Here is a 123,892-nt window from a genome sequence, read left to right on the forward strand (position 1 = left end):
TTTTGACACTTTGACCTTTAATGGCTTCATGTCCGTTAGCCCCTACCAAAGAATACTGTGCTTTTATGTGTGTCTTTGCTCTTTTTCAGTGCTAAGGGGAAGCTGATCAAATGAACAGATACTATTTGACCTGCTCTGTTATTTACTCTGCCATATTAGTGAGGCCTTGTGCTATTTCACACTGCTTTATTTTAGCCTCACTCACCTGTCCATTCTCCTCAACTGTCAGTCATGTTTGTGCGACGTTCTGGTCAAATCAAAGGCACCTTTATTTTTTTACAGGGTGATTTGTGTGAGCAGACATGTCACACATTTTTCTCAGTTCACTTACTCGTGTCCTAGAGCGAGACAGAACAAGACAAGCCCAGCACCCTTCATCCAGCGCTCGATATAAACTGACAGAAAGGTGTTTCATTGCTCTATAAAAGATGATCGAGTGTGTGATGTGTTTTCTGCTGATGTGTTGAAAAAGTCTTGGTGGAGGTACATGGCTGTTAAACTCAAGATCCCTCATGAACTTGTTGGTCTTTTTTCTTCCTGTGTGTATCTGTCGTTGTTAGTTATGGTCTTGACCCATTTGTGTTGCTTTTTAAAGAACTAGTAGACAGATTTTTTGCCAAAAGCAGTTTACAGATACCTGGCACATGGGTGCTCAATAAAAAGCACAAACTATTTTCTTTGGCCTGTTTTCAGCAGTTTTACAGACAGGAGATTAAAAGCTGCTATGCCAAGAGATTTTCTCTGATTGTCATGATGACGACCTGACTCCCAGTGGTCCAAATTGCAGCTGTCATCACACCTGTTCTGGTTACCAGTAAAATGCAGAATTGATTTTAAAAACTCACTAAATGTTTGTAAAGCCTTAAATGGATGAAGTTTTCAATGCTTTACTGACCTGCTAATTCCATCCTCTGCCAGGTCACTTCGGTCGTCCTCACAGCTACTCCTCTCACTTCCTCACTCGTTTCTTCAAACCGAATGTGACTGAGCTTTTCCTGCTGCTGCTCACAGCCTCTGGAATAATCTCCCGTCCTGCATTAAGTCCTGTTCCACCTTTAAAGACCCATCTTTTTCACTTGCTTTTAGTTTCACCTGAGGCAGCCCCAAGGTTTTACCTCTTAATTTACTTCTAGCATCCTCTTAGTGTTTTTCATCTGTTGTTGGTCTTCTTCTATTTTATTACTTTGATTGTGATTTTATCATGCTATTTGTCGAAGTGATTCTGTTTATGCTCATTTCCTATTTTATCACTTTGTTTTTGATTTTATCATCTTTCACCATTTTTTAGTGCCTTCTCTGTATTATTGTATTTTTGTCTTCTGTGTACTTTTTATGTTTTAACCGTGTCTTCCTGTATTGAGACACTCTAAACAACCTGCCTTGGCTGTAAAGTACTTTTTGGTTACATCCTGCTGTTTTCAAGTGTGCTGTATAAATAAACTGACAGGACTTGACTAGATCAGACAAGCACATCCAGCAAGGAGAAGACAAAAGGCGAGGTCAAGGTAAAACTAGACACGAGGAAAAATGCTTGACACTGAGAGAGGGGAGCACACAGGGAGGGAAGATTATGACGGACAGGTGAAGCTGATCAGGGCGGGGTGGACAGTCACACAGGTGGGAAATGCACAAGGGCAGGGAGTATTAGAAAGAGCTGAGTATTTCAAAGTAAAACAGGAACTGACGAATAAAGGAATGAAGGAAAGAAAAACATAACCTAGAGAGCAGGGTGGGGCTCACCGTGTATTTTTAAAGTCATACAGCTTGGCCTGAGGCAGACTCTACCTGTTCGGTTAATTATCGTGCAAAATAGCCTGGGATGATACTGCATTTTCACAGCGTGCTGGGAAATTATGCCTTTCTCTGCTCCATTGCAGCATCTTTCAAATCTCTGCTTTTCATCACTGCTTATTTGTTTCACGCATGTTTTTAAATGCGTTATGTCAAATAGTGCACAGGTAATTACTGTGTGATGTTCAGTCAGTCAAGTGTTACTCAAATGCAGCTCTCAACTTATTTTCATGGTGATGTGTCTATAGTCCTGTTTTTACTGTTCCATGTGTTATCAATATCTGCTTCAATGCCACTGTGAGTAAATCAGGCAAACACTGAATAAATACTGTGTAATATGTAACTTTTATTTGTCCTGATTGTCAGCTGGCAGAAATTGCGTTGTTAGTTAGGATGTCTTTTCTGGCCAAGAAGTCAGCTTTAAGAACCCAAAATTTGAGCACAGTGGAACCAAACCTTTAGCCCTGCAGAGACTGTTATGCTTCACTTTGAAGCCACACTGGACTGCACATACACTAATGCTGCTTTCTCCTCTCTTTCTTTTGTAGCGGTGCCATGCTGCCGGGAGGCAGTGGATGAGAAAGTATGTCGTCAGACTTCTACTGCAGAGATGACCTGGTGGAGAGGGGGTCCATCCCCCTGGACATCGACAACGTCCACATGCTGCTGCAGGGTGAGTGTCCCTCTGCGGCTAGCGAAGATTACAGTGTTTCTCACTGAACGCACAGTAATGTTGGTTTTTATTGTGGTTGGGTGGTTTTACTGTCCTGCTTGTAAGATTTGTTCTTTAGTTAAAGGGTTCATTTTGCAGGTAAAGAGCAGGGCAGGTATTTTCATGCTGTTTTTGGTCTCCATTATAGGTTACGACAGCAACTGTACTATTTTTATAGGTTGGTGATTTACTTCAACAAGCATTCAGGCTAAACTGAGTGAAGGCTCATTGTTTCTGGTCTTTGCTCACCCGAGACAAGTCTGAGGTCATGTAACTGTAAAAAGAAAAGCCCCATGTCTTGATTTCAGTGTTTTATCTTGGTTTCTCTGGCAACATAATCAGTTTTAAGCCTCAGTTATGTGTCTCACTGTGTGATGACTCCGTCTCAGTCCGCTGCTGGCTCTGTCCTGTTTCACTTTTGTCCCTTTTTTTGGTTTAATCTGCTGAAACTGAACCCCTGCTCTCAGAGACATGACTCATATTGCAAAGAGCCATCTGGAGGGAGAGAGCAGGAGGGTGGAGGAGATAATAAAGGCTGCTCGCTCATTAGTTGCTGACTCCCAGGGCATATCTGAACATTTGAAGCAAAGCTGTGATGCGCTGGGGGTGTCGTTTGATTGTGTTCTCACTGCTTGTAGGACATAGAGTCTAGAATCAGTTCTATGTATTACCTTATCTGTAAGATTTTATGTTTGACCTCTAGTTTTCAGTTCAGTTCAGCTTTATTGACGTTAAGTAGCTTACATGTTGGTCTCTCAGCTGTGGTACAACATACATACAAATTCAGGGTCCACGCTATGTGTCACATTCACAGGAAGGTTTTGATTTCTGTTTGATCTTCAGTGTGTCGAGTTGTTAGTCAGACCTGGTTCATTGTTAAAGTTGATTCTCTGGTGACACAGGCAATGTTGCAGTTAGACTCTGAGGCCGGCGGGGAGGACAGGTTATCTGCCCAGGAGGCAGTAAATCTGACTCTGTTCCATCTCCCCTTTGTGCTTGTGTTACAGCACCACGAACAGACAGCAGCACAGGCTCCGTGCCTCTCCACCTGTTCCCTGATCCACTCTTGAATCTTATATTCGTTATGTGGATTGTTTCAGGATGTTAAGTCTCTGCCTGTGTTTCCCACGTTTCTTGATACCTTGATGTCTCTCCCAGCTGCCTGTCTCTCTCTGTCCCCCCACCTCAAGTCTCTTTCTCCTCCTTAGTTTTTGGGTCCGCTCTTGCAAAGTTCTCTACTGAACTATTTTAGAACATGACCTCCCACATTTCCTCTCCACATTTAGAACACAGTGTTTTTATTAAGGCCTTGTAAACATTTTTCCATCTATGCCATTTCCAGCTGGTACAATGAGGTAAGCCTGACGCCCCCATGACAAGCCAGCTTGTTAAATAAGTGGGAAAGTCTTGTTTTTTCTGTTCATATTTGAAGTGGTAATGATGAAAGAATGTCGGTAAAATAGCCCATACTGTGTGTGCATGTTGGGTGTTTTCAGTGTTTCAGCAGGGCTGAGAAGAATACTTCCTTGTAGAGAGTACTTATAATCTGGTTTTATTATGTGATGCTCTTAAAGTGATTAACTGTATCAAAACAGTCAGGCGGGTTCAGGGTTGCTTAAGAAGGATGTGTCTCATGTGAGGATAAAACGTGAGGATTCATGTAGCTTTTGTCACCATTTCCTCACGAGGAAAGCCAGTATGAAACTATGTTCAGTGGCAAAATGCCAAGACTCTGTGACATTAGTCTCATAAGTCCTATCTCTAATTAGTCGTCAGGGAATGTCAACATCCTCGATAGTCATATATGAATCAAACAGTGACTCATATTGCTTCATACCTGTATATCTTCTGATTTTATTCAGTATTGGCTATGATGCTGTCTGATTTCTATCATGGATGGTTGTGTGTCTGCAGAAGAGCCGAATGGAACAGAACCAAGTCATGATTCACAGGGGAATATAACAAACTTTAAATTAGACCGTAACTTGATGAATGCTATTAAAGGTGAAGTCTGTTTTCTAAAGAGCAAAGTAATAAAATGAGAATAATTATCTAAAACAAAGCCAGAGGTTAAACAGTGAGTGAAATTAGAAACTGATAACAATGCTAATGATTGGAACAGAAGGTCATGACCATCTTAACACTCCTCAACCTCAACATCACATCTTGGCAATTCAGCATCCCTCATTTCCCCTGTCCTCGTTTGGTTCAGTCATGTGCAGACCTTAGGTTAGGTAAGAAATCCAATGCTGTTTCTTCACAGCATTTGACATTTGACACACACTTTGCAGCGTATGTAGCATAAAGAAGTACCCAGGAGGCTGCAGGAGGATAAGCTTGTTGCAGGTCTTGTTTGGGCAGGCCTCTGTGAGTCACATTAAAGAGGTGGAGCCCCACTGATCTCACCTGCTTCCCTGCAGGCTGGAAATGTGTGACTGTTAGCTGGTTAGACAAGAACTGCTGTCAAACTAATTTCAGATCTCACATCTCTTCACCTGTGATCATGGATCTGCAGCATTCAGAGTCAGTGCGTTAAAATGTGTGTTTTCTACATAGAATAGTTTGATCTGAACAGATATGCACCAGGGTTTCCGACCTGGGAACTTTCCCTGTTGAATCAGCATGAGTAATCCCACCATGGGTGAGTTTTTTGACTTGTCTCTATGGTAGTGACTTTTATTCATACAGAACAAAACTACGTGTCTAGGATTTACTGTGAAGGCACAATGCCACAATGCATGGGTGTTACTGTTAGCATGTGAAAATGCTCATCCTAGGTGGACTGCTGCAGCATGGCAGTAGATCCACAGCTGTACACACAGGAAAGACTTCTGTGGGAGTGGAGAATACAGACATTTTTGTCCTTTTTAAGCTTGAAGCTCTGCTTAGAACAGTGCTGTGTCATTATTTATTTTTATTAGCAGATAAATAAAAAAAACAAACGCAGTCTTCTTTCTCTTTTGAGGGAAAGTTCATTCTGAGAGTCAGGTTTGGTGTTGGACCTGGTCTGTATAGGAATGCATGTGTTTCTGTTTCTGTCCGTGCAAGGCATTTGTGGGCATATGTAAAATAATGTATTGCCTCATCTTAGAAAAACAGTGTTATCGGTTTACTTGCAAACAGCCGCAGTAGCATGCAGTCACAGTAAAAGTTAATAGAAACACAGGGTTTGGCTCCTATCCAGAGGCTCTACCTTTATCAGTAACCTTATCAGTAATCCTGGGTGCCGGCCGAGCTACGATAATAACCTGCTTTTCAAAGCCGAGGTTATTATAGATCTAAACACCGGGCTAATCTCAATAGAGTAGGTGTACAGAACGATGACTGCCTGCTGTTTAAATGAAATGATTCCTCTGTGACTTTACTGAACAGATTTAAACTATTTTGAGGCCTTTAGCTGACTCAAGCGAATAGGTACAGATTACACAAAGTGTGCTTTGATTTGTGCCTCCATTCATTCCTCCACAAGTATCCTGGAAGCTCAGTCTGCCTTATGTTGCCATCCAGAGGAAACCAGTGAGCACACGATGAGGTTGTAGAACTGTGAAAAGCTGTTCTGTGTGACATTTTCAAACACACTGTGTTTCTGGTTAAAGATGACAACGTCTTGTACCTCAAATGAAAAATTAAGAAGTTTGACAGAATATTTGAAAAAGACAGATATGAGTCTTGATTGGTTAAATTTATGCATTAAACTTCTTTGTGAAGGTAAAGGACATTTCTTTAAGAGGAAACTGACAGTGACTGTATGAGGCAGGATGTGAACCTGGTCTCTAATGTCCAAGCCTTCTTCAGTCTCATGCTGCCTGCAGTTAACTGCTGTCTTAGCCAGTGAGATGTACAGCACATGCTGTGGCTAATAATATTTGCATCTAAGACATAGAGACCGCTCTACTGTTACACTCAGTTTAAATGGTTCTGTATAGCATCATGACCTTAGCTGCACTGCTTTTGATGTGGTGATGTAAATTAATCTTGACATCGTGTGTTTCTTCTTTTTAACAGTGGAACAAGAGCAGATTCAGAAGAAGACCTTCACCAACTGGGTCAACGCTCAGCTGGCAAAGGTGAGCAGATCTCTGAACTCTGACCTCTTGAAGTTGAAGGTGATTTATTGTTATTAGCTGTGGTGGATAAAACCACGAAGACAACATCTACATAACGTCTGTAACATGTTGAAGGATCAGTCTACATCAGTGTACCGAGGATACAAACGTGTCTCAAAGCGTTGTAGAATATCAGCAACTGAACAGTCAGTCTAATCATAATTAACATACATATTTAGCTTGGCCACACTATAAATGCAGGATTGTGTAAGCTATGAATACAACAATCCCCAACATAGTGACCTTTTAGTTATCTTACGACATACAGCTAGTTTCATCTTTATGCTCTTCATTACCGCTGAAATAACACCGCTGTCCTGCAGAGATGAATGGAGCTCATTTCATCCAGTCGTAGTTTAAATTTCACATGGTGATTTCCATTCCCCGAGCGAGCGGAGCTGATGCAGCTTAATAACAAAATGTAGGTGAGCGGGAACATGTGGGGGCATGAGCTGATGGATCACCACGTATACTCATGTGCACACACATTCCCACTCTATAAAAACTGGTTCATTGAAAAGGTGCACTTCAATCAGCTGCTCCAGTAAAGATGTTTTTACAACCAGTAAACTCCAGTCACTCATGTGTCTTATGTACAGTGTGTACATACAGAATATGTCAGAAAAATAGCTTGAAAGGACTTTTTGCAATCAATAATATTACCGTTGTTTGCTCAAAGATAAGATAAGACTTTATTGATCCCACGCTGGGGAAATTCACTTGTGGTGAGTCACTAATCTGTGATAGAAGAAGCAATGTAATGATTCCTGTTGGGAAATCAGGGAATAAAAGTGTCACATAGTAAACACAAAATGATGCTCGTCCTTTTCTAATCTTTCAACTTTTGATTCGAAATAATTGATTTAGTTAATTTATCTTAACACTGGATTATAAGTATTTAAGTGTTTTGCACCCTTGTGTACACATTGGGGAAAAATCACAACAGCACATTTGATTTCATATTAGCCACCTGTGATGCATAGCATCCATTGTAAGGACATCAGCTATGATATTGTGGCGGTTTGTTATGAGTCTGTGAGGCATTCAGTGATCAGCTGACGGCATCAAAGTCTTCTGAAAGACCTGAAAGGGAACCAAAATGATTCCATGAGCCTTTTCCCAGTGAACAGCTTCCATTTCCAGGAAATCTGACACAGTGTGGATTTTGTAAAATACCTTTTTGAGACAGCATTGTTGCAAAAGGTCGCTGTCTTGTTCTCAGACGGCGTCCTCACATGAGTCAGCAGCAGACCGTTAGAGGCCAGCTGTGAATGACAGTGGAGGACAGCGGGGTGGAGGTGGGGATCTGGGGACATAAATATAGCATTAAGGAGCAAGGTTCACAGCACACAGACAGACAGCAACAGACGGCCACCACCCTCCCCTCCCTCCACCACCCTCCACGCCCCTCCATCCACCCACCGGACGTCTCCCCAGCTCAGGGCTCAGCGTTGGACCGAGTGGTGGAAATCACTGTTAATCCTTTGTGGTGCTTATTCACATTAGAGCTCACATTGCGTCACATGTGAGTACTTTTCTTTCCGTAATGTCCACTTTGGAAAGTAACATTCAACAGGCAGGGTCAGTACAAGCAGCGTTCAAACATTTCATTTATGTTCAATAACAACCTGGAGGAGAAAGGTGATTATTCTCTTCTGCTGACTGAATGAGACTGTTCACGTCATCATTGGCTGTGGGACTTGTGGGAGTTAACTTTGTTTGTTTTCATATTAGTTTCTCCTCAGTTGTCAGGTTAGTAAAGGTCACAGAGCACCAGGTTCCATTAAAGATGGTTTGCAGCTAAAAGGAAATATTAATTATTAGAGGAACTAAGGTGTGTGTTGCTCTTGTGGAATATTTTTTTGCACATAATTTAAAGAAAGGATTGAGGTTGGTTATTACAGGATGTGATGAAGATTTGTTCCACTCAGGACATCTTAACTTTGAAATATAAACTTATCACTGTTGTCTGATGGACAATTAGACCTCTGCTCAGCTAATTTCAGACCAGTGTGTCTGTCAGTAAGTTGATAAATGGCCTGTAGTTCAAAGTTAACTTCATAAGTACATTTACCAAACGCCAAACAGAATAGGTCTGGATCATTCTAAAACTTGAACAATCATATGACCCGAGAAAAGGAGTGCCAGTGGTGTCACAGGAATTTCATTTTAGGAATGAGTTTTGTCCAACTGCATGTCAGACAAAACATAGATTTTAGGTCAGATAATCAATAATCATCGTTATCGGGAGAAGATGTCCCATCTCCGCACCGTTAGCTTCTCACAAACTAACAAACAGCCTTGTTTTTAGCACAAGTTGGTTTTGATTGGATGTCACAGGGAACAAGTCATCGATTAGCTGAGGCACGCAACTCACTGGTTTCTGTCAGGAACACATTTTTAAAACACACACACACACACACACACACACACACACACACACACACACACACAAGTGTTTTATTGGTGCCAATGTGAAAATAAAGAACAGAAAATGTGTGTTGTGACAGCGGAGGCCACCGTGCATGGTCGTGGATCTGTTCAATGATTTCCGTGATGGCTCCAAGCTGCTGGACCTGCTGGAGGTGATGAGCGGCCAGCGCCTCGTGAGTGTCCTTCAGCTCAGCGTTAAACATGTTTCCATTCAGCCGCCGACGGTTTAATGAACCAACTGCCTGACTCTCTGGTTGTTTTGCAGAGTCGGGAGAGAGGCAGGGGAATGTTCCAGCACAGGAGCAACATTGAGAAAGCTCTTTCCTTTCTGAAGAAGAAATCGGTAAATAATCCACTGAAAAGGCCTCTGATGATGCATTTTGTCCTTTAATGTCATACTAATACTTATATTAAAGTGTAAAATGCGATAACTGCTGCACAGTCCAGATGAAATTATGAGATGATTTAATTTAAACAAGGATTTCTTGCATCAGTTGAGACTTTACGTAACTGAAAAATGTCCTGCTCTCCTCAGATCAAACTCGTCAACATACACATTCCTGACATCATTGATGGCAAACCGTCCATCATTCTGGGCCTCGTATGGACCATCATTCTGCAGTACCATGTGAGTTTTTTGCTTTTTACAGATTTGCTTCTTGTTTTCCTTTGTTTCATATTTCCTTGTCGTTTTTCTCCACTTCGATCTTTTTTCTTTTTCTCAACTGGACCAAATTATTGAAGCAGGAAACCAGCTGCAATGCTGAAATTAATCACAATTATTTAAGCTGAACTACAGGAGTATGTTGATGATGTAGTTTTTCTGATGTTAACTTTCTAATTCTCTGCATTAGAAATGGTTGCCGCTCCCTCGTCTTGCTGCTTGTTTTGTCCAGTCTTTTTTTTCTTCTCCGTAGTATTTTACACCTCTTTTAGCTTTTACTCGGTTTCCAAATATAAATGCTGAAAATGTTACCCAGAAACTGTGTGCTGGTGGTTTCCTCAGATTGAGGAGTTGGCCAGCGGCCTGTCGTTCAGCTCCCGTCAGTCCTCCATGGAGTCTTTGACCAGTCTGGACTCGCGCTCCACCCTGTCGAGCCGCTCGGCCAGCAGCAGTCCCGTTCCTCCCAGAGGCTCACCACTACACAACCGTTTCAGGGTGTCTGCCAAGAAGGCCCTGCTGCTCTGGGTCCGGGAGCAGTGCCACAAGTAAGCAGCCGGTCAACTGAATGGTCTTAATGACCATGTGCGTTTTGTGGGCTTCAAATGGGGTTTCGTTGATATATCGGCTTGTCAGAGCTTTGAAAACCTGTAATTGATGCAACTCCTCTGTTGTGAGCCAAGTATGTGATGTCAGGAGGGATATATCCTCACACAGGGACCTCTCGGTCATTTCCAGGTCTGGGCTAAAGACCAAAACCTGATCAGGGCCTTAGTGTCTGAGCTGTAGGCGTTCAGATGCTTTGCCTGCCAGAGTCTGTTGAAATATATTCCTGTGTAACTAGAATTTAATGGTATTTTTTGTTCCATTTCATTCTAGTACATATTTATAGATGTTTGAAATATTATCAGATGCCTCCGCTTACTTGCTTTTTTATTGTTTTTCTCTAAAGAAGCCAGTAATGTAGTTGTGCAGCTCCATAAGAATTATAATGAGACATTGAAGGATACATACCTTAAATGCATTTACCAGTATTTATTTGTTATACTAAAAATATATCAAAGAAATATTAATATGCACATTTTAGAAATAAATGATTTGTTTTCCTCAGAGCTGGCTGTACATTAAATGTGAAAGACTTCAAAGCTAGCTGGAGGACTGGAGTGGTCTTCCTGGCCATCCTGTATGCTCTGCGGCCTGACCTGGTGGATCTGTCCAAAGCCAGAACCAGAAGCAACAAGCAGAACCTGGAGGAGGCGTTCCGCATCGCAGAGAAGGAGCTGAGGATCCCCAGACTGCTGGAGCCTGACGGTGAGTAATTCAGCCTCACTTCGCTCGACCAGTTCAGAAACCAGTGACTGCAAAGCAGCAGCAGCAGCAGCAGCAGCGTGTAGAGTTGTTAAAAAGCAATCTTTTTTTCATGTATATCTATTTGTTAATGAAGCCTTTGTATAGATATAGATTTAATTGTTCAAGTTTGTGTTGACGAGTAGTGAAGGCATGTTGAGCTGTGATGAGGTGTTCACTGATAGAGCCACAGTTCTTTCTGTTGGCCTGTATTACTGTGAACCCAGAGGCCACTGTCTTAAATGCTTTTAGTAAATGTGACGATGAGCTCCTGAAAACTAAATGTTTCCGAAGATGTAAAGATGTCTTTGGATGCAGAATACATTTTTTTATATGTGGACATTTTATCAAATTTGTCAAAATGTGTAAAACGGAGTTCCATTTTGTCATCATTGGTGGGTTTTTTTTGGACATCGCAGTTCCAGTTGTTTCCATAGTTTCAAGTGCTGCACGTGCAGGAAAAGTCAAGTTGATGGTGGTGCAGAAACATTTTGACGACCTTCTGAGTTTCACAGCACAGATTCAATGTGTTCGTCTTTTTAATCATGGGATATTAGTCAGTCTTCCACAATCAGTTCCCCCCAGTTGCACTTCTGCTAGTTTCCATGAAGGCTCTGTTTCAGTTGTTTGCTCATTTTGTGTCTGTTTTGATCTTTTACTGTCTCACTAACTTGCTTGTGTAGCATTAAATCGACCCGGTGCCATGAGTCTGTGTGCAGAGTGCAGCTTCATGCTGTGACTGAGCTGTACCCAGTGAGCCTGGGGGCCAGTGGGATGACGATGGTCTGCTGACTCACTTGCTGCTTGTTTACTTCAGTCTTAGATAAAACCCTCACTTGTTTCACTCTCCTCTGCCTGTTGGTTTAACAGCAGATTTTATGAACAAGATGTTGCACCTCCATTCCTCAGATTCCAGTATTGAACTCCGTCTGCTTCAGGAGCTTACTCATGTGTTAGTCTAAACCTTTGACAGTGGTGTTGTAGTTTCACACTCATCATGGAGGATTGTGCTGTCGATGCAGATGTGGACGTTCGAGACCCTGATGAGAAGTCCATCATGACCTACGTGGCTCAGTTCCTGCAGTACTCCAGAGACCTGCCAGTGCCAGAGGAGGAAATGCAGGTCTGTATCACTCAGCTGTTTTTTAGACGAACGTCAAGCAACGTGGGCCACCGTTTTACGCTGCAGCAGCATTTGTGGAGCAGTTTTAATGTCAGTGGAGCTCTTCTGGGTTCTGCTCAGCAGTTTATCCACCGCAGCCCAGTGTCAACAGTTAGGATGCAGCTGAGCTCTGTCTTATCTGAACTGCTCAGGAAGCATTGATTTGGTGATTAGTCAGACAGTAAGGATAAAAATCTAATCAGAGGCAGGCTGCTTCCCAGTACAACAATAAAATGCATTGTCGGAAATGGACTCTAGTCTTCTTGATGGACACAGCCGTCTGTCTCCTCTTCTCTCTCTTTCCTTCCAGACTCAATACCTGGCTCCTCCCAAGAGTCCTTCTCCTATCGATCTGCCTGTTCACTACACTCCTGCTATTTCTGCCTCACCTCTGCGACAGGTAGACCTGGCAGTCATGACTCACCTGTGTTTCCTTTCTCACCTTTCATCCACCTACTCACCTTCCACTTACAGTACCTCGCAATCGAGTCAGAGACACTTTGGACTTAATCTTTAATGTCGGCGTAAATCTCCCCACAACATCATGTTTTTGGAAACCAGCTTTTTTTTTAAAGGTGTGGTTTGCATCGAAAATGAACGAATGAATAAACAAATGCAGCCAGATTTGGATGCTGCAGTGGTACATAAACACAGCCAAAAATGTCTGTTTTACAACCAGTGAGAGCAATGTTTCAAAAAGTATAATAACTTGTAAAACAAACCCACATCATGCCGTTTTTTTGACGTTAGTCTGAATGTGCTGTAGCTGCATGCCACACCCCCTCTTCGCTGCTGTATGGTTTTTAAACTGATGTTTTTCTCCGTTCATGCGCTGCGTTTGGAAACCCTCCTGCTTGCTGATTTACAGTTGTCAGCCTCATTACTGCCATGTCACACAGCATAAATCAGCTGCACCAAACCTCTGCAGCCCGCGCAGATAACTTTAGATTATATTGCTGACGATTATGCATCGTAGAGACGTGCCAGGAAAGCTGTTTATTGGGACAGTACGGCAGCTACTCAAATGAAAAGTCAGTTGCTATAAGCCAAGATTACCTTTAAATCATATGGTGGTTAAGAGCAGGACTGATCATGCAGAATCAAACTAGTTTGCCCTGTTCTCTGGGAAGGAATCCAAACCCACTGCGAGGGTGTGTTCCCCTGCCTCCCATGAGATGAAGAAAGCACTCACGAGACGACTGTGCAGTGCAGCTATTCCACCCACTGAGAGCCTGCTGGTGTCGCCTACCGCAGAACTCGTGACAGATCAGTCACGGTGACAAAACACCTGTCAGCTCAGGTTTCTGACAACATGTGCGCATGTTGGATAAGGCTGCTGTCAACATTGGAGTTTTCATTTTAGAGTTTGGTAATAATCCTGCAATGAAAGACACCCTGCAGGGCGGAGGACCCAGGAGTCTGGAAAACGTTCTGGATTTGAAAATATCCAGAAAATAGTGGCTCTTGCTCTGCTTATAATGCACAAAATTAAAACAAATAAAGCTAAATGCACACTGAATTCTTTTATAGTATATACAAACCACAGACATAGCATTGAAGAATATCTAACAGTATAACCTCAGACATCCTCATTTACAGGACAGTAGGAGGTAGAGAAGGTGACTGTTGTACATGCTGCCATGTTCTTAGGATTGAAAAATGAAACCTCTGTATAGACTTGGATCTCTGTTGTGTACAGGCTCGCTTCAAGCACAACAGATTTTTGGCACACCAGCTGCTGTCTCATGACTGGTGTTGGCGCCCTGTGGGACAGCTGAACTCTTTTGGTTTATTTCCTTTGCTAACACCATTTTAAGAGGAATGATCACGACTTACTGGTATAAACCTGTATTTAACATTGAGTAAAGAAATGAACAGCTGGATTCGTTCAGTCGTCTTCAGTCAATAACTGCTTCTTGTGCTTCATGTTGCCAGGCGTCACCTGATCAAAAGGCAAAGGAAGTGACCTGCTGGCTGGTTCAGGCCTACGACGAGCTGCTGGAGGGATGGGACTCCACGGAGGGAGAGAGCTACTCTGAGAGATACCACGTACGTGTCCAGGGAGTTCCTGTCGAGACACGACACTGAACCATTTTAAAGTGTTACTGCGTAATTGTCTTTATAACTGCGATACATTCAGCTGATATTTTTCATTTTACACCCCTCAGGTATTTCATACCTTTCTGGTGTCCTTTAATGAGCAGCGGCGTCCCATCATGCCTCTGTTGACAGCGATGAGACGAAGCCCGAAAGTGAGCGAGGAGCAGCGAGCTCTCAGAGAGGCGTGGGACACCCTCACTGAAAAGGTCAGTTCCCTCAAATCTCTGGTTCCATCTGAAAAACTGGAAAGCTTGCACAGTTTTTGATGTTGATGCATTTCAACCCTTTTATTCTCATTTAGTTAGTTTTGGTAGTTTTTAGTTCAGTTAGATCTTTAGCTTTTCCAAAATAATAAATATTTACAATGTCTTATTTAAATATATGCAACACAACACATTTTAATTCTTGTAACAATGAATGTAAAAACATAATATGAGCCAGCAACCTTAAAAGTACTCATGGTTTAAAGCTGTTGCAGTATGCAGTCTATGCATGCAGCCATATAGACGCACACAGTATTTATGTGCCTCTCTGTTGTATTCTTCTATAAACACATTATATGTGTCTCTGTATGCATTTCAATTCAAAAGTCACCGAGTTTACTTGTAATGGAATACACCTTCTCTCCCTCTGGTTCTCACATTTAGCTACGAGAATACAAAATCGAGTTGGACATGAGTCTCCCGGCTCCTCTGGACACGGTGGGTCGCTGGCTGCTGAAGGCAGAGGGAGCTCTGGCTGAAGAGGAGGGCGACCCACAGGACCACGGCCGAGCCGCTGACGAAGCAAGGGAGAAACAGGAGCTGCTCAAAGTGAATATCTACTGCATCCAACCCTCAAACTATATGACTTTAAGAATTGATATAAATAATGTGCACTTCACAAACCCAGGTTCCTCCAGCAGGGTTTTCCACATTTATGATATATATAACCTCTGGAGAGTAGCCCCCTTATTCTGAGTATTCATTCACTGTTCAGGACAGTTGGCAAACAGAATATTAAGATTCATACAATTCATGTTTTTTAGTACCCTTCCCTCCTTTGTAAGGCATTAAAGTGTAGATCTTTATGAGAAGAAAGGAGGAGGATATCTGAATATTTAAGCGTGGGAATGTGCTCACTGCTGAACGTTGCTGTAGGTCTGCCTGGAGGAGATGCCGCAGCACGTGAAGACCTTCCAGTCCTTCCAGAACTTGGATGAATATGGAAACATGATGGTTCCTACTGACAAGATGGATGAACTGAAGAGGAGGTGAGCCAACTGTGTGTTCATGCACGTGTGAAATTGCTTGTACTATTTTATTTGAATTTGATTGTTTTTCTTAAGCTTAAATGTCCAGGTAGTACATCGTGTGATGACCAGGATATAATCAAGGCCGTTGTTTAAGCACAGACCAAAAAAAAAAAAAGCATCTGAAACGGTAACACACCACAAATGGTTCTTTGGCACGCTAAGAAAGACCAGTGTTGTTGTTTCAGTTAGACAGTTTTGATTTTAACAAAATGATACGAGAAGCAAAATGAACTTTAAGCTTGTGGATTCTGCTGCTGTATTGTAGGAATGTTGGCTCGGGATCATGGAAATGTGAGATTTCCAGAGCCTTTGACATTTACAAGATTATGCACACTTCATTAGGTTTCAAGTTGTCCTACAGGAAATTTGTTGTTAGGAATTTTGTTGCCCTTTGTGGCCTCTCCTAACCTGCACTGTTTCACTGTTTCACATTCCCTCTCCCTGGATGTGTCCTGTAATTCATCGGTTTGCAGTTATTGAGGATGGTTTATCACTTTAACTGTTTTTTTTTTTTTTGTTTTTTTTTTTGCGGACGTCCTCATCAGATTCACCAGTGTCAGAGTGTCTGCTAAGTACCACGGGATCAAGCTGGAGTACCGGGAGCACCGCCACACAGTTTTGGATCTGTTGGGGCAGATCAGGACCAAGCTCCGGGTCTGGAAGAGACCTTATATCTCCCCGGAGGCTGTCAGGGTGTTGCTACAAGAATGGCATGTGAGTAATTCTTGTTCAGATTTGGCATCTAATGTCATTGTGTAATTTATTGTGAGTGATTGCATAATTTGTAAACTGGCTGCTGTACAGAGGAACAACCCTTTTGATACTGGTAACAGCATGGCCTTTCCTCTGGTGCCACTTTCTGGACAATCTTAGAACCAACTACATTTTTTGCTCAAGCAAACCAGAGGTGTAAGAATAACTAAGAATTGTTTTTAAACACAGGAGCTTGTAAACACACAGGAGCTACCGTCTTTGTTGGAAGCAACTCGTCATAAACTGAAACAGGTTTCTGAGAGATACTCGAGCAAATCTGCCCTCGGTAAGTGTTCTGTGACTGTGTGACAGGTTATTAAATTAATCTATCCTAACTGATGGAAGGTTACTCTATGGGACTCTTACTTGGAATAAACAGATCAGAAGTTTCACACCTGTTCTCCATCTTGTAGTTGGATTGAAGCCTTTCTCTGGTGATCAGGCCACTCCATGGATTCATTTGGAGTGTCGTTCATAGTGTGAGTGTTTGATTGCTTTCTCTCTGCTCCACAGCTGCAGATTACCACCACGTCAGTCAGCAGGTGAAACAGCTGGAGGAAGACACTGCTGTGGTTTTGGAAGAGGTGACCACAGCCAAGAGCACCATGGGCCGGGTCCTGTCAGCCTGGGACTCCTACAGCGACTGCCTCAGCTCCCTGCAGGCTTGGCTCGAGCAGGACTCTGTAACGCACAGCCATGGCCACAGACCCGAGGTATTATTTACACATAATTCGATGAAACTATATATTGTTTAGTTTGGGGCAGGAAAGTCACACTTCATGAATCAGCTAGTTCCTCCTGTCCTTTTCAGTGGGCTTCTTTTTTCATCACTTAGACAAACTTAATTATGGTTCCTTTGTGCTACCCAATAAGACTCAGTGCAACCAATGAAATTAGTCATTCTTCCAGTGCACATACTTATGCAAAGATCTACTAAAAGGTCATCTGAAATATATGAAATGGAATAAAATGGCCTACACTTACAGACTCACAACTTTATATGCACACCTCAATATTCCTCCTCTCTGTTGATTAAGATTGCCATGATGTTTTTGTTAAGGTGACACCTGAGTCTATTGCTGAGTGGGGTTCCCGACAGGCCCACCTGAACGAGGTGGGTAACTTCCTGATTGAGTCAACAGACCCTCAGACCAGCAGGAACCTGGCGGAGGAGCTGCGCAGACTCAACATGCGCTGGGCCGAGTTTGTCAAGAGAAACACATTTGTAAGTTACAGAACAAGAGAAACCTGGCAGCTGAGAAGCAGTTGCTTTTCAGATTAGTTGCCAATTAATTCCCCGTCAGTGTATTTCACCAAAATGAAAGTACTGCAGGTAATATATTTGATAAAACTTGTACAATATATCCTCTACATATTTAATATTCTCCAGTGTAATGTCTTCCTCACGGTGAGTGGCTTTGTGTCCCAGTGTAATGCCCTAATTTCATCTGAGATTATTTACAGCAAAGTTATTAGTGACAGCAGGGATTTTTATGTCTCAGGCCTTTGGAATTTCAGCTCTAATTGTCCCATTGGCATAATTATTCCCACGCTGTGATATAAAAGGAGTGCTTTCAAGTCTGAAAGTTGTACTCCACCTTTGCTTATTGTGTGTGGGCAATTATTAAAGCAAGGCTTTTATAGTCTTTGATTACACTGTACTGTCATACAGCTTCATTATTTTTCAAGTTGCATAATGGACAGGTGTTATAAATACCTAATGAATTGTTTGTGAAATTATTCTATATCATTAAAATGTATTATTCATCGCTGTGGCAGCACAGGAACCAAGCATCCTATAAAATTCTGGTATATGTTGCCATAAATAAATAGGCATGCTATTGTTCTGTCTTGGCACTTAACAGTCCATTTATTGGTTTGTCTGTTAAAGGCAAGTAATCAGCTTTTTACAAGCTTCTGTTGTTTGTCTCATTATTGTATTTTCATTGTTAACTACCTGATATTTAACATTTTTCTTGTGCCTTTTCCAGGACAGCGTGGCTGCGCCCAGTGTTGACACCCAGGCTACACCCCAGGATGTCCAAGCTCTGATCAGAGAAGCCTCTCTCATTCTCAAGGAGCCTCTGGAGGCCATGGCAGCTCCATTACGCACCTACAGAAAAAGAATACAGGTAAGACTAATGGATGGATAGATAAATAAACCTTGACAGAGTGGAGTAGAGTCATAGCTGATCTCAACTATTAACTGTAATAATGTTCTCACTGAGCTCTAGATAAATGTCACATGGACAAGTTAAGATTATTTGCAAAAAGCAGTATGCAAAAGTCTGCAAAAACTTTTTCAATAATTGTGATGATTACAAATTTTGGCTTAAGTTTTAAGCTAATTTGATTAGAAATCCACTAAATCAGTGAGACCTTTTGATAACAGATGGTAATGATTACATGTGATTCTGATCAGAATGAGAAATAACAAATCTCAGGATGCAGTCAGTAGCCTGTTAGAACCATGTGCTCATTTTACTCACTTATGACCATTTTACTTAAGATGACCAGATACGTCTCTCTACAATTGACCGATTGCTTTCCTCCCTTCAGTTCATAATGAGAAGAATAAAAGAAGTGGATCTGGAGGCTCTGACTCCCTCCCCGGAATGCCCAGCAGATCAGTTACAGAAACTGAAGCTCGCTATACCTGAAGTATGAATGATTTCTGTCCTTTATTATAGATCCTTCATACAGATGTGTTCATTCAAGCATTCAAGACTTCATTGTTTGTTCCTCTCATCACATTTTGTATGTACTGTTAGTTTATCTCTTCATTACCTTAATGTCACCAGGTGATGCAAACCATGCTTGAGGCAGAACAGGTATGTGCAGAACTGCAGCACAGTGTGTCAGGTCTGGACAGTCGCCTGGCCGAACTCCTCCACTGGGAGACTGAAGCTAGGGAGCTCTACCAGCTGTTGAGGGCCGCAGAGCGACAACAGCGAGGCCAAGACCCACGAGCCAAGGTAAGATGATCCACGTGATCCACGAAATAGACACAGAAAGAAACCCTATACGTAATTGAGTAAATGCTGATGATTGTTTACTCCCCCCAGGTCCTGATATCCCGTGGTCTACAGCTTGAAGGTCAGGTGGTCACAGAGGAGCAGGACCTGCAGGTCATGGTGATGACGAGTCAGAAGAACTCTCCCATCCAGTACCTCCACGCCTCCGCCATGCAGGACCGAGTGCGAGCCGCTGTTGCTCAGTCACAGGCCAGTTATCTTTTTGTAAATTGAAAGGCAAGCCACTGAGCTTAGTATGATCTGCATTTGAGGCAGTAGGAAACTAGAATGACACAGCAGGAGGCAGAGCAGAAAGTATTAATGTATAATAAATACAATGTCAGTTTTTCCTAATGTGTGTGATTTCAATTCCAGGAGGCTGTAGGTATGCTGAGCAGCCTGGGAGCCAGACGAGACAGAAGCAGAAGCCCCCCAGAAGGGCCTCCTCCATCAAAAGTCTTTATCCAGGCTACAGGAAAGCCTCACCATCTGATAGAGTCAGATATCAGACACCCAACTCAGCAGACAAAGTTAGTTTCTCATCAGTGTCATGAAACCTTTGTGCCAAAGATAGTGGTGCAGGAATACAGAGAAGAAAAGATGACTTCTCCTCCAATGCCATATACCTACGCACAAGCTGTGATGCAGTCCAGGACAAAGTCGCCACCAGAAGGTCAAGCTCATGCCTGGGCAGCAACCACTGCACAAAAGGAACAGCAGACTCAGGAACAAGGATTGATAGCACAAGACCAACTTGAAAGACATACAGAAAAAGAGCCACAACAGAAAGAATTCAAACAACAGCAACTGCAAGATGTGCAACAGCAGGAGCTGTGGCCAACACAACCACAACAGCAGCAGAAGCAGGAACAACAGCAAGTGGTGCAACAGCAGCAGCTAGAAATGCATCAATATCAAGTTCAGCAGCATGTAGTCACTCATACACAGGATGAGCCACAAGTCAGACAGACACAAGAGCACCACGAGCAGACTTTACCTCAACAACCCCCTGTTAGGAAATCGCCTCTGAGTTCCAAGGAGCTTCAAAGCAGAAAGGCACAGGCCATGAAGAACCGGCCCTGGCTTCAGAAGGCAGCTGCAGCAGAGCATAAATCTCCAGTTCCAGATCCAGTACAGGATTCCATTCAGGAGCCTATTCAGACTAGACAGACACAGCCACACTCAGACAAAGAAACAGTGGCATTGGTTCATGTTGTTTCACAAGATACAGCTGCCAGTCCACAGCCTGAGGCACATGCAAAGTTTATTGAACAGCCACAACAACATCAAAAAGAGCAACAAAAACGAACACAGCAACCGGAAAATCTAGAGCAGCAGCAGCGAGGACAACTGCAACATCAGCAACAGAAAGAGAAGCATCAGCAACAACAGCACCTGGAAAAACAGCAAAAACAGAGACAGTTGCTGCAGAAGGAGCAACAAAAACAACCACTGCCTGTTGTGAGACATGAGGAACCCGATTCAGAAACCAAGGCTAAATCCAAGACTGTAGATATGGCTCAGCCTCTCCCACAAACAAAGGCCCCAAAGCAGTCACATTGTAATTCTCAGACAGCAGTCCAAGTGCAAGTTCAGTCCACAAGTGTGTCCCACACTACCACAGACAGTCAGCAACCACTGAAGACCATGTCCCAAACCAGAGTGAGCCAGGGTCAGTCACAGACACTAGTTCTTCCACAGCCCCATGGCCCCATGAAGACACAGTCATTGACCCAGCCACAGACAAAACAACAGCTCAAGTCCCAGGTTCAGACTCAGCCCCAAACATGTGTCCCAGCTGGACCTCAGCCCTCTAGACAGCCACAGGGTGTAGCCCATGGCCCAACTGTAGCTCAAGTGCAGACATGGGCTCAGGTCAGACCCACTTCCCCCATGCAGGTTCCACTGCAGAGCCAAATTCAGCCTCCTGTGCCATCTCACATTCAGCTTCGTAGTCATCCACAGTCATGGGCCCCTGTTAGGCCTCCCTCCCCAAAGTCACCAACACATACCCAAATTCAAATCCATGCTCAGTCAGTGGTAAGTCAGTCTCAAATCCATCCTCAGTCAATGCCCCAGTCTCAAAACCTTCCTCAGTCAAAGTCCCAGTCTCAAATACATTCTCAGTCCATAACCCAGTCTCAAATCCATCCTCAGTCAATGGTCCAGCCTCAAACCCATGCTCAGCCAGGTCACGGCCAACCTTTGACTCAACAAACTCAAGCTCAACTTGTAGTCCAGCCTCAGGGTCATTCTCAGCCTATGACTCAGTATCCCATACATGCTCAGGCAGTGGTCCAACACCCAGGCCATATTTCCCAGGGCCAAATCACCACTTGGACTCAAGTTAGAGCCTCATCCCCAATGTCAGTCCAGCATCCACAGCCTACAGCACAACCTCCATGTTACCCCCAAGGTTACTCCCAGGGTCAGTCTCCGCCCCAGCAGTGGACACTCCAACAGGATCCACAAAACCAAGCCATTGCCCAACAGAGGCATCCAATTCCCCAACCATACCCTCAGCAAATAGGTCAAGCTCCACAGTCTCAGGGGTATCCAACAGTTCAGGCGCTACCACAGTGGCCCCAAGCTGGGCCCCAGCTAGGACCTCAGATGGGGCCCCCTGAATATTCTCACATGGGGCCATCATATACTCAGCCTCAGATGCAGCCACAAAGACAAACCCAACCCTGGGCTCAAACACTACCCCAAGTAAGACCCCAGAGTTCCATGCAACAACAACCTCAGACGAGAGCTTACGATATGTTTCATATCCAGACACAACAAGGCCAAGTTCAACAACAGACTTGGGGTCAGACACTGCCTCAAAGTCAGTCCCAGCCTTATGTACAGCCTCAGTCTCAGCAGTATCCACAAGTTCAGCATCAGCATCAAAATCAGCGTCACCCTCACCCACAGATTCAATCTCAAATACCCCCACAGTCAAAACCACCACACCAAGCCCATCCTCAGCTTCCTTCACAGCCCCAGATCCAACCTCAGCTGCAGACCCAGTCCCAAACACACATCCAGATGCAGCCATCGGTACAAGTAAAGCCCCAGGCTCAAACTCAGCAATATCAGTTTAATCTTCAGTTCCAGCAGCCACCTCAACATCCACAACATCAGGCCCATCTACAACCAAAGATTCAGTCGCAACCAATAGGAGAATCAACTTCACAGCCCAAGCCTCCAGCCCAGTTAGCACCACAACCAGAAGTTCAATCTCCAACTCAACCTATGGCTCAGTCGCCAGCCCAACCCAAGGCTGAATCAGTGCCACAACCTGTATCTGAGTACCAGTTGCCACCACAACCCATGGTTCAGTCGCCAATCAAGGCCGAATCACCACTACAACCAAAATTGAAGGCTCAAACCGCACTCCTACCTGAAGCTCAGTCACCACCCCAACCCAAGGTTCAATCACCATCCCAACCCAAGACCCAGTCACTGCCACAACCCAAACCTCAGACACAGTTGCCATCACAGTCCCAACTGCACGCTCAGTCACCACCACTACCCAAGGCCCAAATGGCACCACCAACATCTGAAGCTCAGTCACCACCCCAACCCAAGGTTCAATCACCATCCCAACCCAAGTCCCAGTCACTGCTACAACCCAAACCTCAGGAACAGTTGCAATCACAGCCCCAACTGCAGGCTCAGTCACCACCACTACCCAAAGTCCAAATGGCACCACCAACACCTGAAGCTCAGTCACCGACTCAACCCAAGGTTCACTCTCCAACCAAACCCCAGGCCCAACCACTGCCACAACCCAAACCTCAAGCACAGTTGCCATCACAGCCACATCTGCAGGCTCAGTCACCACCATTACCCAAGGCCCAAACTGCACCACAGTCTGAGGCTCAATCACCCCCACAGGCCAGACCTCAGACCCAACTGTCTGCACACTCAAACCCTCAAACACAGTCTCCTCAACAACCCCAAACTATTCTCCACTCCCAGGTCAATGTGCTGCCTCAGTCCCTGGCTGAATCACCAGACCTGTGCATTACACCTCCAGCCCTGGCCCAGGCACCCCCTCAGGCCTATTCAGAGGCATATGCCAAGGCCCAGGCTTTGGCCAGAAATGGCTTTGAGGAGGCCAAGCACTGCCTGCAGGAGCACATCCGGGAAACCATGAACATTTTTGAGGACAAACGTGTACTCGCCAAGGAAGAATCAGTGAAAGAGGTAAATGTAATCACTTATAATCATGTCTGTATTATAATAGTATGCCCAAATGAGTAACCTTGATAAGTAAGGTTTAGTCTGCTAGATTTTCATGCTGTTAGAGGTCAATTTTGGTATTCTGCAATTGATGTAACAGTTAAAACAGGACGCTCAGATCATGAAAACTACATTTGAAGTTTAAAACACTGTAACACACACTACTGCTCTTTTTTCTCACCGAATTAAACAGATTTTCGAGACACCAGTCTGCAATAATCATTTTTGCCCTTCCCCTCAGGAAACTCTGAGGACCTTGGACCCAGAGTTGCTGGAGGAGTTCTTGAGAGCAGCCAAGGGCATGGAGGCCTTTTGTACCCCCTCACAGCTCAGAGACATGGAGTTCTACACCGAGTCTGTCAGGACACAGTGGGAGGTAGGACACAAGCTTACTGTGGGTGTTTGGTGTTGATGTGAGTGGTTTTAATTGCAGTTAATAGGGAGTTGGTCACATTAGATAGTTTTAATGTGGCCTTATCATGTTTGAGGTTTTAATGTCAGATAATTGCTTGTGCACGTCAACCATAAATGCATTGAAACTGTTACAATATTTTCTGCCTTTGTCAGTTTTTTTTTAACATATGAATGTCAATAAATTGTTCATACGCATGCATAAAAAGCACTCGTACTGTATGTTCTTACATGTCATGTGGTTTTCTTGAATTGACTTTGTTTGATTTCACAGGCCCTAAGAGCTGAGATCTCAGGCTTTTTGCAGCAAATACGTTTTGAAGTAACAAGGAAAGACTTTAACACAGCTGCCCTGCAGTGTGAGATGCACTTAAGGTCCCGATTAGAAAATCAAGCGCAGGTAGCTAAAGCTAAAATGAAATTCTTGGCAGCGGTGCTTTGGTGGATGGGCATGCAGCCAGTTGATCTGCTCCGCATATTGAACTTTTTTCTTCCTTCCTCTTTGTATGCCTCAAAGGAGATTCTGTCAGTGGGACTTGGTAATTGCAACACTTCATTCTGCTGCTTTTTAAGAGAGTGCTGTTTTTGTTGAGGTGTGTTTACAGAACCATATAACACTATTTAGTTTCTTGATTTTTTTCTAACTTGCTGGGCTACAAAAGAAAAACACTGTAAACATACACCGCAAAGTAAGATTATGAAAAATTCCATAATTTGGATGAAATTCTCAGCAGTTACTCTGCATATAGTAACAGTATAGAAGAAATCACATTTTCAGATGAAAGATGAAAACAGCATTCTAGTATTTTTTGGTGCAGGACATTGGTGAGCTGCTGTCATGTGTAGGTTGGCTTGTGTGTTATCTGTAAAGCTGTCAAAACCAGACGTAAGTGTGATTCTGTAATATTGCTACGGTATTAAGCAGGACAAGCAAGGTGAAAATGGTCTCACCTGGCTCCAGATTTAGTTGTTAGCATGCCAGTTGACTTAGTGTTTCTGCTCTGTCAACATTGACCAGGCTTGTATCTCAGCGGATGGCAGCTTCGCCCAGGCAGGGCAGCACCTGGAGGCCTTAAAAGAGCTGTGTGACACCCTGAGCCCTGAGGATGCTCACCGCCTGGCCCAGACTCAACTGAGAGAGTGTGAGAAGAGGCTGGCTGCCATCCAGCGCCAGTTCAGCGGAGACCAAGACGCCCCACTCCCTGATTCTCGGTGAGATATCTTTTTTTTTTTTTTTTTTTCTACATTGAAGTCTATGCAAATTAAGGATTTTAGTAGTGAAATTTGATATTGTAGATGATCTGTGCTCCATGAAGCTCCTTCATGAGCCAAACATTCCAGAGTCTTTTGCGTTTTTCCCTGGACCTTCAAGATACAATTTTAAAGGAAAACTGGTCAAAATTATTATCGTCATTTCGGTTTCACAGGATCCCTGTTGCCTTCAGCGAGGATGTGACCATGCAAAAGGAACCTACAAGACCAAGTGACAAGCCTCAGTTGTCAGCTGAGGTATGACTCACTCCCACTGAAACCTTGTGCTCTTAAAGTTTAACCAACGTGTTCCTTCACACCTTTTTCAGACCTTTGCAGACCATGCTGTCACCTCCCCAGTCATAGCTGTTTCACATCTTTGTTTTCTGCATTTATACCTCTAATGACATTCTGTCTTTTACAGACAGCCATTGAGCAACTGCAGAGGTTTGAAATAACCGATAATGTGCTTTTACTTTTTTTAAGGTGTTTCAAGTGACGAGGACCGTCAGTGTGGAGAGGAGGGAGGTTGAAAAACAAGCATCTGTAGAGGAAGAAGTCACCAAAAAGGATGCTTTAGAAAGGTAGACTGAATTTAGCTCAGTCTAGGCTTTGATAAGCTAACATAACACACTGTGTTGTTCAAAACTATTTGGAGGTCATTGTATTTAGTGTTTGTCTTTGTTTTAATTTATGAAAAGATATGAGAATTGTAAGAGGACTCTGCAAACCCAACTGGCTAAAAATGAACAGAGCATCAAAGATGTTCCGTCTGACTCCGTCTCTCTGAAAGGCCTGCACACACGGCTCCAAGAAATACAGGTACAGTATGAGTCTGTGTGTATCAGAAACAGATTTAAATATGCAGTAATTATTGGAATGTTGCTTCGGTGTCTGGAGTCAACATTTGCGTCTGTACTATTTTTACTAAGTGAATCAATCCACATGACTTCCCAGCATAGTTGAACTGAGCTCCATCTTTTCCAGTTCTTGAGACAGGAGACAGAGTCTCTGTGGTCTGAGTATGCAAACCAGTGTTCCCAGGTGAGCGGGAACACTGGTCTGGAGCAGGAGAAGGCGGAGCTACAGGAGCAGTGGCGCAGCCAACAGTCCAACCTTCAGAGGAGAGGAAGCTCTCTGGGTGCCGCCCTCAGACAGATCGACTCCACTGAGAACCACATGGTGGACTTCACCGACCGTCTGGACCGCTACCTGAGGCAGCCCAAAGACATCAGTGGCTTCACACTGGCCAACACCAACATCCTGAAAGATATTAAGGTTTTCTGTCAGCCATGAATTCAGTGCCAAGCATTGGCAGGAAAATGTGTACGCTGACCTCACAAACTAATCTCACACTCTGCAGCCTTCTCATCTCACCTTACTCTTTGTCTCTGTTTGCCATAGGAACTGGATGAGAACATACAGAGTGAGCAGGACCAGGTGTCCCGTCTGGACCCTGAATCCAGCGATTTGGACCCCAGAGACTGCTTCCCGCTGTCCCGTGAGGTTGAGGCTCACAGAACCAGTCTGGATCAGCTTCGACAGCAGGTCCGAAAGAGTGAAGCGGCCGCCCGCGCCCTCGACCGCTTCCTCATGTCATTGCGTACTGTGGATGAAGACATCTCTGGAGTCCAAGCCGCCCCCTGCAGTGACGCTCAGGTACTGCAGGACTGTCGCTCCAAGCTGGCACTGATCAGCCAGAGCATCGACAGTCTGAAAGAAAAGGCGCCTCAGCTGGATCTGCTCCTGCAAGGGGCCAGGCTGACAGTCACCAGGGATGGTGTCCCGGCCTCCTGCCTGGATATGGTGACTGCTCTGCTGAGAAGGTTGGAGGAGGCTGACAGTGGGCTGGCCAGCCAGCAGAAGGACATCCAGAAGGAGACACAGAGCAAATCCCTGGGTCTGAGGAAGAGGACGCTGCTGGGGGAGCTGAGGAAGCTGCAGGAGACGATTGAAACTCGAGGCCTGAATGAACCCACCATGCCTGCTGTGCAACACAGGTGCGTGTTGTATGTCGTCACTCTGATACAACAAGACTTAAGCTGTCTTTTTGGTGGTTGTAACTAATTTTGTAATGTGCACTTACTTGTTTTTCAGGACTAGGCCAAGTGTTTTCTTTTTTTATATTCTTGTAATGAGTGTGCTCTTTTTACTTTGCTGTGAAGCAGAATTAAAAGCCTGATTTCCTAAAGTAATGTCTTGATAATCTTGTTTCTTTCCAGGCTTCGTGCCCTGTCAGACTTGGAGGGTCAGCTGCAGGCTCAGCATGCAGAGCTCGAGAACCTCCGTGAACTTCAGGAGAAACAGGGAGGAGGAGAAGACATCTTTCAGGAATTGGAGACTCAGCGGAACGAGACTCAGAGAGTTTTTTCTGACAGGTATGTTAGGCGGAGAGAAGCATGTTCAGCTCAAGTAACGAAATAAATAAACGAATCAGCTAAAATGAAACCGTTAGGAAGAAGTGACTGCTCTGCACTCAGCTTCTATTGGATATGCATGTCTTTGATAAAATGGTGATATTAGCCTGTAGGATATTCAGGTTATTCTCACAGTTCTGTTTCCTGCTCACAGCTACTGTTGGCCTGCAGCAGTGTATGTATGGAAAACAGACAGCGAGAATCACTTAAAACTCCCTCTCTTTTGTGCTTCCTCTGGCAGTAAGAAGCAGTGCAGCGACTTGCTGGAGCTTCTGAAGAAGTTCCAGAGCTGCCGCAGTCACCTGAGCAACACCATGCGGAAGGCAGAGCAGACGATAAGCGATCGGGCTTCCTACATGGGCAAGGACAACCTGCAGAGAAGTATAACTAAGGTTTGTCCACAAAATCACATTTACATCCCATTTCGAATTATTAGGTGTGCATCCAGAAGTGACTTCCATAATGCTATGACCAACTCACTTTATATGCAGAATGTGAGTGTGTGTTTGCACGTTTGCATCCGTCCAGGTCGGTGATATTAAGGAGGAACTGGGTGGTCTTGGGGAGCATATGGAAGAGATGAGGGGAGTTTGCAGACAGCTACAGTCCCAACTGAAGAAATTCCCAGACTGTAGTGAGTCTCCCTTTGAAGCAGAGGCTGACACACTCATGGACAGCTGGCTGGATGTAAGCATCAACATCTCCCCTTCATCCCCTGCATGTGGATAAAGCACTGTAGAATTAAAACTCAAAGCAGCACAAGTTAAAAATAAAAAAAACTAAATTCTAGATTACTGATAGCTGTGACTGGAACACTTCTGTTTTCAGCTTAACTTGATTGAACATTGCTCATTTGTGTCGGCCTTGCAGGTGACAGAGAAGACCGATGCCTACATGGATAACCTTCGAGTGGGGCTGGAGGTGTGGGAGAAGCAGCTGATGCTTGGGGGAGAGGTGGACGCCTGGGCGGGGGCCAAACTGGCCCTGTTTGCAGAGAGCCATCCCTTCAGCAGTGAGCAACAAGTACTTGACATGAGGGTAAGATCCCAATAGAAGTTAAATTCTTATTGCTCTACAGGTAGCCTGAGCAGCCTCCCTAAAGGGTCATTTTGAGTTGTGTTTTTCATTGCTTCATAGGATGAGATCCATGCCAATGAGGAGAACATTGAGCATTTCCACAAGAAGTCTGCGGAGATCCAGGAGATGCTGCAGACTCAGGAGGCACCGCTGGAGCTGCAGGTGAGTTCAACCGTTGACCGATGTGATACCTTCTAGCGTTACTTCAGTTGATATTCACCTTTCTTTTGTAATGTCTGTATCCTTTCTCTAATGTACCAATAAGGTGATGGAAACCCAGCTGAAGAAGAGGATGGAGCAGGTGAAGGAGCTTTTCACTGACTGCACCGACGTCTTTGAGGAACTGGTAGCTGTGAAGACACACCTGGCCGAGAAGATACAGGAGTGCCAGTCAGCTGTAGAGAAGATCCAGTGTTCTCTCAGCAAGATTGATGTTTCACAGCCAAAGGTGGAAGTCCAGATCCAGGTACACACCTGTTCGTAATATTAAGACAGAATAAGTGTAATTAATATATTGTGCTGGTTTACCCTCTGTGGAATGTAAACATGTTCATAAACTAAGATGCATTACAAAGTTTGATCCTGACTTTTTGAGTTGCCATTTTCACTGTTTAATCTCATCCTCACCAGGATCTGTGTGATGATCTGGAGGCTCAGGAGGAGCAGTCTGAGGCTGTCCTGAAGGAGGTGGGTTTGGTTTCAAGTGTGGCCAGTCCTCAGGTGCTGGAGGCGCTGTCTGCAGACTGCTGCAGGCTGAGAGAGGCCATCTCCCACACCAAGGACATGATCCACCTGAAGAGAGAGGAGAGGGACAAAGGCCTGCTCGAGGCCATCAAAGGTTACTGTTGTGGTTATTTGCCCGGTTTGCTTTATGGTATCTTGTGGGAAAAGGAACTGGGTGTGTTTTCATTTATGTGCTGCCAACTGTGATGTGCTTTTTTTTTTTTTTTTTTACCATGGTGGCATTGCTATTTGGAAACAGCCACTGAAATCTACCATTATAGCCAGTATACATATACTGGCTATAATGGTAGATACATACCAGTATACATATAAGCACACATGAACAAATAACATCTCCAGTGGACACAGAGCAATATGAGCACTGTTTGTCGTGGTGCTTGTGGGTGTTTCTGATGAATGTGCTGGATGTTTTCTGTTCCCCATATAGAATAAATGAACTTTGCCTCAATGTCAATGGGAACGGGCCTGATTTTCACCCATTTGGCTTTTTTTTAAATTTTCTGTTTATGAATGATATTTTGCAAACATATGTGATGTTAATAGTTTTTCTTTTTCATTCAGATGAAAGGCAGCTGTTTGAGGGATGGTTCCAGGACTTGCAGCTGTCTGTCAATGAGTGCTTTGAGAACCCTGAGAGCAGAACAGATGTGGAAACATCTCTGCAAAGACTCTCTGTAAGTTAATAAGTTGATGGGTCGAGAGACGCTGTAGATTGCTGCATGATGAATGGCTCCTCACAGTGTCCCTTATGTCCATCAGGGTTTCTTAAAATCCAAGGATGCAGAGAAACGTCTGAACCAGCTGAGAGATCGGCTGGAGAGAGGCGGCCAGAAGGTTCCTCCACAGCAGCTCTCTGAGTTCACCGACTGGCTGAAGGAGCAGCAGGAGGAGGTGGGCACATTCAGAACCCACTGCCACAACAGGCAGAAACAAATGGAGTCGCTCCTCAGTGACTTGAACAGGTAATTACTTCTTTGGTTTCCTCAATAGCAAGTCTGCAAATGAAGATAAATACATTTCATGCTGTTGAAAAAGTCTGAAATGTGGCCTGTTTTGGTCAGGAATCATGCAAACTGCCGTGAAAAGTTAGTTGTTGTTGTAACCATTAAGGAAGCATGTTTGTTGGTTTGTGCCCTTTGTTGTCTAGTCTGCAGAAGCAACACGATAGCTTCCGTGATTGGCTGCAGACCAAAGAAAAGCAGTCGGTGGAATCAAATGAAGTCAAACTTCTTCTCAAAGACCTTCAGGATGAGAGGTGTCATGCTTTTGTTGTTTCCACGTGTCTTGCATACCTTCTGTCTCATGTCTTAATGCATTATGTCTTAGTTAAAGCACTCTGAATTGCCTTGTTGTTGAAAGGTGCTATAAAACATATTTGCTTTGCCTTTCCTTCCATGTGACAGTGGCAGAGCTGAGACCCTCAGTGAGGTGTTGGCATCAGTACGCAGACAAGGCGTCAGAGCGGAAAGCCTCCTAAAGGATGGTGATAACTTGATTCAACGCTACAGAAACCTGGAAGCCAGGCTGCAGAAGCAGGCAGAAGCCCAGAGCGCCCTGGAGGTGGAATTTGACAAATTAAATACAGAGACTAAGAGCACCAGGACCTGGATAACTGACCTCCTGCAGCCCCTCACCTCCTCTGGCACAGACGCCAAGGCAGAGGAGATGAAGAACAAAGCTCAGGTCAGTGAAAGCGAGTTCAAAACTCAGACATTAGAATACCGAGAAAATGAATGAAATACCAACTTTAACACAGCAGACAAACTTTGACCGATCATGCTCGTTATTTCTTTTTCTTCTGGAGGTGAACACCCTGTTTCTCTTTCTCCCGTCTTTGTCTTTTATTCCACCATTCTTCACTTCAGTGAAAGTTAGCTATGAAGTATAGAATTACAGGGAATTCTAAGAAATACACACAATTTAGTTTTAACCTGTTGGTGGCACAAGATGAGGAGTCATTAGGATTCATCCTGTGAGGGCCAGGAATGTCAGTACAGAATTTCATTCATTAAAGAAATGTTGAGATGGTTCAATCTGGACCGACAGACTGACACACTGATATTTGTGCTTCCTGTAGCTACACCACTAACATCATTAAAATGTGTTTTGCTTTTCTAGAAACTTTTATAATTCTTCAATTTTGTCATCAGGCCATCCTGAGCTCCAAACCTGAGGTAGACTCTAAGGTGAACAACCTGAGAAGACAAAGTGAAGGTCTGAGTGAGCAGGAGGACCTGGAGGAGAGCAGGAAACAGGAGCTTCAGCGGTCCGTCAGAGAAACTGAGGAGCAGTGGAGGATGGCTCTGCAGGCAGCTGAACAGGCCCTCAACAAGGCAGAAACACAAGCCCTGTTAGACAAGGACTTCGATGCTTTCAAAGCCCAGAATGACAATGTCCAGTCCTGGATTAGAGACCAGGAGCAGAACCTGCAGTCGCTCAGTGCTTGCATGCAAGTTGAAGAAAAGCCTCAGATTGCACAGGTGACTTTTTAATGGTTGTGGATCAGTTTGTTAACATTGTGGTGTGTTTATAGAACATCTTTTAAGCTCTCTTTTGATGGTAGACGCCTCCTAAAGGGATATTTGTTCTCTTCAGGCTACTCTGAGCTCCAAGCCTGATGGGGATTCAAAGCTCCAGGGTCTGAAGCGACAATGCCAGAGTCTGTGTGACAACCAGGGCTTGGATGAGAGCAGGAGACGAGAGGTTCAGGACGCGGTCAGTCACACAGAGGAGCAGTGGAGGAAGGTCCTGCAGGCTGCCGAGGAGGCTCTCAAGAAGGCAGAGACTGAAGCTGCCGCTGAGCGGGAATTTGATGCTTTCAAAACCCAAAGTGAAAGCATCCAGTCCTGGATCAAAGAACACAAGCAGAAGCTGTTGCCACATGGTGGTCATGTGCAGTTTGAGGAAAGGTTAGAGGTCGCACAGGTGAGTTCACAAGCCAGGTTTGACTTCAGAATAGAGGAGATTATTTTTATTATTGAAATATATTTTAGTCTCAGTGTTGTATTTTTTTCAGAAGCCTTTGTGTTTTTGTCTGCACGGTTTGATTTCACTCACAGAGGCTTTTTGTTTCACCACTACAAAAAACACTAGTTTGATTCACTAACTCGAGTAATGTTGAGTCCAGGCAACTTCTGACCTCTAAATTCCCACACCACCCCTTCTGTGTCATCACCTTCAGGCTGTTTTGACCTCCAAACCTGAGGGAGAGTCCATGCTGCTCGACCTGAAGAGACGAGGTGAAAGTCTGGGTGATCATCTGGAGGAGAGCCGGAAAGCAGAGGTTCAGCAGCTGGTGAAAGACGCCGAGCAGCAGTGGAGAACAGTTCTGCAAGCAGCCAGACAGGCAGAGCTGCGAGCTCTTTCAGACGACTTCGACACTCAGAGTAAAGACACTCAGACCTGGATCAGAGACAGACAACAGAATCTACAGTCTGTGAGCCGTCACACACCACCTGAAGAGAGAAATCTCACAGCTCAGGTCTGTTTGAACTCACTGTGCTGTTATAGCAAAATGCATTTATTGAATTTTGATGAGTTGCTTTAATGAGATATGGGCAATATTAGAGCCAGAAAAGCCAGACGTCAACATTAGCATGCTAAGGTTAGCAGACTGCTTCAAGCCCAAATGAACCTTTCCTGAGGCACCACTCTGAGGACAAACTTTACATTTTGTGGCTATGAAAATCAAAGCGTAGTGAAGTTTCTTAAATCAATTTGCTGTTTTTCTGATCTAAGTATTCTAGTCCAACTCTTGCTCCTCTTCATTCCTGGTTTTAAATATCCAAAGGTTGAATGACTTCGTTACTGCATTTAATGACTGTTTTGTGTTTGTCTGCAGACCATCTTGAGCTCCAAACCTGAAGGTGACTGTAAGGTCAACAATCTGAGGAGGCGAGGCCAGAGTCTGTGCGACCTCCCGGATGCAGACGAGGGCAGGAAAGTCCACGTTCAGCAGACAGTCAGAGACACAGAGGAGCAGTGGAGGACAGTCCTGCAGGATGCTAAGCACGTCGAAGCTGCTGCAGGAGCTGAGGTCACCCAGAAGACTGAGAGGAGGAAGATGGAGGTAAGAGAATAGACCGTAATCTGCTGTGGGACTTAACTGAGTGCTGAGTGTGAAAGCCTGTGCTGCCGCTGAAAGCCAGCACGTAAAGTAATGACTATGGACACTGTACATTGAATTTGTTTAACAGTATTCAGTCAGTTACCTGCTCAACACAACACAACACAGGCAACAAAAATGTCATGAGCACTTTCTTTGAAATTTTTTTCTTCCATTTTGGTTCTTTCTTTTTTTCCTCTTTTTAGTTGTTAAGGTAGAACTACTTAAAGGTCACCTTCCCCTCATCCAGAGCAGGAGTAAGAATGCCACCTGGGCTGATTGGCTGGAGTAGTGTTGTTGGGCTCGGTCCACTTTGTTTCCCATTTACAGAGCAGGGCTGTGTTACAGATTTTGGACAACTAATGGACCGTGAGGAGCAATCTTTCTCCAGAATGACTCACGCCACCTTAAAAGTGCACAAAAAACAGAAATGCATGGCTTTTGCTGTGAGTGGAGACCCCCAGGGCCTCAGCCAAAAGGCTGCTAAACTGAGCATGTTTACTGAGGTTTATTGGAAAACAACCTGGCTCATTCTCAACATATTAAATATTCTTAATGCCAGTCTACTGTGAGTAAACAGTAAGTTGAGCCCTTCTTGTAAAAGGGCAGTTTTCATGGATCCATTTTGAACCACCTCTTATGTTCGTACCTTTTCCTTTTCAGCTGAGAGAATTTGATACCCATCAGCAGGACGCTGGCAGCTGGCTTACTGACCTCCAACAAAAAGTGGACTCGCTGAAAAGCCAATCCAAAGCTGAGGACAGACTGCACTCAGCCCAGGTGAGCCGACGGGTCACGTTAGCACAAAATGCACTGATGATAAAAGAGTTTTTCACAAATGCAGCTAATGGTAAGACATGTTTTAAGCCTCTTTTAGCTCAGAGATTTTGGTCTCACCAACCCTGTTTATGTTTTATCAGTCACAAACTAAAATGACCCGAACAAGCAGGTTTGTGTCCCAATCAAACAATGATACTGTGGATTTCACAGATCATGACAAGTCTTAAGGATGGGATGTGATGTCTGTATCTCATCTGCAGGCCATTATGAGCTCCAAGCCAGACGGAGACTCCAAGCTCCAGGAGCTCAGGAGACGAGGCCAGAGTTTGTGCGGTCAGGACCTCGAGGAACACAAAAAACAAGAGCTTCAACAAAAAGTTCGAGGCGCTGAGGAGCAGTGGACGAGAGTCATGCAAAATGCTAAACAAGCATTGGATCAGGCTGAAAGGCAGTGTGCTCTGGAGGGCCAGCTGAAGGACTTCAGAGATCTGAGTGAAAACACCAGAAACTGGCTGGAAGACAAGAAGCAGAGCCTGCTGTCTCTGGATCGTCAGACAGACCTAGAAAAGACGATAACCACTGCACAGGTCAGTTTCAGTGTTTTGGTTTAGCTCACGAGCATCCAATTTTCAGTCTTTGTCTAAATTTTGTGAAGCATAATTCAAGTTTTCCCTCCTTCACTTCATGCTTTTTCATTTTTATTTCTTCCTCAGAACATCCTGAGCTGTAAGCCTGAGGGAGACTCCAAGCTGACAGAGCTGAAGAGGCAGAGTCAGAGTCTGTCTGACCAGGAGGACCTGGAGGAGAACGTGAGACAGGAGGCTCAGCAGTGGGTCAAAGATTCGGAGGAACAGTGGACGACAGTCCTGCAGTCCGCTGAGAACACTCTGAAGAAAGCTGAGGTCCAGTACTCGCTCTCCAGGGAGCTGGAGGCCTTTCGTACCCAAGCAGGGAGCACCAAAACCTGGGTTAAAGAGCTGCAGCAACAGGCCGAGTCCAAAGGGAGCGGCACTCAGGGCAGCCGGGCTCAGATTGAGGACAGACTGAACACAGCAGAGGTAGAACATGAAACATGAGGGTTTTTGTTTTTGTTTTTTGTTTTTTTGTCTAATATGTAATGTTCAACTACAGGGGTGTTCAAGTACAATATCTAAAGACTTAGAGTAAAATAGTTGTAGATACTCTTTTTTTTTTTGTTATATCCAGTCGACGGATGCATAAAGGCTTTTTTCTAAAGCAGTGCACGTATATCTGTCAGAACACTGTGTCATTGTGTCTTTAGGTCATCTTGAGCTCCAGGTCTGATGGTGAGGCTCGAGTGATGGGGCTGAAGAGACGAGCACAGAGTCTGTGTGAGCAAAAAGACCTGGAGGGAGACAAGAAACTGGAGGTTCAGCAGACGGTCAGAGACACTGAGCAGCAGTGGACGGCGGTCCTGCAGGCTGCCGAGGAGACACAGAGGTACAGAAAGCTGATTTTAGCTTTCTGAGGGCAAACCTATTTTAGTTTTTCTTTTTATGTAAATGTCAGTGTGCAGACTCAGCTACAGATCAGCTGCCTGAAGCTTGTCATCCAGGCTCAGCCCTCTGTGGCTTCAGTGTCTTTAAGCCCCTCCTAGTGACAGAGTCTGGCTTTGGTTGCATTTTATCAGCTCTGCTTATTGACTCTAAATCCTTTGAAATCTCTGTACCAAAAATCCATATCTTTCATGAATTAAACTGCAGAGATTGATTTCCAAACACAAGCTTCAGAGACATCAGACATACTGGATCGATTTGTTTTTACAGTTTGTGATCACTTGAATCTGAAGTTTGAATTTAGACTGAATTAATTGTGAATCATATTTCTAATGTTGTCACATGTGCTGTTAAACAAATCAGGCAGTTGAAGGGTGTTGTGGAGCGCGTGGCGTCCTGTCAGTGCCAGCGAGGCCAAGCTGAGGCCCGTCTGTCTGAGCTTCAGAAGCAGACGTCCGACCTGCCACGTGTCTTCCCCTGGCCGGGCCTGGGAGAGCGGAGACAAGCGGTGGAACAGGCCCGGAGCCTGCTGGACCAGACCACAGCTTTGGCCCCCGTTCTCTCAGACGTCCGCACGCAGGTAGAAACCTCACAGGGAAGCAACCTCAACTATATGTTTTTGGTCTATTATTAATGTTTGTCAGTCAAAACAAAACTTGTCGGGTTGAGTTGCTCACAAAGTTATCCAGCATGAGGTTTAAACCTGTTTTGCACTGTTCCTCTCAAGGCTGCAGAGCTGTTTGAGATCACACAGGACCAGGACTGGTCCGATCCCTCCTGGGCAGCCAAGGAGGAGTCGATTCCTGTTCTGCTGAAAGAGCTGACTGTGAGTTCACAAATACATTAGTAATAAGGGTTCAACCAATGGCCAAGTTACCCTGTCTGACAATACAACCACTGTTGTTTTCAGGATGTGGTAGCTAACCTGGAGCAGGGCATCCTGACGGAGAGGCAGTGCACCCAGCTGGTGGAGCAGCATGAAGCAGCCCAGGACTGGCTGAGGGAGCAGGTTAAAGGCCTGGGAACTCCTCCAGCAGACAGACAGGGTCTGCACAGTGCTGTCAACACTCTGAAGGTCGGATAATAAAGCACAAACACACAGTTGTTACTTGGACTCCTGGCAGACAAGTTATACTGATGTGAGATGTAATGTGGTTATGACAGCTGTTATATTTGGCAATGAGAAAACTGAACACAGCCTAATTAAATGATTGTTTGTGGTTGTAGCTGTTCTTTCTGCATTCTAGTAATCTGTTTCTCCTCTTTCCCTCTGCATGTCAGGCTTTGCTCCAGACAGTGGACAGGGAGCAGAGAGAGATGAAGGACCTGGACTCTGCCAGGGACAGTTTGCTGAGTCTCTGTACCCCTGGAGGTCGGGATGCCCTGACACTGGAGGTCAGCCATCTCCACGACCTCTGCGCCACCTCGGAGCAGGAGGTGAGGGAGCGCCTTACGACCTGTGAAACACAGCTAGAGGAGCTGGACGGTCAGCTGGCCAAGAGGGCCCAGGGGCTGAAGGAGAGAGCTGCTGCCCTGCAGTGGGAGCTCCGCTCTCTGGACCAGGCGCTCAGTTACAGTGAACCACAGAACAACATCGCTCAGCTCCAACAGCACTGGCACAGCCTTCAGGTTAGTGCTGTTTTATTCATCTAAGCACAAATCCTGATGTGACAACCCCCTTTTTTTTTATCTAACTAGGCTGAGTTACAAGATGTTGACCTTGTCTTTGTCCTGGTAGAACTGTGAGAAGTCACTTGAAGATTTGGGTGTCAAAGTTCATGACCTTCATCAAGAAGTGAAGGCTACACCTGCCACCGATGAGCTGCCAACAGAAATTACCACTGTGGTGGAGTCCCTATGCCAGCAACATGACAGGTAATGTCTCACAGCTGATGTCATTTCCTCTCTGTTTTGGGAGGGCTGTCAAAAATAGGTAAACAACAACAAAAACGCTGTACAGACTATTAATTATGGCTCTGATTACCCAGGTAGTAAAGCAGCCAGCACCACTAATTTTACTGCTTCATGTTAGATTCAAACATTTTTGTTACACTCAGGATGTAAAGAGAGAGACCGAGCTAAACTCACGTGATGTGCAGTAACATCTGTCCAATTCACCGCTGGGGCTTTTTAAACTGTATGTAGCCTTCTTGAACAGATTCCCCATGACAAATTCTCAGCTGGCATCCCTTTACTTCAATTTAGGTTTCAATTATTTTTACATACCTGCAACATCCCTTAGTGGTTCAGTGTGCTCTTGACAATGACATGGAAACACAGAGTTCTTCTTATATATAACCTGTTTAAAACATCTGAGGATTATATCTAATCTAATGTCTGGTTTCTTCAACCAAGCAACATGACACATCCATACAGAAATATCCTTTTTAGTCTGCCCTTGACCTCGTATTTAGTATGTTTGCCCATTGTTTTATGATCGAAAAGCACCTTTTTATTTCATCTGCTTTAATACCAGCTGATACCATGCTAAATGTTGTGTTTACAATAATGATTCTATTATCTCCACAGTCTAAAGTCCAGGCTGAGTGAGCATCAGGGTACCTGCTCTGCAAACACGGCCCGCTGTCTGATGGACAGTCTTCACGCCCTGCAGGAATGGAACCACAGCAAGCCGTCAGAGTCCAAGTCCTCTCTGCAGGTTTCTGTCTTTTAATGCTTTTACTGTTTTTACTGTCATGACATTTCACACACGCAAACATACATTTTTCATCACTGCAACGACTTCAACTTTTTTTTTTTTCCTTCTGGGGTTAGGTGGCATTTGATGAAGGTGAAAAGTTGCAGGTCAGCCTGCAGGAGGCGCTTTCTCACCAGCAGTTTCTAAAAGACTGTTTGATGCCAGACTTGTTTGAGAAACTGGAGAGAGAGGGTTCAGAGACACTCAGAAAGTCAGACACACATAAGGCATCTCTCAGCCAGAGCTTAAAGGTATTTAAATCCTGTTGAATACATTTACATATTTTATATGATTTATTAAATATCACTTATATAAAGTAAACAGTTATGTAACTCTGTGAAAGCTGATGTTTTCCTTTTTTTTAAGGAACTTGATGAACGGAGTAAACACAAGCTGCCTGATGTCCTTCATGGTAATCTAGAGGAGACAAAGACACCTGTAATGGCACCACCACGAAAAATCAAGCACTCACCTGAGAAAATACACAAAGTCAAACTACAGAAAAACATTCCCTCAACAGAAAAATCTCCATCTATTGATGATGAAATGTCAGTTTCAGCTGAGTCTGGTGCTAAAACATTAAAGCCTACTTCAGATGCAAAGATTCCCGGCGTGGAGAAAACCATACCTGAACCAACAAAAACAAAATCTCAGAGCACAACATGTGCTTCAGAACCTTTTAGAACGCAAAGTTACAACATCTCTGAAGAGGCACAGATTAACAATATAAAGCTAGATATCACTGCTGAGCCTGCTGGAGCTGAACAAACGAAACCTGCTGTTGAGGAACCTGTACTGATCCAAAAAGTCATAGAGCCGTCTGCACCTAGTGTTGGTGAGAAAACTACACCTGTACCATCCAGAAGAAAGTCCAAGACTTCAGCCTCTGATCCAGAGCCTGCCCAAACTAAGGTAGATTCTGAAATGGTAAAAACTTTCAGTTCTCAAGAATCACCCAGAGACCCAACAGAAACTTCTGTGGCAAAACCGGCGCAGATCAAGGCTGATGCTGAGAATCCGATGTCTCACCTAACTTCAGCTTTGATCACAGAAACAGATGCTGAGCAACCTAAGTCTGTACCAACAGGGCAAGAGTCAGATAGTTTTAAAATTTCAGATCCAGTTGCTACCCAAAGTGAACCTACTGAAGAGTTTGAGGAAACTCAGGAAGGACTTAAAAAACAGAAAACTTCAGCTGCTCAGGTGATCTCACAACCAGTTGAAACTACTGTTTTGGGAGAAAGTAACCTCTTGCCAACCAAAAGAAGGTCAAAGAGACCAAAACTTTCCCCAGATCTTTCTCAGAAGGAGCAGACACAGACCATGGACAAGTCTGACAGTCCAGTATTGTTACTTAGATCCAAAGAACAAAGTGAAGATGCTGTTGAGGTGGAAGAAACTAAGTTTATGCAAACCAGCTTGAAGTCAGATAGTCTCGATGCTTCCACTGTTCCAGAGCCAGTGTCAACTGTTGAAAAAGCAGCAGGTTTTGGGAAGGAACCTGAGCAGACTTCGTCCTCAGAGTTTGTTCCAGAGCCAACTGGAACTGCTGCTTTGAAACAAAGTGAGATTTTACCGCCCAAGCGAAAATCAAAGAGTCCAAAACTTCCTCTGAAACAGGTCGACCAGCAGAAGACACAGAGTAGGCAAGGACCTGAAAGTCAAAGTTCTGCTTTGACTTTGAGGGAGCAAACTGAAAGTGTCATGATGGAGGAAACAAAGCTCATACCAACCAGAAGAAAGTCAAAGAGTGCTGAATTTAATAAAGAACCTGACACATCTGACCTGAAGTCTTCTTCAGCTCCTCAGGTGGTCACAGCACCAACTGTTGTTGAGAAAGAAAATAAGCTTTCTCCAACGAAAAGAAGATCGAAGCTCTCACCAGAACATGCTACCAAAGAGATGGCAGAGACAAAACAAGACCCTGGAAATCAGAAGCCTTCGTTGAGCTCCACAGTTCAAACTGGCATAGTTACTGGTGTGGAGCCCAAGGAAGCAAAACAAGAACCCGAAAATGATCCTGCAACTACAGAGTTTGATCAAGGGCAAGCTGAAACTGCTGTTGTGGAGCAAAGTAAGTTTCAACCACCCAAGAGAAAGTCAAAATGTACAGAACCTCCTCTTAAACTTGCTGACACTGAGGTGCCTCAGACACAGGATGCTGTCACAGGACCAACTCAAAGTGCTGTTATAGAGAAGGAAAAAGGTAAACTTTCACCAACCAAAAGAAAGTCAAAGGGTCTGAATCTCTTACCAGACCTTGCTCCCAGTGACGTGACAGAGACCATAAAAGAGCCTGTCAGACAGAAGCTTGTAGAGCAAACTGAAGCTGTTGTTTTGACAGAAACAAAGCTTGTACCTACCAGGAGGAAATCAAAAAGTCTTGATGTTTCCACAGCTCTAGAACCTGTCATTGGTGGAAGTGTTGATTTGGAGTCAAAGGAAGCTAGGAAAGAACCTGAAAGTAGGAGTGCTTCTTCAACTGCACCGGCAGTCACAGGATTACCTGAAACTACTGTTGTGCAAGACAGTGAGCTCTTGACAACCACGAGAAAGTCAAACAGTCCAGAAGTTTCTCCAGAACTTTCTCACAAGGAGGAAACACAGGCCATGGAGAAACATGGAAAGGGAAGTCAGTTAACTGATGCTGCTGCTGTGGAAGAAACTAAGGTTATGCCAATTAGGACAAAGTCAAAGGAAGACCCTGACAGTCCGAGACCATCTCTAACTCCAGAATTGAGAGGACCAACTGAAATTACTGAAACTGCTGTTGTGGAAAAAGGTAAGCTTTCACCAACCAAAAGAAAGACAAAGGGTCTTCAAAAATCAGAGCTGAGACAGACCAAGGAAGAGCCTGACAGTCAGAAGCCATCTTCAGTTCCAGAGGTGGTCACAGAAACAACTGAAATTACTGTTGTGGAAAAAGGAAAACTTTCTCCTACCAAAAGAAAGTCAAAGGATCTGAAACTTTCCTCAGAACTTGCTACCGCAGAGCCGACACCAACCAAGGAGGAACCCGACACTCAAAAACCATCTTCAACTGCAGAGGTGGTCACAGAAACAGCTGAAATTACCAATGTGGAAAGAGGTAAACTTTCCCCAACCAAAAGAACGTCAAAGGGGCTGAAACGGACACCAACCAAGGAGGAACCTGACACTCAAAAACCATCCTCAACTACCGAGGAGGTCACAGAAACAACTGAAACTAATGTCGTGGATAAAGGAAACCTTTCCCCAACCAAAAGAAAGTCAAAGGGGCTGAAATTGACACCACCAACCAAGGAGGAACCTGACACTCAAAAACCATCTTCAACTCCAGAGGTGGTCACAGAAACAACTGAAATTACTAATGTGGAAAAAGGAAAACTTTCACCCACCAAAAGAACGTCAAAGGGTCTGAAACTTTCCCTAGAACTTAATACCACAGAGCTGACACCAACCAAGGAAGAGCCTGACACTCAAAAACCATCTTCAACTCCAAAGGTGGTCACAGAAACAGCTGAAATTACCAATGTGGAAAGAGGTAAACTTTCCCCAACCAAAAGAACGTCAAAGGGACTGAAACTGACACCAACCAAGGAGGAACCTGACACTCAAAAACCATCTTCAACTACCGAGGAGGTCACAGAAACAACTGAAACTAATGTCGTGGATAAAGGAAACCTTTCCCCGACCAAAAGAAAGTCAAAGGGGCTGAAATTGACACCACCAACCAAGGAGGAACCTGACACTCAAAAACCATCTTCAACTCCAGAGGTGGTCACAGAAACAACTGAAATTACTAATGTGGAAAAAGGAAAACTTTCACCCACCAAAAGAACGTCAAAGGGTCTGAAACTTTCCCTAGAACTTAATACCACAGAGCTGACACCAACCAAGGAAGAGCCTGACACTCAAAAACCATCTTCAACTCCAAAGGTGGTCACAGAAACAACTGAAACTACTGTCGTGGAAAAAGATTCACTTTCGCCAATGAAAAGAGAGTTGGAGGATATTAAACCCTCCACAGAACTTGCTACTACAGAGCTGACAAGGACCAAGGAAGAGCCTGACAGTCAGCGACTACCTTCAGCTCCAGAGGTGGTCACAGAAACAACTGAAATTTCTGTTGTGGAAAAAGATAAACTTTCACCCATCAAAAGACAGCAAACTGAAGGTGCTGTTATGGAAAAAGCTAAGGCCATACCAACAAGCAGGGAGCCAAACAGTGAGGAGATTTCCACTGCTCCAGAAACAGCCCCTGCGCTCAAAACAAATACTGATGAAACCAAAACAAAACGTGAGAATGTGAAGACCTCTGCAGCCTCAGAGTTTGCTCATGCTGAACCTTTGGAGACTGCCCTGACACCCATTTCATTTATGACTAAACCTCCACATTCTGAGTTACAGGAGCCTGAAGACAACTCTAAAGAGGCCCCAGAACAAAGCGTTGCCCCGTCTACAGTGAGAGTCTTCAGTAAAGTGTCACAAACACAACCACCTCTCTCCACTGAGCATACAGATGCACCAAGGTTATCAGAATACATTGACAACTTATGGGAAAACACAGCTGAGATTCAGAAGAGATATCTGGTCCTCGATCTGCCAGAGTCAGGAGTCACCAACACATATGAGATAAAGCCACATCAACCAGAGGCAGAAGCTACCTCTGCTGTTTTTTCAGCAGTGCAGCCTCATAAGGCAGAGGCAGAGTTTTCGGAAATATGCTCACCTGAGCAAAACATAATGAAACCAAGTGAAACTGTGAGTCAGTTGAAGCGCTTAGAAAACACATATGAAAGACCCCAAAAGGACAGGGAACATGGTCCTGAAGAAGAGCATGCTAAAGGATCAACACGTGGTATTCATGATGCACCAAAGAGCCTGGAAGAGAAGCCTCTTAGAGAGGAGGAAATCCCACAAGGGGCTGAAGTGCGCATTCTACAACTAGATATACAGACCAGTCCAGAGCAGGAAAACACACCTGTCACAGGAGCAAAAAGCATAGATGCTGTTCAAACAAATACTGAGTGTGAAAGAATGCCAAAAAACAGAGATATGACTGCTGTGGAAGTTCAGCCGGAGAAGAGTGCAAATAAGATGACTAGAGTTGAAGTGCAAGAAGGCGGTACTGACTGGCAAGACGAACATGGTGTCCACCAGCAGAATCCCACACTGTCGACACATGGAGGGGAAAATGTACCCAAGAGCTTGGACATGCGCGTCATGTTAGATACACCGAGCAGTCTGGAGGTGGATTCAAACACGTCTGTCACAAGAGCAAAAGGGCCAAGGATCGATACTGTTCAAATGCGTATCCAGTGTAAAAGACTGCCAGGAATCAAAGGCGTTACGACTGTTGATGTTATGCCAGAGAAAGCTGTAGTTGAAGAGACTACAGTAAAGGTGCAAGAAAGTAGTACTGAAGGTCAAGACAGTGTGCCTCAAAGCGACTCTGCTCAGCCCGCCTCTCCTGCCTCTGAGTCATTGCAGCCATGTGTGACGGAGACAGAATTCATAGAGATAAGCATTTATGAGCAAGACATAGTAAAACCAAGCCAGACTGAAACAGAGATAGAGCTCTTGAAAACTGCACAGGATAGACCTGCAGAGGTTACGGAGCATGGAGTCCAAGAAGAGCATCCTAAAGTGTCAGCACAGGCTACGCACGACGTTCCCAAGGGCCTGGATGAGATTTCTGTTAGGATAGAGAAAATCCCCAAAGGGGCTGAACTGCACATTTTACAACCAGATACAGAGGCCACTGTAAAGGAGCATGAAATCACATCTTTTATGATAGCACAGGTGTCAAGAAGCGATGCAAATCAAACAGGTAACCTGTGCGAAAAAGTGCCTGAAAACAAAGAGCTGACTTCAGCTGATGTTCAGCCAGGAGGGGTGTCCATGGTCGAAGTGAAGACCAAGGAATATGATCACCACGAACAGCATCCTAAAGGGTTGACACTAGACAAGGACAGTGAACCCAAGAGTATGAATCAAAAGTCAGTCAGAATGGAGAAGATCCACAAGGAGGCTGATGTGCATGTTTTACAACCAAATATACCATCTGCTCAAGTGGAGGAGGAAAACATCTCTGTCACGATAGCAAAGGAGTCCAGGGTAGATGCAGTTCAAACTATTATACATAGAGACAAAGTGTCAGAAAACAAAGATAAGACTACAGCTGAAGTTCAACCTGACAAGGCTGCAGTTGAGACAACAAGGGTAGAAGTGCAAGAAATCAGTACTGGAAGGCGAGAGAATGTGGCTGAGAGTGACTCCACTCATCTACCTCCCTCTGCCATTCTCACGGCTGCTGAGTCACATCAACCAGGGACAGACTCTGTAAAGATATCTGAACAAGACCAGTTTAAACCAAGCCAAACTGTGACTCAGCTGGAACTCCTCGAAACCACACAGGAAAGACCCCAAGAGGTCAAGGATCAGGGTGTCTATGAAAAACATGCTAAAGTGACCTCAAGTGATGTGGATGATGAACCAAAGAGCCTGGATGAAAGGTCTGTTAAAAAGGGAGAAATCCGCATGACTGTGCATGAATACAAAACTATCACAATAGAAAAGGAGCCAAGGGTGGAATCAAGTATCCAGCTTGAGACAGTGAAAGAAACCAGGGATAGGACTCCCACTGATGCTCAGCCCGAAAAGTCTGCAGTGACGGTGACCAGCGTAGAAGAAGGTTTTGCTGAATCCCTTTCAGAACCCAGTGTGGTCCCAGGAGTCCATGCAGAAAGACACACAACAGAAGCAGAGCAGGATAAGAAAGAAGACCAGAAGGAGGGGAAGAAGACAACAGTTCAGGAAGAGGAAGAGGAAAAGACGGTCATGGTAGAAACCCAAAAGGTTCAGCCCCCAATGGCCACGACCACTTCCACTGGTGAACTGAGGCTTCAGAGAATGGATTTGCCACAGGTAAGACATGGGGGCACTCATGTGTGAACAAGTACACATAATAGATTACTTTACCCAACATACTGCTCACATTGAGGTTACTCTGTTAAGATGGTTTTAAAGGGACTGACCGTGACCTTTCGCACACTTTATTCCATGACCGTACTGTCTGTGTGTTTAATACCACCAGGAGTGTTCTTGCTCCGGGGAAGTCGTATATGTTCATCCTCTGCCTTTCACATCTGTGTTTGCACTTGTTCCAGAGTGCATGGTTGACTGGTCAATGTACCTTTAGAGCCTTTGTAAAAATGTAGACGATTCATACATTCTTAAGATATTTACTTTTCATTTAGAGCTGTACAAAGGCGTACCCACATATATTTTATTAGCATTACATACAAAGCAAAGAACATAAGCCTGAGACATTTACGCCTGTGCTACCAACGGTTTCCTCGCCTCAGGGAAGCAATATGAGCTTGCCCATACATGTCATTATCTTGAAAGTCCAAGTCATTCAAATGGATTCGTCTTGTTTCACAAAGAGCAGCTGATTTCTTTTCTCAACACAGCAGAAACTGTTTACAATTGTGCGTCAGAATTTTTCTTGCATTAATACTGGTGTTTTGTCTTCACGATGGGAGCAGGTGTGCCAGGCTGACAAGATATCACCAACATCACTGCAGGCAGATCAGAAATCTTCAGCTGACTTTACCTGGGGTTCGGTAACCCTGGTGGGAGCATTGCCCTTTCCTGAGAAACTTGTTCTGGAAGGAGCAGAAGAATCTCCCATGGGGAACATCTTCACAGAAATAAAGCTCCTCGCAGAGACAGGACCCAACAGTCAACTCATTGAGGTATCATGGTGACTGTACCCGGTATTATTTTTAAAGCAAACACTGGGAGCATCTTAAGCTTTGTCAAATCTTACACAGGGGAATACTGTAAGAATACTGGTGTGATTAGCATGTGAAGTCCGCATTGGTGGTTTGAATCTAGCTCAAGTCATGTTATTTTACCTTTTTAATGTCTTTCATATTGCTCTCCATTGTATGTCGACAAATTCTCAGTTAATTGCCAAAACTGGTGACATTTTTTAATGCAGGTAAATTTCAGAGTATTTAGTTCTTACTTTAAGAGATGCAAATAACATAAATAATGTGTTTCTGTGTCTTCAGGGTAAACCACTGGAGGATGCTCCAGAGGCTCTCATTACATCCACCACTGGCCTGGACAATCGTCTCAGCCGGCTGGCGTCTAAAGTCCTGAGCTGCAAGAACCAACCGGCTGAGCTCAACCCAGCAGCCGTGGCCCAGCAGCTGAAGGAGGCTCAGGTGTGATCAGAATGACAGGGTGCATGATTGAGTAGAGAAATAAAAAGATAATTTATGGCAGCGTCTTGATTTGTAGATGCTGGTGGAGTTTGACAGCAGGCTGGCAAAACATAGGTGATAATAAAGTGCCTCCAGAATGGGCATCTTTAAAGCATATCTGTACCAGCCTGCTCTGAAGGTAGATATTAACAAGTCCACATTGGCAGTACAAAATACTTGTGCAACAAGCCCTTACAATCTTTTACTGTTCAAACAAACTGTGTAGTTTACTTGTGTTTGGTAATAATCACAAAATCCTAATAAATAAAACATTTGCATTACAACCATAGACTTTAAATAAGAGCGTGTCTGTTTGCTTTGGTTTGCTGAGTACAGGAGTGCCAAGAGACTGCCCAGGAACAGGTATCACTGCTTTCTCAGTTGAGAGAAGCTGATGCTGAGAACAGGGACGCTCTGGAGCTCGTGGAGGACCAGTGGTGTACTGCTGTTCAGGAAGCAGCTGTTGTCATCCAGAGTAAAGAGGCCCAGCTGCAGGTGGTGAATGATTACTGCAGACAGACCCAAGCAGCCAAGACCACGCTGGAGAGACTGACAGCGGAACTGGACGCTGTTACAATGTGAGTTGGAGTCTATGGTTGTCTTTGAATGTCTTAATTGAAGGTTGCACTTCATGTACTACTGCATGATACAGTCTGTTTGCATCATTAATGATAAATAATACTCGATAGAGTGGGTCAACTACCCATAATATCAATTGCTATCATTCATCACAATTGGAAATTCTTAATTTTAGATACTCAAGAATACACTTTAAAACTTTAAAAAGGATCCCCAGTGGTTACTGGGGTCTAATCAAGTCCATTAGGTAACACAACAGCACAATCCAACACACCACAACACCAACTCACGACATACAAGACCAAGCAAGCTGAAACTCAAAATACTTCGAAAGCAAGGAGGGGGAAGACTGAGTCAAGGCCAAAGAGAAGAGACGCGAAGCTTTGAATTTTTCTAAAGCACCATTTTTTATATTAACGCTGAACTTCATGTAAATTTCAAACCTCACACAACCTCTCATACTCAGATCTTCTATAATCTGTTTTAACATGGTAAAAGCCAATCACGTGATTTCTTGACCTGACTGTTCTTTCAGGTCCCCGGAGGAGAGCAGCTCCAAGGAGGCAGAGCGACTACGCTCCTTACAGAGAAGTATGGAGGAGAACAGAACCGTACTTGGGGAGATGCTTGCGACCCACGTCAAACTATTTCCCCACCTCAGCCGGTCTGAGCGAGCAACTGCACAGACTAAGCAGAAGAACCTAGAAGACGAGTGGAGAGACCTGGAAAGGGCTGTGGAGAGGGCCTTGTATCACACAAATGTCCATTCTCGCGAGACCAGCAGCCTTCTGTCTGAGATATCAAGTCTTCAGGAACATTTAGAGACAGTCGGCAAAGGCCTTGTAGCCAAGTCACCTATAGTTACTCAGTGGCATTGCAAGAAGGCGCAGGAGCTGATGGTGGCAAATGCTGAGGTTAAAGCTGCCCAGCAGAAACTTGTTCATTTGCAGCAGCTGTCAGAGGAGCTACTCCTCATCGCACGGTGGAAGAAAGAAACAAGAGAGATAGAGCAGGGGCTTCAGAGGGTCAAAGACCAAATTTGCCACACGGAGGAACTAGTGTCCTCCCACACTCTGAACAGCAGCAACCCCATCATGGAGAAAATTATCTTGGTGATGAAGGACGGCCTTGCCTGGGCAAAGCAGACAGAGAGTGACATTGAGGGCAGGAGGAAGAGGGTGGCTCTCCTCCCTGAGGAGGTGCACCGGCAGCTCAGAGATCTAAAGAAGCTGCAGTCTGAGGTCATGGCCAAACAGGGCCAACTGGAGTTACTGGTGGAGGAAGTGACTGAGCTCCTTCCACAGCTGGACCAGGCTGAAGAGGTTCCCATGGTGCGCTCTTCTCTGGAATCCCTTGAAGAACTCTCAAAGTCGACTACCGAGGCGCTATCCAAGGCTGTGAGAGAGATCGAGTCAGGACTGCAGACCAGGGAAAAGCTGTCAGAGCAGATTGCTGACCTAGACTCGTGCATTGTGGCTCATCTGCACAGAGAGGCCTCCAGGAGTGCAGACGATGAGCTCAGGAGCCCTGCTGAACTGGACCGCAGAGCTCGTCAGATTCAAGAGTCCCTGGCTGAGGCTGAGAGGCAAGCTGCTGTCTGTGAGGCTCTTCTAATGAAGAGTAAAGACATTGCCCCTGAACTCAGCATCACAGAGAACTGTCAGCTTTTTAACAAGCTTACCAACCTCCAGGATGACATCCAAGCCATCAGCAGCTATGAGAGGGCCAACAAAAAGGAGCACGACGAACTCACACAGACTTTAGATTCTAGCAAGACAAGCCTGGTTACTATTGAAAAAAACATGAGGCAGATGCTAGTAGATCTGAGTAGGCACAGGTACCCCATCACAGTGGAGGCCCTGCAAGCTTTGGAGCCTTTCAGACACATGATTTTGGAGCACAAATCCCAGGTTGACCTTCTGCAACCGTGGATTCCACAGGAAAAGGCACGGGAATTGCACTCCGTTATCTCTGAACTTCACAGCAAAATGGCCTCCCTGGAGATGAAGTCCAGAGACCATGAGAGGTACCTGTACATGAGGCAGTGTGTGGAGGACCTGAAGGAGAACATCCAGGAGCAGGCCCGTCAGACCAAAGAAGACAGCAGGGAGCTTGAGGAGAAGTACAAACTCTGTCAGAGCCTCCTCTTCCAGTTTCCTCTGATAAAGTATTTGTCTGAGGAGGCTCAGTCCAAACTCCAGATGATCTCTGCTGACCTTTACCCCTCACAGCTGACTGCAGAGCACCAGAGACTGAAACAAAACAACGAGGCCCTTGAGACCTTGGAGATGACACTCTACAACGACCTCAGCATCCTCGACAGGATCCTGCTGAAGGAGCTGGACCTCAACTCAGAGATGGACGCCGCTCAGGCCTTCCTCTGGAAGACCCTGCAGGAGCTCCGCAGACTGCCCATGTTGGAGCCAAACGAAACAGCGATTAAAAAAGAATACCAGAGAATCATGACTTTAAAGACGACCGTAGAGTCGAGAATGAGAGCGCTGGAGGTTCTAGAGCAGAAGAAGGGAACCAGACAAGGAAGTGGATCCCAAAATCTGACGGACTTGAAGAATGCAGTTCTCTCTGGATGTGACGTACAAATGGCAAGTTCTGATGTACTCCTTTGTATTTTTTTTTATTGTTTTTGTGATTTTCAGATGCTTTTTATGGGATTTACAATGACTTCAATACAGTCATAGAGAAACATTTGCTAATTGACTGATCATACTGTGTCTGACAGCTTGTCCTACGTACACGTAATACTACAGTATTTGATACTAAATCAGAATCCAGGCCAGACCACGTTCAGGCCTTGACAAGGCTCAGACCTTACTGCAGAAATCTTTTACATTTTGAATCACACTGTACTTAGCACACGTGTGTGCACACTAACACAAGAAGTATAAGAGACATGGCTAATGTGGTCAGAAACAGTGTAAGAGTGTGTAGTTAAGAAATTGTGTTGATTATGTTTTAGGAGAACCTCTCCCACGCCAGAGAGTCTTTGAGAAGCTACACATGTGCTGTGAGACAAGCAGTACAGTTCCTGAGGGACATCGAGGTCTCACTGCTGCCACCGCAGGGCTCTGCTGGACTCTGCTCTGAAAGGCTGGGGGAGACCCAGCAGGCTTTGGCCTCACTGCAGCAGCAGTTCCAGACCCACATAGAGCAGCTCCAGAGCCGGGCTGCCCTGCATCCTTACCTGTCCCCTCTGAAGGTGGAGCAGCTCCAGGAGAACATTCTGAGCCAGCTCCTGGTGAGGATGTCCACTCTGCAGGCGAAGGGCCACATACGACTGGAGTGTCTCAGCAGGTAATGATCAAAGTCTGATATCTCGGCTTATCATAAAAGTCTTACAGATGCCAGTATGTACTAGTGATTAATCTGGATATCCTGCTGCTAATTGCTTTGGAAAATATTTATTTTACACAGATCCAAGATCAGATTTCTGTATGACATTCTGAGATGAGACAATAATACCAATAATAACTTTCATTCATTGCACATCACATTAATTTAGTGACATGTATGTAGTTTTCAGGATTAAAGAAAAGTATAGAGGAAAAAAAGCTGCATGTAATGAAACATTCAACAAACAGCCACAAAACACATTTTACCTGGAAGAGACTGGAAGACCCACCACAGACGTGTCACTCCACGGCTGTTCTGTGCTTTCAGTTTTTTTTGTGCATATGAGTCGAAGCAATGACTTCTTATTAGACTTTAATGGAAAAAAAAAATAATTGTGTGTTTCAGGTGTGCAGAAAACCACAAAGAATACACCAAGTGCCAAGATGAAATCATGCTGAGCGTGAAGAGTGCAGAGAACAGCCTCTTACAGGTCATCGGTCTAAAGGTCACCTGTCTGGCTGACTGCACCAACCAGCAAGCCAAGCTCAGAGTACGTGAGAGACTGATCCTCTTCCAGGTTCACCGCTCCAGGGACACATATGCTTTCAGTTCTACACTGAAAATCATCTTAGAAAATGAGAACTGTTTCAAATGCAGCTGCAGCTAAATTTTGGCCTTTGATTGACATGCCTCCCTCTCTTGTGCAGGCTCTGTCTGAGGAGGTGGAGTCCCTGCAGAGGTGTCTGGAGGAGCTGAAGGAGTGGTGCCCGGAGCAGAGCTGTTGCGGAGGCAGGGAGGCCACCGTGACTGCCGTCTGGAAACGTGTATCGAGACTTCTTCGCTGCACACAAGAGCTGACAACTCGTAGTAAGCAGAGGATCGCAGAATGGAGCGAGATCACCAACAGTGTGAGTAGAACTACGGTTTTTAAAGCAGTGACTTATGTGCTGTTACCGTCAGTTATAGTATACTGTGTGCGGTCGCTGCTCGCAGGTGGAGAAAGCCTCCATTGTCCTGGAGCAGGTGGAGGCGGAGCTTCCAGATGGCTTCCGGGTGAACACCTCCACTGAGGACCTTCAGGACCTGCTGCAGTCCTGGGAACAGTACCAGGACAGACTGGACTGTGAACATCGAGCCCTGTCTGCGCTGGAACTGCGCACTGCCAGGCTGCTGGCTGTCCCCGCCCACCTGGAGCAGGCCCCTCCCACGCCGCTCTGTCAGCAGCTGCAGGTGATGCAGGCCCGATACGACAGGTAAGACGGTGTTTGACATCAAATTTTGCATTTTTTGCTCGTTTTGTAATCCTAAACGAACATCAGACATGATAATGTTACTCCTGCGTAAGTGGCCTGGATGTTACTGCAGTGCCTCTGAGGTTCTACAGTGTTTAAATAATTTACACTGACAGTACTTTACCTGCCCTCAGGTGCTTTGACTTTAACCCTGGATGTGCAAACTCTCTCTTTCAGGTAAAAGGCTGTGAAGTTGTTGAGTTATTGTATGTGTTTGTGTGTTTTCACAGTGTGAAGCAGAGTAGCATGGAGGGTTTGGAGGCAGCCAGGATGGAGCTGGAGGAGAGAGAAAAGATTCGGGAGGAGCTGCAGGGCATCCAGGTTTGGTTGGAGGCTGCTGATGGTCTTCTGTCAGAGATGGAGCAGAGCGAGAGCACACAGGAGCTTCAGGTGGGCCAGGAGTGTTAAAAAACACCTCGTTTGTTTGCTTCGCTCAGAATCCCAAAAGAGGAAGTTTGAACGTTACTCTACATCAAACCAGCAGTGCTTTTATTTTGAAAATGTTTTGCTTCCATTTTGCTGGGTGTGTTCATACAGAGCAGATATGTTTGCTGCAGCAGAAAAAACACTGAATTTGGTTTCAGCTGGACTCTGTCGGACCGCTGAGTGTCTCCAGATTCACTTCAGGAACCTCTGATCTAAACGGTACATCGCAGTGCGCTCAGAGCTCGAGTGCCTCTCAGCGGAGTCTAAATAATGAGTCTAATGAGGGAGGACAGTTTCTGAGCTGAAAACACAATGCTGCGTTTGTGCTCACTGTTCCAGCATTAGAGCTCAACAGCACATGAAACAGAGTCGTCTTAATGCTCAGCTGGAAGTGTTCCATCCAAAAACATTTTAACTACTGAACATTTTCAGAGAGAAAGAGGCTGTTGACTGCGTGGCGTCCAGTAAATATGAAAGGTCTGAACTGAACCGTTGGTTTGGCCTCGGGCCCGCAGGCTGTTTGCTGTTCGCTTGTATGAACCCACCAACCGGCAGAACCGCTCTGCCCTTTGTCCCGAAACCTGAGCAGAGGCCAACATCTCCTCATCCACTCTCCTCACACACACACACACACACACACACACACACACACACCCACACCCCTTCCCCTTGCAGAGGGTCTGTGTCAATGAAAGAGATGAACACCCCCCCCCCATCACCCCACATCTCCCCCATCACTCCCACCACCCTCTCCCCTCCTCTTGTACCAGACACCTTTTGTCTGTGTGTAAGTGGATCTTCCAGGTGGCCTTTGTGGCCAAGTCATTCCATGGACACACACACACACACACACACACACACACACACACACACACACACACACACACACTCTCTTCTACTTCTGTACTTGTGAGGACACTCATTGACATAATGCATTCCTCAGGCCTGCACTTCAGTGTAAACCTAATTGTTACCTTAACCTTAAAACCAAGCAAGCTTAACCCTCAAATAGTCCATTCAAGAAGAAAGCAGCAGACAAAATGTCCTCACCTTCCTAAAATATACAGACTTTCCTGCAACTGTGATTGAAAAAACAGCTGCATAAAACATCAGTAAAACACAGAATGTGATCATTTGTTAATCCTCTCTGACTTAAACTGACCTGAAAACAGCACAAAGTCCATATATTTCATGTTTGTCCTCATCAGCTTCATTGATTTTTGGGAAAGATGTGGAACGCTCCAAAAACACCTGTTTGAACATTCCACAGGTAAACAGGCTGATTGGTAACAGGTCAGAGGATCGTGATTGGGTATGAAAGGGGCATCCTGGAAAGGCTCAGTCGTTGACAGAGGATAGAGCGAGTTCACCACTTTGTGAACACATGATTGGATGAAGGAGATGAACACATGAACTCAGAGAAACTTTCAGCCCCGCTTTCCTAAAATGTACAGACGTTCTGAAATTGTCGTCACTTTTCAAAAATGTACAGACTTGCTTCAAAAGGCCTTTTTTTCCTAAAATGTCCTGATTTTCTGAAATTGTCATCTGTTTCTTAAAATGCAAATCGGTCCTCACAAAGACAGACACAAAACAAGTGGCACACACACACTGCACTCACCGTGTCCCACTGAAAAGTCTCCCCATACCCTCTCATCCTCCCAGCCTTTGTATCGCTCACACACACACACACACACACACACACACACACACACACACACACACACGCACGCTCAGTTCCCGTAGTGATAACAGGATGCACCTCCCTCTCCAGCAGAGCATCGGACGTGTTCAGACCCAGGTAGTCTCCTCTGCTTTATCTCTCAGATTTTCTCATTCGGTGTGGGTTGTTACTGGAAAGCAGAATCTTGCTGAGGTGTAAAGAGTTCACTTTGATTATAGTGGGACTGAGGGACTCTGGAGAGGTAGACTCTGTTTGATGGAAGCAGCACAGGAGAGAGAGCTGCTAACTGCTAATCAAAGCGCTGAGAGCGTCCAGTGAGATGGAGATCAGATCGATGTCTGAGTCCTTTTCCTATAACACACTGCTGTTTGACTGAATAATCACTCAGTTACACCTGATCTACGCTCTTCCTGACAGAGTTAGTGCTGGTGTTGATGCTTGTAGGAAAGTGAACTGTGTTTTTTTTTAAAGGTGTTGTTTTGTTTTTTTTTCAGTGTTGAGAAATGATCTTCTCAAAGAGTAATTGTGGCTCTTCGCAATGAAATCAGCAGATATTGAGATTTTTTTCATGGCTGCAGAAGACAAAGCGTCAGACTTTCTGTTAGACTTGATCTGTTCTGCTCATTCACACTGTATTTCTCTCTGTGGTTTTAGGAGGTTCACAGCCAGCTGTGTACCCAGAAGGCCTTGCTCCAGCGCATCATGGAGAGCCTGAAGATGAAGTACTCAGACATGTACACTCTGGTCCCGGTCGAGATCGAAAGCCAGCTGCAGGAGGCCACACAGTCACTGCACCGAGTAGAAGTGAAGGTACAAAAGACTCTGTTACACATTGAAACTGCAAATGTCTGCAGACTTTCTGATGATACTTTTGGTTACTTGAACCAAATCTAATAGGATTATGTTTGTGAGAAGAAAAGAAAAGATTAACCTAAAGACATCTTTACAGCCGACATATCTGACACACAATCATTTAACTCTCAGCCGATCGCTGTTGATGTTTGGTCTTGATTCGTCCGTCAGGTGGGAGAGGCGGTGGAGAGGAGCGGGCCCGTCCACAGGCTGGGGGCAAAGCTGTCTGAGATCCAGGCTGGCCTGAGGTCAGTTCAGAAGAGACTTGAACAGAGAAGCCCCAGCGTGATTCAAGCAAAGGTCACTCAGAAGGTGAGGAGTGACGTGGAAGTTATGTTGCAGGTGTTTCTGTTATAATGTCCACCCAGACTTCAGTGTCACGGCTGAATAAATCATCAGTAAGTCGTGTGTGTGTGTTTGTGTGTGCTCAGCGTGTGTGGGATGAGCTGGACGTGTGGCACTCGTGTCTCGCGGCGCTGGAGGTGGACATGCAGGACTTGGAGAGGCCAGAGGAGGCGCTGACCCTCACTGAGAGACTGGTGGAGGTCCAGCAGCTCCACTCACAGCTGGCCAAACAAGCGGAGCAGAGGACCACCCTCATCAGCAAGGTGAGCAGGACCTCAGTCATCGTTCTCACGTCTGAAGCTGCCCGTGTTTAATGTTCCCTGTCGAACTGTCCTGCTCATGATTTCTGAGTCAAAGCCATCTTAGTTCTGCCATTCAGATTTGATAATGTCACTAGTTCAGGGAACATGTGAAGTGTCTGTCATGGCTGGTAACCAGCAGCAGTGTTCACACGGCTGGTTCGGTTTCTTGATTAAGTTTCTGAACTCGCTATCGTTTGTGCTCAGATTCATACGTGGCTTCAGGAGCATAAGGAGATGATCAACAGCTCCACCAGCTGGATGGCCGAGGCTCAGTCCTGGCTCGCTGCACCCTGCACCTACACCACCGCTAAATGTCTGAGCAGCCACGTTCACGCTCTGCAGGTCGGTACACTGATCTGTGGTCAGTCTACACTCTTCCTGTGTAGCACTTTGCTGTGATGTGCGATTCAGTTCAACATCAATGATGGATCTTTACTGACTATCAGCACATTTGTCAGCAGAAACGACTGTCTGTGTTCTGTTCCAGATGGTGTTGGATGACTCAGTCCAGATCCGAAAGACGCTGCAGGGCTTCAGCTCAGTCCTGAAGGAAATGTCGTCGGTTTGTGACATCACAGCTCTCCAGGAACAGCTGATCGAGGCCGATCGCCAAGTGGCCAACGTTCAAGACAGCTTCACTGCTCCTCTGTCTCAGCTGGAGCACGCCGCTGCCGTGAGTCTCAGATCACTGAACTGCTTAGCAGATGTTATTTTCTGTGTGTCTGTCAGCGTAACTCTCTTCAGATGTTTGTGTTTCGTGAATACTGATTCATCTCTTACTGTCTAGGAGGTGGAAGCCATTGAGAGTGAGGTCCGGCGGATGGAGAACGATGTGGCTGAGATCAAGACCTTATTATCGTCTCCAGAGACTTTCCCCAGCCCCAGAGAAGAAAGCCTCAAGGTAAGACGTGGTGAAGGAGGGAAGGAAGCATCTTTCTCAGCGGTGGTAGCTTTATTTAACCAGGTGAGTCCCACTGAGATCCCAAAACCTCTGTCTCAAGGGAGTCCAGGCCAAGATGGCAGCATTGTCATGTTTCAAGCAGCATACATGAAGATTAAGAACAAAGTGGCGTTACAGTGTTTGTGATGAGTGTTTCTCTGTCCAGGCTGTCGAGCAGAGGATCCAGTCCATGAGGAGGACTGTAGCTGAGATCCAGAAGTGTAAACCAGGTCTTTGTCTTCCCGACAAGGCTGAAGAGACTCTGACTGTCTTCACTGTGGTGGACCAGCTCCAGTCTCTGCTGCTGGAACTGGAGAAGGTCAGTCAGTCAGTCAGTCAGCCAGCCAGCCAGCCAGCCAGCCAGCCAGTCAGTCAGCCAGCCAGTCTGTCAGCCAGCCAGCCAGCCAGTCAGTCAGCCAGCCAGTCTGTCAGCCAGTCAGTCAGTCAGTCAGTCAGTCAGCCAGCCAGTCAGCCAGCCAGCCAGTCTGTCAGCCAGTCAGTCAGTCAGTCAGTCAGCCAGCCAGCCAGTCAGTCAGCCAGTCAGTCACTCAGTCTGACAGTCAGTCAGTCAGTCAGTCAGTCAGTCAGTCAGTCAGTCATTCATTCAGTCATTCAGTCAGTCAGTCAGTCAGGTGCTTAAACTAGAAGTGACCTTCACTTAACCTTCGGCTCTCCTCCTTTCTGTAGAAGGTCCCCGCTCTGTTCATCCAGCTGCCTCCGACTCCGATCCAAGCCAAAGCTCCGTCAGCCCAGCAGACGACCTCTGGGCCTCAACTCCTAACATCTGCTTCAGTGGAGGCTGAGGTGAGTTCGCTTCATGGCTTTATGTTAATTCACACTTCTTATTCGAAGTGGTGTTCAGTGACCGCAGCAGTAGTTAAAGTAGTAAAACTTAAAATTCTGCATTGTCAAGATTCTGCAGCTCATCAGTCATAGAAAACAATAAACAGTCACATGAGTAAAATCTGAGCGTTGTGCCGCCTCTCAGAAGGAAGGCGCAGAGCAGGGCCAAATCAGAATCGCCCACGTTGAAGCAGACGTCCTGAGGAGATCCGGAGCCATGCTGCTGACCGTGGAGCAGTCCTCACCTGAACAGAGAAAGTCCTGGACACCTGACAGCGCTCAGGTAAGGAGGCCAGAGAGCCCTCCTGCTGGTTTTTAACACCGATAGAAACAACAACTACTGAACACTGTATCTTTATGATACTCTGCAGAGTATCTATGCTGCAATATCATACAGAATTGAGCATTTATAGTCTACAGTTTACAGAATATTATAGATCCAAGACAAAGCTGACAGAAGGGAAATCAACATCTGTCTGTGGCTTCAGCACCACAGACAGCAGCATGGATTTATCAATACGCAGCAGTCAGACTGTTGATGCTCCAGGAGTCAGGCAGAGTAGGCTGACATTCAGCTTAACAGCCGCTCTGTCACTACACTGTGTCTGCTGCGAGGGGATGCAGAGGGGGGGGGCATCATCCCTCATTGTTCTCACTATTACTTCATTTATGTGAAAATACCGTCACTGGATGATGTTTTGAATATCAAGTACTCACCGCTGTACGTGATACGTGATCCATGATGCGTGTGAAGCGTGATGTGTTCTAACACGCGTGCTCAGCCATTCCTCCATGTGTTATTAACAAAGTTATCTGACTTATTCCTAATGTGTTTCGTCCCTGCATGCTTCAAAGTACAGCATTGTTCATTTGTACGTGATGATGAGTTCAGTGCAAACTGTTGAAAGTGCAGAAAGTGGGACATCGAGCTTAAGGTTGTGGTTTGCTGTGCACTCATTGGCACAAAGACAGTTCACATCCAGCGAAAACTGGCCTTGATGTTCACTGCTCCAGCTTGAAGCATCATTTCACCTGTTTTGGCCAGTTATAGTTTAGCATGAACCCATGAAGTACATTAAGCTGATATAAGGAGTTCAGCAGGAGCCCGTCCTCCTCTGCCCTCCACCACCACCTCGCACTGCCTGCCTTCGCCTGCAGGTGTCGCTGTCGAAGATTTACAATCAGAAGGAAGAGATCGAAATGTTTTGTATTTATTTATTTACCACCTAGTTATATTTTTAATTATAATTAGAGCAGGAGAAACCTCGCCTGTCTCAACGGACCAGCCTCCTCTGGTTTAGATATTCATTTATTAGAGGCCTCATAGCTGAGTGTCCCGCTCTCAGGGAGTGAAAATGGTGAAAACATTCGCTTCAGTTTATTTATTTTGCAGTGTTGCAACATCTTTTAAGGTAATTCCTTGACCTCCAATTAAAAAACATTTCATCTACTCTTTCCTTGATCTGTAGACAAACATTTCATTGAAATCAGTGAACAAGATAATGAAATATCCAAGTATTCAACAAACAGACATGCCCCCCTCTTTCAGAGATTAGAGGGGCTAGAAAACATACTCTGTATGGCCAAAAGTCAGTGGACACATATGAGCTTTTTGGACGTCCCATTCTAAAACCATGGCCTGTAATATGTCCCACCCCCTCCCCTGTAACAGCCACCACTCCTCTGTGAAGGCTTTCCACTCAGTTTTGTGTCTGCCTGTTTGTGAGGTCAGGCACTGCAGCTGGACGAGGCGGCCTGTCTCAAAGGTCAAAGGCTTTCAGTGGGGGTGAGGTCAGGACTCGAGTTCCTCCCCGTCCAACCTCGTCTTTGGTTTGGAACTCTGATGAGACGATGCAGATTTTTACCCGCCATGAGCTTCAGCACTCGTCCACAGTTTGGGAGTTTGCGTGAGTCAGAGGTGTTGTTGCTTCTTGGTACTTTCACTTCAACATAGTGTCACGTAGAGCTGACTGGGGAAGATCAAGGTTTCAGAAAACTCTGAAGCTGACTTGGCATGGCATCCTATGACAGCGCCATGTTTGTCTGAATGTTTGTCTGTAGAGATTTTGTGACCATGTGCTGGATTTTATGCACCGTTTAGAAACAGGTATGGCTGAAACACCTGAACTCAATCATTAGTAGAGGTGTCCACTTTCTTTGGCCATATAGTGTCTAATTTATTGAGTTAAAAAGCAAACACTGACATTCAAAAGCAGCAACAGCTTGCAGCTCAGTGTCCCAGATGCACGTTTGACCAGCCCGTGTGACTCTGCACATGGTGTTTCCGTGTCAGCAGCGGGAGCATCAAGGCGTGCTCCAGGCTGAAGAAGCCACAGAGAGAAAAGGGAGTGAGGAGCAGAGAGTGGAAGAAGGTGGAGGAGGTGTTTTATGGTGGCTCTGGGATGCTCTCCTGGGCGCTTCTCCAGAGGTAACAAAGACCGAGAGCCGCCGTGGAAAAACCTTTCATCCATTTTCTGTCTTTGTTAGTCCTTCTAGTCGCCTCTGTCCCCTCAGAGTTCCCTGTGACCCGAGGTCAGCCACACACTGAGGGTGGGAGGTGTTTAGCACACTGCCAGCCAAAAGGACTTTTAGAACAAATTACAGGAAAATGTTCTTTTAGACTGATAATACACTGAGACTGTATGACTGATCCCAACAATGCAGTTCACATTAAACGTATTAAGATCTATGTGAGTAAGATCCCACCTTTTTTGACCTGGGTCACTCTGCTCTCCACATCACTGCTGGCAATGAGTCCCTCACCCCCTGCTACCATCTACCTGCTTATATATGAGCTGGTTGTTGCTTCTAAGCCCCCCCGATCCTTACTACATCTCCTCAGTCTCCATAGTGTCCCTTCATGCTTCAGACTCCCTGCACGTCTGTGTGTTTGTTCCTCCTCTAGAGGGCAGTGTTGAACAGTGTTTGTGCTTCATGTGGCAGCACCACACATGACTGAATTCTGTCAGCTCGAGAAAAGTCATCAGCAGTGTTCTCTCTCTCAAACCTTTAACATTTTGCTGTGGTTGACTGTTTCATTGTCATTGTCGGTGTTAGGGAGCGACGGTCGTCCCAGGAGAGACCGAAGGTGCTGCTGGACGAAGCATCGAGCAGACACGGGAAGACACACAGGTAACTCAACTGTCAACACTGTCGACCAACGTCATTGGCTCCTGTTGATTAATGATTAATGCTCAGCTTGTTTTAAGTGGGATGAGTCTGTCCAAATCAATCAAAAGACCAAAACCAACAATGAATTGATCGTACTAACATGTATTCTCTGTGTATCCAAAGCCTCATATTTAATTTGAAAACTCATCTATGAGCCACAACGTGCACTCATTACCATGAACCGTTAGAAATTAACGCGTCAGAGTACTCGGATTACTTTTTTGTTGTAACGAGTAATTGAAATTCAAGTTATCACTCATTTTGTTCCATTTTCAATCTGTTCAAATTTATTGTTCTGTTCCCTTTGTCAAAACAATAAAAGGAAATCCCGACACATCTGCACTGTTTCTGTTTCTTTCCGACTTCTCCGGCTTAGCTGCGTACTAGTGAAAGCTTCCCAGTCCTGCGGTTGTGTGAGTGCACAGGTGTAGCTCAGCAGGTGAGACGGTGGAGACGACGGCCTTCGTGTCGTCGAGTTATTCCCATTATTTCTAATGTGTTGGCTGAAAGGGAAAAGAAATGCAAACTGTGCCTGGGTGATGAAAGTCTGAGCTGTGAAGAGCGTCTGGGAGCTGAGCACAGCTCCACCCGCTCAGGTACCTCCGTTTACTTTCACGTCCTTCAGGTATTTCAACTTGTTTAAAGTTGAATTGCAAACTCAGATGACATCACGCTGTATGACCTTGTTAGGCCGCGTGCAGTGAGTCCGGGGAGCCTCTTGATTGTATGTTTGCTTGTAATCCAACAGAGATGTTAATAAAGGTATTGCATCTGTTCTTCCTGTTGTTAGCCTGCAGGGTCACAGATTCTGGTCTGTGGACGAGGTTAATCAGTGACGGTGGAGTCGCAGCACTGCCATGAACACACGTCCTGTAGTTTACTGTCACTCAGTCGTACCTATGCTGTCCTGCTGCGGTGAAGACAAACCAAATCCATGTCTGTAAAAAGTCTGTAAAACCAGCACTGTGGACTTCTGTTTGTTCCAGCGTGAATCTGTTTAAGAAATGATTTTACCTTCTTCACAAAGGTCAGTGTGTGACCCTGTTTTAAAGATTCACGTCTTCAGTAGGAGTCAGCAGGTTTGGGCCTGAGTACCTGAGGAGAGGAAAGTCGGGTGATGCATTGTTGGTTTTTGTCTTTTCATTGCATTTGTTGACAGTAACATTTATGGAGTAAAACCAGCCTTATCACTTAACCAATCTGAATTAAAGGTTTTACTTGTTTGTTTTTCCTCAGCCAACTTTGGTATTTTTGGTAAATCCTTCAATAAGAATGAATAAATATTGAAAACTGCCAATAAGAGCCATTGATTTTGTATTTCAATACAGCAGCTAATACAAGAAACATAACAAAAAGATGTGAGTAACACTGTGTACTGTAATTCAGTAACGGAGTGCATCAGTAACTGTGTGAGTCCTTGTCCTGGTAACCCTGTAGACCAAGTGATCAGTGTATGTAACTGACTGACCTGACTGATCTTCTAACCCTGCTCATGTTTCTTTAGGATGTTCAGGCCACCACTGACACCACAGAAGCAAGTTCATCTGAAGCTTTATCAAAAGCGCCGGGCACAGTCAGAACTCAGTCACTGCCTGACCGCATGGTAAACACAGCCTCCACCGCAAAGGTCTCCAAATCCGACCCTGGAGCCCCGCAGAAATGTGTAGTCTCCTAGACCTAGAACTTCTCACTTCTTCTTGACCTGAGCGTTGAACTTCTAGCTTCTTGTAGAACCATGTGCTGAATAAAACCTTAGAAAACTAACTTCTTCTAGAAACCCTTGAGTTTTTCTAGAGCCAAACCTAGGGGCAGAGTTCTTCTACAGCTTACTGAAGATCACCCAAAGTCTTCAAGATCCAGCCATAGAACACAGGTCCTGTAGAAACAAGGCTTCCTCTAGAGCCTTCTTGATTCAATCTTAGACCTCCCTGTGTCTTCTGGAATCAAGGCTCCATGCAAAGTCTTTTAGAACAAGTCCCGGAAGTCCCAAATGATCCGAGACCAAAGTCCATGACCTCTTCTTCTGCACTCAGATCTAGAGCTTCATGTGGCTTGTAGAGGGAGCTGTAGAGTCCAGCTGCCACCAAACCACAGAACTCCTCACGTCTTCTAGAACCTAACGTAGAACTCCCGTTTCTGCTTACCAGAACCTGTGTTAGATCTTCCAACTTCTTGTAGATCCAACTGTAGAACTTCTTCTAGAATCCAGCTGTAATTTCAAGGCTTCCTGTGGGATCTTGTAGAAGACCTGGAACTTGCTTTTGACTTTTGCTACAACTAAACTCAGAACACCTTCTTCCAGAACTAAACGTAGAACACTTACTCTCCCAGAACCAAGTCTAGAGCACCGAGCCTAGACCTCCAGGTTCTTCCAGAGGTGTCTTACTCTCAACCCTCAGTGCATTTACATGGCAGAGATTTCCAGATGTTGTCCTCCAGCGGTTCAGAGCTGTGGACATTTTGTTTACATTGAATTCTTAATCAGTGTTTGTTGCATTCGGACAAATAAAACGGAGGACAGGACATCAGGTCAGACGTGTGCCAAAGATGGACTTTTCCAAGTTTATTTGTGTTTACATGAAGGACTACCATCCTCAGCTTAATTCTGCCGATTCATCGCCGCTGAGATGACTCGGCACATTATCTGAGACTCTGTGAGAGGTGGTTGTCGGGCTGGTGAGAGCAGACTGACGGTGTTCAGCCTGTGGGGTGGACGGGCTTTAAGCTCCTGCATGGACCTTAACTCTGACATGTTTTTATTAAAGGCACAAACAAAGTGTGCTCAGACGTGTTTTGTGAACCATGTTTTATAATGTATCATAGAGGGAATGGTGATTTAAAGTCTTTATTCTGGGCCTTTGGTTTGCTGTCTGAGCTCATCTGTTAGAATAAACTCCTGTTCGCTTGCTTTTATGCATCTGCTGTTTGTATTTCCATAAGAAAGAAATTAGGAATTAGCTTTTCTAAGATGACTGTCGGCCATGAAAATGCACTGGTTTGACATGATTACTGATTAACACGCGACTGTTGGCGGGTGAAAACCACGTATCTCCAAATTTACTTTAAGCCTACGATTGTACTCAGGTGATCAGAAGATGATCTTACCTGCTGGTGTGCAGCATTCAGCAGTTCATCAGTGTCACTTTAAGAGCAGTAAGAACACAACAATGTGCCATTTTGGAGATACAAGGTTTTCACCTGGGAGCAGCGTTACTGAGATGTCTTAAGTTACATGGCATGTGCTGTACTTGTACCTTGTTCCACTTTTGTCTTTCCATTCTGTCCACATATCCAAACCAGAGCACAAATACAAATAAACCCGTATCAGTGATCCACTCCTCCGTCTCTCTTTCTCTGTGTCAGGAGCTCATGAAGGGACAGAGGGGGCTTGCATGGAGGGGGGATGACCCAGAGGGGCTGAAGACACACACAGTACACACACAGAGCACACACACACCTGCAGGCTGCACAAAGGACTCACGCACACCTAGAGAGGAAGTGACAGACTTTACAGCTGTGAGGGCAGAGAGCAGTGAGGTGGACGGCGGTTTGCCAGCATCTGTCAAACCTCCTGTAGGAACAGCCGCCGCCGCACACGCACATCCTAAAGCCAGCGTAACGTCAGCAGAGCAAGCCGAGGCCTCGGAGCCTGCAGCCTCCCCCGCCTGCACACTCAGAGCGCGGCGCCGCAGCGACGCCGAGGGCCCGTGCCCTCAGCTGGTAAGCAAAACAAATATGACCCACACTCACTGCTCTGGTTCCAGCATGATCCACCGTCCTCCTAACAGCACATGAATGACTCACCGGTGGACTCAGTCACTACATAACATCTACCTGACGGTTGATTTTATGTTTGACCTGTAATACAACTTGCAGTTTGACGTGCAGCTCATCTGAGTTTACTCACTCAGCCCTGATGAATGCCGTGTTGGGTTCACCTGCATTTTTTACATTTTGCTTCTCTATTTGTGAAAGAGTCCATTTGTGAATTCATGCTCTCATTCTGTTCACTCAGACACACTTTGATATTGAACTTTGACTCTGATAGCAACATGTTGTGTTATCTTTATTGATGTTGTTTTGCAGCCCTGAATAGCTCAGAAGGGAAGGGCCAAATTACCTTCAGAGGTCTAAGCATTAGTATTCTTCTGTATTACTCATTTGAGGCGAACGTTCATCAGAAACAGTCTCCTCTGATGAGCAGAGGGCTCTGTACATTCACGTTAGACTGACGCGGCATCAAAGCCCTGTGAATGGTTGAGTCAAATGTTTCATTGAAAGCAGCTTTGTTGACTCTTGGTGTTCACCTCCTGCATCAAATCCTCAGGAGTCTCAGGCTACTTTATGCTCAAAGCTCAGCGATGAAAGGAAATCATTGGACTCTTTGTGAGTTTGAACTTGCTCCGTGCAAAATGCTCCTAATCCACTCTGAAAGGGAAGCGGGGGTCAAAAAAAGGCTAAAGAAGAGCAGAATAAAAGAGCACTAAAACCGCTGGATGACGTTCTGATTGGATAAAGATCGGGTGATTGACAGCTGCAGACAGTTTGAGGACGAAGTGTTCAGCGTTTGTGTTGCTGCTGACTCAGCTCCACCCCTGCAGCCTGAGGCCTGTTTTCTTCCTCTCTGGCTCGTCCATGATAAAGAGTCACTGTCACTGGAGCCCTGCCACCGCTCCAGGAAGTGGTTTCTGCCACAGGTGGGTGGAGCAGAGAGGGAGAGAAAGAGAGAGAGCCAGACAGAGGAAGGAGAGGGGAAGCGGTGGAGTGAGAGGGAGGATTATCTGTCATCGGTTAGATCAATATTAGAGCTGCAACCTGTTCAGGTGGAGCCAGCTTCAGCTCCGGTGTCACTGCAGCTCCCCTCCTCCACCTGTCTCCCCTCTGCCTGTCACCCTGCAGCACAGAGGTTCAGCCAGGTGTGTTGTGTTTGTGTCCCAGGCCCCGGAGGAGCCCCGGTCAGCTGGGTCCCCGCCTGGGCCCCGTCCCAGCGAAGGTGTCCTCCATGTGTGCCTGGAGAGGGCCGGCCAGCTGGAGATGTGGCTGCAGGAGGCCCAGAGGAGCCTGTTAGCCGCCGGGTCGTCGGCCACACAGGACAGCGTGGAGCAGCAGCTCCTCACCTGCCAGGTAAGCCCCGCCCATCAGTGAACAGGTCACTCCCAGGATTTTCAGCTCCAACGACGTCTAGACGTCTGCACGGTGTTTGAACTGGGTCACATGAGGCTGAGCAGTGAATGCTTTCACATGCTCTGTCGTTTCAGCAGCAGTTAAATGAACTTCAGCGTGAAGCAGGTTCAAACTGCAGGAACACAAAGTTTCACAGATTTACTTCAGCTTCAGCTCATGTTTGAGCTTTTTCAGTCTGACTTTTCTGCTTTTCTCCTGTTTATTTGTGGTATATTTGGACCAGCAGCCACGTTGTAAAGCTGACGGGGCTCTAAGTTCCAAGTCGTGACGAGAAAGTGATTCATGACTAAAGTTTGGCAGCAAATCTCTGAAAAACACCAAAGCAAAGGTTGGCTCCACTTTGAAACGTCTTGAAACTGGTTTTCGTTTTCTGGCGTCACTCATGGTGTAAGAGGTGAAACCGTCTGTGTGTGGAGGGGTCAGAGGTCGTCAGCAGGGAGCGTTCAGTCTGTCTGTCTGTCTGTCTGTCTGGCCTCCAGCAGCTGGACGCTACAGATCTGAGGTCAGTGGTCTGTTTGTGCAGTCACGGCTGTAACTCGAGCGTCACGTGAACGTTGCACCGACACTGGAAGATTCAAAAGTGTCATTCACTGAACGACCAATCAGAGCTCCCGCTGCCGCTCGGTGGGCTGGATTCTCATCTTTTTTTAAGTGGAGTTAACAATCACAACATGATCATGAAAATGTTTTATTTAGATACATTTATTAAAAAATGAGAAGTTAAAACGGAATAAATTTCATGATGTTATTGTTTATTTACTTTTCGGGCAGGATTTGAATTGAATTGATCATCATGAGTCAATGATTATTCCAGGTGTGCAGTCCAGAGTCCACAGGTGTCAGCAGACTTATTTACATCACAAACCACAAACAGACTGACGTCAGTGTGCTAAAGGATTGAAAGTCTAAACAGGCTTTAGTTAAACTTGTTTTATCAGTTAATTCTCACTGATTTTGATCATTAAAGACCGTAAATCAACTCTGAACTCTGGCCTTTAACACCGTCCGTTCACCTGCCGTCTGTTTCTTTCCTGTCAGACACTGTGCTCGTCGTGTATTTTCAGAATATCTTCAAAAGAAGAAGGTTTTAATTAAAATGTCAGCATTAATTCATAGTTTATGACCTCTGAAGTTTCCTTTAAAGCGTCCGACCGTCCGTTCAGACGAGGACAGCTGGAGGAGAGTGAGACTAACCCGTCACTAAACATTAACCCAGCGTGCTCACACCAACGCTCTTCAATGATAATAAACTTTATTTGTAGTGCGCCTTTCAGACAGGGATGAAGAATGAACTTAAAGAATAAATCCACTTGATAATGGGAATAAAAGTAAGATAGAATGAGGATGAAAATAAAAATACAGACACTTCAAAACGTAATGAAATCCAATCAAATATCTCTGGGTGACAGTCTGAATGTTAGTGTTTCATGTTTTTGGATCCCATGAAGGATCACGTGCTCTCAGGTTGAGGAAATTCTCTCAAACTGTGTTGATGAAACATCAGCATTTAATGAGATTATCTCATGTTAAATGTAAAATTTAGGTTGAAGTAACTCCAAACACTGTGCAGTCAGCCTGAATATTTCCCTCTGTCTTACATGATGGAATACGCACGCAGAGTACAAGTACCTCTAAGCAGTGTTTGAAGTTGGTGCACAGGTTAAATCCTGGTGTGAGACTTTAGTTTTGATGGTCGTGGATGTGCAGGATTCAGCGTGGGTTCATCATCACGTCCTCGCTGGAAGCTCCGGCCGCTGTTTTCCTCCCAGGATTCTCTCCTCGCTGACCTCAGAGTGCAACTCCAGCCTCCATTAACGTGTGCGTGTGCGTGCGTGCGTGTGTGTACAGGAGATGTTCCTGGAGATCGAGCAGAAGGTCAGCAGCCTGTCTGCACTCGGCCAGCAGCAGGAGGAACTGGGAACTGTGGGCTCCCAGCAGGAGGCGGCGGAGCTGCTTTCCTCCAAACTGGAGCTCCTGAAGGCCAAACTGGTGAGCTTCCAGCAGCTGCTGCAGGGCCGGCAGGGCGAGGAGAGGAGCGTCGCTCACGGAGAGGAGCAGGATCAGGTACAAACAGGATGAAACACGTCATCGGTCGGAATCAGCTGACCCTGCGCCGTCCAACAAAGTCACTGAAATCCTTAATCCAACTCTTTTTGTTTTGCTTTTTTTATCCAAACATTTTCAGTAAAAGTTTAAAAAGTAGTAAAAGCATGAAGAGCCGACACACCAAACACGTTCTCTCATCCTCAGCTCCTCTCTTGGTTTGACTCGTTTGACTTTGGTTCAGTTGTCGGTGTTAAAGCTGTTTGTGCTGCAGAGCAGACGATGAAAACGCGACAAAGCTGCTGCCTGATCGTCGTTAACACGTTTGCATACGAACCCTTTCAGGCTCTCGAGCCTCGTTCGTGGTTTCCCGCTCGCACAGAAGCAGGTCTGTTCAGTTTTGTGGTTGCAGGTGTGAAGCGGTGCGTCAGCCTGGCTCGGCCTCACAAATGTTTTATTGTTCTGATTGAACCAGGTCAAAACTTGAGGGCTGAGTGTTTGGCTTTCAAGATGACGAGTGGAGGCGGAAAGTCACAGCAAACAGGACGATTTCTTTGATTCCTCAATTTCCCCAAGAGCCGTAACGTCCAGCAGAAACTGGATCAAACTGCTTTTCACACTGATGATGAACCCTTTTGTTTTTCCTCTCTGTACCACTTCTCTACCTGTCTCTGCTCAGACGGCAGCACCTGAGCCGCGGCGCCCCCTGGAGTCCAAGCTGAGGCGCAGCAGCAGCGTTCAGGAGATCTTCTCCTCGCCCAGAAACAAGCTGCTGAGACAGAGCAGCCTGCAGCAGCAGAAGGTACTGACGCCTCAGGGAAGCTCCCTGGACCAGCGTGACACCCTGACCCTGAAACCCAGCCGGTGCTTTGGTTTGACTGATGTTCAGGTGGTTCGTCCAGGTTTCTCTGGAGTTCTTCACACAGATCCAAACAGGAAGCAGCGAGAACCCCCAACATCAGCTTCACGGCAGTTAGAGTCACAGCGAACCTGGAAGCTGCCGCAGAAGTGTGTGAAGCCATGTCGCTGTGTGTGTGTGTGTGTGTGTGTTTAACTGTGTGTTTGTGTGCGTTCTGTGTGTCTGCAGGAGCTGGAGCAGGAGCTGAGTGAGCAGAGAGGACTGACTCAGGCCATCGCCAGGCAGGGCAGCAGGGCCCGGCTCCACAGCCAGGACCCCGAGGACCCCGAGGACCAGGACCAGCTGTCGCCATGGTATCACTGCTCTATCGTACATGTGCTGATGTCACACAGAGGCTATGGGATGTATGTCTGTTCCATTTTATTTTCCCTTCATGGTAATAAATCTTTATTAACCATAGATTTTTGGGCTATTATTAACTCCAAATGCATAAATCAGCCTGAACTGTGAGTATTAGAGAATTAAGAAAATAAAGCAAAATATAAGAGGTTTAATTATCCTGGAAGTACAATTTATATTCACACAACGGTTTCATTATTTAATTCAGCACTTTGCAGAGAGACGTGGACAGAAGTTTGAAACAGCTCGGCCAATCAGAGGCAGCTGAAGTGTTAATTTTCAGCCTCTTCTCCCCCTGCAGGGCTCCTCCTGCTGAGGCTGATGTGGAGGAGGACGCTGCTCAGAAGAAGTGGGATCGCCTTCACACTCGACTGCTGGGTTTAGAGGAGAGCTGGCTGCTTCCTCCCTCTGAGGTAAGCCCTCCGAAGTGCTTGATTATCACTTTTCGAATACAAAAAGGAAAAATCGGTGTTCTCGCCGTGCTTGATTATCACCTTCTTTGAGCAGGAGGCACTTTGTTGTGTCTTTGGTGTTATGGGGACTCCTGCAGGGCTTGATGGAAGTCGCGTGGCTTCGGCTTCTGATGTCTCTCTCTCTCTCTCTCTCTCTCTCTCTGAAGGTGTCAGACTCATCTATGAGGCGTAGTGATGGAACAGCAGGACGTATGATTGGCACACAAACCCTGAAAGAGCTCCAAACCCACATCAGAGTCCTGAGAGAGCTGGGACACACGGCGGCAGAGCGCCTGAACCAGGTGCACGCCGCCGTCTTTATCATGTTTATCACAGAATACAGAATGTGTGCTGTGACATGTGACACCTGGGCAGGTGCAAGACCAGAGGTTCCCAACCTGCAGGTCACGACCCCTCAGTGGGCCATGAGATAAATCTAGAGAGTGTTTAACAAAACGCTGAGCTCATGTCGAGCGTCCTGTATGTCAACATGTAACTTACAGTCATGTGTAACAGACTGGGACGTTTTCAGTGTGAAAATCACACAGGGACACTTTCTGTCCTCCTGTGGGACAGGATCCTGATCTTAACTGATAGTTTGCATCGTCCAGCATCTCTGCAAATGTCATTATGAGTCAACTCCCAACTTGTATCATGATGGCATTCTTAGTTTCACCACCAGGTGTCGCCAAATCAACCAGAAGTGACATCTGGACGATAACTTCTGTTTAAATCCTGCGTTCGTCCTTAACTTCTGCCTTTAGCAGCTATAAGTTGGAGGAATGTGTCTGTCAGTGTTACTGCATGGTGTTGTTGTTAATAAGCTGACAAATGTCTCCGACCGCAGGACTCCTCCGTGGACGCCTCCCATCAGACGCTGGACGAGGGTTTGTTCCATGTGCTGTATGGAGCGTCCCTGTCCCTGTCCTCCATCAACAGCCTGCTGCAGTCGCCTGCTGGGATGACACACGATGAGGACGCACAGCTGAGGCTGCTGCAGCTGCAGGTGAGATGCCGCAACAAACACGAGCTCCTTCTGCTTTTCTGCTTCGATGGTGTTCGCAGGTTGTAGGCAGGAGGTGGAGGGAGGTTCAGGGACGTCGAAGGAGCTGCTGCTCGTCAGATGTCGACACTGAAGTCTTGCAAAACTTACAGCGTCTCCATCAGCTTCAGATGCACTTTCTATGTGGTGCTAGTTAGCATATGTTTGCATGCTAACATTAGCCTTTAGCCCAGCACACCACTGTGTCTACGCAGACCCTCAGTGTTGTTTGCAGTTTCTGACATTTTATCACCCAAACAAACTTTTCAGAGTCTGTCAGCAGAGCTCGCCTCGCTCGATGGCGAGCTGGCCTCTCAGGGGTCAAAGGTCGGCCGCGTCCTGGGGTCAGCACGTGGTCAGCGGTGCGTAGAAGACGTGTGTCGAGTCCTTCCTGTGGTCCAGGCCGCGCTGAGCGGCAGAGAGAAGCAGCTCAGAAAGCTGCAGGAGGCGAATGAAAAGCGACAGGTGAGATATCGTCAGGTCTGACTGACGGCACGAGTGGAGGCAAGAGCAAACCGATCGACCCTGAAACTCTTCAACGAGCTCATGTGTATGGTCCGTCCTTCCTCCTCAGTAACTCTCCCTCTTTACCAAGTGAAAACCTCACACCGACCTTATCTAACACATTTATAACCAGTAGAAACTTCTTAAAACGACAAAACCTTTTCCTGTTTGCTCAGAACAAAACTCCTGATGTTTGCATGTTTAAAGAGCTGCTCTTGTGTGTTTAACCAACAGATGCGTCTAAACGACTTGCATGCAGCCTTCACGTCTAACCAGGCGACTGTTCACCAAATAATTAACGAGTTCGGTGGAACGCTGGGCCCTAACGAGCGACTTCAGGTACTGTTTCCATGGAGATATTTCGCTTCACAAGCCCCTCAAAATCAGAGTGTTTTGAGTGAACTGCTGTTGATGTTATTTATAAGCAGAAGGTTTCACTTGGGTTCAGGTTGGAGGCTGCTCGATGAATACTGAACTGAGAGGGCAGACGTTCGTCTCACTGTCATTAAAGCAACCCAGACGAGTTATTTTAAGACGTCGTGAAGTTCGTCTTCATCAGCGTGAATGTGCTTGTTCTCCAGGCCGTGGTTCAGGCGCAGGAGTCTCTGCAGCAGCAGGTGGAGCAGGTGAGCTCCCTGCTGGAGGAGGCTGACCGACACCACCTGCCCGCCTCCCTCATCCATCGGGCCACACAGCTGCAGGTATGCTAACTGGTGCTTCTCGTGTCTGGATCAGGTGTTTGGAAACTTAACCGTGTTTTTAAAGGCTGCTTTGTTTGAGCACTCAGACATTTGGGAGGTTCAGCTCAGGTACCAGCAGCATGTTCACCTGTTGAATTCTCCCATCTCTTCTCTGTGCAGGGGGAGCTGGACGGAGCTCTGGGAGGTGTTCGCTCCCACTGTGAGGAGCTGAGGAGCAACGTGGAGCTGCAGCAGCAGTATGAGCGGCTGGTCCGCAGCCTGGAGGAGCTGCTCGCTCTGGGCTCTGAACGCCTCAGACAGCAGCCTGACGCAGAGCTCCGCAACAGAGCTGAGCTCCAGCAGCAGCTCAGCAGGCAAACGGTCAGAGACAGGAAGTACGGCTGAGCGCTGTGAATGAAAGCTTAAAGGCACAATCCTTAACATCACATGTCCTCTCTGTCATCAGAAGTTCTTCCAGTTCCTGGGTCATCATTCCAGGATCCTGCAGTTCCTGACCCAGAGAGTCCCAGAGAGCGCCCTCCAGAGGTGGGAGGGCGTGGTGACGGGCCTGCGGGGCGAGGTGGCCCGGCTGCAGCAGCAGGGGCTGGAGGGAGGGACCAGGATGCAGGAAACATTACAGGTAGAGCATCAATCCATGCAGTATCTGCTCGACCTCCAGAGTCACTCAGAATGAAATAAAGCCGTACAGGTTTGTTTTAGGTAGTTTTCATGGCAGAGGTGATGGATTCATGGTGCAGAGAGGATGAATCTAATGAGTCTGGCGAGCTTCTCTCTTCTGACTGTCTTCATTTGTCCGTCTGTCTCAGATGTGGTCGCAGTGGGAGGCGGACAGCGCCTGGTCAGACTCCCTGCTGAGAGGCATTGAGGCTTCATTTCCCAGGATGCACGAGGGGGTTGATTCTGAGGAGCAGATATCACAGACGCTCTCTGTCTACCAGGTGCTTTTTATGAACACGTGCTCTCTCTGACCGTCCCAGAGGCAGCGTCCAAACGACGCCGCTGCTCCATTCTGCTCATTTGGACGCTGCCTGCGCTCTCCGCGCTCTGCTTTGTGCTTGACACTCAAAACCTAATTAGCTCAATTAAATACAAGCGAATAGGTTGTTTTCTGCAGGAGCACATGATGTTCCTTGGCTCTGATGTGAGTTATTAGCCGAGCGCAGACCTCCAGCTAGAATTCATTTTGGTCCGTGTTCCGCGGTTCCTCTGCTGCGGGATTGGAAATGTGTCTCTTATTCATGTGAAATGGACTGTGAAGAAGAGCCGCTGAGGGATGAAGCTGCCATTCTGGGACATCTCAGACCCACATCAGCAGCCTCAACATTCATGTGCTTTATGCTCAGATAATATCCTGATACATTAGCATTTTCACGCTAATGTCGTCATATGTTAGCAGGTATAATGTGATAAAAGCGTAGTTTGACATTTTGACAGTTTGTCCGTCCACCCAGATGTGATTCATACCCACTCAGGGTGAGGACAAGCCTCCTGGAAGTTACTGCTCCGGCTGTTACATGCCAGGAAACAGTTAGAGCACTTCACTTGTGTTTGCTGAACACACAGACCTACAGTAAGAGTCTTGATGTAAACATCTTCCTCTCAGAAAGAAAGTGAAAACGCTATTTCCCAAAATGTCAAACTCACCTTTTAACATAATCCTAGCATGCTATGCTAATGGCTCCTGTCTGTCATACTGAATATGTACAAATACATGCTTTTTTTTTTTTTTGCATGCACGCCAGTTAGTCAAAACTTAGCTGGTAATATTAGCGAACTAACAGATTAGCACGTTAAGGTTAGCATTAAGTTCAAATATAAAAATGGAAAGTCTGAATCTTTGTAAACTGGGTGCGTTTGGACGCTTTGGGAACGTTTCTGTGTCGTGATTTTTCTGCCGTGAGGTTAAAACATCCCTGTTTGTCAGCCTAAGTGTTAAAAAGTTTGGTGTTTCCGACAGGAGCTTCTTAGCGTTCTGCAGGCGAATAAGGCGCGGTTCAGCCGGACGCTGGAGGCGGGCCTTTGGCTGCAGGGGGCGGGATTTAGAGGAGCAGGTGTGTCCACCTGCAAAGTGGAGGCCCGCTGGAGAACCCTGAACAGGAAGGTGGAGCACGAACGCATTCATGTAGACAGGAAGTGGAAGCTGAGGAGCAGGTGAGACAACTTTCCCGCTGCAGAGGTACGACTGAAACAAGACTTTTAGAGAGATTGTTTGTAATATGATATTTTTTTAACGATAACATGCAACAAGAGTGTTAAAGTCTGAAAAAGTCAGTTTACATGATGAGATTCTCTTCAGATGAAAGTCACCGAGACGACACTGTTCTGGTAGATTTGTTGATCAGATTTTGTTATTTTCCACCAATTATCAGGTTTTTTCGAGACTCGGCTGTCCTGGCTGACTGGATGGGCGGGGCCAGAGAGATGATTGACAAGTGGGGGCAGCTCACTGTCTCAACCAATGAGGAGACGGATGTTAAACAGAGGCGGGAACACTTCCTCCAGTCTGTGGTGAGTCGGAGTTGAGAAACAGGAAATAATATAAAAATAACCTGCATGAACACATTTAAATGTGAATTTTAGTTAAACGATTACTAACTTTTCCCTTCATAAATAGGTTTTTTTAAATTTATTTATTGCTTTTTCTTTTTTTTTTGCAACTCTCTCCACCGACTGTGTCATTGTCACTTTTGTGATTGTGGTCGTTTCTGTTTCAGGCCTTGACCAAAGACTTGGAGGCCAAATCTGGACTGAAGGTGTCTGTCATTTCCGCTGGGTCTCAGCTGGAGCAGCTGAGGGAGGCTGACGGAGACGCAGACAGAAATCCAGAGGACGGAGAGGCTTCACTGTCTCAGGCCTCGGATCCAGATCTCTGCTCCGTCCAGTCCCGGCTCAGACAGATCGAGCTGGACTGGTCCGGTCTGCTGGACCGTGTTCCTGCCGTCCAACAAGCTCTGCACAAGGTCAGACGACCCCCCGGATCAGATGATGACCTTCCCGTCGGCTGCAGCTGTGTTTCGTGTTAATGCTAAGTGTGCTAAAGTGGTAAAAACCATCAACATCCTGTCCTGGTTCCTACGCTGGCCTTCGATAACAGAGGAATCGGAGGTTTTTGTCCTCAGTCGGTCTCTAAATGTCAGAATCTTTGGCGGAGTCCGCCTCTCTCGCAGCAGTTTGGTATTTGTGAAGCCACACCACAGTCCTCCTGTCACCAATTAGTTTTAAACATCCCCACTGTGCAGCACAAAGCCATCCTGAGGACTCTTCTCGCTCTTATTGGTGTGAAATCATTCTCCCCTCCGTCCGTCCGTCCGTCCATCTGTCTGTCTGCGCCAGTCTCTCCTCTTCTTCTGCCTTTCTGTCCCATCTCTCTAACCTCCTCTCCCTCTTCTTCATTCCCTCTCGTCTCCTCTTCCTGCTGTTCTTATTATTTTCTGCCCCTCTCTTTCCTCCTCCTCCTCCTCTTCGCCTCAGTTTCCATCTTCTCTTCTGATTCATACTCTTTTCTTCCCCCTCCCTCTGCTTCTCATGCTCTCTCTCTCGTCTCCTTTTCAAGTTCAGATTCAGTTTTAAAGCTCATGTCACATAAATGCATCTCTTAGATCTTTCACAAATGAACAAATGAAGACCACAAAAATCACATATTCAGTGTTTCTCCTGTTAAAATGAAATATCTTAAGCTTTAATCAACATGTGGAGTCATGACAAACATCTGATATTTGCCTCATTCACAGCCTCATAACTGTATTTAAAGTCTCACATCCCTCCTGAGGCTTTCAGGCTCATTCTGCATCAGCTGGATCTCCGATTGGCTCGTTTGAGGAGCTAGAAAAGTTCTTATTTTACATTTTCTTGAAGGTCAGAGGGCCGAAACACTGAACAGTTAGTGTGTGGGAGTAAGCTGGTTTTTAACCATGTCTCCGCAGGGATGGATGGAGTCTTTGACCCAGCAGGAGGCGCTGCTGGAACTGCAGGTCTGGCTGGGAGCTGCCGAGTCCCAGCTGGAGGAGCATCGCAGCAGGATGGAGCAAAGCAGCTCCACCAACACGGATCTGAGTCGGCTCCTGAAATACTGCAAGGTAGAAAAGATGGACGGCTCCGGATATAAACGAACTCTTTCCTGGTTTTTGGTGCATCAGCTGAAGTTCTGGACTGAAGAGTCCTGAAGTCTGTGTTCTTGTTTGTCCGGCTGAACGACTCTCTCCATCATGACATTTTTCTCAGGAGTGTCAGACGGAGATGTCGGCCCACGAGGCCACACTGGACCACGTGAACCAGCCGTTGCACACGTGCAGTGCTGAGGACGTCCAGAGGAGGCGCTACGAGCACAACCAGTTTGCAGAGGAGCAGAGTCGCCTCAACCATCAGTGGCTCGGTCTGAAGGAAAGCCTTAACTCTCAGGTCAGAAAACAAAGATCAAGCTGTGGATTTGGATTTGTGTGGAACAGACATGTAGTCTTTATGTGGTGTTGTTGTGTGTGTGCTCAGATCCAGGAGGTGGAGCAGGAGCTGAGGAGCAGAGTGGAGCGGGAGGCCCGACTGCAGCGGATCAGCAGCTGGATCGCAGATCAGAGCCTCTGGATGGACTCAGCTCGGACACCCTGCAGCCGGACGGAGCTGCAGAGGAGCGTCAACGCCTCCCAGGTCAGAGGTCACGCCTGCACATCTGTACGAACCCTCAGAACAGCTGGAACAAACACGCATTTTCAGGTTTAATGCTTCAGTCGTGAAGTCGTCTGCACAGAAACACAAAAAGCTGTTTTGTCTGTGTGTGTCAGGACCTCGAGGAGAAGATCAGGCAGAAGTCTGCAGCTCTTCAGGAGCTGAAGGACAAACATGAGGACGGAGGAGAAAACCGTGATTTCGTCTCTCAGACAGAGAAATCCATCCAGGCCTGTGCAGCTCTCACACGACAGGTGAGCGACGCCAAGGAAATGTCCAAGTGATGCGTCTGATCAATGTCCAGCTTTAACTTTAATCGTCCCGTCTGTCCGTCCACAGGGTGAGTCGGTGAAGCAGAGGCTGGTGGAGGTCCAGCAGCTGTGGGACTGTGTGGACAAGCGCCTGAAGGAGAGGACGCTGAAGACAGTGAGAACGTCTCAGGCTCTTGATCATCACAGCGGCCCTCCGATCTGCCTGCAGGCCCACAGAGACCTCCATGAGACGCTGCAGGTGGGACTGACGCGCCTCGTCTTCGCTTTGTCCAGCGTGCTTCATGTCCTTGTTTGTTCACTGACGCTGTTTGTCCTGTTGGAAGCAGCGTCTTCACGAGGAGACAGGAGCTTCAGAGGCAGAGTGGGACGACCTGAGTCACAGCGTGTCCTCCCTCAGAGACGCCCTCAGTCCTGCTGCTGGCGTCCTCCTCGCCGAGCGGCTGGACAGAGAGAGAGACAGGTGAGACAGCCACACACACACACACACACACACACACACACACACACACACACACAGAGTCATAACCATCCTCCTGTCCTCCAGCTGGACTGCGGTGTCCTCAGTGTTGGACCAGCGGCTCCAGAGGAGTGGCGGCGTCCTGCAGGTCTGGGAGGTCTACGCCCGGCTGGCTGCGTCTTTGTCCCAGCGGCTGCAGACGCTGCAGAGCGACATCGAGTCGGCGCTGAGCGGAGCGCCAACAGACGATGACACGGCGAAGCAGGTCGCCGTCAAGGTCCAGAGAGTTCAGGTGAGAGAGTTCAAAACAGGAAGGAAAAATGGACTTTCCTTGTCCTGCCGTCCCGATGTCCATCTGTCTGTCTTAACTTTAACTTTTTTCTGTCACTTATTCCGCGTTTTGGAGAATGAAGCGCTCCTTTTTCTGAAGCCTTTTTCGGTGATTTTAATGGCACCTGTACGTTTGCAAAGTTCACTTCAAAACGTTCGACTCATTCTAATTGCTGCCTTGTTGCTGCTTTATTTCTGGTCTCTGAACAGATTGTTGGTTTGGCATCCAGGTTTTTGATTTCTACTGCTTCAGCTGGCAGAGACTGTATAAATAGCCATAGAAGCATGCTAATCCTCTTACTTCTTCACCTGTTTGTCCCTCTGCTCCAGAGTCTCCTGCAGAGGACAGACACTTTGCAGTCCGACCTGGAGGGGGTGCTGGAGGCCTCCAAGGACTTGATTGGCCACCTGGAACCTTCAGCTGCCGGTCTGGTCCAATCAGAGAGCCGGTTGTTGTCACGCGGCGTCCAGCAGCTCGGCCGGTCGCTGACAGGGAAGCTGGGTCAGCTGCAGGTACGACTTCATGAATGAATGAGTCTGTGTGTGGGACTCAGCCTGGACCGGTTCTGTCCAGGCTGACTTAGAGACCCGCACACACAGTGATGACAGATTTGACTGGAGGACAATGTTTGACATGAGCTGTCAGGTGAACAGGCTGAGCTGCTCCAACAGCTGAATGATTGAGTGAAGTTCACACTCAGTGATGTCGTGTGCTGCACTTTGTTTTGCTCTGTAACCATTTACAGTGTTTCAGTGAGCGTCTAAGCTCCATTTCATAGGTTTTTATGCTCTAGGACATATTTTAGGACACACTCTGTGATTCAGCATGTTGTCAGAGTGCTGCATCGCTTGCCTGTTTGTTTCCTAACCTGCGACCTCAGCGCACTGCCACAGTGACCTATAATCGGCAGGGATGGCTGTGTGCCATATGTCATGTTTGCGTGTAGGAGGAGCTCAAGCAGCTGCAGGAGTTCGGAAACGTCCTGGAGTCACTGGAGAGAAACCTGGAGCTCTGGCAGGAGCGTCTGCAGAATGAGGCCCGGACAGCAGAGCAGGTGAGGCGCTTTATGAATGACGGTCGAGTTTTCTTCCACATTAATCCAATCAACAAGACTTTCACGCTGAAACCAAGATGTTTTTGTGTTGATGTTGTAGCTGGAAAAGTTTTTTGTTGGAGAAGAAAAGAGCAGTTTGTAAAAAGTGATTCTTTGAGCGACAGCAGTGTCTCATTCTGTCTTGTATCAAGATAAAATCTTCTTCAAAACAATCTCATCACAAAGTCCATTTTGTAGCTGTTCTGGAGCTTTTGATCACATCACAGGTTGAAATAATGACATCCAGCTGATATTTAAGACGTGTTAATTGGAGATGTTCTGCAGAGTGAATGTTAAATTTTGAGAGGAGAAATTACAGAACAAAGAGTCGAGAAATTAAAAGAATGAGAGAAGTCAAAGCAGCAGGGACTAAATGTGGCCAGGAGAACACGGATCATGCGTGTAGCGTGTCCTGTTCGGGTCCTCTGTGATGTCATGTGTGGGAGTCCAGACTGTTGTGATCCCTCGTGATCTGAGACGCCACCATATGTTTGCAGTCTGGCCTCCTCGAGCTGAGCGGCCTGTCTGCTGACCTGGATGTGCTGAATGAGCTGAGCTGCAGCCTGACGCTGGGTGACGCTGCAGCACGCCGCCTGCAACGCCTCAACCGCTGCTGGGCCGCCGCCGCCGCCAGAGCCGAGGAGGCCTGCAGGTCAGGAGACCTGCACATGAACACATGAACACATGAAGCAGTGGGCTGAGAAAGTTCATTACACTGATACTCTGAGCTCCATAAACTGCTGCTTTTTTTATGTATTTCTCTTTAAATTTGATTATTTGCACCAAAAATAATAAGAAAATTTATTACAAACACTAAGAAATGTTTTAATAGAAAAAAATGCTGTTTAAATGCAGAAAACAAACATTATAAAACAATCATTTTTGCACATTTTATGCCAAACGAGGAACCACTGAGCCTCCTGTTATTGTATATTGTACAATATGTATGTTTTGTTTGCGGCTTGCAGCGAGCTGCAGACGGAGGCGCTGAGGCAGCAGAGCTTCGAGCAGAAGTGTGAGAGCTGGATGTCTTTCCTGCAGAGGATGGAGGACAGTCTGGCGGTAGACGTGGCTGGCTCTTACGTCGGCCTCAGACAGCAGCTCTGCACACACAAGGTATGAAACATGGCGAACACGCTCGCCGGCACGCTTGACAAACGCACAGAGTGTAACCTGACCTCCTGCTGTTTCAGCGGTTTCAGGCTGAGCTGTCCATCGGCCATCAGATCCTTCATTCGGTCATCACTGAGGCTCTCCACCTGCTGCAGAGAGGAGAGGTGGAGGACAGGTGAGGAGAATTTCGCACAGATTTTCATATGATGGTGATCTTCTGAGTTTTAATCTAGTGGTGCTGCAGATCAGAATATCGACAACGTCGCAGAAACAAATGGCCAAACTCCTCCCAGCCTCAGCTGCTAATATGCTAAAACGTTAGCGTGTGAACACGTCTCATCTTAAAGGTCATTTTTATGAATGTCTCCAGGAGTGACTTCATCCTGAAGCTGGCCCAGCTCAGGGAGCAGTGGCAGGGGGCGGTGCAGCGGGCGGACCAGCGGCGCTCCCTGGTGGAGGGGCTGGTGAAGCACTGGCACCTGTACAACCGCAGCCTGACGAAGCTGCAGAGGTTCCTGTCGGACACGCAGACCCTGCTTCCCCCCGCCGGGCCAGCCCGCGGCAGCCTGCAGCATCTACGGCGCTCCCTCCAGGACCTCCAGGTGAGGCGGGAATCAGGGAATTTAGAGTCAGTACAAGAACAAGACAAGAAATGAGGGGATTTCCTGATGCTTTTCATTAAAGAAATCATGATGAGGTCACGTTACAGGAACATAAAAACTGGCTAAGTGACAAAGCCTCATGACATTAGATGATCGTGTTAAAAACATCGACCACCATCAAGGACAGAATAATACTTAATGTAAAAAAGCAGAAATCCCTGAACGAGATGACAGCATCAGGCCGTGTTTACCATTTATTTCCACCTTTAATGCAATTAATGTGCGAGACCTCCCTCTAAATGATGGTTTCACACAGTTGATGGTCTGCAAATTGGTTCATTTCCATCAAAAGACAGACAGGAGAGATGAGGAAGAGTCTGCAGCCTGACTCTTTTCGAGCCTTTGATTGATCTGAGTTGATTGTGAGTGGAGGCAGTAAACAGCTGCTCCTCTCTGCTGATCTGTCTCAGTGTCTCTGCTCCTCCGTCCTCAGCACACAGAGCTGCTCTTCCAGAGGTATCAGTGCAGTTTCATCCACACGCTGGAGGTCGGCCGGCAGCTCTTCTCCATGGGGGACGAGGAGACCCAGACTCAGCTGCAGATGAACCTGGGGACCCTGCAGGAGGAGTGGGACAACCTGCACAGCCTGCTGGGCCGGAGGATGGACCTCACCGAGGACATCGTCAAGGTAAGCAGTGTCTGAGGTGATGCGTTCAGGAACATCTTGGTGGTGTTTTTCACTGTAAGACAGTTTTCCGCTCAGTTTGCTCAAATGTTGGATGTCGTCTGAAGCTTCTGTGACTTGGATTTGTTTTGCTGCCGTTGTTTTTCTTGACTGCCTGAGTTGGTCTCACTGGTCAATGAGGCTCGATGTGTCTGGAAGGTCCTGGTCTTGGACTTGGAACCAAAGTTTAAAGGTCCAATCTGTAGAATGTAGGGGGATCTGTTGTTGATAATATTCATCCTTGTGTTTTCATTAATGTATAATCACCTTAAAATGAGCTCCTGTAGCTTCAGAGGGAGCTGAATCCTCCACACTGGACCTTTAATGGTCTGCTGTTAAGGCAGAAAACAGCAAGAAATGTTCACGTTCTGTGGTTTCATGTTCACAAATATGAAGTCTTGCTGCTTTTCTTTGTTTTATGTCGTTGTAAATGTAATGTTTGTGAGTGTCGTGTTGTGTCAGACTCCCCTGAGTCTAATGAAATGAGGCAGCGGGGTTTTAGACAGAATCTGAGTCAGAACCTTTCGTGCAGCAGCTTCATGGTTTTTTGTGCCTTGAATCCGCTGCAGAGTTTTTGTTCGTTCAGCCTGGACGGACGCCTGTCTGACTGGAGTTCTGGGTCCTCCGTCTTCCATCTGCCCTGTTGCCTCTGACGGTTTCTGTTTGCCTGAGAGCAGCTGAGTTAATCCAATCTGCTCTAATTAACGGCAGCGGACATGTTTAGGAAGTCAAAGACAAACGAGTGGAACGACTCTCTGATCAAAGCCAATCAGCTGCATTGATCTGTGTGATTGATGAGGTTTTTTCTGTGCGTCAGAACTGGGAGCGCTGCGAGGCCGGACTGGCAGACAGCGTGCTGCAGCTGAAGGACATGAAGACCAGACTGAACCAGTCGATGCCAGAGAGCGACGATGAGCTGCAGAGCGCCAAGAAATCCAACAAGGTACAAACGAAAACACAGAAACATGGAGGTTTGACTTGTTCTGAAGACACTGGCTGAATAACTTTATGTGTATAAATCTGTATGTAACTCCATATTTGGACCAGGACTCTGATGAAGTGCTTCTCTGCCTTTGAGCACTGACAGTAGCCTCAGCCTCCCAAAGCAGCTCCAACTGGAGTCAAAGTGTTTTACATGTCGCAGTGTTGTGATGTTTGCACAGTTTGAACTGGTGAAAACATGGATAACTGGAATAATGTAATCATTTGAAACCAGTTCCCGCCCAGATTACAGGCCCCCACCCTGTAATGTTTGCTGCTGCATGAAGGCACTGATGACTGTAAACAGTCTTTATGTGATGACGCCACTTCAGAAAATCGACACAAACAAAAGTGACAACAAATAAAGCAGGAAAACTACAGAGCGGATGCTTTGAAATGGTGTTTTAAACATGTGATTTTAAGGGTTTTTAACCCTTTGTGAACTGACCCCTCTGGTTCACCTTAATGATGAAACAAAGGGAACATGAAAACCTTCTAGTTTCAAGGCATTCTGACATATTTTACATTACATCTACATTTGGTAAAAAATGCCTGTTTACTTTCTTGCTGAGGAAACGGTCGACACCACTGTCATGTGTGCACACTTCATGCTTAGCTTAGCTTAGCTTAGCATAAAGACTGGAGGCAGGAGCAAACTGCTAGCCTGTTTACCTAAAGGTCACAAAATCCAGCAGGAAGTCACCTCTGATAGTTCCACACATGAACCCCCTGAAAGTGGTGCTGGGTGACAGATAAATGCTGCTTTTAGAGATGAGTGGGAGGACACGAGGAAGCAGGAAGAGCGACGAACAGACTTTGAGCCTTCAGGCAGTTTGTGGGAAACAAACACTTGAAGTTCCCACAGAGCAGAGCCAAGTCTGAAACAGGTTTGTCTCATAGCGTCCTCTCTGACCCATCAGTCTCTATCCTCCACCCCTGCCTCAGTCCCCTCCCCCTCCACTGGCACCCCTCCCCCGGCCCGGCCCGGAGCCCGTGGCCCTTAATCCTCTCTCTGGGCGGGGAGAAAGAGAGAGGGAGAGAGGGAGAGGAAGAGGACGGGGCCGGGCAGAGAGACAGTAGGAGTAGCTGCTAGAGAGCGAGCATCACTGACGCTTTGTTGTGCCGGTCGGTGTGTTATGGTATGCAGGAGAACGAGGACTCCCTGGAGGACTGGGCCGAGAGCCTGACGGAGCTGCGCACCATGAAGACGGATCTGTCCCAGTACATCATCGCCGACGACGTCCTGCTGCTGCAGGAGCAGGTGGACCACCTGCACTGTCAGTGGGAGGAACTGTGCCTGAAGGTTAGTCTGCTGGCTTTGAGTCCCTCGGGTCGTCCTCCAATCACAGCCCGTTTACCTGCTGAAGGAAGCCACCTCTGCTGCTCGTGCTGGTTCTTCACTAAATGTTTAAAGTGTGAAAGTACTTTACTTTGTGCTTCTGTGTTTTAGTCTGGCAGAGCAGTCAAATCACTCAGGAGTGGAATTTACAGGCTTTGCTGGTGTAGAGATTCATGTGAAGTGCAGAGAGAGAGAGAACGACAGTGATCACAGTGTTTTCATCCTCAGAAGCCATTTCTAACGCCTTAACGTGCATCCTCTTATTCCAAAATACCTGTCAGCGTTCTGTGTTTACATCCTTAATCAGCTTGTTTCAGCTCTTCACTGAAGCTTTATGATGTTTACAACAAGTAAACAACACTTTTGTTCAAATTCAGTCTTAAGCCAGTCAAATTAAAATATTCCAGACGTCTCGTGCGTCATTTTATGCACTTTTCCTCAAACTCAGCCAGCATGTTGGGCTCTTTTGGATCCTGTGTTGTCCGTCCTGCTGGTGGGATGTTTGGAAAAGCTCGTCTTTTATCTGATCCTGTAGGTGTGATTTAACTCACATCAACAGAAGTTAAATCACAGATCAATTTAATAATCAGTGGTGCTGAGATCAGTGTTTGAGAACAGAAGGAGTTCATGGAAAGTGAACTTTTAAAATCTCCTTTTGGGCTTCCGTAGACGCACCGAGCTGCAGGACTTGCTGCTTGTGGAGGGTTAATCATTGAAGAGCTGACTGCCTCTCAGGGAGTGTGTTTGTTTTGGGGCAGCAGCAGGTCAGGTGAGACCATTTAGCTCCTCACACCTCTGAGCAGAGCGAGGGAGGCGAAAGGCTCGAAGCAGAAACTCGCTTTTCCTCATTGAATCAAAGTTTGTGGCCGAACAGCGAAGTCGCAGAGCTCCCGCTCTCTTTGTCTGCTCTGCAGTCATCTCTGTGAAAAGTCTAAGCCTTTAATGAGGAGTTAAGTTCGTAAATCTCGTGAGTCCTTTTCGGGCGATGGAGGAGGCCAGCAGGCCTGGGTGGGGGTGGAGAGGGCGGAGGGGCTTTGTGGGTTTGGGGGAGCAGATGGTGACAGCAGAGAAATGTAGTAATGAGCTGAGAGGCTTCAGGGACGAGAGCTTTTGTATTGAAATGAGTTTGGGGGAGGGGGAGTCGCACTGATCGCGCTGACTTTCACTTTTACTGTCTGCGAGTCTGAGTTTGTGGATTCTGCTCCTGCCTCATCTTTAACGTGTCTCCTGTTAAAAGAAGTTTACCGACAGGTGTGAGAGAACGAAACCAGAACTTCTGTCTCACAAAGAGAAAAGCTGTGTTTCTAAAAACTCCCAGTCGAGTGTAAAACCGTGGTTTTCTAAGTATGTTTTTGAAATGCAGCGTCTTCTTCTCCTCACTGTGGAGTCTCAGTGAGCTCAGTGCTGCCCCCTGTGTTCAGAGGAGGACAAGCACAGACTGCTGTTTTCATTCTTAAGATAAATCACTTTATTGACCCCCAAACTAAGATGTTACAGACAGCACCAATAGCAAGAATGACAAAGGAGATGTAGAAAAAGAGTAAATACAAAGATTCAGATTCAAAGAAAAGGCCGTCAGTGTGTCAGACTTCTGCTCGTCACGTCAGCCTCCCTGAGTGTTACTGACAGTCCGACAGCGGCAGTTTAAGGCCGATCCCACAGTTAATTAGAACTGAACGAACACACAGCGGCTTTGTCTGTTGGCGTGTTTCTGACCATCAACACCAGCGGTCTGTTTACGGCCGCTCTTCAGCTGACAGCCTCTCAGTGAAGCTCTTAGAAACACAGAGCACAGCTCAGAGCACTTTGGTTTTGAGAACTTTTTAGACGCATATCCTGTTATTTTACTAAGCCTGAGCCATTCTCAAGAAGTCTATGGGAAGAGTGCTTGAAGCTGTGTTTAAAACCTGTTGGTTTCTGGAGTTTTGGGCATAAACGGCTGATTGGTGGTCTGAAAACTGGAGCGTTGACACTGCTGTTAGACACCAGTCAGCACTCAACAGGCCAGTCGTCGTATGTCCAGGTTTTATCTGTCTTACACTGGTTTTACAGTCTCTCCCAGCTCTGTCCAGGCGAGCTTCCAGTGGTGCGTTCAGCATCAGTAATAACTCTAAACAGTGCGTCTGAGCATCTTAAAGTGACGAAGCCTCTTTCGTTTCTCTGTCAGGTGTCTCTGCGTAAACAGGAGATCGCAGACCGTCTGAACGCCTGGATCATCTTCAACGAGAAGAACAAGGAGCTGTGCGAGTGGCTGACGCAGATGGAGAACAAGGTGGCGCACAACTCCGACCTCAACATCGAGGAGATGGTGGAGAAGCTCAAGAAGGTGGGAGGCTGCGGCGAAACCGCCGTGGTCACGAGAGATACTTAAACTCATGTTACAGTGGCTGAGAGGTCGGATTAGAGTCACACATTTAAATCCCTCATCCGCTGATCCGCAGAGCTGATGATCAGTTTACTGTGTGAATGAGACAATCTGCCTGTTTACGCACGAGTGGAAATGTGTGAAAAATGACTTGGAGCTTCAGAGAGGTTCTACTTTTGGTCCCATTCGTCTGCGCAGGATTTCTTAAACACTTTTAGTAGAATTTCAGACGTGAGCCAAGAAGCAAGTGGTCTGATGCTTTGAAGACAGAAACAGGGACATGAGTGTGTCTCACTCTGTGTGTTCTGAAGAGCATCCAGGTGCAGATGATTCTGTGAGGTCATGTCTTCATTGTTCAGGTCAATCCATTAATCAGCAGTCAATATTTTCTTAATATTCTCAGCATGCATGTCTTCCTCGTCCTCCATCTTGCTCAGGTTTAAGCTGTCATACTTGTTGTAGTGGAAAAAGTTTTGTGAGGAAAAGTATTCTGCTTGTGTCTCTGAGCTGCTCTGAGCTGCTCTGTCTTTGTCCGTCTCTGAGCTGCTCTGTCTTTGTCTTTATCTGTCTCTGAGCTGCTCTGCGTTTGTCCGTCTCTGAGCTGCTCTGTCTTTGTCCGTTTCTGAGCTGCTCTGCGTTTGTCCGTCTCTGAGCTGCTCTGTCTTTGTCCGTCTCTGAGCTGCTCTGCGTTTGTCCGTCTCTGAGCTGCTCTGTGTTTGTCCGTCTCTGAGCTGCTCTGTGTTTGTCCGTCTCTGAGCTGCTCTGTCTTTGTCTTTGTCCGTCTCTGTGCTGCTCTGGGTTTGTCCGTCTCTGAGCTGGAGGGACCGTCTGGGCTTTTCAAAAAGCCGCGAATTCACTCCTGATCGTTAAAGAGACGGCAGCTGTTTGAGCCTCGGCGGGGCCACGCGGGTTTGTGTCGAGCTCACAGCCCCTTTCATTTGTTCTGGTGATGAGGAGGAGAAGGAGGGTGAAGGCTGCTATACAAACCCCAAAGTTACTGCCCTGGCGGGGGGTTTAAACCTTTTCAGCCGCTGGGGTTTTAAATTTAGTGTCTTGCTCTGACAGCTCAGGAGCTGTGTTACTCTGGCAAACTTCCAGAGTCAGACATCATGATTTTCTGCCCTCATGTTTTCCAATGAGTGTTTTTGTTTTTCATTACTGGCTTCCAACAATGATAAAGTGTCACTTTACTAACATAATGAACTGTGTAACACCGAGTCACTGTGGTTTGAACCTGTGTCTCCATTAGGATTGCATGGAAGAGATCAACTTGTTCAGTGAGAATAAAACCCACTTAAAGCAGCTCGGAGAGCAGCTCATCACAGCCAGCAACAAGACGAAAGAGACGGAGATCAACGACAAGCTGAAGGACGTCAACGACCGCTGGCAGCATCTGTTCGACCACATAGAGGCCAGGTAGGAAAAGGAAGAGGAGGAATTTATTTCATTTGGCATGTTAGTCTGTCGGTCCATCGCTCTGTTTCACTGGAAAATATCTCAACAAGCTCAAGGATAGGGCGGGTTTGGTTAACATGCTAACATGCAACAGGGCATGCTAAATGTTTGCATGTTAGCACGCTCATGCTTCAGGTGCTGATACTGTTCAAACCCCTGTGGCCGTGAGCACATTCTCACGGCTTCGTGAACATGGGAAGCACAGTTTCAGCATGTTAGCATTAGCATTTAGCATGTTAACGAGCAGCCTAATTGTTAAATATGGTCTGCTGATCTTCAGAATATTAACATCCGTTACTTGTTAAAATGCTTGCTGCATGCTAAGCGGAGCAGCGTTAGCATGCTTGGGATTGCATTTAGCTTAACAAAGTCCTGCTCGTGGGAAAGCTCACCTCCTTTTTTTTTTTTTTAATATGTGTGGTTCATGTGACTCTGTTGATCAATAACCGTCGTGGTGATCACAGCAGCCTTGTACTTTGTTCTTTTACCAGTTTCTGTTCCTCATAGGGAGCACAATGATCCTCTTGGTTTCATCTGTGTGCTGCTGGTTTCCCCTCTGAGAACAGACGCTGGCAGAGCACAGCTGTTATTCTGCTGTGGCTGCAGATTAAAGCAGAAAAGCTCTGAGCCGACAGAGGATAGAGTGATATTGTTATTAATCCATAAATGCAGATCTCATTCCAGCACACAGAGGATGGTGTCTGCACACTGGAAGCTGCTGAAATGTTCATGCGTCGGCTTAGTGCCTCTTTGCTGCTCACCCACACGAAGCAGCATTATTCAGCAAGACTGACTGGTACAAGGTTGAGTTGATTTGATCGTGTCCTCCATCAGCGAGGCTTCGGTTTGGACTGAACTCAGTTTTCTGACCACAACAAAGTTTTTACGCAGTCAAAGGCCGTCGCTCGATTACAGCGCTGCTTTTCAACTTGATAAATCTTCAGGGTCGTGAGATCGTTAATGGGAGAAGGAAGCAGATTTCTTTTGAATCACAAGATAATTTTACCTCGTCAGACCTCTGAAATTATTATTCAAGTAAAGAAAGTAAAGCATGTATATGACAGAGGCTTCGTGGAAAGTTTCGAGGGGTCACAAGCGGGAAATGTTGTAATTATTGGATCAGAGCTCGTTGAGAAGTTTTATTTTATTTGCATTTCCGTTAGCTTCCTCCATAACCAACTCTAATATTCCAGAGCCAGAGGCTTTCAAACTGCAGCTTCGTTGATGGACGGCTTGCAGATAAATTGTAGGGGCGGTTCTGTGACGTCTGCTCCCTCAGATCTTTCAGACGACTCTGGAATGCAAACTGTCGGGTTTTTACAGGAAGTTCAATGAATCCTGAAATCACTGAATCACGGCTGCTGTTTGAATCACAGCTGCACAGGAAAACAAGCGAGTCGACAGTAAAAGGTTTCAGATTTGGACTTCTATCACCACCCTGTCAGTCACAGAGCAGTTTAACTGATGCCTAAATATGAATCAGTCTGCTTTAGCTTGATTCTGTGGATGATTATGTGCTCTCACCGCTAACTGGAGTGATCTCAGAAACATGTATTGTGCATTAATGGAGGGTTTTTCGTGCTTTCTTGCACTGCGTCAGCCGCTTCACTTTAGTCCAGCCAAACAGTAATTATGATCTGCCGTGTCCCCGCTGTGCAGCGGAGTGGATGTCGGGTGGTGGAGGGCACAACAGTTACTGGTACATCTGCTGCGAACAACAGGACGGCGAGTTTAAACTGGCGACTGCACTCTGCGGCCGGTAATTGCCTGCTTGTTGACCTTTGAAGGACTCTGTGTGTTTAGTGGCCGGCGGGTTCATAAAATGCACACTGCAAATCAAGCTGAGTCAAGCTGAGCAGTGGGATGTTTTCTTGGAGGCAGATGGGTTAAAGCAGTCCGGGTGGGAGGGGGTGGAGGTGACTGAGCCTCCATGAGAACGACTGACTTAGATCTGCCATATGGCGGCAGGTTAGCGGCCGCGGCTCCTCCTCAGGCTGCTTCTCCTTTAGTCTGGATCGAGGCCTCACATCGGTGCTGCTTTCAGAGCATCTCATTCACTGTGGACACGGCCTGAGAAGGACTGAGCTTAGTAAGCTGTTAACAGGGGTCCACGGAGGACGAGGGTGAGGGTCTTCACCATGACTGACAGGTTGTTAGTACACAGACGTGCCCTCTGTCTTTAACAATAGAAGGGGGACCGGAGTGGAGAGGGAGCGTGACACACAATAGTGGATTTGCCCTCCTCTCCCCTCCCCTCAGCCGCCTCCCCCAGCCCCCTCTGGGACTGACCAGCATAACGAGGCTAAGCCCGTTAATGAGCCGCTGCTGAGGCACGAGCCTCGTGTCTGTGCAGGAATGTGCAGTTTTCACACTGTTGGTTTAGATTTTATTAAACCACAGAGGCTGAAATATCGGTCGAATACCTGCCTGAGGACGTTCCTGACAGTCCATGAGGCGCTGGATGGGACTGAGGCTCAGTGCAAGGCCCCACCCAGACCCTAACCTAACCCTAACCCTCTGCCACGTCAGGGTTGTCTAAAATACCACTGCATGCTGGAGCATTAAGAGTCCTCCTCTCTTCAGGAATCAGAGTTTGTGGACAGTTTGTGGTCAGCTTGTCTCACACTGATCGACCTGAGGCCAAAACCCTTGGTGGGACTGGAGGCTCTGGATCTGTTGTTGTAGTGAGGCGACAGAAACCCACTAAGCTGATAAACGTGAGGAGCATCTCTCCACACAAGCTGCTTAACGTGATCAGGAAACCTTCTCACCATTGTCACATTCATGCTGTTCACACCTGAAACCCATCGGATCATTCAGTGTTTACCACAAAGCCAAACTTCATTAATGAAGAGCAGCTTTAATAAGTCAGACTGTGTCTCCCTGAATCTGACCTCTGCAGCTAATCAGAGTGTGTGTCAGAGCTAAGAGTAGCTTTGTAGATCAGTGGGCTCCGGTCCTCATTTAACCCCCCCCAGCAGCCTAATCCACCCTCCAGAGAGGACACACCCCAACTCTCTGAGCCAATGAAACACAGGCTGCAAGAGGCTCATCAGTTCAGGTGCTGATCACAGGTCTGATTCACAGTAAATAGAGTAACAAGAAATGGCCAAACTAAGGAGCACAGACGCTCTGACCTGTTACCAGTGAGCCTGTGAATGTTCCAAACAGGTGTTTTTGGAGCTTTCCACATCCTCCCCACTCTTTTGTTGCTCCTGTCCGACCTCAGAATGAGCAGAAGCTGATGAGGTCAGTCGTCGACGTGAAGAGAAGCGGCTCTCCTCACAGGCGTGGGGTGACTCTGTGCTGTCATTGGCTGCTGCCAGAGTCCTGCAGTACTGTGTCACATGTTTGTAGAAGCACTGATGGACTTCAAGAGGAGCTGATTCAGAGTCAGTGATGACTGCGGCGTCCCCCCGCCTTTGTCTGCGTCTCGCCTCACTAACTTACGGCAGATGACTGCTGAGGTTTGACTTGCGGAGGGATTAGATGCGTTGACACTGGCCCGCTGCTCGCCTTTGTCCCCCAAAACAAACCGGGTGCTCCGTCACCGGCCCAGCAGCTGCCGTCTGCTGACACGAGCCTTTGTGCCGGCGGGCCCTCGGCCTCGGGGGCCGCCGGGGGCCGCCGTCCTCTCCCCTCATTGTCTGAATGAGATGCGCGCCAGGCAGATGTTTGTCTTCAAAAAGCGACCCGTCCCCTCACACCTGGTCCACGAGGTGTTTGTCTGTTCTGCAGTTTGTCGAGTCGTAAAATTCAAGCTGAGCTTTTCCTTTTTGTCTTCTGTCGTGTTGTCTGGAGGGTTAACGCTGACATCAAAACTACACGGAGCCCACCTACGACCACTCGGCTCCGTTTTCAGGCGGATGTAGTTAACAGCGATTTGTTAAGTTTTAATGGACTGTGAGGTGAAAAATGGAGCAGAGTGGGAGTTAATGTTTCTGTTTGTGGCAAAGGTGTTGAAATGCAGACATGCAGCTGGTCAGACCTTAAATTAAAGATGCTAAATACACAGAGAGACACTAACTGCACCTTCGTCTTCTTCAGCACAGTCGTCACTGTTTGTGCCCAAAGAAAACAAAGTTAACGAGCTGGAAAACACTGAGAGCGCTGAGACGGTCTGGGTTTTCATGTCCTCTCAGTTTGCATCCTCGTGGAAAGAACATGAGAGCAAACAGGAAATAAACTCAGCGTCTCTCCCTCTGAGAGTCTCGGTGGTCAGTAACGACAGATGCAACAGCGAAATGCAGTAGAAATCTGTCTTTTATGCAGCTTATGAGAGAAAACACGTCGCTGATGTGGAAACTTTTCAGACTGGCTGCTGTTTTCAGACCTCTCTCTCGCCAGGTGCCAGATGTCACGTGTTCAGCCTGACGGTCGACTAACAGCCGTTACTGTAACACACAGATGAAGCCGGCGGCGTCATGTCCTCCATGTCTGAAAAGAGCTTCAGATTTACAAGCTCGTTTGCTTTCTTTGAACCTTTGTGTGTCGTTCTTGCTTCTCCTCCACCTGTCGTCGCCTGAACCGGCCTCCATCATTCAGCGCTGTGATATATGACTCGCTCTGAGCTGCTGAACCGCAGGCTGTTTATCTGAAATGGAAGAAGGTGGCAGATGGAGGTTTTCCAGGCTGAGGTTCCCCACTGGGTCTGTCTGTGTCGGCGGCTTCGGCCCCGTCGGCAGTAACGTCCGCCGTCGTGTCCAATAACAGCGACAGACAGCTGCACCTGTAATCTGGACTGACTTTAATGGGCTTCTGCTGCTTTGTTCCTGCTCGTCTCTGTTTGGAGCTGCAGGATCGAGCTGCTCGTAAACTGATGTTGCAGTTGGTTTGGAAGGTTTCCAGCCCAGAAATGAACGTTTGTGCTCCTGGAAACTGAATCTCTGACGTACACAGAGACACAGTCACACATAAAAACACATAACATGAACAACACGACGCAGTGCTGAGCTTTAACACGTGATTGGCACATTCATGATTCCACCATTCGTAGCACTTGGATGCGTCACTTTGTGTCCTCTCTGCACCTTTAACGCCCACATGTCCTTATCTGGGCCAGGTTTTATTGACTTTAATTATCCATATCTCTGGCTTATCTGCTTCTGGAAAGATCCCGACTGTTGCTGTTAATTTTTATTTTATTTTATTACTGTGAGCTCCACGAACAGCCGGAGACCAAGCAGCCCCATTCAGACTGCGTCCAGGTGAGAGAAAAGTGTTGTAATCAATTTCTTTTCTCTGTGATCTGCAAACTCTTTCCTCTGTTCTCACAAATCAGATATAACGAACAATAAATCAGCTTGAGCTCAGATGAAAACATTCAGAAACCCTTAAATTAACTGAACTAAAAGAAGTTAAAACCAACCATCAGCAATATTGATTCTGACTCTGATGAAGTATTTCCTGTTTCCAGCTTCTTAAATGTGATGATTCTCAGCTTTTCTCTGTTTAATATTCCTGTCATATCACTTTTTTTTGTTTTTGGACTGTTTGTTGGACAAAACAGTCAATGTGAAGACGTCTCCTTGAGCTCTGGGAACCTGTTATTTTATGACAAAATCATTAATTTAAAGGTAAAGAACATGAATCGGTTGGGAAGATATCGTCAGCTCCTGGTGCTGTGTATCCTTGAGTGAACCTGTTACTGCATCCAGATGTTAGAGAGATGGGAGGAGGAGGGGGCAGGCGGACTGCAGAGGAGGGAGGGAGGGGAGGAGGAGGAGGAGGAGGAGGAGGAGGAGGGGGCAGTGCTTGCTAGCGGAGGAGCCATCGCCATGGAGTAACCTCCTCACCAGCCCGTAAGTACCTCTGATCCCGAGCCCCGATCACACCGGCACCCCCGGCCAGCGTGAGGCTGAGGAGGCAGGCGCGTGAAAGGGGAGCAGGCGGGTGTTTTCTTTTGATAAAGAGGAGGAGGAGGAGGAGGTGGAGGAGACAGGGAGAGCAGGAGCGAAGGGGGATGGGCCGGGCTTTGTCGGTGCAGGCAGGCAGAGCAAATTCAGCTCAGACCGCCACCAGACGCCTCGTGTGTGTTGGTATTTATTCGAGGTTGCAGATTGGACAGCAGGTGTGTGCGTGTGTGTGTGTGTGTGTGTGCGCGCGTGTGCGCACAGTGAGCCTGTATGCGTCCGCTCATCATGGCAGCAGCGTGTTTTTCCGTCATGGATGTTGCTCTCCGCCTTGTTTACAGCCACGTCCTCATGTGGTGTAGAGACATGCAGCCGTGAGCTCACATCTGCAAACACCAACACATGCACGCAGACACATCAGGAGCCAGAAGGGACAGGAAGTCCCGCCTCCGGTCTCTGCTGATGCAGCTTCAACATCTTTGTTTGTTGTGTCCCATCGTGGACATCAGCGGGTTTCAGTGTGAGGCTGAACGCAGCTTCAGTGACGGTTGGATGAAAGCTGCTTGTTGCTGCTTGTTGCTGCTCTCTGTGTGTGTGTTGCATCATTCAGCCGCGCTGGACGCCGTGAACAGAGTGTGAACTACGAGGCGTGCACACAGACAGAGCATCTGCACTGGCTTACTGTCACTGTAAAGGACGACGTGCTCCTTGATGTGACGCTCAGAAAAACCCTCAAAACCTGCTCTGTTATCTCAAAAATCACCACATTTCTATGAGCTTTTCATGGTTCCTGGAAAGCAAACAGTGTTGAGGCGCGCTGTGTTCACTGGAATTCAGAGAAAATGTCTGTGTGATATAATAAAGTTTGCAAAAAGGTGCTTTGAGGAAGGTTTGGTCTCTTCTAAACAGGTGTTTTATTAAAAAGCCACCTGTCCGCATGCTAACGAGCACGATAACAAACTCAGAGCTTCAAGCTTCCTGCTGACGTTCCTTCAGATGGCGAGTTTATGTTTGTGCTCGGATCATGTTTGGTCACAGTTCTTTAAAAAGAGCCGACTTCAGAGATCTGTCCCAGACTGGCAGACTGAGCTGTGGATGTGTGTGTCGTTCAGCCTGAAGCGCACACACTCATGCTGAAGGTGTGTTTTGGTGGAGCGCTCTGTGGGTGCAGCAGAATGAACTGATGTAGGTCAGTGACCTGCGAGCTGGTCTGGAATGCAGAGTCTCTCTCAGACAACACCCAGCTCTGTCAGATGTAGGTCAGCCTGCAGCTCGGCTATAATGGCTCCTGTTGTCATACGTGAGAACGACAGCAGCGCCTCCCAGGCGCTGCGACAGGCGGCCACGGCGCTAATCTGTGCTGCCGAGCCGAGCGCTGACAGCGGCGGGGCGGTGGGCGTGATTCTCACCGTGGACGGCCTGCTCGACGGCTCTGCAGCGTGAAGTCAGGCTGTGATTATTCCCGCTCATAGGAGGCATTCAGCCGCACAGAGATGCTTGTCTTCACTCTCAGTCTGTGCAAACTTCAGCTCCACAGAATGTGACCTTCTTGGAAACTGTTGATCTGAATGCTGAAATCTGATTTCATAAGCGTTGCCATGACAGAAACTAAATGCTGGATCATTAAATGAGACCTTTGCTATCATTCTGCTGCTGATGCAGTGCAGTCCGAAGAGTAATGAGACAAATACAGAGAAAGAATCAAAGAACAGTGCTTGTTATGTCCTGACATTTCTGCACTGGCGCTCTGGTCCTGATGACGAGCTGAGGGAGCAGCAGCAGCATGATGGGAAAACTTAAAGCGTCTGATGCTCCAGATGAAGAAGAGACTCATGCAGCCGTACGTCATGAGCATGCACCGATGGTGTTTGTGTAATTTCTCTCACTGCCAGAAGGGGGAGACAAAAGCTTGACACTGCAGGTTTAAAGAAAACTCACAGTTGGTTTCAGTTTGCTAATGGAGTCGTAACACTGCGCTAAGCTGTTGGGTCCATGTTTGTGCTCGTGGAGGTTTTGCTCAAACGAGTCATGAAGAAGAATAAGTTCACGCTTTCAGGGACGATGATCTCTGAGCAGCGACGCCTTCTGAAACGTGATGTTTTTCTCTCCGCAGGGTGAGGAAGCTGAAGGAGACGCTGGTGACGGTGCAGCAGCTCGATAAGAACATGAGCAACCTGCGGACGTGGCTGTCCCGCATCGAGGCGGAGCTCGCCAAGCCGGTGGTGTACAGCGTCTGCCACAGCGACGAGATCCTGAGGAGGCTGGCCGAGCAGCAGGTGGGCGCTGTGAGGGTCCTCACACATCAAAGTGTGTGTGAGGCCATAGGCATGTTACTCAGTGGTGAGGGTCCACTATCAAGGTGCATTATGGGAATTGTAGTGTTTCTGGAGATTTGCCCCAAAAGTCAGGATGTCTCAGTCTGATTGATTTTTACATCTCTTTCTTAACTTGTCTTCTGCAGGGGGCGCAGTAAAACCAGTCAGCCCTTTAAAACCAGTTCAGATTCTAATTCACAATGTTCTGTTCTGAATTTCAAAGAAAAAGCCTCTGACTTCCTCTCAGACTCATCAGTTTGATCAGAGGGAGCTCTGAAGAACAAAGGTTCACCTGGCAGTCATCAGTAAAGCAGTAAAACACATGGAAGCGGCAACTCTTCACACCAGCTGCTGAACTCAGACATCTTTTAAAAAAAGGCTTAAAAAGCTGTTTTGCGACGGCACAGAGCAGAATGGAGAGTCCACTTTGAGGGTCGACACCACAGGCCACTCTGAGGGAATTTTAGGGCAGGAAGTACTCACTTACTGCTGAAGCACGGCTGCTTTTAAACCCTTTATGCTACGGCCACCCTGTAGTGGGCAACAGCATAATAACACAAGAGTGGAGTAATGTGCACGGCAAAGTAAAATCTCAGCAAGCTGCAGGAAGTATTTGGAAAGCAGGAAGCTGCCACACTGAGCCGAGAGATGGTAAATGCACTGAGAGCCAGGCCTCAGCCAGCGGCCCCGAGAAAGGAAATGGATTTTATTTGGTTGGTCCCTTTGTGCTCCGCTGCACTGCTACGCTACTAAAAGGAGAGAAGTTAGCGGCCTGACAGGAAGCGGACGGATGGAAAGGTTCATGGAAAGATTCAGACAGAAGACCAATGAAATAACTCCTTTCAGAAAGAGCGTGAGTTTGCTGTAGTCACAGTAACATATCAACAAAAACCCCTCAAACTCTGCCGAAACACATCAGCTGATCAAACACAGCACGTCACCAGTGTACCAATTCATGGCGAAATTAAAAGTATTTTCTTGAAGTTTTAGACAGTTGCATCCTGCCAACACTCAGTAGAGCCTGTATGAGAGCAGGTCCACCTGATGGCTGACTGGGCCTGAAGTGTCAGGGTCTTAGTCGGGGTTTAGTCCTTTACTTGTCTCGTCAGACGTGAAAACAGAAGAAAACCGGGGTGAATAAAATAAAAGCTGCATTCGAGCGAAGCAGCGTGTCGCCCTGGTGCTCGATGTGTGTCGTCCTTCAGCTCCACTGTGGCTGTTCAGCACCGTCAGGTCTGAACATCTCTAATCCAGCTGTTTACTGGCTCAGGCCGGGTGCGTGATGTAACCACGGACTGAGTCACTGCTAACGGCTAAGGTTTGAAAGTGCTCCGCTCTGCCAAAAACACGTCAGGAACAGTGCTTCATGGAGCCTTTTTTAGTTAAAAAAAGCTTCTGACAGGCATGAAAAGGCGCCACGTGAGCTTATTTTCCTGCAGACCCTGTGGTTACGGCTCATACGCACAGGTTCCGGCAGATTTTGGATAATTCTCGTTCTATTTTTATGATGAATCAGAGCGCAGGTGCGTTAATTTCATGCTAACAATGGAAGAAGCTGGCCTGCGCTCGTGTGTTGAGGCTCTGATCGTCTCTTTCTGATAATTTCCTCTCACCTGAAAATACTCGATGAGTGACAGAAGTAAAAAAAAAAACACACCCAAAGTCTGAAAAGCGAATTGGACTCGAGCACGAGTTTGGACAAGCACGCGTCTGAAGAAAGAGCCGAGACAGGTGACGGACAGGCGGGAAAAAAGCAGAACAGCAGCGAGCCGGTGAAAGTGAGGCAGGAAATGAAGAAAAAGCCGCGGCGCTCGCCATTAGTGGATGAGGGACGGCTGAAATGGCTCCCGCGTGGATGGGCTCTTTAAGCTTTCAGCTGTCGCCACGGCAACCCAGAGAGAGGTAACTTTGAACAAACAAGAGCCGACAAAAGTGCAGTCACACACACACACACACACACACACACACACACACACACACACACACACACACACACACACACAGCAAAAAGCCCTCTGTTGGCTCTGAAGACCATTTCGGAGCTCTGAGTTTTTGTTGCTGAAGTTCTCCTGATCCAGAACGTGTCCAGAGTCCACCACAAACCAGCACGTCCTCCAGTTTGTACTCAGAGGACATGAAGCACCGTCGGAGGTCTCATCATCACCGTTCACAGTTCATTCGACCTGTTTGCGGCTCCTCGTTCCTCATGAGCACCGCAGTGTGGGAAACACCTCAAATCTGCTCCGGATCAGTTCGTCTCGTAGGTTTGGACACGGCGAGCGTGATTCAGTTTCACAGTGCGATGCAGAAATGAAACAGAGCAGCAGCAGAAAAGTAAAAGAAATGAGAGACGGCGGTTAACAGATGAAGAACGAAGAGAAAAATACGAGCTTATCTTCTCCTTAAGTCGGGGTTTGTCCAGAGCTTTAACTCTCACCAGGTTTATTCTGAGGTCATTTGAGCAGCTGAAGCACTTGTTGAACTCCAGAGGACCAGATAAACGGTGAAATGTGAGCCTTGATCTTCTTCATATTGTTGTATCGATGAGTGAAAGCGGCTCAATGAACGAGGCGTGTTTGACCTGCAGGACCTGCAGCGGGACATCGAGCAGCACACGGAGAGCGTGGTGTCGGTGCTGACGCTCTGCGACGTCCTGCTCCACGACGCCGACGCCTGCGGCAGCGACTCCGAGAACGACTCCATCCAGCAGACCACCCGCAGCCTGGACCGGCGCTGGAGGAACATCTGCGCCATGTCCATGGAGAGGAGGATGAGGTGAGCGGCAGGTGGCTCAGTAAAAGAAATCTCACGGTGAGATCTCCGTCGTGTCGGCTTTGGTCAATGATCCCTTGTGTTTCAGGATTGAGGAGACCTGGCGTCTCTGGTGCAAGTTCCTGGACGACTACTCTCGCTTTGAGGACTGGCTGAAGACGGCTGAGCTCACTGCGGCGAGCCCGGACTCTGCAGACGTCCTCTACACCAGCGCCAAGGAGGAGCTCAAGAAGTTCGAGGTCAGAGTCTGAATCACTAGACCTAAAAATAGGAAAATAGGTGCTAGAAGAGTCGATGTTTGTCCTGATGATGATGCTACAGAGTTCAGGAGAATCTGAGGAGTTCGTCTGACAGGGTTGTGCTCAGTTTGCAGGTAGTTCAGGACATGTTTTGGCCCCAATCTGAAGGATTCAGTCAGTGTAAACTGACTAACCTGGACACCAGATTAACATTTCTCTTGTGGTCACATGATGTTTTGACCAGACATTTGCAGCACAATTAATATTTCCTGCAAACTGAATGAAAATCTGACCATATTGACTATATGAATAAAAATGACTTTTCAGTGTCATAAAGCAAAGAAGCATCTTGAACATCAGGACATTCAGATGTGATTTTAGTTCTTCCACTTTAAGAAATGAATCACTGTATCTTTTTGTTTTGTTTCCTTTTTTTTTTTTTGTTCCTCCTGCGATCCTTCAGTGGTAGAACATCTCCCATTAAAAAAAACCAAATCCAACACTTGTCCTCTGCTTTATTGTTGGGACGGTTTTCAACCAATCAGACACTTGTTAAACTCTGTGTCCAGCCCAGTACAGTTTCAGGCTCAGGTGTCCCGCTGCGTTGGACACAGCGCTAACCTCTGATGTGTCCCTCTGGATTAGAAACCCAGATTAGCGTCTGGTAATCTGGACTCTGCCGAAGCACGCTCATCTCCACTTCAACGGAGATCCAGTGTGGTGCTGATCACTAAAACCAGTGACCTATATGCTGACTGTCAGTGATGTAATGGAAGCTGTGGGAGCGTAATCGTTAGAATCAGCAGTGGGATGAAGGTTCAAACCCTTAAACTGACTGGAAAAGGTTCTTAATCCTCCCGAGCAGCTGGGAGTGGAGGACCGGTGGATGCTGTCAACTGTATATCCGTCCGTCCGTCCGTCCGTCCATCCTGTTGTTGGCCGTATTTGTCAGCTGATGCAGTCATGTGATTAAAACAGAAATTGTAAGCAGCTACTAATTACAGGAAGCACTAATCAGGATTTCATTGAGGGAGAACTCTTCGTTAATGGGCTCGTAGTTAAGGATCGTGGTCACTGACTAATTAAGAGCCAATATGTTACTGATAGACATGCTGATAAGAAACTAGCTGATTCTCATTATGTTCTGCGGTTCTTTCTCTGAGTTCTCCGTGTTTTTCCTTTCTTTGACACGTTAGCAGATAAATCATCCTGTGCTTTACCTTAAATCACCTTTGAGTGATGCGTTCAAAGACTGAAATCTGTGCTCAGACCAGACGGATAACACGTGTTCTCATAGTTCTTCATTACGTTCTCCTCTCAGGCGTTCCAGCGGCAGGTTCACGAGCGCCTGACTCAGCTGGAGCTGGTCAACAAACAGTATCGCCGTCTGGCCCGGGAGAACCGAACCGACGCCGCCAGCAAGCTCAAAGTCATGGTCCACGAAGGGAACCAGAGGTGGGACAGCCTGCAGAGGAGGGTGGCCGCTGTTCTCCGCAGACTCAAGGTGAGGCAGGAGGTCAGAGGTCAGGAGCTGATTGGACGGCTCTTAAAATAAAACAGACGATAAACTACATTTGAGCTTCAGTACCCGCAAACTCAACGTTTCTGACCATGAAAACAAGAAGAACGAGTACGATGAGAAGGAGAGAGCAAACACCAGCTCAGATCAGCTGATCTGCCAGCATCTCCCAGCTCTCCACGCTAAGCCGTCAGGATTTAGGTCACCTCTCAGACGGTGACGAGGCGCGAGGCCTCACGTTGGCAGGACGTCGTTGTGGTGGCATGTGGCGCTGAGCAGATGGAGGACGGTTATGGTGCTTTATAAAGATGTCGTGTCATCAAAGAACTCATCTGATTGGTGCTGCTCGACCTTTGAGCCGTGTTCACATCAGCGGGGTCAGCGGTGCTTAGTGCAGGAGTGAGAATATACAGTGACGGGTTAATGTCCAGAGAGGGGACGAAGACACGAGCGCAGAAGGCCAAGCTCGTCCATACTGTTTATGATATGATTGATTTGCATATTTATGTCCACTGTCAAAGGTCTGAGGTCACCTGGTACATCTCACCGTCATGAACACAGAGGATCTGACAGATCAGGTCAAAGCAATGATTCGTTTCTGTGCCCCTGCAGCACTTCACGTCTCAGAGGGAGGACTTCGAGGGAACCCGTGAGGGGATCCTGGTCTGGCTGACGGAGATGGACCTCCAGCTCACCAACGTGGAGCACTTCTCCGAGAGCGATGTCGAAGACAAGATGAGGCAGCTGAACGTAAGTCTGCTCCTGCTGCTGATATCCTTAAATCGCCTCCTTTGACTCCCTCCATGACCGAAGTGTCCTCCTGTCCTCACGTCACCTCCTGCAGGGCTTCCAGCAGGAAATCACCCTGAACACCAACAAGATCGACGCCCTGATCGTGTTTGGAGAGAACCTGATCCAGAAGAGCGCCCCTCTGGACGCCGTGCTGATCGAGGACGAGCTGGAGGAGCTGCACTCCTACTGCCAGGAGGTGTTCGGCAGGGTGGCCCGCTTCCACCACCGCCTCGTCAACAGACGGCCGGTCAGTACTGCGCCACTAACCTTCCTCTTACACCAGACGTCAGCTCGTCAGTTATTATACTGAACTCCTCAGTCCAGGCTTTCACCGCTCGTGAGGCTGGTTTGTTGAGATGGGTGACAGCAGAGCTGATGTTGATCAGCTTTGTTCGTTTTGGTTCTTAACGTCTTCGTCGTCTTCTTGAATATTTTGTCAGGTCCTGGAGGAGGAGCGGGACCTGTCGGACCGGGACACGGACCTGAACGACTCACCTGATCTGACCAGCGGGACTTCCTGGAGGGAGGCGAGGAAGAAGGAGGAGGAGGAGGTTCCGGCAGGAGGCGGAGCCTCAGCTGGTCGGCAGGCCGTGTGTCACCTCCTGGCGCCCCCTCTGGAGCGGTCGGGACGGGAGACCCCCGTCAGCGTGGACTCCATCCCGCTGGAGTGGGACCACACGGTGGACGTGGGAGGGTCGTCGTCGCACGAGGACGACGAGGACGCCACCTTCTTCAGCGCCCTGTCAGGTAATAACCGCCGTTCAGACAGACGCTGTGAGTAATCCGCCAAAGCCGACAAAGTTCCAGCTTTATTCTCTCCTCGTCATCGTCCTGAAGCAGCTGCGAGGAGTGAAGAAGAAGAAAGAACGCGTCATTAAAATCCCTCCTCGTGATGAATTCAAGGACACTCGGTCGTTTTGTTTTGGATGTTTGTTTGGAAAAAGAAGCCCAGACTCCGCTAAGCAAAGATGAGATTTCAGAGCGTCCTTGAACATGTGTTCAAAACAGCCCCTGCTTCCACCTGCGTTGCCAAGCAACAGCATCATAAATGTATTTTTGTTATTGACATTCAGGTTTCAGGTCGATGCAAACTGATTTCCAGACTGCAGTGAAGTTTAAAGAGACTCAGATCCACGAATCTTAAACCAATAGCATCACAAATTGTGACTTTACAGTTAATGGACTGAAGCAGGTGGAGAGGACATCACACACACACACACACACACACACACACACACACACACACAGACACACACTCACACTCTGTATAAATGAGACCTCGGTTCAGCCTCGCAGGCTGTCCTCGTCTTCCTCTCTTCTGGACGTCCCTGCTGTTCTGATGTCCTTCGTGCTTTGAGCTCCGTCCTGTTCAGAGCTGCGGGCGACGCCGCTGACCTGCGCTCTCTCTTTCAGATGTGAAGGTCACAGAGAGCTCAGAGTCCTTCGCTAAGGCGACTGTCAGAGCAGTGAAATCAGCCTCTGGTAGGCGCTCTGCCTCCTGCATGCGACTGCCTCACTGTGTGCTGAAGGACCAATCCCATCCACCCCCACCCCCCATCTATTCACCTTGAGTCACAGATGTGGCTGCACACCGCTACGACTCATCACTTTAAAAACTAGAACCTAAAACATGAGCCCGCATGACGCTGCAGTGGAAGTTTTTGCATGTGTTTGACGGATATTTGAGTCCTCTGCATGTCTCAGTGTCTCCCCTGTGTCGTCTTGGTTTCCTCCATTTCTTTCTTAATTTCGCATTTTTTCCGTCTCACAGTGAAGTCAGTGGCCGACACCCCCAGCTGGCACCAGCCCGGCTCCCCGGAGAGGAAACGAGTCCCCCGAGAGATCATCCGAGGCCTGAGCTCGTCTCCCACGCACACCAGCACTCCCTTCCGCCAGCAGGGCTACGTAAGGACACACACCAACATCTGGAATCCTTTCCCTCAGCGTCCTGACGCAGCGCGATGAAGTCGGCCTTCAGGTTAAAGCCGTGTGTGCTCTGTGTGTGTGTTCAGGCTAAGCTCATGTCGGAGTGCAGCGGCAGCATCGACAGCGTGAAGAGGGTCAAGCTGATCCTGAATGATGAGGAGGAGCCGGAGGATCCGGGTCTGACCAGCAGCATGGCCGACAAGCAGACCAGCACAGGTAGAGGCGTCGCTCGACTCACAGGCGCTGGTCGAAGGGAAGCCTGTGGTTTCGTCTCACTAACACAATGATGCAGCTTCTTTCTTTTTCCAGTTTAAGAAAGGCCTGAAACTAAGACGTCTCCTCACTGATGATGAATGCACTGGTTACTGTCTGGGTTTACAGTGTAACCTGCTCTATAAAAGCCAAAGAAATTTCATTTTAAATAAAAATAAACAGAGAAAAGCAGCAAATCTACACATTGGGGGAGCTGGCATCAACAAAAAGTTGACATTTTAGTTTGATTATTGCCTTTTAATCCACTGACGACTTACTGTGTCAGCGCTGATGTGAAAGCATCATGTGGAGGCTGCTCGTCTTCTTCATGAGCGCCTTGCTTGTCAGCGTTCACACAAGTTAAGTTCTCCAGTGTTGAAACAGAGTCATTTAAGCATTAGCATCGTGCTAACGTGTTTAAAGGGAGACACCACAGCTCAGCTCGTTTCTCTGCAGGTGTGATCGAGCGCTGGGAGCTGCTGCAAGCGCAGAAGTTCAACAGCAACGCCGACATCAAGCAGGACCTGCAGCAGTGGCAGAAGCTGAACTCCGACCTCTGTGAGGTCACTTCCTGGTTGGCCAGGATGCTGCCGGAGCTGGAGAGGCTGCAGCGGATCGCGCCGTCCACCAGCATCCGAGACATCGAAGTCAACATCAGGAAGCTAAAGGTACAACAACCTGAGAGATGACTCGAGTCACAGACACTCAGGAAGTCTCAGTCTGTTATTTATTCAATGTGAGGCACAGACATGACACACAGAGACATGACACACAGACGGACACAGAGACATGACACACAGAGACATGACACACAGACGGACACAGAGACATGACACACAGAGACATGACACGCAGACGGACACAGAGACATGACACACAGACGGACACAGAGACATGACACGCAGACGGACACAGAGACATGACACACAGACGGACACAGAGACATGACACGCAGAGACATGACACACAGACGGACACAGAGACATGACACACAGAGACATGACACGCAGACGGACACAGAGACATGACACGCAGAGACATGACACACAGACGGACACAGAGACATGACACACAGAGACATGACACACAGACGGACACAGAGACATGACACACAGACGGACACAGAGACATGACACGCAGAGACATGACACACAGACGGACACAGAGACATGACACACAGACGGACACAGAGACATGACACACAGAGACATGACACACAGACGGACACAGAGACATGACACGCAGACGGACACAGAGACATGAGAGACATGACACACAGACGGACACAGAGACATGACACACAGACGGACACAGAGACATGACACGCAGACGGACACAGAGACATGACACACAGAGACATGACACGCACAGACAGACTTTCGTCTTTCACATCAAATACTGATGAATGCTCAAATCTCATGTTGTGTCTAAAAGAGTTCAAGTCAGAGCAGAATTTAACATCTCAACTACATCATGACTTTGTTTGTTTGTTAATATTCCAGTTTAAGTTACATTGAAAAGGTTCAGGAAATATTAGCTGTTACTCATGAAAGTCTGAGGACGCTGCGTTCAAGTGTCAGAGGCGGTGAAACTGTCCAATCACAGTCCTTTCAGGAAGATGAAGACTCACTTTCCTTCTCTTCTGTCCAGGAGATGCAGAAGACTTTCAACAGCTACAAGTGTCTGATGATCTCCGTCAACCTGAGCAGCCGTCACTTCCTGCGAGGCGACAGCGCCGAGCTGCGGGAGCTGCAGGAAGCTCTGGGCTCGGCCAATCACAGCTGGACGCAGGCCTGCGGCGGCCTGGAGAGCTGGGAGAGGCGGCTGCACGCTGCGCTCATGCAGTGTCAGGTGAGACACGGAGAGCACGTTCGGTTCAAACAAACGCGTTAAAAGACGAGCAGCTCCGGTGACCTTCGCCCTCTGCGCTCTTCTTCTTCAGGAGTTTCACGAGACGCTGCACTCTCAGCTGATGTGGCTCGCCAAGGCCGAGAACAGACTCGCCGCCGTGAGCGTCAGCGACCCGTCGACGTCGCGCTCCGTCCTGCTGGAGCACCGAGACACGCTGACGGTGAGCAGAAACGTCCTGTTTCAAGCTGTTTGATTTCCAAACATCATTCAAAACGTTTGCTTCAGTTCATCAGCTTCCAGCATCCAGTGAGGCTTTACAGGAGTCTGACACTCACATCAGTTAAACAGCAGATTCTCAGTTTGCACAAACACAAACCTTTATTGTACACAGCGAACAAGTGAGAGGAAAGAGTTCAGTGTTTGGATTTTAGTGCTGGAAAAGCTGTTTATTCACTCTGAAGAAGGCGTCTTCTTCGACCTTCTCAGATTCTATATTTTAACAAACTTAAGCTTAAATTTCTAGAGACGGATCACTGACTGTCAAACACTGACCCTCGTGCTCTCTGTCGCCCCCTGCTGCAGACTCTGCAGGAGGAGCTGTGCGGCCGCCAGCGGCAGGTCTCCTCGCTGCAGGAGATCTCCTCTCAGCTCCTCCTGGAGGCCACAGGAGAAGACAGCATAGAGGCCAAGGAGAAGGTCCACGTCATCTGCAACAAACTGCACCTCCTGCTGCGACAGACGGCCGCTGACCTGCGAACGCTGCAGGGGAGACAGGTGGGTCCGTTTTTACCTCAGGCTGAGGTAAATCATTCAGAAACCGCAGACTCGTAAAATCAAGCATTACAAAGACGCGAGGTTTTGGGACACGATGGCAAAACCACTGATTGCACCTTTGAATGAAGCGACATCTGATAAATATGAGGTAAAATTAGACCTGCGGTTGCTCAGTTTTAGGTGCCTGTTGCCATAGACACACTGCAGTTTCATAAATGTTTTAAAACCCTGAATGCATCAGTCATCCAGGAGTGAAATGGTCACTGGTTTATTCAGACCTCATGCGAGCTAACGGTAATATCCTGAGTGACTCACCTGTTCAGACGTCCGTCCGCCTGCATCAGAAGAACCAAAGAATGTTCTGCATGTCAGTCTGGTGTTTGGAGGACGTTGTGAATGAGACGCTATCAGAGCTGAAGTCCTGCGACCTCTGACCCCGACCTGGTCCAGTCTGTCTTCTCTGATGTGTGTTTGCTGTCTGTGTCTCAGGAAACCTGCTCAACCAGCTGTGAACTGGACAGCATCGGTCTGGGAACCCTCAGCTCTCCTCTGCTGCTGCACAAGGTACACCTGAACGTTCACACCTGCATATTGACCTTCAGTTCACACCTGAACGTTCACACCTGCATATTGACCTTCAGTTCACACCTGAACGTTCACACCTGCATATTGACCTTCAGTTCACACCTGGATATTAACCTTCAATTCACACCCTAAGTTCACACCTGAATATTTTACATTGACTTCACACCTGGATATTTACCTTCTGTTCACACCTGAATGTTCACCTTCACTTCATACCTGCATATTTAATCTTCAGTTCACACCTTAGTATTTTACATTGACTTCACACACCTAAATATTTTGTCCTCAGTTCACACCTGGATGTTTACCTTTCCCCTCACACCTGACTATTTAATCTTCAATTCACACCTGAATATTTACCTTCACTTGGAACCTAAATATTTTTAATCTTCAATTCACACATTTAATCCATTTAATCTTCACCACACCTTAATATTTTACACTGACTTCACACCTGAGTATTGACCTTCAGTTCACAGTGAAGGCAAAGAATTCAGATAGTTTCAGTCAATGTAATACTTCACAGTGAAGATACTCAGCTACGAGCCAACATGCTAACATTAACATGCAGTCTGTACTCGTGTTAGCTTTAATCTGGAGGAACGTTTGAGGCTGACGTGTTGTGGAAAACTTAGCCTGTTTTTACATTTTTATGCAGCCACACTGACATTTCCTAGAAATCTAGAAACCACTGAGAGCCTCTGTTTTTAGGAGTGAAGTGATTAACACCTTTGACCTGTTTGTTGCTGCAGGAGGAGGCTGATCTACAGGCAGCTACAGCTGGACGACCAGCACCCAGAAGGTAAACGTGACAGCCCGGAGCTGCACTTTGACTTTATGGGGACAGAAGGTTCACTGACTTTTCTACACATTATGTTTAACTTTAGCGAGCACGGTGAGAATCAAACGGTCTTTGTGCCTCAAAGTGAAGCTTCTTCCAGAGCTTTCGACTTCGTCTCAGGGTCATCCTCAATGAGAGGGGTCAGTAGGACTGGAGATGCAGTTTAACGCTCTGGAAAAGCTTTGACCCTGAGTTAAGAAGTGAAAAGTGAACATCTGTGAATTCTGTCCACATCCAGGGAGGAGAGGAGGGACTCGTCCCCACAGCGACCCCTCTTCTACCGGGTTCTACGAGCTGCCTTCCCCCTTCAACTGCTCTTCCTCATGCTGCTGGTTCTGGCCTGCCTGGTGCCCCTGTCCGAAGAGGACTACAGCTGTACACTGTCCAACAACTTCGCCCGCTCCTTCTACCCCATGCTGCGCTACACCAACGGCCCCCCGCCCACATGAAAACGGACCCGTTAACATGGACTGAACGAGACCTTCTCTGTCTGAAGGCCTCGTGTGTTTTTTGACTAAAATTTTATTGTATTTAAAAATGTATTTATTGTTCGTGGAGCTCCACAGTTCTGAAAAAAGAAGCCATATCACTGGTTTGTTTTAAAGGGTTTGTCATTTTTTTATATGTAGATTTGCCATCAAACGTCCCCACAGAACATCTTCAAAGAAAAAAAAAAAAGGTCTCAAGATTTATTTTGGTATCTACAGAATATTTTCATTTTTTGTACTTTCACTCTCGTGGGATCGAATCTGAAGGAACGTTAACGTTAACCAAAGCATCCAGGAATCGAGACACTGCAGCTATTTTTACTGTTTTTCATAGACGGCCACCTGCTGATAGCACATTTTGTACAGAAAACAGGTGAAATGTTTTTGCTGTTTTAGAGCTATTTAAGATTTTTTTAAACGCTGGCAGTGACTCCTCTGCAGACATGCCTTTCTGTAGCCAACAGAACAAACCTAACTTTATCACATAATTTTCTTTAAAATGGTGTTAATGATGAATTTTGTATATAAGTGGAATCTACTGAGAAAGAAACAGGTAAATTATTGTTTCTGTGTTTGGCACTGAGACCGATCAGAGTAATGTTTGAGGCTTTCAAAGTCACGCTGGCTTGTTACGCTGAATTTTGTCGATACGATAAAGTGAGATATTTTCCTATGATTGTGGAAACTTTACTGAAAGTGTTTTGGAGGTATTTTCTGAAAATTTTAGCAGATCATTGAACTGAAACATTTTGCAAAAAAAGGCACAAATCTTCAAATTAAAGCTGCGTGAGGAGATTCTTGACCACTAGGGGGCAGAAGGAGTCAAAATGCACCGACAGGAACAGTAGCTAAACTGGTGCTTTTAGCTAACGTGGTAGCATAAAAACTGCCGGCTTACACTTCCAGCAGACACAGAACGTGATCACCTGAGCTCTCCCCGTTCTGCTTTCCTCACTCAGCTAACATCGTCTGCTGTTTGATGCTCGACAGGTAGCTGCACTTTTGCTAAAACTGTAGATTTTGCTTGCAGGAAGCGATGTGACAAGTTGAAAGTCAACCCTCTGATCTACATGCAGCTGTAAAACCAAAGCAGTTAGCTGGAGAGGCTAAAGGTTCTGTCAGGCTGCACAGTCGATTCTCAGTGTGTTTGGTCCTATGAGCGACCGTCACACCTTTGATTTGAGGTTTTAAAAGGCAGGAAGTCCTGTGTCAACAGATTAACATCAGCAAACACATATCACACTGCCAGTTAGCATGATGACACGGCCGTGTGTTCTTTTTATCTGAAGATCCAAATCTTCTCTTTCATAACTTACCCAACGTTGTCCAAGTTGGCCTGATGGAGCGAAGCCCTGCAGGCATCAAACATGTTAATACAAAGACGGATTATATAAGAAAAATCAAAAATACAGCTTGTTGTTGATGCTGTAATGAAACACGTGGGATTCACCTGAACGCAGAAGGTGTTAAAGTCTAACAGCAGACTTATAGTAGAACACAAATGTAAGTGATCCTTTGGGCATTGAATGTAACTGTGCACAATCAAAGGTGATGGCTAGAGACAGACTGTTTATTTTGCAGCTTAGATACAGGAAGTAAATCATAAACAAATTGAAACAGTGTAGTGTAGCAGATGAGAAAATGTAATATAATATCAACTCTTAGGCCGCAGTTCAAGTCACCAAAACACATTTAAAAATTCTCTGCAAATAAGAAAAAATGCAAGTCTGTACCAATCTGTAACCGTCTTTATCTCATCTCCATCTAAGGTGAGGTGTCTGTGCATCCACTAGGACATTTTTGTGGTTGACAGCAAAGGATGTAAACTGAACTTATTTGTAAAACTGGAAGAAAGGACAAACAAAAAATACATAAAGATATCTGAGTCAATGAAAGAACAAATGGAAATGGGGAAGAAAATAACAAAAAGGACAAAACCCATCATGAAAAAAGAGCAGAGACAGATGATAGCAGGCTGTGGGACAACCAGGCTTGCTTGCATTTTCTGATAGACATCATTTAAACTTTGGAACTTCCTCATTCTGTGTCCTCAGGCCATCTTTAGTGGCAATGCAGAAAAATGAGGAAATGGAGGGGGTTGACAGGCCTTTAGCCAGTGGCTGCATATCCTCGTCCTCTGCCCCTGTTTAGAGTTCACATGCCTCCCCCTTGCTTCAGCGCACACTGTCTCTCTAAGTCATGATGTTGTCTGACCACTGCCTCGCCAGTCCTTTCAAAGCCTTCACTAACATACCACCTATTGTACCAGATGGAGGTTTGAATGTAACCATAACCCAAAACATTTATGTGAATGTATTAACCTCCTACTCAAAGTCATCTATAGAATTACAACAGTGAATTGCACTTCCTTTCTCGCTTTTTGTTTACAAGCCATTACAGGTGAACCTTCACCTCAGACTGAAATGCTAGCAACGAAAAGGACACGGGATAAAAGCTACATGTCCCTGTCATGGAAGCAAAATAATAAATAATACTAAGCATTACTGGTCATGTGCAAGGATGAAATTGTTTAAGACAAATGTGAGGAGAAAAAGTGCAAAATATCTGAGAACCCTGCTTTCAATACTACATTCAGATGGAGATCTGCAACATTGATGTTTGTGTGTTAAAGCAAGAGGCAGCAAAGTGTTTTGCATTACAGCCTTGTACAAGTGGGTGATTTTTCAAGAGAAACACTCAACGACCATGTACGCAGACTGACCCCCGTTCCTTAGTACAGGGGGAGAGGAGTGAGTGAAAGAACAGGGACATTTATGGGTGAGGGACGACGGATATGCAAGTGTGCAGGAAGGATTACATTTGAAGATGTTCTTTTAAAGAGAGGCTGCACCGATATTTTAAATTAATCTTAAATCCAGTATTTTAAAACTGGATAACAGCATATCGGCTATTACTTCATACCAGTGGTAATTTGATTACTGCATTTAAAGACCAGTGTGCTGGATTTAGAGGCACCTAGTGGTGAGGTTGCAGATTACAACCACCTGAATACCCCTCACCTCACCCCTGCCTTTCCAAGCATGTAGGAGAACCTATGGCGGCCATGAACCTTGCAAAAGGTGCTGTGTGGAGCCAGTATTTGGTATGTCTGTTCTGGGCTACTGTAGAAACATGGTGTACTCCGTGGAAGACGACCCGCTCCATCTGTAGATATAAAGAGCTTATTCTAAGGTAACAAAAACACAATTCTTATTTTCTGGCAATTATACGCTCATGAAGGCATTCTTATGATCCATGTGCAAATTCCACAATTGCCAGATATTGGCTGTAATACCAATATTGGGCTGAAATATACTGTGACAGCACTGATACTGGGAGTAATGCACATATTTTGATGCTGCTCTCTCGAGAGAAGTGGGAGTACAGAGGGGGTGAAAAGAGAAGGGCATGGGATAGCAATAAAGTTAGGGAGAGGGTTGAAGAGCAAATAAATGAGAAAAAAGTCAGAAGAGAATAAGACAGAGGAGGAGGATGAGCCAGCCTGAGAGTCATCAGATTACAGAGGATGTGGGAATCAGTCCTCGAGCGATCAGTGTTGTAACAGGCTCCACATTCAAAACAGGACTGTAACAGGGACTTGATGAGAGAATTTAGGATCTCTCAGTTGTTCCTGAGAAGCAAACAGATGTTTTTCATTTGTAATACAAGTTATTTCAGTTGTGTTTTCATGTCCACCAGCTACAACAACAACAACAAGCTTTATTTGTGTAGCTCCTTTCATACAGGAATTTCAGCTCCTTCGCTACAGTGTGTGTGTGTGTGTGTGTGTGTGTGCGCGCGCGCGCGCGCGCGTGTGGGTGCATGCGCGTTAGAGCTGAACAATATGCAAAGAAAGTCATATTGTGATTATTTTTTTTAACGGATTGCGATTGCAGTTTAAGTCTCGATTGAAGTGGGAATGGTAATTTTTTTAAATAAAATTTTCTCAGAAAAAAACATTGGGATTTTTGCTGGGCTTTGCACCCAACAAGCATTTTCCCTTGTGTGTGGCGAATATCATTTCTGGGCCGGGGCATCTCTGTAGTACTGCAGTGCTTCATTTATAATGGTCTGTTGTGACACATTTTACTTTTATCAAAAAAAATTGCTGCTGCTGATGTTTAGATATTGCACTTGGCCATATTGTGATTTCTCTAATATTTCGATTAACTGTTCAGCCCTAATACATTATTCAATTCAAGGGTTCATGAACTGTATAACCTTTGCTTTGTTGCTCTAACTGTCATGGTTCAGCAAGACTGATGCTTGCCTCTTTTGCATCACTCCCCTGTGTTTGACAGACTGGCAGAAGATGTAAGCTGCTCCATAGCTCAGCTCTCCGCTGTGCTACTGAGAGCAGCGTGGCCTAGATCGTATCCATGTGCTGTGGAGCCAGGGGCTGTTAACTTGTGAATGAGGGTTCTGTGTTTTCTCAATGAGTTTATCCATTGTGATGATCCACTGTGACTGTCTTTGAATTTATCCCAGGTTTATCTTCTAAAATTTACTGATCTGCAAGTCACATTTTTAAGCTAATTGCAGAATTTAACAGTGTTCTTTGGCATGTGGAAATGCCACGTTAACACAATCTTAAGTATGATCATGGCTCGCACAGTTTTTCTTCCTATCAGTGTCACTGGCAGATACTGTAGCATTGGTGTCACATCTAGGTCTTTTGAGAAAAATAGTAAACATGCTTGTCAATCTTGGATTAGACTTGTTTCCTGCAACTTGGATAGTGTTTTGTGTTTTAAAATTTTGCTCCAGTTTTACTCTGTTTCATTCATAAGTTAACCACATTTGTCATGCCCCATATGCACATGCTCATCTCTGCTGAAAGCAATATTGGCCAACCTTGTAGATTGGTACAAACTGGCTCAGGGTAAAAGAGGGATTACAGTTTCTGTTCCTATGCTCACACAAGTGGGGTTTGGCTGCTGTCAAACAGCTGTGACCTCAGCTGAGGGAAGAGTGTGTATGTCCATGCACATGTTGTGTCTGTGAGTGTAACTGCATGTGCACGTTTGAGAAGGAAAACAGATGTGTTATGTCTTGATTTCACGCCTGTTCAAATTCCAGCCTGGTGACGGCATGAAACAATTCTTCTTAGATTAGTAAGTGATCAGTTGTTAAGCATTTTCCACACCTAATCCATGGTGGCAATAAAGGACAGGGACCTGAAACTGCTGTGTTCCAGGGACAAGCTTTGCCTAAATACTGTGGGTCACACACATGACATCTATGACAGTAGATTATCCAGCCAGGCTCGTGTACGCTGCCCTTGGGGAACATTCATTTTTGAGGGAACAACACAGGCCTGTTTAATGAAAGACATCATGTGCTCTTGCCTGACCACTGCTGTAGCCTATAGGTATAAAGAGCAATATAGTTCTACAAGTATGACCCACATGCTCCAAATCAGTTTGGTCTTGTGAAGAAAACACCAAAAGAACTTTTTACACTTTGGATTGCAAAACAGGGATAGATATTCTTAGTTATTTCCACAGGTGATGCATACAGTCTAATCATATTAGTTTCAACCCTTGCAACACTAGACAGTCTACAGAGAATAAGACTTTACAGTCACAGTACTTGGACCGTTAATGCGGTGTGTACATCTGTATGAAACTTAAAGGGAATCATATCAGTTATATACTGTAGTTTAATGGTATGTTCTGGTGATCTCGGGTTTTAAGTCACAGCTTCCCCTGTTTGAGTCCAGTTGGGGCCCTTTGTTGGCTGTTTTCACAGTTCTGCTCTCAGTTGTCGACTGTACACTATCCATTCAAGGAAAAAATGTCCATAGGTACTTACAAAAGAACATTTAGTTTGAAATATAAAATAATGTTGTGTCAGAATTCTAATGCCATGATTGAGCACATTCTCTGAGAATTTGATACACTCTTAGATTTGAAGAATAATTCAGCGTTCAGACTAAGTCATTTTCTCACATTTAGTTCACACCACATTAAAACATAATTACGAGGCCAGTGATTCATTTTGGGTTTTTCACCACTTGATTAAGAAGTATTGCCATTGTGAAATATTGTGTTGAGCTGAGATGAGATGCAGTCTTTGTATGCGAGAAATAGTTTTACTGGACCTATGATTGACTGACTCAATTTGTTTAAAATGTCTAGAGAGCTCCAAGGTGAAAAGCCAGTTGTGTGACATAAACATGATCTGAATCTGATGTGCCTGTTGTATGTAAAAATTCTCGACACTCTTGTTGTTGTCTTTTATCAGGCTACTTACAGTTATGATTCACCAGTGTGCTCTTAACCTTTCATTTGCACTGCAGGAAATTGCAGCGCGTGAGTGTTCCGGCCAAACACCTAAAATGCAAATGAGTTAGATAGCCAGTAGTATATTCCCATGGATAGTACTGTATGCTCCTAAAACATGACGTTCTATTTTACATGCTTTGTTTTCCTAACTCTCACTGCCTAAATCCACAGCAGGATCACTACACAGACCTAAGCTGCTTAACAAAAGGAGATATTGTTTTGAATACAAACTGTTATACCGGCATCATATCTAGTCATGTTGGACCGAAGATTTTTAAGCAGCCCTGTCTGTGTTGAGGCTGATCTTCAGCTAAGAAATGGCATATTGACCATTTCATAAACGTTTCATTCAGAACTGCTGTAGTTTGCGGAACACTTAACTTCAAGACTAACGCATGGGGTCTGTTAGTATTTTACGAATAAATGTAGTTTGACTAAAACTGAGCGCTCTAAATATCAGGATCACCTGCTGTCTTCTTTAAATTGTCTTACCGGTGAATCCACCTGAAATGTGAGCTTTGTCCATTTTACTCAGCCTTCCCTTGAGTCACAAAGGGCAGTAATAGATGAAGGAATGCACAGGCTTTATGCTAAAAAACGAGATGCAATAGTAATATGTGTCCTAGCATGCACATAGCTTTTTTTACCTTTGTGATGGCCGGTCTAGTGTCGGTCTGGCAGAGCATGTTCACAGAGAAACAGAAGGGGATGAATGGATGCCTCTGTGACTGAAATGAGTGGGGCTTTTTATTAAAAGATGGAAGGACTTCTATTATTATCCCAGGGATGATAACAGAAGTGAATTAAATGTGTTTTTATAGGAAAGACAGCAGGGATAAAGCAGAGGCTGTCTGCAAAAGTGATTTAGGGAGGAGAGAGACTCAGTCTTTTTGAAAAAAATTAGCTCATGCTAGCTTTCAACAGAACTTAAAGGTTTGTAGTAAGATGTCATGTCACCTGGATACATAAAAACTTTAAGCTCAACTTTCATTCATCCTTGACAGTGTGGTTTTTACCCCAGATGATTGGGAAATTTCAGCTAAATTTATTTCTCAAGAAACTTGGGAAGATTTACCTCCAAACTGCTGTCTAGCAAATCAGTTTGGTGGAATATTTTCTTCTTCCTGAAAAGCATCAGCCAGTTTTATTCAACTCCTACCTAGGCGTGTTGTGTTGATTTATTTATAAGCGCCAGTATTTTGAAATCGGAGGCCTTGGCAAGATGCGTAACATCAACAGAAGTCACTTAAGTGTTTCCTTTTCATGGCACCAACACTCGTGCAGCGCTAAGGGCATAGTGACCACATAAAGCCCATTACTTGGTGAAAGTAACCAAAATCAAAAACCCCTCCTCTGTCTCCATAACTTAACACTGAAATATTTATTTTACCAAATCAGCAGTAGTGACATTAACATCAAATTATGTTTTAGATTACTCAGTGTAATGCACCAGTAGATGTATCAGTTATGTCTAGTTTCCGCGTCCATGAGGGTCCATGAGAGTCTGCTTGACGACAGATTTGTCAGCTACCCATGTTTGTGAGGGTACATTGCGTAGCCAGAAATTTCTCTGTCTGTGTGGACTGTATGCGCCAACAAATGTGTAAGATTGCAGCATCCAACATATGAGTACTTATGAAAATTGATGGTTATCATACCATGTATATTTTCATATGTACTTTATTGAATACTACTGTATTAGTGTCATTAAAAACTGGAATTCTACTGCAAATAGTGTTATTAAAAAATATAGAGCATAATATAGAAATTATAATAAAGTGTTTGACCCTAAAAACCCTCTGCCTTCATTCCTTTAAGGCTCATTATAACAAATAATAATACTACTAATAATAATAATGATAATAATAGTGTAATGCTGTTAACTGTGATGCCATGAAACTGTGATACCCTGAAAATCTCGCCCCGGAGCAACCCAAGTGTGAACATATCCATGCATGCAGACTACAATGTGTTTATGTGTGGAGCAGATAAATATTCTTGTATGTTTGGTTGTTGTAAAGCCGGAGGTCACTGTGGCTCAGGGCATGATCATACACAGTGTGGTGAAAATCTGTCTCTCTGACCTCTCATCCCCTGCTCTGTAATCACCTCCTTGTTGTTCTCTCTTAATTTCTTAATGACATTTTCCATTCAAGTATTCAATGTACTTATACTGAGACCCCATAGACATCTGTGATTAGCGGGAGTCCATACATGACTGTACATTCATATGTCTGTATAGGTGTGTATATGCACACATGCACATGTGTTGCAGGTCTCAGTGCAGTGTTGTGCAACAGGTGACCTGATTAGCAGGCTACAGTGTGTGTCCAGTGTGCTTTTAGCCTGCAGGCAAATCTAATGCAGCCTAGCATCCCTACAGAGACCTGCTGGACTGGTTGACTGACAGCGCTAAGTGGAAAAGCCCTCAGACGGCTCATGCTACTCAGTCTGGCTTTCTGACTGTTTTTTAATACGGTACCTGTCTGTCTCCCTGACTTATCCTTTCAGATCCTGTCTTTCTTTCACTCTGCCTGTATTTATTTTTATCAACACTCAATTTGGCTCCTTGCCCAGTTGACCTGTGTTTATCTGTTTACTGAACTTGCTCTCTGTTGTTCTGTGTCTGCATTTCTTTTTTGCTGTCCTCGTCTTCCTCTCTTCTGGACGTCCCTGCTGTTCTGATGTCCTTCGTGCTTTGAGCTCCGTCCTGTTCAGAGCTGCGGGCGACGCCGCTGACCTGCGCTCTCTCTTTCAGATGTGAAGGTCACAGAGAGCTCAGAGTCCTTCGCTAAGGCGACTGTCAGAGCAGTGAAATCAGCCTCTGGTAGGCGCTCTGCCTCCTGCATGCGACTGCCTCACTGTGTGCTGAAGGACCAATCCCATCCACCCCCACCCCCCATCTATTCACCTTGAGTCACAGATGTGGCTGCACACCGCTACGACTCATCACTTTAAAAACTAGAACCTAAAACATGAGCCCGCATGACGCTGCAGTGGAAGTTTTTGCATGTGTTTGACGGATATTTGAGTCCTCTGCATGTCTCAGTGTCTCCCCTGTGTCGTCTTGGTTTCCTCCATTTCTTTCTTAATTTCGCATTTTTTCCGTCTCACAGTGAAGTCAGTGGCCGACACCCCCAGCTGGCACCAGCCCGGCTCCCCGGAGAGGAAACGAGTCCCCCGAGAGATCATCCGAGGCCTGAGCTCGTCTCCCACGCACACCAGCACTCCCTTCCGCCAGCAGGGCTACGTAAGGACACACACCAACATCTGGAATCCTTTCCCTCAGCGTCCTGACGCAGCGCGATGAAGTCGGCCTTCAGGTTAAAGCCGTGTGTGCTCTGTGTGTGTGTTCAGGCTAAGCTCATGTCGGAGTGCAGCGGCAGCATCGACAGCGTGAAGAGGGTCAAGCTGATCCTGAATGATGAGGAGGAGCCGGAGGATCCGGGTCTGACCAGCAGCATGGCCGACAAGCAGACCAGCACAGGTAGAGGCGTCGCTCGACTCACAGGCGCTGGTCGAAGGGAAGCCTGTGGTTTCGTCTCACTAACACAATGATGCAGCTTCTTTCTTTTTCCAGTTTAAGAAAGGCCTGAAACTAAGACGTCTCCTCACTGATGATGAATGCACTGGTTACTGTCTGGGTTTACAGTGTAACCTGCTCTATAAAAGCCAAAGAAATTTCATTTTAAATAAAAATAAACAGAGAAAAGCAGCAAATCTACACATTGGGGGAGCTGGCATCAACAAAAAGTTGACATTTTAGTTTGATTATTGCCTTTTAATCCACTGACGACTTACTGTGTCAGCGCTGATGTGAAAGCATCATGTGGAGGCTGCTCGTCTTCTTCATGAGCGCCTTGCTTGTCAGCGTTCACACAAGTTAAGTTCTCCAGTGTTGAAACAGAGTCATTTAAGCATTAGCATCGTGCTAACGTGTTTAAAGGGAGACACCACAGCTCAGCTCGTTTCTCTGCAGGTGTGATCGAGCGCTGGGAGCTGCTGCAAGCGCAGAAGTTCAACAGCAACGCCGACATCAAGCAGGACCTGCAGCAGTGGCAGAAGCTGAACTCCGACCTCTGTGAGGTCACTTCCTGGTTGGCCAGGATGCTGCCGGAGCTGGAGAGGCTGCAGCGGATCGCGCCGTCCACCAGCATCCGAGACATCGAAGTCAACATCAGGAAGCTAAAGGTACAACAACCTGAGAGATGACTCGAGTCACAGACACTCAGGAAGTCTCAGTCTGTTATTTATTCAATGTGAGGCACAGACATGACACACAGAGACATGACACACAGACGGACACAGAGACATGACACACAGAGACATGACACACAGACGGACACAGAGACATGACACACAGAGACATGACACGCAGACGGACACAGAGACATGACACACAGACGGACACAGAGACATGACACGCAGACGGACACAGAGACATGACACACAGACGGACACAGAGACATGACACGCAGAGACATGACACACAGACGGACACAGAGACATGACACACAGAGACATGACACGCAGACGGACACAGAGACATGACACGCAGAGACATGACACACAGACGGACACAGAGACATGACACACAGAGACATGACACACAGACGGACACAGAGACATGACACACAGACGGACACAGAGACATGACACGCAGAGACATGACACACAGACGGACACAGAGACATGACACACAGACGGACACAGAGACATGACACACAGAGACATGACACACAGACGGACACAGAGACATGACACGCAGACGGACACAGAGACATGAGAGACATGACACACAGACGGACACAGAGACATGACACACAGACGGACACAGAGACATGACACGCAGACGGACACAGAGACATGACACACAGAGACATGACACGCACAGACAGACTTTCGTCTTTCACATCAAATACTGATGAATGCTCAAATCTCATGTTGTGTCTAAAAGAGTTCAAGTCAGAGCAGAATTTAACATCTCAACTACATCATGACTTTGTTTGTTTGTTAATATTCCAGTTTAAGTTACATTGAAAAGGTTCAGGAAATATTAGCTGTTACTCATGAAAGTCTGAGGACGCTGCGTTCAAGTGTCAGAGGCGGTGAAACTGTCCAATCACAGTCCTTTCAGGAAGATGAAGACTCACTTTCCTTCTCTTCTGTCCAGGAGATGCAGAAGACTTTCAACAGCTACAAGTGTCTGATGATCTCCGTCAACCTGAGCAGCCGTCACTTCCTGCGAGGCGACAGCGCCGAGCTGCGGGAGCTGCAGGAAGCTCTGGGCTCGGCCAATCACAGCTGGACGCAGGCCTGCGGCGGCCTGGAGAGCTGGGAGAGGCGGCTGCACGCTGCGCTCATGCAGTGTCAGGTGAGACACGGAGAGCACGTTCGGTTCAAACAAACGCGTTAAAAGACGAGCAGCTCCGGTGACCTTCGCCCTCTGCGCTCTTCTTCTTCAGGAGTTTCACGAGACGCTGCACTCTCAGCTGATGTGGCTCGCCAAGGCCGAGAACAGACTCGCCGCCGTGAGCGTCAGCGACCCGTCGACGTCGCGCTCCGTCCTGCTGGAGCACCGAGACACGCTGACGGTGAGCAGAAACGTCCTGTTTCAAGCTGTTTGATTTCCAAACATCATTCAAAACGTTTGCTTCAGTTCATCAGCTTCCAGCATCCAGTGAGGCTTTACAGGAGTCTGACACTCACATCAGTTAAACAGCAGATTCTCAGTTTGCACAAACACAAACCTTTATTGTACACAGCGAACAAGTGAGAGGAAAGAGTTCAGTGTTTGGATTTTAGTGCTGGAAAAGCTGTTTATTCACTCTGAAGAAGGCGTCTTCTTCGACCTTCTCAGATTCTATATTTTAACAAACTTAAGCTTAAATTTCTAGAGACGGATCACTGACTGTCAAACACTGACCCTCGTGCTCTCTGTCGCCCCCTGCTGCAGACTCTGCAGGAGGAGCTGTGCGGCCGCCAGCGGCAGGTCTCCTCGCTGCAGGAGATCTCCTCTCAGCTCCTCCTGGAGGCCACAGGAGAAGACAGCATAGAGGCCAAGGAGAAGGTCCACGTCATCTGCAACAAACTGCACCTCCTGCTGCGACAGACGGCCGCTGACCTGCGAACGCTGCAGGGGAGACAGGTGGGTCCGTTTTTACCTCAGGCTGAGGTAAATCATTCAGAAACCGCAGACTCGTAAAATCAAGCATTACAAAGACGCGAGGTTTTGGGACACGATGGCAAAACCACTGATTGCACCTTTGAATGAAGCGACATCTGATAAATATGAGGTAAAATTAGACCTGCGGTTGCTCAGTTTTAGGTGCCTGTTGCCATAGACACACTGCAGTTTCATAAATGTTTTAAAACCCTGAATGCATCAGTCATCCAGGAGTGAAATGGTCACTGGTTTATTCAGACCTCATGCGAGCTAACGGTAATATCCTGAGTGACTCACCTGTTCAGACGTCCGTCCGCCTGCATCAGAAGAACCAAAGAATGTTCTGCATGTCAGTCTGGTGTTTGGAGGACGTTGTGAATGAGACGCTATCAGAGCTGAAGTCCTGCGACCTCTGACCCCGACCTGGTCCAGTCTGTCTTCTCTGATGTGTGTTTGCTGTCTGTGTCTCAGGAAACCTGCTCAACCAGCTGTGAACTGGACAGCATCGGTCTGGGAACCCTCAGCTCTCCTCTGCTGCTGCACAAGGTACACCTGAACGTTCACACCTGCATATTGACCTTCAGTTCACACCTGAACGTTCACACCTGCATATTGACCTTCAGTTCACACCTGAACGTTCACACCTGCATATTGACCTTCAGTTCACACCTGGATATTAACCTTCAATTCACACCCTAAGTTCACACCTGAATATTTTACATTGACTTCACACCTGGATATTTACCTTCTGTTCACACCTGAATGTTCACCTTCACTTCATACCTGCATATTTAATCTTCAGTTCACACCTTAGTATTTTACATTGACTTCACACACCTAAATATTTTGTCCTCAGTTCACACCTGGATGTTTACCTTTCCCCTCACACCTGACTATTTAATCTTCAATTCACACCTGAATATTTACCTTCACTTGGAACCTAAATATTTTTAATCTTCAATTCACACATTTAATCCATTTAATCTTCACCACACCTTAATATTTTACACTGACTTCACACCTGAGTATTGACCTTCAGTTCACAGTGAAGGCAAAGAATTCAGATAGTTTCAGTCAATGTAATACTTCACAGTGAAGATACTCAGCTACGAGCCAACATGCTAACATTAACATGCAGTCTGTACTCGTGTTAGCTTTAATCTGGAGGAACGTTTGAGGCTGACGTGTTGTGGAAAACTTAGCCTGTTTTTACATTTTTATGCAGCCACACTGACATTTCCTAGAAATCTAGAAACCACTGAGAGCCTCTGTTTTTAGGAGTGAAGTGATTAACACCTTTGACCTGTTTGTTGCTGCAGGAGGAGGCTGATCTACAGGCAGCTACAGCTGGACGACCAGCACCCAGAAGGTAAACGTGACAGCCCGGAGCTGCACTTTGACTTTATGGGGACAGAAGGTTCACTGACTTTTCTACACATTATGTTTAACTTTAGCGAGCACGGTGAGAATCAAACGGTCTTTGTGCCTCAAAGTGAAGCTTCTTCCAGAGCTTTCGACTTCGTCTCAGGGTCATCCTCAATGAGAGGGGTCAGTAGGACTGGAGATGCAGTTTAACGCTCTGGAAAAGCTTTGACCCTGAGTTAAGAAGTGAAAAGTGAACATCTGTGAATTCTGTCCACATCCAGGGAGGAGAGGAGGGACTCGTCCCCACAGCGACCCCTCTTCTACCGGGTTCTACGAGCTGCCTTCCCCCTTCAACTGCTCTTCCTCATGCTGCTGGTTCTGGCCTGCCTGGTGCCCCTGTCCGAAGAGGACTACAGCTGTACACTGTCCAACAACTTCGCCCGCTCCTTCTACCCCATGCTGCGCTACACCAACGGCCCCCCGCCCACATGAAAACGGACCCGTTAACATGGACTGAACGAGACCTTCTCTGTCTGAAGGCCTCGTGTGTTTTTTGACTAAAATTTTATTGTATTTAAAAATGTATTTATTGTTCGTGGAGCTCCACAGTTCTGAAAAAAGAAGCCATATCACTGGTTTGTTTTAAAGGGTTTGTCATTTTTTTATATGTAGATTTGCCATCAAACGTCCCCACAGAACATCTTCAAAGAAAAAAAAAAAAGGTCTCAAGATTTATTTTGGTATCTACAGAATATTTTCATTTTTTGTACTTTCACTCTCGTGGGATCGAATCTGAAGGAACGTTAACGTTAACCAAAGCATCCAGGAATCGAGACACTGCAGCTATTTTTACTGTTTTTCATAGACGGCCACCTGCTGATAGCACATTTTGTACAGAAAACAGGTGAAATGTTTTTGCTGTTTTAGAGCTATTTAAGATTTTTTTAAACGCTGGCAGTGACTCCTCTGCAGACATGCCTTTCTGTAGCCAACAGAACAAACCTAACTTTATCACATAATTTTCTTTAAAATGGTGTTAATGATGAATTTTGTATATAAGTGGAATCTACTGAGAAAGAAACAGGTAAATTATTGTTTCTGTGTTTGGCACTGAGACCGATCAGAGTAATGTTTGAGGCTTTCAAAGTCACGCTGGCTTGTTACGCTGAATTTTGTCGATACGATAAAGTGAGATATTTTCCTATGATTGTGGAAACTTTACTGAAAGTGTTTTGGAGGTATTTTCTGAAAATTTTAGCAGATCATTGAACTGAAACATTTTGCAAAAAAAGGCACAAATCTTCAAATTAAAGCTGCGTGAGGAGATTCTTGACCACTAGGGGGCAGAAGGAGTCAAAATGCACCGACAGGAACAGTAGCTAAACTGGTGCTTTTAGCTAACGTGGTAGCATAAAAACTGCCGGCTTACACTTCCAGCAGACACAGAACGTGATCACCTGAGCTCTCCCCGTTCTGCTTTCCTCACTCAGCTAACATCGTCTGCTGTTTGATGCTCGACAGGTAGCTGCACTTTTGCTAAAACTGTAGATTTTGCTTGCAGGAAGCGATGTGACAAGTTGAAAGTCAACCCTCTGATCTACATGCAGCTGTAAAACCAAAGCAGTTAGCTGGAGAGGCTAAAGGTTCTGTCAGGCTGCACAGTCGATTCTCAGTGTGTTTGGTCCTATGAGCGACCGTCACACCTTTGATTTGAGGTTTTAAAAGGCAGGAAGTCCTGTGTCAACAGATTAACATCAGCAAACACATATCACACTGCCAGTTAGCATGATGACACGGCCGTGTGTTCTTTTTATCTGAAGATCCAAATCTTCTCTTTCATAACTTACCCAACGTTGTCCAAGTTGGCCTGATGGAGCGAAGCCCTGCAGGCATCAAACATGTTAATACAAAGACGGATTATATAAGAAAAATCAAAAATACAGCTTGTTGTTGATGCTGTAATGAAACACGTGGGATTCACCTGAACGCAGAAGGTGTTAAAGTCTAACAGCAGACTTATAGTAGAACACAAATGTAAGTGATCCTTTGGGCATTGAATGTAACTGTGCACAATCAAAGGTCGTTAAATGTGCGTAATTTACTCGTTAAACGATTTGATCTGAAACTCAGTGTTTGATACCAGCTTGGACATGAATCAACCTCACAATCAGAGGGCCAGCAGAACAGAAACAAACAACAAAGTGTGTAAAGTTTTATTTTGTGAACTCTTATTTATGGGTTGTATAGATTGACAATAAACCATGTTTGCCATGATTCACGGCCGCGTGTCTTCTGTATCGCTGGGTTGCAGAGAAAGAGCTTTGACAGGCCAAAACTTCAACCAGATCTGAGATATGAATGATGTGTTGTGCACAAACCGCCAAGAAATACTTTCAGCATCAGATCTGGATGAACGTGTGTGTGTGTGTGTGTGCGTGCGTGTGTGTGTGTGTGTGTGTGTGCATGTACAAGCCACAGACATCAGGAAAGAAAGGACAGTGAACATGTATCTGTCTGCGAGCAGTGGACGGATAACCTGGCACTAAGGTTGAACTTACACTGGTGGAAACGTGGCTCATGACTGGACGTTAATGATGCGTTTGAAGCAGTTTTGCCGGATCAAAACGAAGCAATCTGAACTGAG

At 46.3% G+C, this 123,892-nt stretch overlaps 2 protein-coding genes across 3 annotated transcripts; both read left to right on the plus strand.

Moving 5' to 3' along the window:
• Nucleotides 1–2,376: 2,376 nt before the first annotated feature.
• syne2b (spectrin repeat containing, nuclear envelope 2b) lies at nucleotides 2,377–108,972 on the plus strand. The gene is made up of 123 exons (XM_076749029.1): nucleotides 2,377–2,464; nucleotides 6,509–6,570; nucleotides 9,120–9,215; nucleotides 9,308–9,385; nucleotides 9,578–9,670; nucleotides 10,049–10,251; nucleotides 10,815–11,014; nucleotides 12,073–12,173; nucleotides 14,148–14,261; nucleotides 14,381–14,518; nucleotides 14,960–15,124; nucleotides 15,452–15,564; nucleotides 16,152–16,320; nucleotides 16,549–16,645; nucleotides 16,873–17,072; nucleotides 17,420–17,584; nucleotides 18,351–18,491; nucleotides 18,919–19,020; nucleotides 19,161–19,334; nucleotides 19,425–19,556; nucleotides 19,749–19,903; nucleotides 21,663–21,801; nucleotides 22,317–23,570; nucleotides 23,848–23,982; nucleotides 25,036–25,229; nucleotides 25,445–25,526; nucleotides 26,256–26,546; nucleotides 26,673–27,268; nucleotides 27,491–27,646; nucleotides 27,927–28,077; nucleotides 28,214–28,372; nucleotides 28,556–28,723; nucleotides 28,823–28,924; nucleotides 29,028–29,228; nucleotides 29,393–29,600; nucleotides 30,068–30,180; nucleotides 30,266–30,468; nucleotides 31,015–31,189; nucleotides 31,657–31,986; nucleotides 32,102–32,431; nucleotides 32,688–32,942; nucleotides 33,348–33,575; nucleotides 34,275–34,391; nucleotides 34,652–34,978; nucleotides 35,105–35,449; nucleotides 36,636–36,734; nucleotides 36,819–36,983; nucleotides 37,190–37,537; nucleotides 37,647–37,783; nucleotides 41,411–45,515; nucleotides 46,139–46,348; nucleotides 46,670–46,825; nucleotides 47,201–47,442; nucleotides 47,979–50,037; nucleotides 50,421–50,755; nucleotides 51,200–51,344; nucleotides 51,502–51,702; nucleotides 51,788–52,047; nucleotides 52,317–52,476; nucleotides 54,851–55,006; nucleotides 55,220–55,360; nucleotides 55,480–55,656; nucleotides 55,900–56,037; nucleotides 56,183–56,368; nucleotides 56,483–56,596; nucleotides 56,802–56,954; nucleotides 57,323–57,439; nucleotides 57,624–57,761; nucleotides 59,772–59,906; nucleotides 60,536–60,610; nucleotides 62,154–62,312; nucleotides 65,588–65,773; nucleotides 67,682–67,897; nucleotides 68,556–68,678; nucleotides 68,964–69,088; nucleotides 69,436–69,547; nucleotides 69,754–69,888; nucleotides 70,434–70,592; nucleotides 70,899–71,093; nucleotides 71,367–71,471; nucleotides 71,714–71,749; nucleotides 71,993–72,193; nucleotides 72,279–72,452; nucleotides 72,640–72,771; nucleotides 73,791–73,984; nucleotides 74,203–74,341; nucleotides 74,548–74,793; nucleotides 75,757–75,909; nucleotides 76,055–76,231; nucleotides 76,319–76,474; nucleotides 76,609–76,746; nucleotides 76,832–77,002; nucleotides 77,091–77,224; nucleotides 77,309–77,513; nucleotides 77,882–78,053; nucleotides 78,106–78,197; nucleotides 78,499–78,606; nucleotides 79,143–79,297; nucleotides 79,614–79,761; nucleotides 79,839–79,933; nucleotides 80,129–80,360; nucleotides 80,854–81,048; nucleotides 81,902–82,027; nucleotides 83,213–83,368; nucleotides 85,572–85,730; nucleotides 87,019–87,185; nucleotides 95,190–95,352; nucleotides 97,979–98,166; nucleotides 98,252–98,402; nucleotides 99,724–99,906; nucleotides 100,534–100,671; nucleotides 100,766–101,006; nucleotides 101,284–101,460; nucleotides 102,127–102,281; nucleotides 102,418–102,618; nucleotides 102,726–102,849; nucleotides 103,348–103,559; nucleotides 104,542–104,742; nucleotides 104,834–104,962; nucleotides 105,325–105,516; nucleotides 106,006–106,080; nucleotides 106,854–106,903; nucleotides 107,181–108,972. The coding sequence occupies exons 1-123, from the start codon at nucleotides 2,377–2,379 to the stop codon at nucleotides 107,389–107,391; spliced, it is 27,564 nt and encodes a 9,187-aa protein (XP_076605144.1). The 3' UTR covers nucleotides 107,392–108,972.
• A 7,437-nt stretch (nucleotides 108,973–116,409) lies between these two features.
• On the plus strand, nucleotides 116,410–123,522 carry LOC143331403 (nesprin-2-like). Of its 2 annotated transcripts, XM_076748237.1 has the most exons (10): nucleotides 116,410–116,544; nucleotides 116,834–116,967; nucleotides 117,075–117,204; nucleotides 117,697–117,908; nucleotides 118,891–119,091; nucleotides 119,183–119,311; nucleotides 119,674–119,865; nucleotides 120,355–120,429; nucleotides 121,203–121,252; nucleotides 121,530–123,522. In XM_076748237.1, exons 3-10 carry the CDS (start codon nucleotides 117,084–117,086, stop codon nucleotides 121,738–121,740), a joined length of 1,191 nt encoding a protein of 396 aa, XP_076604352.1. In that variant the 5' UTR covers nucleotides 116,410–116,544; nucleotides 116,834–116,967; nucleotides 117,075–117,083; the 3' UTR covers nucleotides 121,741–123,522. The 2 variants fall into 2 exon arrangements, with proteins under 2 accessions (XP_076604352.1, XP_076604351.1); XM_076748236.1 differs by lacking the exon at nucleotides 116,410–116,544 and having other exon boundaries at nucleotides 116,637–116,967.
• Nucleotides 123,523–123,892: the final 370 nt, after the last annotated feature.

Source organism: Chaetodon auriga, chromosome 14 (assembly GCF_051107435.1).
Source record: "Chaetodon auriga isolate fChaAug3 chromosome 14, fChaAug3.hap1, whole genome shotgun sequence".
Classification (NCBI taxonomy): Eukaryota; Metazoa; Chordata; class Actinopteri; order Chaetodontiformes; family Chaetodontidae; genus Chaetodon; species Chaetodon auriga.

Bases quoted from the DNA above. Each gene is read 5' to 3' on its own strand.
- syne2b (XM_076749029.1), top strand. From the start codon at position 2,377: ATGTCGTCAGACTTCTACTGCAGAGATGACCTGGTGGAGAGGGGGTCC. The intron at 16,321-16,548 runs GTGAGTAATTCT...TTTTAAACACAG, and splicing joins TGTTGCTACAAGAATGGCAT to GAGCTTGTAAACACACAGGA. The intron at 19,335-19,424 runs GTAAGATGATCC...TACTCCCCCCAG, and splicing joins GCCAAGACCCACGAGCCAAG to GTCCTGATATCCCGTGGTCT.
- LOC143331403 (XM_076748236.1), top strand. From the start codon at position 116,758: ATGTCTCAGTGTCTCCCCTGTGTCGTCTTGGTTTCCTCCATTTCTTTC. The intron at 117,909-118,890 runs GTACAACAACCT...TCTTCTGTCCAG, and splicing joins TCAACATCAGGAAGCTAAAG to GAGATGCAGAAGACTTTCAA. The intron at 119,092-119,182 runs GTGAGACACGGA...CTTCTTCTTCAG, and splicing joins CTGCGCTCATGCAGTGTCAG to GAGTTTCACGAGACGCTGCA.